A 124,939-nucleotide genomic window follows, 5' to 3' on the forward strand; every position below is an offset into this window, starting at 1 on the left:
TTTTGTACTTTCCAGCTCTGCAAAACATGTTTTCAATTACTGTATAACACCCATATGTCATAAAAGTTTTGAGCTATAAACTAAATTCCTTGTAAATTATGATCTAATGTTTTGTGGCTGATGGTGCTGTGTGCTGACCTTGAAAAACGTTGCCCACAAAGATCTTGCAATCCTGAAATATGAATTTTCTCTTTCCTAATAACAAGTTGGACCTGTAACAAGTCAAGGGTTGTCCAACCAATCACGTCGAAGTATTCTCAAAGACAGCAAATTATGAAACAAAACTGATTATCCTTCACTTTTACTTTTTACAGGGAAACAAGCTAAATGATTGGGATTTAACAAGCAGGATTAAAGTAGAAGCTAAAGTAGCATAAACAATAGCACATTTTCTGAGTTGCAGTGGAAAATTTGATATACCACAAATATCAATTTAGTTTTTTAGGGCCAGAAGGATTTTTGAACAGTAATTATGGTCCTAGAATCCCACTTAAGCATAACTAAATAGGTAAAAAGACAAATTTTCATCCATTAATTTAATTAATTTGATTGCAGTCAGACATAAATGCGTCCAATGGACATATGCAGAATCACTGGCAAGTTTTGAATTTCTGTATTTAGCTGTGCATGTTCAGACTTAAGTTGCTATTAGTTTCAGAGGAATACTGAAGTCAAATATTGTCAGTTTCATTTCTCTAACCACACAAATACAGGTCTATATGTGCTCCCCTGCATCTTTCAATTGGAATTATGTAACACAGAGAGGCCATTCAGTTCATTGTGCCTGTGCCAGCTCCTTGAAAGAACTATTGAGTTAGTCCTGTGCTCTAGCTTTTTCATATTTAGATCTGTGTTTTCTCTTAACTCCACATGGATTGTATATTAGCAGTGTCCTCCAGTTGGGAATACATATGGGATAGTTTGAACTGCAAATTTTACTGTAGGTATTGTGTGCTTCAGTAACTTACTAAGAAATGATACAATTTAATTGACATGAAACCATTATAGAACAATATACAAATAGGCTGTACAGTCCATTGCACCTTTTTTTATTTAGCTCGTTTGAAGAATTTATCCAATTAGCGTTGCTCCTCCCTTTAACTTCCCCTTGAAGTATATACACATCTCCTTTGAAAAATCCTACTGTACCTGCTGGTGTTTGCAATTCATGACAAGTCACCTGTAGTTCTTTTGCTAATTATCTTAAATTACCAACAGTTTTTTTTATTTACTGAATTAAAGCTCCTCATGAATTTAAACTCCTCTGTTAAATGTAATTTAAGTCATTAGTGCCATTTTCTTCCTCGCTTTACAGCCTGACCATATTATCGTAGTCCTACAAATACTGAATGAATGAAAACTGACAAATGAAGGCTTTAATCACTCTAAGAAAATTAGATTAAAATAAATTAATTTAGAAAAATAGGCACCTTATGGGCCAATTTGTAATGTAACATGGCGATAGCCTCTGACAATATTTTGGAATTAGTATAGCTACGGTATGGTTTGATAAATTGAACTGTATAATTTTGACTCTTTTCATATGGAATCCTTTTAAAACAAAATTTGTGCACAAAATGTGGATAACTTATTACAGCATGGAGTTTTACTTAGTGTTATTTGATAAATTGAAGAAAGGAGAATTACCATTTCCCATAAAGGCTTTAAAAAAATCAATCCATTTAAAGTCAATAAAATGTGTGTGACCAGAACATTGGCATGAAAGGAGCAAGCTGTTGGAAAGTGGGGTTTACTTGTAACAACCCATATGATTTCTATTTATTCATATTTTTGTGAACACTGTTTTTAAATCTTTAGTGTGTTCTGAACCCAGCAAGGATTGAAAACACTGTTGTTTCCAATAATGTAAAATAATTAAAATAGCAATTGACACCATATTTAAAATGAGAAGTATTGCATGGAGGCATTTTAATTTAATTTAGGTTATGGTCTTGAGTCAGTATCAATATTCATGATTCAGACAAATGAAAACATGATGTAAATCAAAGATTTTAAAATCATTCTTACTCTAACAAAGAATCAGAAATTATTGGAACACTCAATAAATCTAATATAGATCTTTTACTGCAAAAGTTTATGAAGTAACACACCGATACATCAGGTTCAGATTGATGACTTTTCATCAGATTAATCCTTTCCAACTGGCTATTCTTAAAAGCAGTCCTAATAGTTTAATAGCCACATAGGAATAAACAATCACTTCAATAGTCCAGATTTTCAGCATTCAGCATTTCCTTTTAAGTCCAATCTGACCATTTCACATTTTTTCTCGTTTAGCAGACAGTAATTGTTAAATCAATTCCATCCTCAATACTCCAACATATTTCACCAGATGGAAAAAGGCTCCTTAGTTTGATGTTAATGCCATGAAGAACTTACTCTTTAGTTCACATTTAGTTGATGTTGTTTGATTCCCCTTTCTAGTTAGACACAGGATTCCTCTCTCCTGCCATATTTTCATTTCCCATCAATGTTTTAGAAACTTACATCATGCCTACAACCTGAATTTTATTTTTCCATTGAGTTAAATTTCATTTCCAGAGCCTTATTTTATAGTTCAGTGATCATGCTTTCCATTGCCATGATACCTTTTGTAGCTATGGAAACAATGGGGGCCCCATTTGCTTTGATCTACGTTTCTACTCAGTTTCTTCACAATGGGAAGTGGCAAACATTTTAACTCTCAACACATCTAATACTTTCAGTTGACATAATTAGTAGTTGGGAGTTGAAACATTTATTAGAATTGAACATGTGATTTGTTTAATTATTTCTTTTACTATTTTTAATACATATGCTGGGTTCAGATGAATAGAGAATTTGGGAAGAGTAGGTGAATATCATGGAAGACTAGGTGATAGGAATAAAGAATGATCAGGTTGTGGATGGAATTAAACCTAAGAAAATGAATTTCAAATTTGTATCATGGCAGAGCTGGGAGGCCAAAGTAGGTCATAAAGGATAACAATAAGGAGTGGACAGGGTTTAGTCTCAAGTAGGATAAAGGCAGTAAAGTTTCAGATCAGCAGAAGTTGACTGGTGGGGAATGGGAGGTCAGCCAAGACAGCATTGGAATAGTGGAACTGGAAAGTATGAAGCCATGAATGAAGATTTCCAGAGCAATAGGCTGAAAGGGGTGTTTGATGTTTCCAAGATGGAATTTGGTACTTTTGTGAAGGAGAAGATATAAGATTGCAATTTCAGTTCCGAGCCTAATACAGCTTTAATCTGTTAACAGTTATATGGTAGTTGCTGATTTTGGTGGTGGGTACAGAGTTTGGTTGGAAACAAAGGACAGAGAGGAAATGCTGTGAAATCATCTGGATTTGAAAATCAACGGAGTGTTAATGGAGGCCAACTTAATACAAGGAAGTTAATAGGTGAGAAAAGATGCTGGGTGAATTTAGCACGAGAGAAGTTAATTGTTGTTGGATAATCAAGTTAGGGACATGAAAAAACTTTCTTTAAAGAACTCAGAGAAACAAAATTCTATTCAAAAATGTTGTCATTGGAATTGTAATATATAAGTAAAAAGTGAGGTCTGCAGATGCTGGAGATCAGAGCTGAAAATGTGTTGCTGGTTAAAGCGCAGCAGGTCAGGCGGCGTCCAAGGACCAGGAAATTCGACGTTTCGGGCACAAGCCCTTCATCAGGGTTTCTGATGAAGGGCTTGTGCCCGAAACGTCGAATTTCCTGTTCCTTGGATGCTGCCTGACCTGCTGCGCTTTAACCAGCAACACATTTTCAGCAATTGTAATATATAGACTGTTAACCTTTAAGTCCGTTGACTGATTTAATACCTGGGAACTTTTCTGTTTAAAAAAAACTTTATATCAGCGAGGACACTTAAAAAAAGACTGAAGTCACTTGACCTAAAAAGTGGCCAAATTGCTTAAACCTCTGAAATGGACTAACAGGAAACATGACTGGGCAGTTCCCCTGCAGAGTTTCACACTTGTCATAGGTTTTCTTTCCCCCAGAGGCTTGAACCAACCAAAATCTATTTTGCAACAAAGGAGCTAAAGGCTCCCTTGTCACTTTCTATGGCATCTTGATGGTTATTTTTGATTTTTAAAAACCCTCAAAAACAATTACTTTTACATGCATTATCCTCAGTATGGCCAATAGCCAGCCATCACAAGGCCAAACTCTTTCTTGTGAAAAGCTATGATATAATATTGTTTATCTCTCACAGGATGAGTTACATCAAGAAGCCCTGCAGGATGAAATGTTAACAGGAGCACTTTATCAACAGTTTTTCTTAAGCTTGGATTCTATCTCAGTTACAAAGATAGATAATTTAAAGATCAAAAGTACTTAAAGTGCCATTGCATTCACTCTGGGAAAATGATGGATTGCAGTTTAAGAGACTGGCACCAGAAGAACAATCAGTTTACACTGGCTGTAATATCACTGGAATGCCAAAATCATTAGAGGAACCTTGGAATGTTTAGTTATTTTTTTCCATATTATCTCTAAGCTTTTTTCCAACAACTCATCCCAATCCCATAATTTGTTCTATTTTGTATGCCAATGTGTGTAAATGTTGCAGAAATTAGGATGCATTTTACTACTTTAGTGCATTTTATACCTTACCTAACTGGTTTTACAACAAAATTAACTCCTTAATTGTGTTAACTCAAGGGATCTGTCTGGCTTATTTTTATCATATAGCTTTGCACATGGTCAACCACATAGTAAATTGAGAAATCACACAAACTGAGGAAACAAACCAAAACAAGCAGACAAAACACACCCAGAAACCCTAGCCACTCTCCCCTACATCAAAGACATCTTGGAAATGACTGCCAGACTACTGAGACCTCTTGGCATCGTGGTAGCTCACAAACCCACCAACACACTAAAACAACAACTAATGAACTTAAAAGACCCTATACAGACCACAAGCAAAATGAATGTCATTTACAAAATACTTTGCAAGAACTGTAACAAACACTATATTGGATAAACAGGCAGAAAAGTAGCCACCAGGATAAATGAACACCAACTAGCCACAAAAAGATATGACCCACTATCACTAGTATCCATACATACAGATGAAGAAGGACACCATTTTGACTGGGACAACACATCCATCCTAGGATAAGCCAAACAAAGACGCACAACATCTCCTGGAAGCATTGCATTCCAACTGGAACTCTATTGACAAACACATCGATTTGGACCCCATCTACCACCCTCTGAGAAAATGAGCAGGAAATGACATCACCAACCCAAGGAAACCTAAACTCACAAATAGTAAGTGGGAAATAACACCAGCACTTCACTGGAGGCTGATGATATTACCTAGTATGGCAATGATATATCTGAAAACGAGCCTTACATCTTAGTGAGCAAACTTACATCCAGAAATCACCTTTTTAATAACTCTGCTACAACCAATCTTGAGTGTGAAAAGAGGAATTCATGCATAACAATGTAGAGAAGCTTAAAATGTAGCTACTAAGACACTGTAATGCAAGAGGAATGATATTTGTTAATTATGAGCAGAGCAATTTGAGGAAGGCAACATGGAATTATCAGCAAGAAAATGTTAGTGTCGGATGATAAATTAAGAAAGTCATTGATATAGAATGTATGTAGAAATTGATGGGTTACCCCTGTCAAATTTGATTTTTTTTTAATGTCCATCATCATTCAATTATTCATTCAGGTTGGTTATAGATTCATGGTGAGTAATCAAATAATTTAAGTTTTTAAAATTTTTTTAAACTATTTGGTTCAACAGTACTCTTGCCTCTTAATTAGAGGGTTGTAATTTTACATCTCACCCCAGGAGATGTTTATATAAGCTTGGCTGATTCTCTCGTGACATACGACTTTGTTGCAAGTATTGTCTTTTGTATGAAGATTAAACTAAGACCCTACCCTCCTCAGGCAGAATTGTGGCATTATGTGAATAAAAGCAGACAAACCTTCCTGGTGTTTGTGCTGATGTTTATCACTGAATCAACATTACTGAAATTGAATAACTCATCATTTCTCTTGTTGCTATTTGTGGGAGCATGCTCTGTATATTCTTATTGGTCTTTTCTGCATTCTTCTACATAAGGGTCTGTCTCATGCAGGACTTAATATTGTGTCTTCTCCACAAAAACATTAAAAATAGGAGCAGGAATGGTCAAACAGCACTTTGAGCCCATTCTGCCGTTCATATGATCACGAATATCATTCAGCTCAGTACCCTGTTCACATTTTCTTCCCCCATGCCCATTGATCTCTTTAACCCGAATAACTATGTCTAACTCCTTCTTGAAAATATTCAATGTTTGGACTCAGAAAGTTTTAAAACTTGGAAGGCTGTGTGAGTAGCTCATAGACATTAAAGAACTATTGGTTTTACAAGAAATGACCAAACTATGAAATGGGCTGTTGATGGTTGATATGAAAAACCACACTATTGGCACTGTTGTAATTTAACGAAAGAGGGGGTTTATAGAATTGTGCACAGTTGATGATAATTGTAGTAATGAAAATATGAAGATTACTGTCAGATAAGACTCATGACCTACCCTTCATGAATAAAGACAAAATACCAGATTATAGTCCAACAGGTTTATTTGGAAGTACAGGCTTTCAGAGTGCTGCTCTAGCTACCTGACGAAGGAGAAGTTTAATTGTTGGTTAATAAATGTTTAATTTACATTGAACTCTGTGGGAAGCTAGGGAAGTGATTGCCGGGCCCCTTGCTGAGATATGTGTATCAGTGATAGTCACAGGTGAGGTACCAGAAGACTTGAGGTTGCCTAACATGGTAGCATTATTTAAGAAGGACGGTAAGGGCAAGCCAGGGAACTATAGACCGGTGAGCCTGACGTTGGTAGTGGGCAAATTGTTGGAGGGAATCTTGAGGGACAGGATTTATGCATATTTGGAAAGATAAGGACTGATTAGTGGAGGTGTTGTGGAGGGTTGTTTTTCAGACTGAAGGCCTGTGTCAAGTGGAGTGCCACAAGGATCGGTGCTGGGTCCGCTACTTTCTGTAGCGGATTTGGATATGAACATAGAAGGTATAGGTAGTACGTTTGCAGATGACACCAAAATTGGAGGTGTAGTGGACAGCAAAGAAGGTTACCTATGATTACAATGGGATCTTGATTAGATGGGCCAATGGGCTGAGGAGTGGCAAATGGATATTAATTTAGATAAATGTGAGGTGCTGTATTTTGGGAAAGCAAATCTTGGCAGGACGTATACACTTAATGGTAAGCTCCTAGGGAGTGTTGCTGAACAATGAGACCTTTGACTGCAGGTTCATAGCTCATGAAAGTTTGCTATGCTTTCCTTTATTGGTCAGAGCATTGAGTATAGGAGTTGGGAGGTCATGTTGCGGCTGTACAGATTGTTGGTTAGGCCACTTTCGGAATATTCCATGCAATTCTGGTCCTCCTATTGGAAGGATGTTGTGAAACTTGGAGGGTTCAGAAAAGATTTACAAGGATGTTACCAGAGTTGGAAGATTTGAGCTATAGGGGGAGGCTGAATTGGCTGGGACTGTTTTCCCTGGAGTGTCGAAGGCTGAGGGGTGACCTTATAAAGGTTTACAAAATCATCAGGGGCATGGATAGGATAAAGTGTTTTCCCTGGATTGGGGGGGGGGGAAGAGTCCAGAAGTAGAGGGCATAGGTTTAGGGTGAGAGGGGGAAGATATAAAAGGGACCTAAGGGGCAACCTTTTGACACAGAGGGTGGTGCATGTATGGAATGAACAGCCAGCAGAAGTGGTGGAGGTTGGTATAATTGCAACATTTAAAAGGCATCTGAATGGGTGTATGAATAGGAAGGGTTTAAAGGGATATAGGCTAAGTGCTGGCAAATGGGACTAGATTAGATTGGAATATCTGGTCAGCATGGACGAGTTGGACGGAAGGTCTGTTTCTGGGCTGTGCATCTCTATGTTTCTACATTGGTTGTGATTCATGTTAAAGTATAAGTTACAAAATGTGACATCTTGCATTCAGAGGTCACTCAGTAAACTTGTCTATTTTGGTTTATGGTTTGTCCCCAGGGATTATAACACAATTACCTGAGGATGTTAAAAGCAATACCTAAGGATAAGTTGTTCATAATGATTGTCAAAGGGATGAGAGAGGGGAATGGAGCTTGAGATGAGGAAAGGAACAAGATTGGAGAGATGGTACAGATCTGAGAGGAGGAAATAGAGCTAAGTAGTGAGCATAAGAATGAGAAGATTACTAATACTAAAGGTTGAAAGAGGGTAAAGCAACACTGTAGTCATAGGGAGACATCGAGAAGGTAAGGGAGAGTAGATAAAGGAACGGGAAATACAAGTCAGAATATGGAGGTGTGTTAAGGAGAGTGAGATAAGGAACATGAAAAGAAATATTAAAATGGAAAGGGTGCAGAAAAGATTCACAAGGATGTTACAGGACTGGAAAGTTTGAATTATAAGGAGAGGCTGGATTGGCTGAGAGCAGGAAAATGGGCAGCTCAGCACTGTCCTCATGACCTGTCCTACCTGCCAATTCCTGATGAAGGGCTTATGCCCGAAACGTCGAATTTCCTATTCCTTGGATGCTGCCTGACCTGCTGTGCTTTAACCAGCAACACATTTTCAACTGCAATCTCCTTTCCCCCCATCCGCTCCACCCTCCTGTCTGACCTATCACCTTCGTCCCCACCCCCATCCACCCATTCTTCGTTCCCTTCTCCCAACCTTCTCTCTGACCTATCACCTCCATTGCTACTCCCACCCCCATTCACCTATTGTACTCTTTGCTATCTTCTTCCCCCCACCCCCATTTATCTCTCCACCCTGTGGGCTCCCTACCTCCATTCCTGATGAAGGGCTTTTGCCCAAAAAGTCGATTGTCCTGCTCCCTGACCTGCTGTGCTTTTCCAGCACCACTCTGATCTAGACTCTGGTTTCCAGCATCTGCAGTCCTCAATTTTGCCCAGGATTGGCTGAGACGTTTTTTTTCCCTGGAGTGTAAGATAGTGGGGAGAATGAATGACTTAATAGAGGTTTATGAAATCATGCGGGGCTTAGATAAGACGAACAGCAAAGATCCTTTCCCAATGGTAGGGGAGTTCAAACTAGAGGACATTGTTTTAAGGTGGGTGGGGGAGGAATTTAAAACGGACTTGATGGGCAACTTATTCACGTACAGTGTCGTGTGTGTATATGGAATCAACAGCCGTAAATCCAATACAGTTGCAACATTTAAAATACATTTGGACAGGTCCATGATTAGGATTGGTTTAAAAGGATATGGGTCAAATGCAGGCAGTGCAACATGGTTAGTTTGGGAAATCTTGTTGGCTTGGATGAGTTGCACCAAAAGGTTTGTTTTCATAATGTATGACTATGATTCTGTAACCACTTTCTGTGGCAGAGAATTGCAGACTCAGCACTCTCTGGGGGATGAAATCTCTCCTCATCTCCGTTTTAAATAGCCTACACAGTATTGTTATATATGTTCTGTGATTATTAAAGGCACACTATTTCAAGGTGGTGTTTAATCCTGCTCGTGCAGGCTACAGCAGTAAAATAGCAATATACTTCAGCATTCCATTTTTAGTAAATTCATTCCCCGCATGCCTCACAATAAAACAACACAATGTACTTCTCAATGTAAAGTTTACTTGTGAATGTTAGATACAGTAAACATGTCAACGGGGAAATGATCCTGGGAACTTCCAAAATCTAAAAGGTTCTCCTCCGATTGCCACGTACTGTACAGGGAAAAACAGACAGACCAGTTCATTGGTTTAATTCACAGTAGAATTAAAAACCCACAGAACGAAAGGTCTATCTGGAATAAGATTATTAAACAATAAACTTACTTTCCTCTTGGGAATGTCTTAAACTGTAGGGAACGAGAAAGAGGGAAAAAAACTCTGTAATTCTCCAGAGAAAAGGAGACTGCGTTTTCCTAATTCTCCAAACAGTGGAGGATTACTAGCCTGGGATGTGGGGACCGGGGAGGGTTTGATGTCCGGCTCCTCTTCCTTTCATTATCCCTTGTGCCTTTGGGAAAGGGGACTGGGGGATGGGTTATCCAGTCCCTGGTCTCTCACACAAACAGGCTTCTCTTCTCTCCCATAGGCACCCCTCCTGGTGGGGTAGGGTGGGGGCTTCCAGGCTGAGACAAAGGGTGGGGGAGGCTCATTGGCCGGGCGACTCCTCCAATCGCAAAAGAGCTGGGGGGGGGTGGTGTAGTTTTAGTTTTCGCATTGTGCTGGATGAGAGAGAGCAGTGTGTGGAACGCGGAGTTGCTGCAGGACCAGCAGAGAGAGAGAGAGAAAAAGAGACAGTGCGCGCGCGAGAGAGAGAAGGGGATATTGGAACGTCGGCCCGGGAGCAGGGCGCGCGTGCGTGTGAGCGAGCGAGAGAAAGTGAAGCAGAAGCGACGCTCGAGCAGTAACGGTCGTTTGTCGGTCGGGCCGCAGTTGCAGGAGCCAGCGCGCACGCTCTCTCCCTCTCTCTCTTTCCGCGCCTCGTCCCCTCGCACGAATGGCTCACTTCAACCGGGGTCCCGCGTACGGGCTCACCGCCGAAGTGCGGAACAAGGTAACAGGGGCACGCGACCCCCTTGCTTCGCCGTTGATCGATCGAAACGGTCCCCTCTCCCACCCCCATCGCCGCCGTTTTCTTTTTTTTATTTTCAACCTCGGTGCAGACGCGATCTCTCCTGCAACTTTTTTTTTCGGGGGAAAAAATCCTCCTTCATTCTCCCTTCCCCACAATCGCTTGCAGCGCAACAAAAAAGATAACGGTCGACCGAAGTCTTTGGGCATTTTAAAAAATATATATATTTTCGTTGTTAGTTTAACGAAAAACGGGGGAGGGGGGGCGGGTTAAAGAGCCGCTCGTCGTGTTTCTTTATATTTGTTTGTCCGTGGCGAGTGTTGGAAGTCGGGGTGGTATAGGTTCACAATGCTGGAGGATTGCTGCGGGAAGGAAGGGTCTCTTGCATTTGCAGCTCCATTGTCTGAAGTCGCTGGGGGTCTTTGATGTTTTCGCAGCAAATTCCTCGGGGAGTGCAGAGCAAAAAACCGTCGACGTGACCTTCGTCCGTGTGTTTTTCTCTCATCCCCCCCCCTCTCTAGCATAACCAGAGGGAAGAGGTCGGGAGGGCGAAAGAGCGAAATGTGAACGGAGTAAACGGCAGGGTTGCCGGAGAGTGGGTTGTTCTCAGTATTGAGTTTTGATTTAGTGCTGTTTATTGGTGGGTTGCACTTGCTCTTCTGTTGATCCAAAGGGATTCGGCGACTACTTCAGTCCGAAGCTGTTAAAATGCCGGCACGTCGCTGAAGTTTGTTTCGCACAGTTAATGTTTACAGTTATGGCATACTTAAATGATAATTCGATGCATTAATCTGTAAACTTGAGAATTTACATCGATCACCTAATTGCTTGACGTTTCTGATTTGACTTGGATCATGGATAAATCTGATTATAAAGTCCAAGGAGGCTGTAATATAGGATCACATACAGGCTTTCAGCTAGTGCAGTACTGTACTCATTTTTGCCAGTAATCTATTGATCTTAGCATTTTGCTTATCAGCTGATTTTGAGGAACGGGACAATGGGTAAATCAGTGAGTGATTTCAGAATAAAAATATCAGCCTTGCTATTGTTTTACCTTTTCTTAGATCCGTTCACTTTTTTTTGTTGAGTTACAGCATCGAATAAGTGCGTGGCTCCCAGCAAGTGAGCCATTCCACCATCATATGAAGGAGGTCCATAGTGGCTGTTCCATTGGTCCCATTACGCCTGCAGTCATTTTGTTAATGAGAGCAATGTGATTGGACTTTCTGTTTGTATGTGTGTGTGTGATGTGCACTGGTACTGGGCGATCTATATTGTAAAGGAAACAGTGGATTCTAAAAGTGCCATTAATATCAAGATGTATATCATCCAGAGCAAATTGCCTTATAAGAACTTCACAGAAGTCAAATGGGTTTTGTGTGCAGTCATGTCAACATGCTCAATCTCTCATTTAGCAGGTTCTATCGAATCTTGCAGTCAGAAACAGTGAGGTTATAATTGTGAACAGAGAAATGATAGTCTGACTAAATATAGAGAAAAAAAGCAATAAGTAACATTCCAGGGTCTGGAGAGAGGGAGGAAGCAGAGGAAATCTGTATTGATGGGGAAATTGGAATTAAAAGTCAACCCTCAGTGTGTGATAATTACATATCAGAGTACTTGGAGGTATCCATAGAGATATAGATGTATAGGTGGTCATCTGAAGATGAAGTATAACATGAATAAATGTGAGGTTATCCACTTTGGTAGCAAGAACAAAAAAGCAAATTATTATTTCTCAATACACGGAGTAAGGGGATGATACAATGAGAATAAACATGCAAATAGTTAAGAAGGCAAATTATATTTTGGCCTTCATAGTGTTGAATACAGGTAGGAGGATGTCTTGTTGCAATGTACAGGTGAAACCATACCTTGACTGTTCGGTGTCATGTTGGTCTCACTATCTTAGGAAGGATATTCTGGCTATGAAAAGTGTGTAACAAAGATTTACCAGATTGATTGCTGGGATGGCAGAACTGATGCCTGATAGGATGCTAAATTAGTTGGATAAGTTTGCTGGCAATTTGAAAAATGAGGTAGGATCTCATAGAATTTTGTAGACAGTGTGAATGCAGTCAGGATGTTCCTGATGATCTAGGGAGTCAAGGACCAAGGGAACACAGTCTACAGAAATGTCATTTAGGACTGAGAAGGTACATTTTATAACCCAGAAAGTATTGAGTCTGTAGAATTTTCTTCCACAGAAGGTAGTTGAGGCCAAAACATTGAATGTTTTCACAAAGATTTAGATATAGTTTTTGGGACTCAAAGGGTCAAAAGATGTGGCAAGAAAGCAGGAACAGGGTACTCAGAAGATCTGCCATGATCGGATTGAATGGCAGCACAGGCTGAAAGGGCTGAATGATATACTCATATTTTCTGTTTGTGTTTCTAGTCTGCATTGTTACTATGCAGTTTATCAAATATCTATCCTAAATTTACTACTTTCACTATTCTCCTACCAGCCAGGTGACCTAGTGTGCATAGTATTCCAAGGTCATTTTTAGTCATTCAGATTTTTGTATACCGAGAGATTGTCTAAATACAAAGAGTCCTCGATTTTATGAAGCTTGTACTTAGGAATGCAATCTCATGCAGGGATGTAATTTTAAAGATTGACGTTCGAATGTTTCCTGCACTTACAGTTCCTTGTGTTGTGTTCCGACTTGCATACAAATTGACATGTGAACAGGCTCCGGGACAGAACCTGTTTTCATCCTGAGGACTGCCTGTATATGAAGTGTTTGTTTTTCTGCTCAAACAAACTATTTTTCTGAGGTTGCCCCCTCCACTGGAAAAGTCTCCTTTAAAAAAAAATCAACACATTGCCCATCCTTGCAAAGTATTGCACCATCTCCAACCTCCTTTTCTCCACAGACATTTTGAATATTATTTCCTCCATGCCTTTCTCAGGCATCCAGTCAGTTCTGTCATAGTTATAAATTACATTTTGCATGACTGACATAAATAAATTATTCCTCCTTGCCCTCCTGACCTGTCTACACCATGGTTGAGCACATGAGAACATTACTGCAATGAGTTCTCTTCCCAACCAGTCTTGGTCCCTTTCTAATTCTGAGTTACATGCTGCCCCTCAACATCATGTGAAAGGACCATGTCAAATTCTACATGCAAGGTGACATCACTCAACTCTTTCCATCACCCCCCCCCCCCCCCCCCACTCTCAATCTCTCTATTTTCTAAATTGTTCAAAAGCTTCTTCAGCATGCATTACTGGACCATCAGAAGTTTCTTGCGACAAAATAATGGTGCGACAAAATGGTTATCTTTGTTTCCCAGTGCAGATTGTTTTTAAGCAACTGACTCCATTTAACCCATGGGCATTGTTATGAAGCTGAAGCTGACAGTTTGCAACCTTGGTGGCCAGTTTGACTGTACAGTGAATTTTTGTCTGCATGTATGTAACATCTGTAAGATTGTTCATCTTCAATTCCATAATATGGTCTGATTGTATCTCCCTTCACCTTATCTTCTGAAAGCCTGATCCTTATTTTTGTTACTTGTAGACTTCAAACTGTTCTAAGTGTAGGTCTAGTGAACCTCCCACATTGTTTTGGTTCTGTTCGCCGAGATGGGAATTTGTGTTGCACTCGTTTCGTCCCCCGTCTAGGTGACATCCTCAGTGCTTGGGAGCCTCCTGTGAAGCGCTTCTGTGATGTTTTCTCCGGCATTTATAGTGATTGGTATCTGCCGCTTCGTGGTCATGTCGTTTTGTGGCTAGTTGGTGACCAGCTATCCTTAGTAGCCACACACTCAGATGACAAGCAACATGAGTTCGACTGGGACAACACTACTATTATAGGACAAGCCAAACAGAGAACAGCCAGGGATTTCCTAGAGGCGTGGCACTCATCCACAGGTTCAATCAATAAGCAGATCGACCTGGACCCAATATACCAAGTACTGCAGCTGGAACTGACAACCGGAAGCGGCAGATACCAATCACTATAAATGCTGGAGGAAACATCACAGAAGCGCTTCACAGGAGGCTCCCAAGCACTGACGATATCTCCTAGGCAGGGGACGAAACGTCTGCAACATAAATTCCCTGCTCGGTGAACAGAACCACAACAACGAGCACCCGAGCTACAAATCTTCTCCCAAACTTTGAACCTCCCACATTCTTTCCTGTAAGCTTAAGGTCACCAAAAATTATGCCCCAACTGTCTCAAGTTCCTATTCTCCAATCACACTTGTGTTTGCTGATCTATGTTAGCTGCTGGGGAAGGTTAGGCTACTCCTCACTGTTCAACACCCATGTGCCACATAAGATGAGATTGAAGTGTTGCTGGCTGCCATCTTCCTCAAGATTTTAATGCCCTGTGTCAATCAATGTATGAAGATCTTTATTTTAAAAATATTCAATATAGTCTCAATTTGAGACCAGTACCTGAAATTGCTATGCCAACGTAGTGAATGTAAGCTGAATGTATTCATGGGAATTTTAAGATCCTGTTTTACTAGTGGATGAAAGCTGACACAGAAATAGCAAGTAGGGTAAAAAATTTCTAAGCTTAAGAGAAGTGGTGTAATGGAAATAAATATTTTCTTTGATATAGTGCTTGAAATGATTATCAGATCAAGTTAATAATCTTTTGGGGGGATGGTACGGGAAGAGAAACACCCTTGTCAAAGTAATTCCTACATTTGCTGCTAAACCTTTACACAGGATTAAAACTGTGCCATGTAAGAACAAGAAAGTGAAAAGTGACTGTCCATCTCTGCCTTTGCATGGATCAGTTCTGTTTTAGCGCTCCATCTGGGGGGCTGCTTTTTTTTCACGAAACTGAGAAAGGCTAAAGTGTCAGCCCTGATTTGGATTGTGAAAATAGGGAGTGTGTACTACCCAGCTTCAAATGTCTAGGTGGCTTGCTATTTAGTTAAGAAAGAAGGAAGTTTATTTCCTGCAGCCTCTCAAAATCTTTTTTTTAAATCTCACTGCTCCCATTGCCAGGGGAAAATCTGAAATCTGTTGATTGATTGAACTTCTGACCAAATCGCTCTGATTTTTTTTGTTTATATATCTGGCTCCCGCTAATTAGGGCTTGGTTGGGCTCTCAAGTTTGGTTTTGTTACTGCATTGTTTATGCATTCCTTCTCATTGTATTTTGGTAATTTAAAACATGTGAAGTTCCCAGATTTCAACCCAGTGGAGTAAAATGTATTTTGAACGATAAGGTTTAAGAGACAGTTTCTTTGCAAAGGTCTGCATTTATTTTGTCAAATGTTAGTGATGTAGTAGCATTATTTGCCTGAGTTAACACAGCTGCTGTCTGCAGCCAGTTTAGAAGTGTCTTCCCACATAGCCAGCAATGTGGAAAGATCTGTTGTGAAGCGTAGGTGTCAAAATTGCTTGTAGGCCTTTTTGTAACTTGTGTTTCTTGAGCTATGTTGTGTGAAGAGTGCAGAGAAAATAAGGTGGTTATTATGCCAAAATTACAGTAAACTGCAAACTTCTGTTTAGAATTCATGCCCTGATGAAAGCACTCACTTTCCTGTTTACAGAAACTAGTCTTTTGAGTATGTGTTCTTCATATTGAAAATGTTTTGAGGATTGTAATAATTACACTTATAACCTAACGTAAAAAGACACTGCTTTCTTTTCATTTGAGGAGGAGCCAGTGTTGGACTAGGGTGGACAAAGTTAAAATCACACAACATAAGGTTCCTTCATCACAGCTACCTGATGAAGGAGCAGTGCTCCAAAAGCTAGTGCTTCCAAGTAAACCTGTTGGACGATAACCTGTGAGTTTTACCTTCATTTCATTTGTAATCTCTTTATAGAATGGAGGAGGTAGAACATTGAAGAGTGCTCTCCTACTTATCAATTTGCTGATTATCACCTCGTAAACATTTATCAATTATTAAATTCTACTGAACAATGGTTTCATGCATAATGACAGTTTATTTGCTGATATCCACTATCACCTCCATCCAAGACTAAGTGACCCAATGAACTTTACACCAAAGTAGGAAATTTTTTAAAACTCTTTCGTTATCCAGTATGTTACACCTTAAGTTAAAAATCTTACATGCCAGGTTATAGTCCAACAGTTTGATTTGGTAGCACTAACTTTTGGAGCGCTGCTCCTTCATCGGGAGCAGCAATCCGAAAGCAAGTGCTTTCAAATAAACCCATTGGACTATAACCTGATATTGTGTGATTGTTAACTTTGTGTACTCCAATCCAACACCGGCACCTCCAAATCATTACACCTTAAGGGTACCATGAAGAATACTGAGTAGCATTGAATTGCTGAAAAACAAATTGACCTTGCATCTAGTTGTGTTTTACTGATTCCTAACTCAATCGCTAAAGTAAAATACTAATAAATTTGACTTTCAGATTGATAAGTTTTGAACTAAAAATGTCTTTTTCTGCCCTCACAACTATGTTTTTTGTGTTTGTACTTTAAGGGATGTGATCATCTTGCTGCACTAGTATTTCTGAATTCTAAATCGAAAGACATCCAGTTCAAATCCCACCATGGCAGATGGGGCATTTAAATTCAGTTTACAAATCTGGGATAAAGTAATCGTCTCACTAATAATCAGGAAGCTATAACTGATTTGTTTTTAACAATCCTTAAGGTTCACAAATATCCTTTAGGGAATGAAATCTGCAATCCTTACGTGGTCTAGTCTACCCGTAACCACTGTAAAGCGCTTGACCTTTACCTGCTCTTTTGAAATGGTCTAGTAGATGAGTCAATTCCATCGAGCTACCACAGTTGAATGTTGAAACCTGGCTGAGTATTCATCATTAAGCCACATAAAACTCCCTCCTTAACAATGTTGTTGGTGTACTTGCATCACCAGAAGTGTAGCAGTTTAAGAAGGCAGCTTTTCATCACCGCTCATAGGCAGTTAAGGAAGAGCAACAAATCTGGCTTTGCCAACAATTTCTGACGAATTTAAAAAACCCCGTACCAACAACCAGCAGAGTGAACATCATGTACAAAATACCCTGTAGGAATGCAACAAACATTACTTTGGACAGACGGGCAGGAAAGTAGCTGCCAGGATGCATGAGGACCAACTAGCTACCAAATGACATGACCAACTATCACGAGAATCCATACACACAGACGAAGAGGCACACCAGTTCAACTTGGACAATCCATCCATCCTGGGACAGGCTAAACAAAGACACACACGGGAATTCCTGGAGGCCTGGCATTAAAACAGGAATTACATTAATAAACATATTGATTTGGACCCCATTTACCAACCTCTCAGGAAAAGAACCAGAAATGATTTGCTCATCACAACAGACCAAGACACCCAAGTAGCAAATGGGACAGAACACCATTGCTTCATTTGAGGCTCACTGATGTAACCTAACATGGTGATGAAACGTCTGAGAACAAATCTACCAGCTCAGCGATCAAACTTAAAACATGCTCGTTTAGAGAACTAGTATAGGCATGATGGCTAAATGGTATCCTTCTGCACTTTTGCCCCATGTGTGATTTGTGCCATTTTTTTGTAATTTTGAAGTTTTTAGAATACATATTGTGTAGTTGGTAGGCTAACTCAGTTGGCTGGGTGGATGGTTTGTAATGCAGAGTGGTAGCAAAGAATGAGTTCAATTCCTGTACTGGCTGAGGTTACCATGAAGGACTCTCCTGAACTTTCCATGACAGTGTGGTGACTGTGATTAAATGACCACCAGTTATCTATATCTAATCAGAGAGGAGCTCTATGATCTGGTAGGACTGTGGTGACTTTAACTTTACCTTTTTTGTTAGTGGTGAGTGAGTGCCAGACATTTGTTTCACTTTTCTTGGCCAAAAGGAATGTTAATAATTCCATCAATGGATCAGTGGTTGGATAGAAAAAAACAGATCTTAATGTTCATTACAACAAACAGCTAGACTTGAAGCCATTAATGGTTTTGAAAATGACACCGTCCTTGGTTGGCCTAAGAGGCAGACAAAAACAGCTTGCACCCCTTCCTCTCTAATATTGGGCATTCACTTGTAGTGTGGAGAAATAAGTTTTAGGATAAAATGATCTGATTAGGAAGTTCATGTACAGCATCTATTTAAAATGAAAAATGGATAAAATTGTTTTCATTCCTTCCTGCCTTCCTTTCCTCTTCTACCATCTACACTTGGATGTACTCATCAGAAGTCATCCTTTTTTTTGGGAAGGATGAGACTATTACAAGTGGGACTTACTTGGAGGCTAATGTGCAAACACTGCACTTTGGGCTGGCAACTTTACAAGCAGGACTCATCTTATTTTCTTGGAATTTAATTTCTAAGTTTCAATGAGATCACCTCTCAGTCATCTAAACCTCAGAAAACCAGCCCACTTTGTCCAATCTCTGTCCATAACACAGTTCTGTTAGGTTCTTTCCCCAAGGTTTCACACATGAGTGGCAATTTGCACACACCAACCTCTGCAAACAGTTAAAGTTTATTAAGGCATGTGAAACAGTGGAAAAGGTATGAGCAGGTAGGGAAAGAGTTAGGTTTTGGGTAACGTGAGACAAAGGCTCAGCAAGCATGACTTGGATCAGGTAAGAACTTGCAGTAAACAATGAGATGCTGGAGGCAAAGGGTTGATGAAGTGAAAAAGCATTTCTTTTATCAAGCCATTTAATAAGATGAGAAAGCATTAATTATGTAAAGTCAGTTAACAAGATGAAAAGCATTCATTGTGTGAAGCCAGTTAATAAGGTTAAGAACATTCATTATATAACGCCAGATGACTTAATCTTTACTGTTGATGCTCACTGATTGTAACGTTCATCCAGTCAATATAGATAGTCATAGAGATGTACAGCATGGAAACAGACCCTTTGGTCCAACCCGTCCATGCCAAACAAATATCCCAACCCAATCTAGTCCCACCTGCCAGCACCCAGTCCACGTCCCTCCAAACCCTTCCTAGTCATATACCCATCCAAATGCCTCTTAAATGTTGCAATTGTACTAGCCTCCACCACATCCTTTGGCAGCTCATTCCATATATGTACCACCCTCTGCGTGAAAGTGTTCCCCCTCACCCTAAACCTATGCCTTTTGGTTCTGGACTCCCCGACCCCAAGGAAGAGACTTTGTCTATTTTTCCTATCCATGCCTCTCATAATTTTGTAAACCTCTATAAGGTCACCCCTCAGCCTCTGATGCTCCAGGGAAAACAGCCCCAGCCTGTTCAGCCTCTCCCTGTAGCTCAGATCCTCCAACCCTGGCAACATCCTTGTAAATCTTTTCTGAACCCTTTCAAGTTTCACAACATCTTTCTGATAGGAAGGAGACCAGAATTGCACGCAATATTCCAACAGTGGCTTAACCAATGTCCTGTACAGCCGCAACATGACCTCCCAACTCCTGTACTCAATACTCTGACCAATAAAGGAAAGCATACCAAATGCCTCCTTCACTATCCGATCTACTGCGACTCCACTTTCAAGGAGCTATGAGCCTGCACTCCAAGATCTCTTTATTCACCAACATTCCCTAGGACCTTACCATTAAGTGTATTATTCCTGCTAAGATTTGCTTTCCCAAAATGCAGCACCTCACATTTATCTGAATTAAACTCCATCCGCCACTTCTCAGCCCATTGGCCCATCTGGTCCAGATCCTGTTGTAATCTGAGGTAACCCTCTTCACTGTCCACTACACCACCAATTTTGGTGTCATCTGCAAACTTACCAACTGTACCTCTTTTATGTTCACATTCAAATCATTTATGTAAATGACAAAAAGTAGAGGGCCCAGCACCAATCCTTGTGCACTCCACTGGTCACAGGCCTCCAGTCTGAAAAACAACCCTCAACCACCACCCTCTGTCTTCTACCTTTGAGCCAGTTCTGTATCCAAATGGTTCTCCCTGTATTCCATGAGATCTAACCTTGCGAATCAGTCTCCCATGGGGAACCTTGTCAAGCGCCTTACTGAAGTCCATATAGATCACATCTACTGATCTGCCCTCATCAATCTTCCTTGTTACTTCTTCAAAAAACCCAATCAAGTTTGTGAGACATGATTTCCCATGCACTAAGCCATGTTGACTGTCGCTAATCAGCCCTTGCCTTTCCAAATACATGTACATCGTGTCCCTCAGGATTCCCTCCAACAACTTGCCCACCACTGAGGTCAGGCTCACCGGTCTGTAGTTCCCTGGCTTGTTTTTACTGCCCTTCTTAAACAGTGGCACCACATTTGCCAACCTCCAGTCTTCCGGCACCTCACCTGTGACTCTTGATGATACAAATATCTCAGCAAGAGGCCCAGCAATCACTTCTCTAGCTTCCCACAGAGTTCTGGAGATACACCTGGTCAGGTCCTGGGGATTTATCCACTTTTAACTGTATCAAGACATCCAGCACTTCCTCTGCTGTAATCTGGACATTTTGCAAGATGTCACCATCTATTTCCCTACAGTCTATATCTTCCATATCCTTTTCCACAGTAAATACTGATGCAAACTATTCATTTAGTATCTCCCCCATTTTCTGTGGCTCCACGCATAGGCCACGTTGCTGATCTTTGAGGGACCCTATTCTCTCCCTAGTTACTCTTTTGTCCTTAATATATTTGTAAAAATCCTTTGGATTCTCCTTAATTCTATTTGCCAAAGCTATCTCATGTCCCCGTTTTGCCCTCCTGACTTCCCTCTTAAGTTTGCTCCTACTTTCTTTATACTCTTCTAAGGATTCACTCGATCTATCCTGTCTATACTTGACATATTCTTCCTTTTTCTTGACTAAACCCTCAATTTATTTAGTCATCCAGCATTCCCTATACCTACCAGCCTCCCTTTCACCCTGACAGGAATATACTTTCTCTGGATTCTTGCTATCTCATTTCTGAAGGCTTCCCACTTTCCAGCCGTCTCCTTTACCTGCAAACATCTGCCTCCAATCAGCTTTCGAAAGTTCTTACCTAATACTGTCAAAATTGGCCTTTCTCCCATTTATCACTTCAACTTTTAGATCTGGTCTATCCTTTTCCATTGCTATTTTAAAACACATAGAATTATGGTTGCTGGTCCCAAAGTGCTCTCCCACTGACACCTCAGTCACCTGCCCTGCCTTATTTCCCAAGAGTAGGTCAAGTTTTGCTCCTTCTCTAGTAGGTACATCCACATACTGAATCAGAAAATTGTCTTGTACACACTTAACAAATTCCTCTCTGTCTAAACCTTTAACACTATGGCAGTCCCAGTCGATGTTTGGAAAGTTAAAATCCCTACCATAACTACCCTATTATTCTTACAGATAGCTGAGATCTCCTTACAAGTTTGTTTCTCAATTTCCCTCTGACTATTGTGGGTCTATAATATAATCCCAATAGGGTGATCATCCCTTTCTTATTTCTCAGTTCCACCCAAATAACTTCCCTGGATGTATTTCTGGGAATATCCTCCCTCAGCACAGCTGTAATGCTATCCCTTATCAAAAATGCCCCCTCCTCTCTTGCCTCCCTTTCTATCCTTCCTGTAGCATTTGTATCCTGGAATATTAAGCTGCCAGTCCTGTCCATCCCTGAGCTGAAAATGTGTTGCTGGTTAAAGCACAGCAGGTCAGCAGCATCCAAGGAACAGGAAGTTCGACGTTTCGGACCAGAGCCCTTCATCAGGAGTGAGGAGAGGGTGCCAGGCAGGCTAAGATAAAAGGTAGGGAGGAGGGACTTGGGGGAGGGGCATTGGAGATGTGATAGGTGGAAGGAGGTCAAGGTGAGGGTGATAGGCCGGAGTGGGGTGGGGGCGGAGAGGTCAGGAAGAGGTTTGCAGGTTAGGAGGGCGGTGCTGAGTTCAAGGGAATCGGTCCATCCCTGAGCCATGTTTCCGTAAATGCTATGATATCCCAGTCCCATGTTCCTAACCATGCCCTGAGTTCATCTGCCTGCCTTGTTAGGCCCCTTGCATTGAAAGAAACACAGTTTAATTTATTAGTCCTATCTGTCCCTGCTTGCCCTGACTGTTTGACTCACTTCTGTTCTCGCCTGTACCCATCCCAGATCGATCTCTTTCCTCACTATCTCCCTCCTTCCTAGTTTAAATCCACTCAAGCAGTTCTAGCAAATTTCCCTGCCAGTATATTAGTCCCCTTCCAATTTAGTGCAATCCGTCCTTCTTGTAGAGGTCACTTCTACCCCAAAAGAGATTCCAATGATCCAAAAATGTGAATCCTTCTCCCATACACCAGCTCCTCAGCCATGCATTCATCTGCTCCATCCTCCTATTCCTGCCCTCACTAGCTTGTAGCACTGGGAGTAATCCAGATATTACTACCCTTGAGGACCTCCTTTTTAAGTTTCTGCCTGACTCTCTCTAATCTCCCTTCAGAGTCTCAACTTTTTCCGTTGCAATGTGGACAATGACCTCCTGCTGGCCCCTCTCCCCCGTGAGAACATTCTGCACCCTCTCTGAGACATCCTTGATCCTGGCACAAGGGAAACAACACGCCATTCTGCTTTTTCTCTGCTGGCCACAGAAACGTCTGTTTGTACCTCTGACTACAGAATCCCCTAACACAATTGATCTCGTGGAAGCAGATGTACCCCTCATTGCTTTAGCGACAGTCTCAATACCAGAAACTTGGCTGTGCGTGCTACATTCCCCTGAGAATCCATCACCTCCTACATTTTCCAAAACAGCATATCTGTTTGAAATGCGTATATCCACAAAAGACTCCTGCCCTAGGTGCCGACCTCTCTCACCCTTCCTGGAGTTAACCCATGTATGTGACTGTATCTGAGACGTTTCCCCCCTTTACTGTAATTGCCGTCCATCACACACTGTTGCTGTTTCAAATTCCTCATCGCTTCTATCTGTCTCTCCAATTGATCCACTTGATCTGATAAGATTCGCACCCAAAGGCATTTATGGCAGATATAATCCGCACTGACCCTTAAACTCTCTTTAAACTCCCACATCTGACAAGAAGTACATATCACTGCAAAGGCCATTTTTTGCTCCTTCACAATCTACAGACCCAGAAAATAATACCATCTTACTCCTCTACAAACACTGCCCCAGGTTAAATTAATAATGTTGCCTTATTTGGAAGCTGCTCCATGTAAGTGACTATAATAATTCCTTAAGAATCTGCTGTTCGAGAGAAGACCGAGTACTTATGTCTCTGTGCACATGGGCGATAGTTCTCTCTCCCTCAAGGATGTGGAATAAAGATGGAGGTAAAACCATACTGTGTCTTTGAGTATTTGCTTCGACTGATACGGGGATAAGGAAACAGGATAACACTTGTACAAGCTTGGTGACCCCTTTTGACCCTCCTCACAGGCGTGCAAATTCGAGGCAAAAGAGGCACTGAATAAAGAAAACACATCCCTTTTTATACAGGTCAGTTGGTAATGCTCACAGATACTGTGACCGCTCCCCCACAGTCACATGCCACTCAAGACAACCCTCAGCCACTCCCTCACAGTCATGTTATGCCAGGTACAATGTTAGGATGAGGTCATACTCAGAGATAATGTAAATGTCCTATTCCTGGCAAATCATTATGCAGACGATTTCCTGACTTCCCAAGACAATGTAGGTGTGATATGCCCTAACTTCAGGGGATGGCTATGAAAGCATTTCTGAATGGAAAAGATTGAATGATTAGTTTAATTGAATAATAGTAGGGGAGTAGTAACAAATGATTGTCTAAATGGAGTGGGAGTCATCTGCATTCCTGCATGAATGTCATCCCCACCCACTCCCACAGTGTTCAGTCAGTCCAGTTTATCCCTTTAATATTACATTAATGTCCATTTAATCTTTTAACATTACACTGCCATTCTGGGAACAAATCTGGTGAGCCTATGTCACAATCCATCTATGACAATAATATTTTCCTGAGATGAGACAAAAACAACACGTATTCTAACCAAATTTTTAACAAAACTCCTGTAGAAGTTTGTGCGAAGATTTGTAGCTCGGGTGCTTGTTGTAGTGGTTCTGTTCGCCGAGCTGGAAGTTTTTGTTGCAAATGTTTCGTCCCCTGGCTAGGAGACATCATCAGTGCTGTGGAGCCTCCTGCGAAGCGCTTCTTTGATGTTTCTTCCGGCATTTATAGTGGAGGAAATGCGAATCCTGCGCTAACCGCCTAAGCGCAACATATGAACAACTCTGGTTTCTACACGAATGCCGACCACTATAAATGCCGGAAGAAACATCAAAGAAGCGCTTCGCAGGAGGCTCCACAGCACTGATGATGTCTCCTAGCCAGGGGACGAAACGTTTGCAACAAAATCTTCCAGCTCGGCGAACAGAACCACTACAAACTCCTGTAGAATTAAAGCAAGATTTCACTACTCCTCTATTCAAATAGTCCTGTGATAAATATCACCATTCTGTTCCCATCCTGAAAGCTCCCTGCACTTGAATGGTTATGGATGTAGCAGGCTGTTTTGTCCTGGATGGAGTTAAACCTCTCAAGTATTGTTCAAGTCGGGAATGTTCCATCACACTCCTGACTTATGCCTTCTAGCTGTTGAGTCGGCTTTGGGAGATAAGTTATTCAGTGCAGGGTTCATAGCCATCGACCTACTTTTGTAGCTACGGTATTCATGTCATAGAGTCATAGAGATTTGCAGCACGGAAACAGACCCTTCAGTCGACTCATCCATGCCAGCCAGTTATCCTAACATAATCTAGTACCATTTGCCAGCATTTGGCGTATATCACTCTAAACTCTTCCTATTCATCTACCCATCCAGATGCCTTTTAAACGCTGTAATTGTACCAGCCTCTACCACTTTCTCTGACCACTCATTCCATACACGCGCAACCCCCTGTGTGAAAACATTGCCCCTTGGGTCCCTTTCTAAACTTCCCTCCTGCCTGCCCATTCACAGCAGGCATAGAAGCTAACATCACGTGAGTCTCCAACAAATATCCTATATGCCAGCTTTTTGTTGGCACTTTGAGAGAAACATTCCTGACCATCTCTTACCACCACAACATGAATGTGCCTGTTCTCTCCATGGATGCAGACTGACCAGCTGGTCAACTGCCACCCTTTTCTGTTCTAACATCCATTCTTGTAAACAAGCAATTAATCTTTTCAGGACTTGATGAACTCCCTCAACTAGAGATGTCTAATCAGTATATCTTGTAAAAAAAACTGCAAAATAAGATGCAGAAACAGTTAACCGTGATATTGCCAACAAATCATTACAAAATCTGTACAGTGCAGACGCAGGCCACCTGGCCCATCGAGTCCAAACCAACCCTCCATAAAGTCGTAGAGATGTACAGCACAGCACAGAAACAGATCCTTTGGTCCAACTTGTCCGTGCTGACCAGATATCCTAACCCAATCTAGTCCCACTTGCCAGCACCTGGCCCATATCCCTCCAAACCCTGCCTATGCATATACCCACCCAAATGCCTCTTAAATGTTGCAATTGTACCAGCCTCCACCACATCCTTTGGCAGCTCATTCCATACACTTATAACCCTCTACGTGAAAAAGTTGCCCCTTAGGTCTCTTTTATATCTTTCCCCTCTCACCCTCAACCTATGCCCTCTAGTTCTACACTCCCTGACCCCAGGGAAAATACTTTGTCTAATTACTCTATCCATGCCCCTCATAATTTTGTAAACTTCTATAAGGTCACCCCTCAGCCTCCGCTCCAGTGTAAACAGCCTCAGCCTATTCAACCTTTCCCTGTATCTCAAATCCCCATGTTTAGTTCAATTCAGTTTCTGGTCAGTGGTAATCCTAGGATGTTGATTACAAGGGATTCTGTAATGATCATGCCATTGAATGTCAAGTGATGGTGGTTAGATTCTCTTTTAGAGTCATGGAGATATACAGCATGAAAACAAATCCTTTGATTTAACTCACCCATGCGGACCAGATATCCTAAGTTAATCTAGTCCCATTTGCCAGCATTTAGCCCATATCCCTCGAAACCCTTCCTATTTTTGGACCTATTCAGATGCCTTTTAATATTACCTCAGCCTTCATCACCACCTCTGGCAACTTATTCCATATGCGCACCACCTTTTGTGTGAAAACATTGCCTCTGAGGCCCACACTCGTGATACCAAATTAAACTAATACCTTCTGTCTGCCTTTCGTCCATAACCCTCCATTCTTTGCATATTCATGTGCTCATCTAAAAGTTCTTTAAATTTTGTATCTGTCTTCACCAACACCCCTGGCAGTGTTCTTGACTCCTACCACTCGTGTTCCAAAACAAAACCCGCCCCATGCATCTCTGAACTTTTCCCTCACTCCTTTAAATGCATGCCCCTGAGTATTATATTATTTCAACTTTGGGAAAAAGATTCTGACCGTCAGCCATTTCTCTGCATCTCATTTTATGGACTTCTTCAAGTCTCCCCTCCGCCTCTGCTACTTCAGAGAAAACAACCTGAGTTTTTCTTGCCACCCGTAACACTCATACTCTCTAATTCAGCCAACGTCCTAAGAAACCTCTTCTGCACCCTCTCTAAAGTCTCCACATCCTTCCTGTAATGTGATGACTAGAATTGAACATAATTGTTGAAGTGTGGCCTAACTGAAGTCTTCTAAAGCTCTGATATGACATCCTGACTCTTGCACTAAATTCCCTGACCAATAAAGGCAAGCATGCCATATGCTGTCTTCACCACACTATCTATTTGCATGACCACTTTCAGGGAGATTTGGACTTCAACCTGAAGATCCCTCTGTACATCAATGCTGGTCAGGGTCCAGCCATTAACATTTGATCTTCCAAAGTGCAGCACCTCACACTTAGCTGGATTAAACTCCTATCTGGCATTTTTCTGCCTATATCTGCAACGGATCTATAGCATGCTGTGTATTCTTTGCCAACTTACTACAATATCCACAACTCCATCGATCTTTTATGATCTACAAACCTCCTAACGTGCCATCTACATTTTTATCCAAATCATTTGTCTCCATCACAAATAGCAGAGGTCCCAGTCCGGATCCTTGCAGAACACTACTAGTCATGGACCTCTAATCAGAAATACACCCTTCCACCACTACCCTCTGCCTTCCATATGCAAATCGATTCTGAATCCATGCAGCCAAGTCACCATGGATCCTATGCATCTTGGTCTTCTGGATGAACCTACCATGAGGAACCTTGTAAAAAGTCTTATGAAAATCCATTTAAACAACATCCAATGCTTCATCCTCATCGATAACCTTTGTCATCACCTGAAAAGATTCAATTCAGTTAGGAAAACATGACCTGCCCCACACAAAACCATGCACTGACTATCCCTAATTAGGCCACGTGTGTGGTGCTGGAAAAGCACAACAGGTCAGGCAACGAGTGTTATCCGAGAAGCAGGATAATCAATGTTTTGGGCATAAGCCCTTCAGCTCGAAATGTCAATTCACCTGCTCTGATGCTGCCTGACCTGCTGTGCTTTTCCAGGACCACATTTTCAGCTCTGATCTCCAGCACCTGCAGTCCTCACTTTCTCCTAATTAGGCCATGCTTTCCCAGATGCCCTTAAATCCTAGCCTTAAGAATACTCTATAATAGCTTGCCATTTAACTGCAATAATATAAAAGTGACCTAACCAATGTCCTTTACAGCTGCAATATGACATCCCAACTCCTATACTTAATGCGCTGACCAATGAAAACAAGTGTACCAAATATCTCCTTCACTACTATGTCTACATGAAACTCTACTTTCAAGGAACTATGAACTTCCACCCCAAGGTCTCTTTGTTTGCTAACACTCCCCAGGACTTTACCATTAAGTGTATGTGTCCTGCCCTGATTTGCCTTACCAAAATGCAACCCCTCACATTTATCTAAATTAAATTGAATGTACGGCCATTTGCTCATCTGATCAAGTTCCAGTTGTACTCTCAGGGTAACCTTGGCTGTCCGCTACACCACCAATTTTAGTGTAATCTGTAAACTTATTAAGCGCATCTCCTATATTCATAGCCGCATCATTTATGCAAATGACCAAACATGGTGGACTCAGCGCTGATCTTTGTGGCAACTGCTGGTCACTGGACTTCAGTACAAAAGCAGCCCTCTATCACAACCCTCTGTCTCCTACCTTTGAACCAATTTTGTATCCAAATGGCTAGCTTTCCCTATATTCCATGCAATCTAACCGCACTAACCAGTTTCCCATGTGGAATCTTGTTGAACCTCTCGCTGAAGTCCATATTGACCATATCCACCACTGTGCCTTCTTCACTCTTCTTTGTCACTTCTTCAAAAAAAGTCAATCAAGTTAGTGAGACATGATTTCCCCAAGCGCAAAGTTATGTTGATTATCCCGCCTCATATAGTTGTAGAGATGTATAGCACGGAAACAGACCCTTTAGTCCAAACTGTCCATGACGACCAAATATCCCAACCCAATCTCGTCCCACCTGCCAGCACCCGGCCCATATCCTTCCAAACCCTTCCTATTCGTATACCCATCCAGATACCTTTTTAAATGTTGCAATTGTACTTGCCTCCATCACTTCCTCTGGCAGCTCATTCCATACACGTACTGTCCTCTGCATGAAAACGTTGCCCCTTAGATGTCTTTTATATCTTTCCCCCCTCGCCCTAAACCTATGCCCTCTGCTTCTGGACTCTCCCACCCCAGGGAAAAGACTTTGTCTATTTATCCTATCTATACCCCGATGATTTTGTAAAACTCTATAAAGTCATCCCTCAGCCTCTGATGCTCCAGGGAAAACAGCCCAAGCCTATTCAACCTCTCCCTATAGCTCTAATCACCCAACCCTGGCAACATCCTTGTAAATCTTTTCTGAACCCTTTCAAGTTTCACAACATCTTTCTGATAAGAAGGAGATCAGCATTGCACGCATTGTTCCAACAGTGGTCTAACCAATGACATGTATGGCTGCAACATGACCTGAAAATGTATTGCTGATTAAAGCGCAGCAGGTCAGGCAGCATCCAAGGAACAGGAAATTCAACGTTTCAGGCACAAGCCCTTCATCAGGAATCAACATGACCTCCCAACCCCTGTACTTAATTCTCTGACCAGTTAAGGAAAGCATTCCAAACTCCGCCACCTCTATCCTATCTACCTGTGACTCCACTTTCAATGAGCTATGAGCCTGCACTCCAAGGTCTCTTTGTTCAGCAACATTCCCTAGGACCAGTCTTGTCTTTCCAAATACATGTAAATACAGTCCCTTAGAATCCCCTCCAGCAACTCACCCACCGTCTGGTTCACTGGTCTATAGTTCCCTGGCTTTTCCTTACCACCTTTCTTAAATAATGGCGCACGTTAGCCAATGTCAGTCTTCTGGCACCTTACCTCTGCCTGCCGATGATACATATATCTCAGGAAGATGCCCAATAATTGTTTCCATATTATTGTAGATGGTTGTTGTCTGGTGCTTGTGTGATAAAAATTCCCACTTGTTAACCCAGGCCTGGAAATTGTCCAGGTTTTGCTACATTTCGACATGGACTGTTTCAGTTTCTTTATGTGCATGTGGCATTGAATCTTACATTTAAATTCTGCATGGTTTCTGTCTGTACAAATTTTATCTTTTTGGTCTGATGAGCCATTCTTAAAATCTAGAAAAGACTTCAGAATAATAAAAATGCCACAAGTAATGTAAGGAATGTATTTGAAGTTAGTGACGGTACTAAACTAAATCTCAATGGTGCCATGAGAAGAATGCAGAGTTTCCAGAATGTTCTGCCATCAGCAGACTGGAAGAATATCATATGGCAGATGGAATTACAGATGTTGTGAAGACAGTTTATTCTCGATTTTCTGCACCACTCAACTAACATTGTCTGTGGAAATAATGTGTTCCAACTAGAAAGTGAAAAACAAAGCTTAAACTTTTTAAAAACTGTGCAGAAAATGCAACAAGTTCAAAGACCTGTTGATTTAAACAAAACTTGAAAATACTGTTACAGTTAGTAGAGTGAAAAGTCAGTACTTGGCTTTCATAGTGAAGTTAAATCAGCTAATTAAAATTGTGATTTATTCTTGGCAAAATGTTCATCTGTGCTATAAATATTGGTTATTAACAGTATTCAACTTGGGAATTTAATTGCTATTATTCTAGAGGGGCCAAAAGTTAGAAATCAATTCTTAACATATCATTGTTTTGACGTCATGAAAAATTGATCGTAATATTTTTAATCTTGACCACCAGACACTTTTTCAGTATTCTAAATTTATTGGTCATCTTTATAGATAATATAATAAAAAAAGTTGAACTTGAAGGGAGCACTTCTTACTGCAGTATTATTTGATACAGTATGACTGCCTGGCATTGAAGTTGAGAGATGAAAACCAGATGTCCCACTAAATTTCTTCCTTCTAAAACTGTTACTTGTGCTGTTCAAAAAAAAATTCTGATAAGTAGAATCAGGCTAGAAACCCAGTTGGACAAAAAATAGTCAGCAAATGAAACTTTGATTCAGCAGCTGATAGACTTCAGATTATAAGGTCACCACAAGTCAAGATTTACAAACCACTTCGTATTTACTGCTTCCTAAGACCATTTGGTTTGATGAACCTGCTCCAACAATAATTAAGATTATGGATAGATAAGTGAATAGCAAAGTCTTTTCTCCAGGATGGGCAAGTTCAAAACTTGAGGGTAAGATTTAAATGGGACCTGAGTGATAACTTTTTCACACAAAAGGTCGTTCACGTAAGGAATAAACTGCCAGAGGAAGTGGTAGATGCAGGTACAGTTACATTTAAAAGACATTTAGATAGGTACATGAATAGGAAAGGATTAGAGGGATGTGGGCCACACGCTGGTAGATGGGATTAGTTTAGTTTGGGAAATTAGCATGGACAAGTTGGACCAAAACGTCTGTTTCCGTGCTGTATGACTCTGACGCTATGATTTGCCTCATTTAGCCTACTTCGCCAGTTCTCCATTACCATTGTCTGACTGAGAGTTTATGGAAGCTGTCGTTTTCCAGGCTGCACCTTCTCTTGAGCTTAACATCATATGTTTCCAGTTGGGTTTGCTTATTAGAATGTGGTCATTATTTCTTGAAGGATCACTGTGCACCAATTCTTTAATGATTTGCTGTGTAGATTTGCTTTTCTAAAATGCAGCATCTTGCATTTATCTAAATTAAACTCCATCTGCCACTCTGCAGCCCATTGGCCCATCTTGATCATGTAGGCCAATAGGCTGCGGAGTGGCAGATGGAGTTTAATTTGGGTAAGTGCTGCATTGTGGGAAAGCAAAGCAGAGCAGGACTTGTACACTTTAATGGTAAGGTCCTCTGGAGTGTTGCTGAACGAAGAGACCTTGGAGTGCAGATTCATAAATTGCAGGTAGATAGGGTAGTGAGGAAGGCGTTTGGTATGCTTTCCTTTATCGGAGAGCATAGAGTATAGGAGTTGGGAGGTCATGTTGCGGCTGTACAGGACATTGGTAGGGCCACTGTTGGAATATTGCGTGCAATTCTGGTCTCCTTCCTATCGGAAGGATGTTGTGAAACCTGAAAAGGTTCGGAAAAGACTTAAAAGGATGTTGCCAGGGTTGGAGGATTTGAGCTATAGGGAGAGGCTGAATAGGCTGGGGCTGTTTTCCCTGGAGTGTCGGAGGCTGAGGGGTGACCTGAAAGAGGTTTATAAAATCATGAGCAATATGGATAGGGTAGATAGACCAGGTCTCTTCCCTGGGGTGTCCAGAACTAGAGTGCATAGGTTTAGGGTGAGAGAGGAAAGATATAAAAAAAAGAAACTTTTTCTTGGAGGGTGATGCTGTGTGGAATGAGCTGCCAGAGGAAATGGCAGAGGCTGGTACGATTGCAATATTTAAAAGGTATCTGGATGGGTATATGAATAGGAAGAGTTTTGAGGGATATGGGTCAAGTGCTGGCAAATGGGACTCAATTAGATTAGGATATCTGGTGGGCATGGACGAGTTGGAATGAAGGGTCTGTTTGCGTGCTGTACGTCTCTATGACTCTTACACCGACAAAGCTCTAATGTTGCAAGATACTATCTATTAAACTTGCATACAATGAAAGGACAAACCAGACGAAACAGCCGGTATATTTGACATCTTCAGGATGCTTTTGAGAACATCCCTATCGTATACCTACTGTCTTGCTGTGACAAGAGTTGCAAGTAGAACAGTTGCCCTTGGAGTGTGGTGACAAATGTTTGAATGTATCCTGCCTGATGACCTGATGTTCCGTGATTAGCATCTCGCTGCTGGGTAACTTGGATCGGAAAAGAATACGCTGTTGAATAACGTTTCTTGCCACTGAATTTGAAGCATTTTGAAGCATTGCTGGTGACACTTTCATTGCTTTGTCATAAGGTACCTGTTGAAGCTTGGCTGAGTCTGTGAAGCACATTTGAGTTGAGGAACACTGCTGGCCATGCCTCACCTAGTTGTAATCTCATCCACGTTTCTTCCTACACCGAAACAAAGTTTCTCCTGCTTCCTGAATAAGAATATGTTGACCACTATCTTTAAAAGAAAAAGGCACTCTTACTGAATAAAATCACTCAATCCTTGGAAAGCAAGAGACATTCATGGTTACTCCTTTCTCCTAACTGACCAATGTTCTCTCGATTGTAAATAAGCTACCTCCAACATCAAGCTTTGATTTTTCTCAATAAACTTTTTTCAAATTTTTTTTGAAATCTGAGTACAATACATCCGCCATTTCCCTTTTATCCACAATACATTGCAACCTCAAAGAATTCCTGATAAATTTCCCTTTTACAAAACCATATTGACTTTGCCTGATTATCATATGCTGTGCTGTAATTTCTTTGATAGCTTCTAATAGTTTTCAGGTAATAGTTGTTAATAGCTCTGGAGTCTTCTGCCTTATGTGTATCCTTTTAGAAGAAAGGTGGTTTTTTTGCTATCTTGCAATTTAATGAAATTGTTTCTGAATCAAGACCTTCATATGAATTCCTTCAGAGCCTTGGAACTTGTCAGCTTACAGCTCCAATAATTTATCCATTGTCACTTCTCTGGTGATTTGTAGTTTTCTTGAGTTCCTTCCTCCGTTCCATTTTCTGATTTTTGTTTCTGTTTCTGGCATGTCACTTGTATCCTTCATAATGAAGGGTGATGCAAAATACCTGTTCAGTTCATCTGCCATTTCCTTATATTCCATTATTAATTCTCCATTCTATCTATTGGACCAATACTCACTTTACTAACTCTTGAAATACTTATAGAAACTCTTACTTGTGGTTTTGGCTGGTTTTTCCTCATGTATTCTAACTTTTCCCTTTTTAGATCAGTTTTACAGCATAGAAAGAGACCCTACATCAATTGTGCCCACACTGTAATGTTTTGGTCATTCTTTGCTGTTTGTTACATTCTGTCCAATTTCTGATCTGCCACCTGTCTTTGTGTAATTAGGTGCTTTACTTTCAGTTTGATGTCACACCTGGAGGCCTGTGACCAGTGGTAACCACAAGGATTAGTGCTGGGTCCTCTACTTTTTGTCATTTACATAAATGATTTGGATGCGAGCATAAGAGGTACAGTTAGTAAGTTTGCAGATGACACCAAAATTGGAGGTGTAGTGGACAGTGAAGAGGGTTACCTCAGATTACAACAGGATCTGGACCAGATGGACCAATGGACCAAGAAGTGGCAGATGGAGTTTAATTCAGATAAATGCGAGGTGCTGCATTTTGGGAAAGCAAATCTTAGCAGGACTTATACACTTAATGGAGCATCCAAGGAGCAGTAAAATCGACGTTTCGGGCAAACGCTCTTCATCAGAAATAAAGACAGAGAGTCTTAAGCGTGGAGAGATAAGCTCAAGGAGGGTGAGAGAGGGGAGAAAGTAACATAGAGTACAATAGGTGAGTGGGGGAGGGGATGAAGGTGATAGGTCAGGAAGGAGGGTGGAGTGGATAGGTGGAAAAGAAGATCGGCAGGTAGGACAAGTTGCCCACACCACCTCCCTCACTTCCATCCAAGGACCTAAAGGAGCCTTTTTACCTGCACATCCACGAAATATCATTTATTGTATTTGTTGCTCCCGATGCGGTCCTCTCTACACCGGAGAGACTGGACGCCTCCTAACAAAGCGCTTTAGGGAACATCTCCGGGACACCCGCACCAATCAACCACACTGCCCTGTGGCCCAATATTTCAACTCCCCCTCCCACTCTGCTGAGGACATGGAGGTCTTGGGCCTCCTTCATTGCTGCTCCCTCACCACCAGACGCCTGAAGGAAGAACGCCTCACTTTCTGCCTCGGAACACTTCAACCCCAGTGCATCAATGTGGACTTCACAGTTTCCTTATTTCCCCTTCCCCACCTCACCCTAGTTCCAAATTTCCAGCTCAGCACACTCCCCATGACATGTCCTACCTGCCTATCTTCTTTTCCAACTATCCACTCCACCCTCCTCCCTGACCTATCACCTTCATCCCCTCACCCACTCACTTATTGTACTCTGTTACTTTCTCCCCACCCCCACCCTCCTCTAGCTTATCAATCCACGCTTCAGGCTCTCTGGCTTTATTCCCGATGAAGGGCTTTTGCCCGAAACATCGATTTTACTGCTCCTTGACTGCTGCCTGAACTGCTGTGCTCTTCCAGCACCACTAATCCAGAATCTGTTTTCCAGCATCTGCAGTCATTGTTTTTACCTTACACTTAATGGTAAGGTTCTAGGGAGTGTTGCTGAATAAAGAGACCATGGGAGTGCAGGTTTATAGCTCCTTGAAAGTGGAGTGGTAGGTAGATAGAATAGTGAAGAAGGTGTTTGGTATGCTTTCCTTTATTGGTCAGAGTATTGAGTACAGGAGTTGGGAGGTCATGTTGCGGCTGTACAGGACATTGGTTAGGCCACTGCTGGAATGTTGCATGCAATTCTGGTCTCCTTTCTATTGGAAAGATGTGAAACATGAAAGGGTTCAGAAAAGATTTACAAGGATGTTGCCAGGGTTGGAGGATCTGAGCAACAGGGAGAGGCGGAACAGGCTGGGGCTGTTTTCCCTGGAGTGTCGGAGGCTGAGGAGTGACTTTAGAGGTTTACAAAATTATGAGGGGCATGGATAGGATAAATAGACAAAGTTGTTCCCTGGGGTCAGGGATTCCAGAACTAGGGGGCATAGGTTTAAGGTGAGAGGGGAAAGAAATAAAAGAGACCTGATGGGCAACTTTTTCACACGGAGGGTGGTACATGTATGGAATGAGCTGCCGGACGATGTGGTGGAAGCTGGTACAATTGCAACATTTAAGAGGCATTTGGATGGGTATATGAATAGCAAGGGTTTGGAGGGATATGGGCTGGGTGCTGGCAGGTGGGACTAGATTGGGTTGGAATATCTGGTCGGCATGGACGGGTTGGACCGAAGGGTCTGTTTCCATGCTGTACATCTCGTAAGAATATTTCTAATTTCTTTTCTTAACCGTCTTCCAAATATTTTTTAAAAATTAAAATAGTAGAAGTATTAAATCCGTTATGCAATATCCCCAGTACTCCCTGTAGTTTTGTGTTGCTGACTTCTGATATCTGCCAAGTCATCAATAGCTAAACAAAGTAAATAACCAGAATGAAATATGTAATGTTGTAATTAGATCAGTAAGAGAATTATCCGGCAGGTTTCAAATAGATGGTATAGAAGATAAGATGGATACTGTGGCATTTCTACCCTGTACAGATGTTGTCATAGATACCCCCAAAGTAAGTTAAACTAATTCAACAGATAAAAATCAAATCAGATAAACTTTGCAAGATTTTTAAAATTATTACTTGAGTCTAATATTTAAGGCTCTGTCATATATTTATCAATCTTGACTGCTGTTCATATTATGACCAAGCTGTACTTTATCTTTCTGAAAAGTTTCTTCTGCGACTACTCCAGTCACAATATGCTTCATAACATGAAAAGCTTTGAACATTTAGCTTTTTCAGTCTCATTAGTCAGCACACACGCTCATGTTGAGGTTGTGCAGGACATTGGTGAGGCCTGTTTTGGAGTGCTGTGTACAGTTCTGGTTGTCCTGCTATACGAAGGACGTTATTAAATTGGGGAAGGTTTAGAAAAGATTATCAGGATGTTGCCAGGGCTGGAGGCCTTGAGTTATAAAGATAGTCTGGGACATTTTCACTGGAGCACAGGAGGTTGGGGGATGACCTTAAAATTTTATAAAATCATGAGGTGCATAGATAAGGTGAGTAGCAAAGATCTCTTCCTTCGGGTGGGTGAGTTCAAAAGTAGGGGGTATAATTTTAAGTTGAGAGGAGAAAGATTTATGAAGGACTTGAGGGGTAACTCTTTGCACATAGGTTAGTTTGTATGTGGAATGAATTCCAGAGGAAGTGGTAAATGGAGGTATAGTTATAACATTAAAAGGTGAAAGTAGATTGCAGATGCTGGAGATCAGAGTCCAATGTGGCACTGGAACAGCACAGCAGGTCAGGCAGCATCCGAGGAGCAGGAGAATCGAGGTTTGGGCAAAAGCCCTTGTGGGCAGCATGGTGGCACAGTGGTTAGCACTGCTGCCTCACCGCGCCAGAGATCCTTGTTCAATTCCAGCCTCAGGCAACTGTCTGTGTGGAGTTTGCACATTCTCCCCTTGTCTGTGTGGGTTTCCTCTGGGTGCTCCGGTTTCCTCCCACTGTCCAAAAATGTGCAGGTTAGGTGAATTGGCCATGCTAAATTTTCCGTGGTGTTAGGTGAAGGGGTAAATGGAGGGGAAAGGGTCTGGGTGGGTTGCCCTTCTGAGGGTCGGTGTAGACTTGTTGGGCCGAAGGGCCTGTTTCCACACTGAGTAATCTAATCTAATCTAATCTAATCTAATCTAATTTTATCAGTCCATCCTGATGAAGGGCTTTTGCCCGAATATCGATTTTACTGCTCCTCGGGTGCTGCCAGACCTGCTGTGCTTTTCCAGCACCATATTCTTAACAGTAACATTTAAAAGGCATTTGGAAAGGTACCTGAATAGGAATAGTTTAAAGATATATGGGCCAAATGCAGGCAACTACAATTGGTTTAGTTTGAGAAACTTGGTTGACATGGACACCTTGGACCAAAAGATCTGTTTTCATGCTTTTTGAGTGTATGGCTCCATCAGGATTTTGTGGTTACACATGTTTAACGTGTCCATTTTCTAACTTCAGTGCGTTGGAGTATTGGATATATTTCGTTTCCTACAGTTATACAGTCACTTCGGGAATGTACTTAACAGCAACTAACCTAGTATCAGTGCTGAGATTTTTGAAAAGGATAGTTGTTGACTCATCTGTGTCTGCTTCTGAGGTTGAGAACAGCACCTTTTATTTTACAATTCATAGTTTATGATTTTAAGTAGTCAGATAAAAGTAATAGATATGCAAGAGGAGTTTTCATTGATGGACTGCATTTGGAGATTTCCCATATTTTCTGTTTGACTAGATTAGATTACAGTGTGGAAACAGGCCCTTCGGCCAAACAAGTCCACACCTACCCTCCAAAGAGCAACCTACCCAGTCCCATTCCCCTACACCTAACACTATGGGCAATTTAGCATGGCCAATTCAACTAACCTGCACGTTTTTGGACTGTGGGAGGAAACCAGAGCACGCAGGCACTGGGAGAATGTGCAAACTCCACACAGTCAGTCGCCTGAGGTGGGAATTGAACCCAGGTCTCTGGCATTGTGAGGCAGCGGTGCTAACCACTGTGCCACTGTGCAGCCGTGTAATTGTACCAGTCTTCACCACTTCCTTTGGCAGACCTTTCCATACACATACCTCCCTCTATGTGAAAACATTGCCCCTTTAAGTCTCTTTTAAATCTTTCCCCTCTCACCCTAATTTTTTGCAACTGATGTCATTTGTAGATGCCATTACAATTCAAAACAGGGAGGAGTGGTCAGCTTTACTTTTAAATGTTAACTTTGTGTGTTTGTCAACTTTTGTAGCCATACCCCTCTCTGTTGGAGGTTAGGGTCATCGAGATGTACAGCTTGTAAACAGACCCAGTGGTCCAACTCATGCATGCAGACCAGATATCCTAAATTAATCGAGTCCCATTTGCCAGTATTTGGCCATGTCTCTCCCAACTCTTCTGGTTCATATACCTATCCAGATGTCTTTTAAATGTTGTGTCGATTAGATTAGGTTACTTAATGTGGAAACAGGCCCTTCGACCCAACAAGCCCACACCGACCCTCCGAAGAGCAACCGACCCAGACCCTTTCCCCTACATTTACCCCTTCACTTTACACTACAGGCAATTTAGCATGACCAATTCACCTAACGTGCGCATCTTTAGACTGTGGGAAGAAACCAGAGCACCTGTATGAAACGCACGCAGACATGGGGAGAATGTGCAAACTCCACGCAGACAGTTGCCCGAGGTGGGATTTGAACCTGGGTCTCTGGCGCTGAGAGGCAGCAGTGCTCCCCACTGTGCCGCCCATTTGATGTTTCAACTTGTAATGGACTAGACCAACCTCTAACCTAAAGGCTAGCGGAAGTTCTGGGCTCTTCAGTTCCAATTATTCTGTAGTGACTAATGACTTCTCCAACTCAGCACAAACAACAGCATTCTATGTTACCCCATTGCAAATCAAGACATCTGGTGGCAGGCTCTTGGTCTTGGACACACGCCAGACACTGTGTAAGAAACTGTTCTAACAACGTGTCTGAAGAATTATTTGAGTGAATGGAAAATCTTACTTCAGCTGTCTGTGTGACCTACAAAGGTAATACTGTCTGGAGATTCAACCTCTCTATAGTATTTCAAACCCATGCGTCAGTCTTTTGACAACATTGGAAAATAGATACTTTATTCTGTAGCACTTCAATAAAATGCACGTTGCTGTTTATCAAAGCTGCTGAATTGCTTTCAAATGTACTATGTTGAATGGTTTTTTTCTGTTTTTGTAATTTTGCATAACTTAAATTTTATTTGATTACAGTGTAATAATAATAATGTTGAATTTTTTCCAAATTTAGTTTTCTTGCCTAACTTGATTGAGCTTTTTGAAGAAATTACAAAGATGATTGATGAGGGAAGAGTGGTGAATCTGATCCGTATGGACTTCAGTAAGGCGTTCAATAAAGTTCCCCATGGGAAACCCGTTAGCAAGGTTAGATCTCATGGAATACGGGGAGAACTAGCCATTTGGATACAGAACTGGCTCAAAGGTAAAAGACTCAGGTGGTTGTGGAGGGTTGTTTTTCAGACTGGAGGCTTATGACCCAGTGGAGTGCCACAAGGATCAATGCTGGGTCGTCTACTTTTTTATGATTTAGATAAATGATTTGGATGTGAGCATTAGAGGTGTAGTAATAAGTTGGCAGATGACACCAAAATTGGAGGTGTAGTGGACGTAAAGAAGGTTGCCTCGGATTACAATGGGATTTTGATTAGATGGGCCAGTGAGCTTAGGAGTGGCAGATGGAGTTTAATTTAGATAAATGTGAGGTGCTGCATTTTGGGAAAGCTAATCTCAGCAGGACTTAATGGTAAGGTCCTGGGGAGTGTTGCTGATCAAAGAAACCTTGGAGTGCAGGTTCATTGCTCCTTGAAAGTGGAGTCACAGGTAGATAGGATAGTGTAGAAGGCATTGGTATGCTTTCTTTTATTGGTCAGAGTATTGAGTACAGGAGTTGGGAAGTCATGTTGTGGCTGTACAGGACATTGGTTCGGCCACTGTTGGAATATTGTGCAATTCTGGTCTCCTTCCTATCAAAGGATGTTGTGAAACTTGAAAGGGTTCAGAAAAGATTTACAGGGGTGTTGCCTGGGTTGGAGGATTTAAGCTATAGAGAGAGGCTGGATAGACTAGAGCTGTTTTCTCTGGAGCATCGGAGGCTGAGGGGTGACCTCTGTAGAGATTTATAAAATCATGAGGGGCATCGATCGGATAAATAGATAAAGTCTTTTCCATGGGGTTAGGGAGTCCAGAACAAGAGGGCAAAGGTTTAGAGTGAGAGGGGAAAGATATAAAAGACATCTAAGGGGCAACTTTTTCATGCAGAGGGTGATATGTGTATGGAATGTGCCAGAGGAAGTGGTGGAGGCTGGTACAATTGCAACATTTAAATGGCATTTGGATGGGTATATGAATAGGAAGGGTTTGGAGGGATATGGCTGGGTGCTGGCATGTGGGACTAGATTGGGTAGTGATATCTGGTCAGCATGGACAAGTTGGACCAAAGGGTCTGTTTCTGTGCTGTACATCTCTATGATTCTTTAACTTATTTTCTACTTTTTCTCCGGGTGTATTTACGATGTGCAGTTCAGTTGCAGCATCTAGCTTCTACGTGGCAGTCATTTGCCTGTCAGCATTCAAGTGAGTCCCAAAGGCCTACTTGAAGTGGGAGTATCACAACGGATTCTGTTCTGTATTCTTGTGTGTTGACTTCCACAAGTGCCTTATGTGGGAACTGTGATCATGAAACGTAGATCTGCTGTGTTTAATTCTGATTTAATTTTTTTTGCTCTGCAGCATCAATTGTCGTATGGCTTGCTTTAAATGAAAATTCTTGCAAGATTCATGTCCTGTCTTTGCTATCATGACGGCTCAGTGCTTGACACTGCTGCCTCTCAGTGCTATGGACCTAGGTTCGATTCCTCCTTTGGGCAACTATCTGTGTGGAGTTTGCACATTCTTCCCATGTTTGTGTGAGTTTTCTCTGGGTTCTCTGGTTTCCTTCCACAATTCAAAGATGCGCAGGTCTGGTAAATTGGCCATGCTAAATTGCCCATAGTGTTAGATGTAGTAGTCAGGGGTATGTATACAGTAGGGTAATGGGTCTGGTGGGTTGCTCTTCAGAGGTTTGGTGTGGACTTACTGGGCCTTAGGGCCTGTTTCCATACTGTGGGGAATCTAATCTAATCTCTTCAATCTTTCACACTGGTGTCTTCACACTGGATTTCACTTTTGCTTCGATTCTTTCATGGGATATACTTGTGTCTATAGCCTTGATGCAGATCTAAGTTTGTTTCTCGATGTATGGCACATGTTGGTTTCCCTGTAAAAGACTTTAATCTTGTCTTATCTGATCAATTTTTAATCAGGAAGGCTGGTCCATTCTCCACTTCGGCATGTGTCCAAATTTGAAATCATTTCTGTAGGAATATTGTCTCGTTAGCAACTTGAAATGCTTGGAAGGTTTAAATCTTGAAATCGAAACACTCCTACATATAATGAGGTAACTGCAAAGGCATGAGTGATGAGCTGGCCAGAGTTGATTGGAAGAGGAGCTGAGCAGGGAAGATGGTAGAGCAGCAGTGGCAGATGTTTTTGGGGAATAATTTGGGAAGCTAGGCAGAAATTCATCCCAAGAAAGAAGAGGTGTACTAAGCAGAGGATTAGACAACCATAGTTGATAAGGGAAGTCTGGGCAGCACAAAAATGAAAGATAAAAATTACAATGCAGTGAAAATTAATGGAAAGCCAGAGCATTGGAAAGCCTTTAAAAACTAGCTGAGGATAATTAAAATTGCAGTAAGGGTGGGGGGTGCAAAGGGCGAAGATGAAATATGAGACTAAGCTAGCTCATGATCGCAAAGAAGATTGCAAGAATATTTTTAGATATGTAAAAGGTAAGAGTGACGAGTGGAAATTGGATTGCTGGGAAATGAGATTGGAGTAGTAGTATTGAGGAACAAAGAACAGGCAGAGGGAATTGACTGGGTACATTCTATCAGTTTTCACAGTAGAAGACACCAGCAACATACCAAAACTTCAAGACCAAAAATAGTTGGATGTAGTAACGATGGAGAAGGTTTTGGGGAATCTGAAAACTCTAAGGATGGATTAATCATCTGCACCTGATGCACTATACCCCAGAATTCTGAAGGACATAACTGAGGCAATGGTGGTCATCTTTGAGGAATCACTGGAATCAAGAAGGGTGCCAGAGTATTGGAAATTGGTGATTGTAACATCCTTATTGAAGAAGGGAGGGAGGCTGAAGACAAGCGACTATAGACCAGTTAGCCTGACCTGTTTTAGATTTCGGAGTTCGTTCTTAAGGATGGGGTTGCAAAACATAAACACGATTGAATGTAGGAGCATACTCTGGGCTGAACTATGTAATTCTGCACCTGTATTTTATGGTTTTACTGTGGAATGATGCGGTTATGTGATCCCTAATTCTTTAACATTATTTGTTTTTCTGAAACAATATTGTCACAATGTGTTACATGAAATCTGCAGAGACCTGCAAAATATTTACAGTGAAATTTAGATCTGGAGAAGTAGTAATGGCAAACAAAAAAAAAGGCAGAGGAACTGATTTAGGTACATTTGTATCAGTTTTTACAGTATACTATACTTTTTCCAAGTATTGTGACGGCAAGCACGAAGGGCATAGCTTTAAATTGAGGGATGATAGATATAGGACAGATGCCAGAGATAGTTTCTTTACTCAGAGAGTAGTAAGGGTATGGAATGCTTTGCTTGCAACTGTAGTAGATTCGCCAACTTTAAGTGCATTTAAGTCGTCATTGGACAAGCATATGAACATACATGGAATAGTGTAAGTTAGATGGGCTTCAGATTGGTATGACAGGTCGGCGTAACATCGAGGGCTGAAGGGCCAGTACTGTGCTGTAATGTTCTATGTTAAGACACCAGCAGCATACCAGAACTTCAAAACAGAGGGCAGAACTGAGTGTAGTAGCTGTCACTAAGGAAGTGATGTTGGGGAATCTGAAAAGTCTGAAGGTGGATTACTTACCTGTAACTGATGGACAATACTGTAGAGTTCTGAATGAGATACTGAGGAGATTGTAAAGGCAATGGTGATGATCTTTGAGGAATCACTGGAGTCAGGGAGGGTGCCAGAGTACTGGAAATTGGCTTGTTAAAATCTCCATTTCATTATATTTCATCCATCTTGCGCCTGATCAGCCCCATTCCTGCTGCTACATCCCTTTACCGTTTTCCATTCCATTTACCCCATTCTCCATTCGATCCATTTCATGCCATTGAACCTCCATCCCAATTTCCCATTCTATACTCCTGCTATTCCTGCCCACCTAATCCCTTCTGTCTCAGGGCAACTATTGGGTTCTCCTTTGCCTTCTGACCATATTTATTATGTTGATATTTATTGGCTTTTGCAACTGATGTCATTTGTAGATGCCATTACAATTCAAAACAAAATCTCTAATCAGGGAGGAGTGGTCAGCTTTACTTTTAAATGTTATCTTTGTGTGTTTGTCCACTTTTGTAGCCATACCCCTCCCTATTGGAGGTTAGGGTCATCGAGATGTACAGCTTGTAAACAGACCCAGTGGTCCAACTCGTGCATTCAGACCAGATATCCTAATTTAATCGAGTCCCATTTGCCATGTCTCTCTCAACCCTTCTGGTTCATACACCTATCCAGATGCCTTTTAAATGTTGTGTCAATTAGATTAGATTACTTAGGCCGAAGGGCCTGTTTCCACACTAACAAGTCCACACCGACCCTCCGAAGAGCAACCCACCCAGACCTTTTCCCCTACGTTTACCCCTTCACCTAACACTAGGGGCAATTTAGCATGGCCAGTTCACCTAACGTGCACATTTTTGGACTGTGGGAGGAAACCGGAGGACCTGGAGGAAACCCACACAGACACGGGGAGAATGTGCAAACTCCGCACAGATAGTTGCCTGAGACTGGAATTGAACCGGGGTCTCTGGTGCTTTGAAGCAGCAGTGCTAACCACTGCCACCGTGCAGCCATCTAATTGTACCAGTCTCCACCACTTCCTCTGGCAGCCCCTTCCATACACGTACCACCCTCTATATGAAAACTTTGACCCCTTTAAGTCCCTTTTAAATCTTTCCCCTCTCTCCTTAAACCTATGCCCTTTAGTTTTGGACTCCCCCATCCAGGGAAATAATCTTGCCTATTTACACTATCGATGTCCCTTATAGTTTTATAAACCTCGATAATGTCACTCCTCAGATACCGATACACCGAGGGAAATAGCCCTAGCCTATTCAGCCTCTCCCTATAACTCAAACTCTCCAAACCTGGTACTATCCTTGTAAATCTTTTCAGAACTGTTTCAAGTTTTACAACATCTTCCCTATAGCAACAAGACCAGAATTGCATGCAGTATTCCAAAAAAAGGCCTTTGGTTGTGTGAATTATGCATTGTATTAATATGTGCTACAAATATTTAAATAGAGCACAGAACCTGTAGAAACCTGGAAGATTTAATCATTCTTGAGTGCACGTCTCAAATTTTCTCAATGTCAGGAAGACCTCTTTTTTTTCCTTCACTTGCAGGTTCCCAAACTTAAAACTATCAGATTTGTGAAATGTAGCTCATTTCAATCTGATAGTTACGTTACGTTGATTAATATTATTGATGTTTACTATTATTTTCATGTGATTTTGCCATTTTGTAAGAATTAAGCTGGAATTTCACATTCTGTGTGGGTTTTACTCCCTTGACTGTTCATATTCTATTTGCGATGGTCACCTTCTCATCGTGACCTCAGACAGTTGAAAGGGGAAGGAAGGGACAAAACAAAATAGGCTTAAATCCAGGACACTCAGGGTGGATCAGACTAAATTTTTCCATTTGTGAACTCATGATGAAATCCCTATTTTCTCAATGAAATATGTGAGGTATTCTCAGCATCCTTCAGTTCTGCACCCATTATCAAAAAAAGAGAAACTACTTTGTGAAAAGTCACATATGGGAAAAACAGTCTTGGAAAGATTCATGTTAATATTCCACAGGCATTAGTCATCGAAGCGATAATACAAATGTTTATTACCCAAAACTCTGGCAACATAAATTACACATTCTTCGGAAAGCAGCATGAAAATTCCATTATGTAACTCACAATGGCTTTAAGTATCACTGACCTTAATTAAAGGTCATTTTGAATTTTAATTATCCATATGCCATTTTCAAAATGTGATTCATAGGAAATAAGGCAATTGGAAACCTCTCTTTGAATAACTTTTCAATCCCTGAATACAACCCAAGTCCTAATTTAGGTCATCAGTTAATTGGTCAGAATGCAAAGATATGTTAATTTTTTTGTGAAATGAATTGAAAGATTCAAGGGATTCTTGTTGCAATTCAAACAGAAAATGTTGGAAGGACATAGCAGGGCAAGCAGCTGGAAACTCTTAATATTTCAGGTTAGTGGCCTTTTGTTAGTCTTGAGACATTTCACTTGTGTCCCTCCATGGGTGATGCCTGACCTGAGTATTTCTGGCATTTCTCAATTTTTGAAATGTTTTGGTATTGAATTTTTAAATTTTTGAAATGCTTAAAATCAGGGCCACCTTATGTTACAAAAGTACTAGCCAGTCAGAAACTTAGTACAGAGAGTAAAATTAACATTCATTTTGTTGATCTTGAAGTGGATATTTATTGATATCTAATGCTACTTTTGAATGAGAGAAATCTGGTTCCACAGTTGGTAGTGAGAAATCTGGTTCCACAGTTGGTAGTGTTCTTCTCTGTGGGCTAGAAACTCTGGGTTCAACTCCCTGACTGTGGCCACAAAAGATGTATACATACTTTGTCCATTAATTAGATTAGATTCTCTGCAGTGAAGAAAAACTCACCCAAAAGCAATTGCCCTACCTATATTTACCCCTGACTGATGCACCTAATGTGTGCAATTTAGCATGGCCAGTTCACCTGACCTGCACATCTTTGGATTGTGGGAGGAAACCGGAGCACGTGTAGGAAACCCACGCAGACACAGAGAATGTGCCAACTCCACACTGACAGGCGGGAATCGAACCCAGGACCCTGGTGCTGTGAGGCAGCAGTGCTAACCACTGAGCCACCATTCCACCAATCTGTAGCAGTTATAAATACCTCCAATATTAGAGCCATAGAGATATAATTTTTGCTGGTTTGACTAGGACAGCTTCATGGTCAGCCATATTGCTGAAGGCAATGGCAAACCACTTGTACATTGCCAAGCATTACCATGGACCAATCCAAACTTACCTATGCACTCTCAGGGCATGGAATCTGAAGAGAGATGGAAGGATGTGGGGGTGAAAGAGAGAATATCATTTCATTAAAGAAATAATATTTTTCTCTGCAATAGGTCAAATCTATTTTACTTGAAATAAATGTGTTTTTATTTTTTCCTTTGCATACCCTCATACCTTCATTCTTTCTACCTGCTGCATGTTCATTGTCTGTGTTCCACTTCTTTCCAGTCTTGTTCTGTGATTCTTTCTTTTCCCCAATTTCATTCTTTCTACTACTTTGGATGTTTACTTTACTCTTGTATCCTTGTGTTGCACAAATACTCCCACTTCACAAATACTACTCAGTTGGATTATTAACTGAAAAGTAATACAGTAGAAAATTGTCTTCTTGAAAAGGTTTATGTTCATGTTCCAAAGGTGCTTGTAATCAACATGGGAGATACCATGTCTAGTTCTGGCAAATGTTAGTATGTGCGCTTAGGAGAAAATCTAAGACAGTGAGAAGAGCTCAAGGCTTCAGCTGAAGTCTGAAGTCCTGAGGACATAGTTGAGTGATTTTAAAAAGTAGTGTCAATACCACACTTGCCTGATGCATTGTGGGAATGCCATGCTCTGGATTTACACCTGAAAGCAGTAGAGCTCCATCTGGAGGCAATCAAGACATAAAGCAAACGTGTGAGGAGGTTGCATCATTGAGTGGGAAGAAGAATCTGGATTGTTGGTAGTTATGAATATCATAAAATGTGTTTGGAGAAATGAAGATACTTTGGTCCTTTCTGATATTAATTCATTGATTCTGAAGAATTGTAAGGGTTTAAAATGATGAATATTGTGGACTGCTTTCAGCACTGTCCATTGTGTCATGTGGACTGAAATCCAGCTTAGGTCTTATTCCTTCATCCAGGTCTTCCTCTTAATTTCTGTAATAAGGTCTATTTTGCCAATTTAACTAATTGCTAGCATTGCATTAACCCTCTTTCCTGTTTTAATGCAAAAGCTTCTTGTAGTTAGATCAGTAAGTGTTTTCTCTTTATTATGATGGACCAAGCAGACATAGGGAATCTCCACAGCTAATGAGGACCATAGCAAACCTACCGCATGTCATGTACAACATTTGGCTATGAAGTATGTTAGATATTCAGAGGTGGTGAAAAGCCTCACCTAAATTTGAAATCTGTTTTTTCTTTCTGCCATCAAACCCATAATTGCAATGAATTATGATTGTTTTAAAGTATTTGGACATTGTGAAATGGTTTTAAAATCACTCTCATTAGTTGTGTCTAAGAGCATTTTCTTGTTAGTTTGAGCAGCAAAACATACTTCTGCCAGTTTTGTACCTCAAATCAAGTAATGCTGGAAGTGAGTTTTCAGATTGAAATGAACCCTCCACAGAATTAATGGAATGGATGTTTTAATCTCTTTGGTAGCAAACATGCACAAGAACTTGAAATCAGCTACGTGTCTGTTATAATCGTTGTAAGCTGAAATATTTTCTATGTGATTACCATGAATAAACATAAATAATGATTTCTGCATTCTAAAGCGATTTAGAATCATAAAGTCATACAAAATGGAAACAGACCCTTCGATCCAACCAGCCCATGCTGGACATAATCCCAAACTAAACTAGTTTGCTGCTGGCCCATGCCTTTCCAAATCTTCCTATTTGTGTATCTGTCCAAATGTCTTTTAAATACTGATTGTACCTACATCCACCACTTCCTCAGGATGTTCATTCCATACACGGCTGTTTTTAAAAAAAAAAGCCTGTATTTTATATCTCTCTCCTCTCACCTTTAAAAGTGCGCTCTCTTGTCTTGAAATTCTCCCAAGCTTTGAAAAGACAACTATCATTAACTCTATCTGTACCTCTCATTATTTTATCAACTTCTATCAGGTTGCCTCTTAACCTCCTACAGTCCAGTGAAAAAAGTCCCAGTCTATCCAGCCTTTCTTCATAACTTTCCATACCTGGCAACATCCTGACAAATCTCTTCTGAACCCTCTTCAGCTTGATAATATCCTTCCTGTAATTGGGCGACCAGAACTGGATACTATTCCAGAGGAGGCCTCCCCCATGTCCTGTACAACCTCAGCATGACTTCCCACTTCCTATACTTAAAGGACTCAACAATGAAAGCAAGGGTGCCAAATGCCTTTTTAACCACCCTGCCAATATGTAAAGCAAACTTCAAGTTCTTCTGTAAAATTTATTTCAACTATAACTTGGGTAAGTAATACTAGAATATCTAGATTTGAAATAGTAATTAGGTGACACCATACGTTAATTCATAGAACCACTTTTTAATGTAGAATTTTGAGTGATGAGCACAACTGGTAAGTTCAAATAATGTGTACAGCTGATTAAGGTATGCTTGTTGTATGATTCAGACAAAACAGACAACAATAAGACATCTGAGTTTTATCTTTTTTGCAATAGAGTAGCCTGCTTGTGAAACACAATATACATGTTACAAATCTACCTTATTCAGATGCAATACAACAAATTGAATATTTAGAAAAATCATCCAATGAAAATGTTTTCAAAGGGAAGTAAAGATTAAAGTTTGATTTTCATAATTCTGCACAATAAAGCTTAGTTTAAAAGTTGTGTATCCTTGCCATGTGAAGACGAATGCTGTTGGCATTGCTCGGCAAGTTCTAATCTAATATATTATGTCACACTTCTGTAACAGGTGAGACTTCAACCCAGGCCCCCTGGATCTGAGATAGGGCGCGCTACCATTATGCCACAAGAGCCCTTTGTTCTGTAAATCTGTGTGTGTATTTTTGATCAATCTGTTCAGGAATGTAATGATACATCGCTGGGGCAAGTGCAGTTTGACTTGTGGGTTCTGGCTCAGTGTTATGGACTCTACTAGAGTGCCACAATAGCTGTTGTAACTCAGTACCTTGTGCCAAATGGAATGAACTCCAGCTGTTCAGACATAATTATTTCCTGTGGGTACTGATTTACCATTCTCATTGATTTTGTTTTTTAATATTGTAGAATGCTAAAGGAAGGGTGATTTGCATCATTTACACTGGCAAGCGATAGAATTTTTGTTGAAGTTGCTGTTCCTTTTACGGTGCTTTAATACTTTACTCTTGAAAAATGTGTTTTTTGAAATGAACAATACGCTTTAGAAATAACCTCTGGTATGAAAATATCTAAATCAATTGAGATGACCCCGGGCAGGAAACCTAATCCAAACTCAAATGGTGCATACATAGGTTTTCAATAGTAAGGTTTTTAATAGGTCAGTTCTTTGGGCAATAATATGTATTGCTATTGAGAGGTATATACTTCTCAGCAATCGGAAAGTGCATGACAGGGTGGATCAACTAGGAGAAAGTGAGGACTGCAGATGCTGGAGACTAGAGTTGAAAAATGTGGTGATGGAAAAACACAGCAGGCCAGGCAGCATCCGAGGAGCAGGAGAATCGATGTTTCGGGCAGAAGCCCTTCTTCAGGAATGAGGCTAGTGTGCCAAGTGGGCTGAGATAAAAGGTAGGGGGGAGGGAATTTGGGGGAGAGGCGCTGGGAATACAATAGGTAGAAGGAGGTGAGGGTGATAGGCCGGAGAGGGGGTGGGGGCAGAGAGGTAGATGACCTAGGGGGGGTGCATCTACCTCTCCACTCCCACCCCCTCTCCAGCCTATCACCCTCCCCCTCCCCTCCTTTCACTTATCATATTCCCAGCGCCCCTACCTTTTATCTCAGCCAACTTGGCACATCAGTCTCATTCCTGAAGAAGAGCTTATGCCCAAAACGTCGATTCTCCTGCTCCTCGGATACTGCCTGGCCTGCTGTGTTTTTCCAGCACATTTTTCAACTCTGCATGACGGGTGACATGGTGGCTCAGTGACTAGCACTGCTGCCTCACAACACTAAGGACCCAAGTTTGATTGCAGCCTCAGGCTACTGTGTGGAGCTTGCACGTTCTACCTGTGTCTGTGTGGATTTTTTTTTCCCCAGGTACTCCACTTTCTTCCTTACAATATGATGGAATAAACCAAAGATGTACAGGTTAGGTGGATTGGCTTTGGTGAAATTGTCCATAGTTTCCAGGGATGTGTAGGCTAGGTGGGTTAGCTTTAATAAATGTGGAGTTAAGGCGATAGGATCTGAGGCTTTGTCTGGGTGGGCCATTCTTCAAAGTGTCTCTTTCTGCACTGTGGGGAATCTGTAATTCAAACAACCAAAGCTTAGAATTGTGACTGAGACAGTGTTCTAGATCACTTGCTCAGTTCTTGAGTAATTTGAATTCTCCTTATGAACTAATGTCAGGAATATGGATTGATTTGAAATCAGTTTTTTTTTGTTAGAACAGTACTGGTGAAAATAGAACAAAACAACGCAGAAAGCTTCCATTTAGATATGTAAGTGATGTATGTAGTGTTTATTGTACTAGTTATCAGATTGCTCTTAATGTAGGAAAAAGACACTGAGCTGTAGATATGCAGCTATCGTAAATGCACAAAAGTGGGATCCGAGTTTTTAAACAGACTTCTGAGGTGAAGGAGTTTGAAAAGTGTTAATTTGAGTGAGGTGTCATATTACCAGAAAGGTCTGCTGGGGAAGGTGTAGGTGAGGGAGAGGATGCATGTGAGGTCAGAGATTGAGCTACAAAATTGATGGTCTGGTAAATACACTTGGGAAAGGTTGTGGAAACGTATAATGGTGACGAGGATGAGGCCTATCAGCTTACTTTGAGCTACTCGTTGGGATCTCAAACTTAAAATACATTTCATCCAGTCAAGGTCTCAACCGTATCAAATCCATTTGTATGTTTTAATCTGACATTTGGTTAGGTGTTGAATCTTTTTCGCACTCACTATGCTACAAATGGTGGCTAAACGTTTCTTGGAATGGAGCATTTGTCTTAGTCCTATCTTGCTTTGCTGTTGCTATTGCTCTTGCTCTCCCTTAACCTGCAGCTTCAGATTATTTTAATAGATGATGATTCAAAACCTTGTTCCTTTGTTAACCTTGAATTTGTTTACACATGGTCTGCAATTTGCCTGAAAGAACAGCATTTTGTCTAACATTTTATTCTGGGTTCTGGATCTATCCTATGATGAATGGATTTTGTCAGATTTCAGGCTTCAGTTATGAAGTGCATATTTTTGAAGTGTGATTTTAACAAGCAGGTGAATAGAAATTATGTACATATTGATAGGAGTATAATAGTGTTTGTCATCTCTTTGATAAAACTTCATTTCTTGTCTAGCCCAAACTATCTTCCCCCAAATGTCTAAACTCGAAAAGTGATATGAATGGTTCAATCTATTTGAATATTTAAGCAGTTGTTGAGGATTTAAGTAATTGGTTAATTTGTGTAGTAATTGTTGGTCATGCAAATATCTGAGACAATCTCGCAACATGTTTATATGAAGGCATCTTGGCATCATTCAGCAGATTCTCTACTTGGAATTCAAACAGCAGATCTTTGAACATTTGTTTCAAGTTTGGCTTGGCTCACAATTTTGGTTGCAATTTGACTTTAAGAATCATTAATACAGAGGGCATGAATTAAAGGAATCCTCACTAAACTAAAAATAGCTACTTTTTAATGCATTGAAAATTAATTAGAGTCTGTCATTCTAAAAGATGTTTTACTATGTTATCCAGTTGAAAAATACATAGTGAAAATTTAATTCAAGTTGTTACTTTCCCCTCTCAGTTTTCTCCTGCACCTGTTTTGTTGTCTATGCTAACTCAAATTGGTGAAGAACTCTCTGTATTTCTGTTTTGCCCAATACATCACTCATTGTGTGAACTGAGTCAGTGGACTGTTGACTGCCCATTGATCCACAATTGTGCTAACGCGCTTGCTTTTTGTGCTGTATAATTCAATGACTCTGATTCAGCATTTATTTTATGCTATATTTCAATTTTAGAGTATGCAGCAGATAAGATCAAATCCAATCTGGCCAATTACAGTCCCATCAGCAAAAAGATGGAAGGTGTGTTTGATAATGCTGTGAAATGGCATTTATAAAAGAATAATCTGCTTTTTGATGCTCAATTTAAGTTCTGCCAGGCCCATTCAAACCTTGACCAAATGTGCCCAAAATAGCTTAATTCCAAAGTGAAGGTGAGGGGACTTATCCTTGACAAAGTATGACGTTAAGGAGCCCCAACAAAAAGTCATTGAGAATCAACGGGAGGACCTCCACTGGTTGCAGTTGTACTTGATACAAACACTACTTAGACAATTACGTGTAATTCATGTAGGTCTTTTCATCTCTGTCCAAGGGCACTTTTGCAGAAGCTCTTCCGGGAGTGTGGGAGGACCAACCATCTTCAGCTGCTTCATCAATGATCTTTCTCTCAAAGTCGGAAGTGGATGTACATACTGATAGTTATATAGATTACAGTACCAATCATGACCACTCCATCTATGTCCATGTGCAGTAAAACTGGAGCATCCAGGCTTGAGTTACACCTAACATTTGTGCCGTACAATTGCTCCGTAATTTTAGTTCCAACAAGAGAAAGCCTAACCGTTGCCCCATGGTATTTAATGGTATTACCATTGCTAAATCCACCCCTATCAACCCCCGGGCATCTCTATTGACCAGAGACTGATCTGGACTAGCCATATCAATACTTGTCCTAAAGACCAGATTGGAAACCAGAAATTCTTAGGCAAGTAACTCTTGCCACCTGACTACCCAAAACCTGTTCACAAACTACAAGGCACATTTTAAGAGTTTGATGGAATATGCTATACTTGCCTGAATGAGTGCAGCTTCAACTCAAAACTTGACGCTACCATTCCAGCAAAATCCAGTGATTGGCACATCATTCCCCAGTTCAAGCATTCGCTTCCTTGACTGCCAGCACGCAGAATATACCATGTACAAGAAGCACGGCAGCAGCTCACCAAAATTCCCAAAATGTCACCTTGTACCATTGGCATTTACTGCCGAGAAGGATCAGGGCAGCAAATGCATAAAAACCCACACCTTGAAGCTACACCACCATCCTTAGTTGGAATTATATTATCGTGACTTCACTGTCCCAAGATCTAGATCCTGGAACACACTTCCCAGCAGCATGGTGTGTGCTTACACAACATGGAACTGCAGTAATTAAAGAAGGATGATGACTATACTTTCCAAGGCCCTGAAGATGGTAGCAATGATGAAGCTGATGCCTTGAGCTTCTGCAGTCTATGCTGTATCGGTAGACCTGTTATGAAGAGACTTCCAGAATTCTGATGTGCTAACATGAAAGAATGACAGTATTTTTCCAGGTCAGGATAGAGCAAAATTTGATAGGGAACCTGCAGGTGGTCATGTACCTTAGTGCCTGCTGTATTTGCTTTCTGTCTTGGAAAGTATCATTGGTGAGTTGTTTCAGTGCATCTTAATGATTTGCAACCTCTGTGTGCCTGTGTGGGCAGAGTGAATGCTAGATGTGGTGAATGGGGTACTGAATAAGAGGATAGTTTTGAAACTGGGTATTGAAATTATTCAGCACTGATCTAGGCAAATAAGTGAATATTACATCACACTCCTTGCTTGTACTTTAAATACATTCAGAAGATTTGGGGAATCGGGCAGTGAAATGCTGAAAATTCCCTTTGGCCTGCTCCTGTAGTATTCGCTGCATTTGTTAGCTGGTCTAGTCAAGTTTCTTGGAGAAAGTGAGGACTGCAGATGCTGGAAATCAGATGAAAATGTGTTGCTGGAAAAGCGCAGCAGGTCAGGCAGCATCCAAGGAGAAGGAGAAAGTGAGGACTGCAGATGCTGGAGATTCCTGAAGAAGGGCTCATGCCCGAAACAGCGACTGTCCTTCTCCTTGGATGCTGCCTGACGTGCTGCGCTTCTCCAGCAACACATTTTCAGCTCTAGTCAAGTTTCTTGTCTGTTTTAACCCCCGGGATGTTGATGGCAGTCATTTAGCAAGATCTGACTCCCAGCAATGAACTCAATCACCAGATATGTTTTACAGCTATTTACGATGCTAACTATCGATGAGGGAACTTGGAAAGCTGCCTTCTGCTCAGTTTAAGGCAACCATTGCATGTAACTCTTGCTCTTTAGACATTGGGGACCAGAGATTGGATTTAAACGTGCATTCTATACATGTATATTTTGTTTTAATGCCAACCAAGAAGCTAATAAATTGCTCAGACAATTTTGGCTGAGCCAGTTTTACTCTTTTATAATATTATTAGTTGCTCAACAAGTGATGCTCAGGATCAGGAAAGTTTTTTAATTTTGCAGAAAGTGTGGCCTCTGTCCATTTTGCTCCCCTCTCGTCAAATCCAACAGACAACTGACAATGGCTCCATTTGTATCTAAATAGCAATCTTGCATTAACAAGCTTGTACATCCTGACCTAGAATCCAAAGCTGGAGTCCGTGGCTCTTTTTATTTTTGAGCATGAATTATGAAATCGTGCAGACTTTTGTACTGAGTGACTTGCCTGGTGATACTGTTGTTCCTGTGTCAGGTCATGGATTCACGTTCCATTTCAGTGTTGGATCATACAACTTAACAGTGCCTTTCAATTTACCACTAAGGTAATGCCAGTGTTTGTGCAAAAGGTAGATCATATAATTTTCTTTTAGGATATGCTTATTATCGATCAGTTTAATTTCTGTTAGAAACAACTTGTCTTGGTGAATTTCTTCTACTCCGCATTTGCAATTGGCTGCCCTTGATTACAGGATGAACTTTTTTTAAGCGGGCAGCAATGATTTGTTTAGTTTTGGTTTGTGAATATTGGAAATCATGATACAATTGAATTTTTCAAATTTTGAGAAGGAACCTGTTTGAAGTAGATATTTTCTATTACATTTTCTAGGTACAATTTCAATGTGTGCCCTGTTTAGATATGCAAGAGTGATTTCTCTGATCAACTGGGAATGGAGAGTTGAAATACTGGAATATGCAAGCTGGATGATGCAAATGGAGTTTGTGTCTTGGTAATATTGGAAAGAATCACTTGGGACAATTGAAAAGCCATCCTGGAGATTAGTTTACAAGCAGTGTACAGTGAATTAATTTTGTTTTTTATTTATTTCAAAAATCTACTTTGTTCATAGGAATATTTTGATATCTGTACAATTAGTGATGCCATTCATATATATGTGTCTTTGCATACAGAGGACAGACTGAGTCAGTTGTATTTACAAGTCTGTATGTTAACCATCCAGCCTCTTGGTGTTTGGGCTCCGCTGACATCTCAGCTAATTACTGAGTGGGCCCCCTGTTCTTCTTCGGCAGGTAGACTTTACAGGGTGGTCTTTCCCCACCGCACCTTGACGGCAGCTGTCCCAAGCTTCAGTGCGTCCCTCAGAATATAGTCCTGGACCTTGGAATGTGCCAGTCTGCAACACTCAGTCAGGGTCACCTCTTTCACCTGGAAGATCGACAGGTTTCAGCCACACTAAAGAGCATCTTTCACTGAGTTGATGATCCTCCAGGCACAGTTGATGATCAACTCGGTGTGCCCGGAGAACAGACCGTAGACCACTGAGTCCAACGTCACAGAACTGCTCGGGACGAACCTTGACAAACACCACTGCATTCCCCTCCAGACTTCCTTTGCATAGGGACATTCCAGAAGGAGGTGTGTGACACTCTCGTTCCCTCCATAGCCACTTTTGAGGGCAGCGTGCGGTGAGGCAGTGTGTCTGGGCATGCATAAAGGGTCTCACGTACAGCTTCCTTCTCACCACCAGCCAAGCCATGTTTGGTGCTTGTTGGAAAGTTCTGACAATGAGACATTCTGCCAAATGACTGACAGTCTGCTGAGAGATCTGCCCAACAGGATCTTCTCTTCCCACAGGGTCTCAAGGACACTATGTGCTGACCACTTGCTGATGGACTTGTGGTCAAAGGTGTTTTTCTTCATAGATTTCTCCACGAAGGACAGGTGATACGGAACGGTCCAACGACTTGGAGCGTTCCGTGGCAGCAAGGCCAGATCGATTCTTCGCAACACCGGGGACAGGTAGAACCTTAATGACACTGATGCAGCCACACACAAAGGTGGCCATCAGGGTGAGAATGGTATTGGGTGTGTTTTTTTTTTCTCCCCCTTTGCCCAGATCTTTATACATGGTGTCCCTTTGGACCCAATCCATCTTTGAGTTCTACCTGAAGTGGAAGATGACCTGGGTGACTGCGGTGGCACAGGTTCTGGGAATAGGCCTGGCCTGTGCCACATATAACAACACTGGGAGTACCTCACACCTGATGACCAGGTTTTTACCTGTGATGGAGAGCGACCGTTTCTCCCATTTGCCCAGTTACTGCCTTACTTTACTGGTGCGTCACACCCCAGCCCCTCTGAATCAAATACCCAGCACCTTCAGGTAGTCAGTCTTGATGGTGAAGGGGCTAGAGGATTGCTCGGCCCAGTTCCCAAAGAGCATGGCTTTGCTCTTGCCTCTGTTTACCTTGGCCACCGAGGCCGGTTCGAACTGATGACAGATGCACGAATCTGTGCACGGACAGCGGATCCGAACAGAAAATGGCAACATCGTCCATGTACAGGGAGGCCTTAACCTGTAGGCCCTCGCTGTCAGATATAGTCACCCCTCTCAGCTCGCATCCTTCCTGATGGACTCAGCTAATGGCTCTATGCAGCACAAAACAAGGCAAGAGAGATAGGGCAGCCTCTATTGATCGAGACTGCACTGACAATGTTGATGAACAGTGAATTAAAATACTTGTTGTAAACCTCTTAAGGCAGAGGGTGGGAAAATTGCAAATTAGAATCCTTAACAACACATTTGTTGTAGTACACATTTGAATCATGCTATCCTCTGAGCAGGTTCAAGGAGAGTGTGATTTTCAGTTAGCAAAAGCCTTGGCTGTTCACAAATAGAAGGCACACCAGGATGTAACACATCCGTTGACTTTTTTTCTTTTGATCCTCCAAGGCATCTGATTTCCCCTCAACGTTTTTCTTTGTCTTAAAAAATGATCAAAGTGAAGAGATTGCTCTTTAGAGAATTCTGAATTTAAGCTTGCTTCAATTTACTGTGCTTCCAATATAGCCCGGAGCTGTAAACAGCCTTCTAGTTGAGTGAGAAATTATTGAATCGACAATGACTATTTCGGGCATGTCTAACAAACTTTTGTTGTTCCCAGCCTTTAACCATTGCTACTCTTTAGTTTCTTCAAAAATGTAGCCCAAAACTGTAAATTGTACTGGAATTCTCTTTTGAATCTGTGTGTGTTGGCCCATGTGTGATTATTGCTGAACTCTACTCTGAAAGAATAATGATTCTGTTCTCGGCCATGGTTTGCAATTTTTGCTTACCCCAAAGTCAAAATGTAGCATTTTTCCTATGCTTTGTGTCTTGAAAGTTTTTCTTCTTTTTCTTAATTTTATTGGGCTCATTTTGGCTTTTTCCATGCAGAGATGGTGACCAGAACGCCATGCACAGCTTGTTTCTGTGGCCTTGCCATGACATACCGTGTCAGTCACACTTGATAGTGGATTATTTCTAGCGTAATTTTTTAACTAGTCCTGCCTGAATGTTCTCTGCTTGTTTGAAGAAGAAACAGTCTACATTTGTTGTTAACTCATTTGGCAAGGTAATCTAGAGAACCTGTTAGCAATCCAGTGTATGTCGAATAGAACCTTTTACAGCGTGGAAGTAAGCCATTCAAGCCATTGAGTAATACCAACCCTGCAAAGAGCTTCCACGTCCCAGGGCAATTTGTGGATTGTGGGAGAAAACCCATGCAAACACTGGGAGAGTGCACAAGCTTGACACTCATTTGAGGGTGGAATCAAACTCAGGTTCCTGGTGTTGTGAGGCAACAGTGCTAATCATTGAGCTACTGTGCTATCCTCACTGATGCTGATACTTAATTGTGTAAGTTTGAGCTTATAGCAACAACACTGACCTATGCATATAGCTCTGAGCTAGAGAAGATATCCCTGTGTGAGGCTGAAATATTGTGACCAATGATCTGTTTGGATAAATTTCTAGGTAAATAAACTAATCTTGAACTAATCTTGTCTAATTTGTGGAAATACTTTTTTTCTGCTTTTCCCCATGATTGAAATAGCTGCTAGGTAACACTGAATCCCTTCCAATCCTCTTAAAGTTGGATCAAAGAATGTATACAATGCAGACAGGGAACAATCGACCCACCAAATCTGCACTGAACCCCTGCCCTATCCTTGTAATTCCACATTTTCCGTAGCTAACCCATTTATCCCGCACAACCCTGGACACTATAGCATGTTGAATTAATAGAGGTGCAGCTTAGATTCCAAATGGAATTCTCTTGTAATTCAGTATTCTTTATATCTTATGATTGAGTCACAGCGATATTTGACAGAACCTACATTCATCTGCAGGTAGATTTGTCTAAGGTCGGTTTTACTGAAAAGCCAACCTCCACTTAGTCCAGCAAATAGGTCATCAGTTAAAAGCAAAGAATACCAGCAGATTAACAATGACCTTAAAATCACCAGCAAGCATACAAATCCATCATCACTGGTATGATAGATGTGGCCTGATCACTCATTTGTGGGTTCCAGGCCTCTCATCTTGACCAGCATCTCTAATTCTGCCTCGACCTTTGATCTAGCATAAGGCACTGATCTAGCCTTGTACCATTTTGCTCAAGTCTTGTCGTTGATTTTCAATTTTAGAGATCTTTTTCATGTTTCCAAATTCTCCATTGAAAAAAATTGGTGTGTATCTTTAGAATTTGTGCCAGATCAGTCTCAGAATCTGGCAAGCAATTTACTTCAGCCCAGATGAGTTTGATTTTCTCCATCCATGTTCAACTCAATAAAGCTGGGAAATTCCCTTTACCAGTGTATGAGGACAGATCTTCAGACTGACTGACTGTACAACTGAACATTCATATTGATACAACCCCTTAAAGGGACCTGTAATGGGGAGGCATTGTACCTAGTGGTATTATTGCTGGGTTGTTAAGCCAGAGGCCCGGTTAATGATCCGGAGATTTGGGTTCAAATCCTGCCACGGCAGATGGTGGAATTTGAATTCAATTAAAAATCTGGAATTAAGAAGTTAATGACTACAAAACCATGCTCGATTATCAGAAAAATACAAATGGGACCAGTAATCATAATTGTTAGTTTTAAAATAGTTGTGGTAAAGGATTGATCTGATCTAAAAGTTAATGTTCTAAATTGGAGTATTGGTAATAGTCAAGAATTTTCAAACGTTGAGAGGTTATTGTCAAGAGTGTGGTGCTGGAAAAGCCCAGTAGGTCAAGCAGCATTTGAGGAGTAGGAGAATCGATGTTACGGGCATAAGCCCTTCATCAGGAATGAGGGCTGATGGGTTTATGCCCAAAACGTCGATTTCCCCTGCTCCTCGAATGCTGTCTGACCTGCTGTGCTTTTCCTGCACCACACTCTCAACTCTGATCGCCAGCATCTACAGTCCTCACTGGGAGAGGCTATTCACAGGGAAAGAGATAGTTGGAAAGTAGGAGGCCTAAAAAATGAGATAATGAGGGTTCAGAGACCAAAATATTTCAGTTAGGGTGAAGGGCACTGCAGGATGATAGGAATTGAGGTTTTGATCAAGAAAAAGAAAAAGGTATATGTCAGGTATAGACACCTGAGATTGAGTAAATCCCTAGAGCAGTATAATGGCAGTAAGAATATACTTAAAAGGGCAGTCAGGAGGAGGGGAAAATGGGACGTGACTTACCTTTGGTAAATAGGGTTAAGGAGAAGTCAGAGATTCTACAAATAAATTGATAAAGGGAAAAGAGTAACTAAGAAGAAAATAGGCACCCTTCAAGATGAACAAAACTGTTTGTGTGGAACCACAGGAGATGGGTGAGATATGAAACAAGTATTCTGCATCAGCACTACTGTGAAGAGGTATATGGAAGCCAGAAAATGTGGGAAAATAGTAATATTTTGAAAAGTGTCCCTATTACAGACTTGGTGGTGCTCGAAATCTTAAAATGTATGAATGTGGATAAATCTCCAGGACCTGATCACGTGTACCTTCGAACTTTGTAGGAAGTGAAGGAAAAGATTGCTGAGAGACAGGATTTACATATATTTGGAAAGGCAAGGACTGATTAGGGAGAGTCAACATGGCTTTATGCATGGGGAATCATATCTCATTAACTTGATTGAGTTTTTTTTTGAAGAAGTGATAAGAAAGATTGATAGAACAATAGATGTCTGTCTCTATGGACTTCAGCTAAGCATTCGACAAGTTTCCTCATGGTACAGCTGATGGAATCCAGAGGGAGGGAGCCAATTGGATTCAAAAATGGCATAAAGGTAGGAGACAGAGGGTAGTGGAAGGTTGTTTTTCTTCAACTGAAGGCCTGTGAACAGCAGTGTATCACAAGGGTCGGTGCTGGGCCCACTGCTTTTCATCATTTATATAAATAATTTGAATGTGAATATAGGAAGTGTGGTTAGTAAGTTTGTAGATTGTACAAATTGGTCATGTGGGCAGTGAAGAAGATTGCCAAGATACAACAGGACCTTGATCAGATGGGCCAATGGGCTGAGGAATGGCAGATGGAGTTCAATTTAGATAAATGTCAGGTGTTGCATTTTGATGAAGCAAATCAGAACAGGACTTGTACAATTAATGGTACAGCCCTGCAGAGTGTTGCTGAACAAAGAGACCTAGGAGTGCTGGTGTATAGTTCCTTGAAAGGGGAGTTGAGGGTAGGCAAGACGGTGCGGTGAAGAACATATTTGGCATGATTGCTTTCATTGGTTAGTGCATTGTGCATAGATGTTGGGACATGACGTTGCAGCTGTTCAGGACATTGGTTAGCTCAATTCTGAAAAGAGGATGTTGCCAGGATTGGAGGATTTGAGCTATAGGGAGAGGCTGAAGAGACTTTTTTTTCCCCTCCCCTCCGGAATTATGGAGGCTGAAGGGTAATCTTATAGAGGTTTATACAATCGTAAGGAGCATGGACAGAGTGATTAGACAAGGTCTTTTTTCCCAGGTTAAGGAAGTCCAAAACTAGAGAGCATAGGGTTAAGGTGATAAGTGAAAGGTTTAAAAGGGACCTGAGGGATAACTTTATCCAGACAGACATTGATGCTTCCTCGAACGAGGAAGTGATGCAAGCAGATACATTCACAACATTTAAAGGGCATCTGGATGAGCACATGGATAGGAAGAGTATCAAGGGATATGGGCTAAGTGCTGGCAAATGAGACTCTGATCAGTTTAGATATCTGGTCAACATTGACTAATTGGACCAAATACAACAGACACATCGAACTAGACCCTATATATCGACCACTGCAGCGGACAGCAACTGACAACCGGAAGCGGCAGATTCAAACCAGTATAAATGCCGGAGGAATCGGCACAGAAGCGCTTCACAGGAGGCTCCCAAGCACTGAAGATGTCACCTAGAAAGGGGACGAAACGTTTGCAACAAAAATTCCCAGCTCGGCGAACAGAACCACAACAACATCCCAGTCACTTCAGTCTTTCAGTGTAAGGTAATCCCGCCATTCCAGGAATTGACCTCGTGAACCTACGCTGCACTCCCACAATAGCCAGAATGTCTTTCATAAAATTTGGAGACCAGAACTGCACACAGTACTCCAGGTGTGGTCTCACCAGGGCCCTGTACAGCTGCAGAAGCACCTCTTTGCATCTATATTCAATTCCTCTTGTTATGAAGGCCAGCATGCTATGAGCCGCCTTCACTACCTGCTCTACCTGTATGCTTACCTTCATTGATTGGTGTACAAGAACACCCGGATCTCTCTGTACTGCCCCTTTACCTAAATTGATTCCATTGAGGTAGTAATCTGCCTTCCTGTTCTTGCCATCAAAGTGGATAACCATACATTTATCCACATTAAACTGCATCTGCCATGCATCTGCCCAGTCATCTAACTTGTTCAGGTCACCCTGTACTTTCCTAACATCCTCATCACATTTCACCCTGCCACCCAGCTTTGTATCATACAGCAAACTTGCTAATGTTATTGCTGATACCATCTTCTATATCATTAACATATATTGTAAAAAGCTGCGGTGCCAGCATGGATCCCTGCGGTACCCCACTGGTCACTGCCTGCCATTCCGAAATGGAGCCGTTTATCACTACCCTTTGTTTCCTATCAGCCAATTTTCAATCCAATCTAGTACTTTGCCCCCAATACCATGCGCCCTAATTGTACTCACTAACCTCCTATGTGAAACTTTATCAAAAGCTTTCTGAAAGTCCAGATACACTACATCTCCCTTGTCCATCTTCAGAGTTACATCCTCAAAAAATTCAAGAAAATTAGTCGAGCATGATTTCCCCTTCAGAAATCCATGCTGACTCTGTCCTATCCTGTTACTACTATCCAGATGTGCCGTAATTTCATCCTTTATAATAGACTCCAACATCTTTCCCACCACTGAGGTCAGACTAACTGGTCTATAATTTCTTGCTTACTCTCTCCCACCTTTCTTACAAAGTGGTATAACATTAGCCACCCTCCAATCTTCAGGAACCTACCCCGAATCTATCGAACTCTGGAAAATAATCACCAATGCATCCACGATTTCCCGAGCCACCTCCTTCAGTACCCTGGGATGTAGACATCAGGCCCCGGAGACTTATCAACCTTCAGACCTAACAGTCTTTCCAACACCAAATCCTGGCAAATATAGATTCCCTTAAGTTCAGATCCTTCAGCCACTGTTACCTCTGGGAGATTGCTTGTGTCTTCCCCAGTGAACACAGATCTGAAGTACCCATTTAATTCTTCTTCCATTTCTTTGCTCCCTGTAATATATTCCCCTGTTTCTGTCTTCAAGGGCCCAATTTTAGTCCTAACCATTTTTTTGCCTTGCACATACTTAAAAAAGCTTTTACTATCCTCCTTTTATATTATTGGCCAATTTACCTTTGTACCTCATTTTTTCCTCTGCATATTTCCTTCTTAGTAATCCTCTGTTGCTCTTTAAAAGCTTCCCAGTCCTCCGTTTTTCCCACTTATCTTTGCTTTGTTATACTTTTTCTCTTTTAACTTTATATGTTTCTTAACTTCCCTCGTCAGCCACGGCCGCCCATGCCTCCTCCTGGGAACTTTCTTCCTTTTTAGGAATGAACTGAAGCTGCAACTTCTGCATTATACACAGAAATATCCGCCATTGTTCCTCCACTGTCATCCCTGCTAAGGTATTGCACCATTGAACTTTGGCCAGCTCCCCCCTCATAGCTCCATAGTTCCCTTATTCAACAGAAGTACTGTCACGTCCGACTGTACCCTCTCACTCTCAAATTGCAGATTGAAGCTTAATGTATTATGGTCACTACTTCCCGATGGCTCCTTCACTTCGAGGTCTCTGACCAATTCTGGTTCGTTACACAATACCAGATCCAGAATTGCCTTCTCCCTGGTCGGCTCCAGCACCAGCTGCTCTAAGAATCCGGCATCTCTGAGGCACCCCACAAAGTCTCTTTCTTGAGGTCCAATACCATCCTGAGTCTCCCAGTCCACCTGCATGTTAAAATCCACCATAACAACTGTTGTAACATTTTTGCGACAGGCCAATTTCAACTCCTGATTCATCTTACATCCGACATCCAGACTACTGTTTGGGGGCCTGTAGATGACTCCCAAGAGGGTCTTTTTACCCGTAGTATTTCGCAGCTCTATCCACACTGACTCAACATCCCCTGACTCTAGGTTCCCCCGCGCAAGAGACTGAATGAATATCCTCCCTTACCAACAAGGCCACCCCACCCCCTCTGCCTGTCAGTCTGTTCTTACAATAGCACGTGTAGCCTTAAAATTCATTTCCCAGGCCCTGTCCACTTGAAGCCACGTCCCAGTTATCCCCACAATATCGTATCTGCCAATTTCCAAAAGAGCTTCAAGCTCATCCATCTTATGTCTAATGCTTCGTGTATTCATATACTATATTTTTAATTTGTTACTGCTCTCACCCTTCCATCAAACCCATTTCACTCAAACTTACAGCATGATCCCTTTCAGAGTTTTCTGCATCATTGACACAGTTGTCTTTCTTGACTTCTCTTGTTCTAACTTTCCCTTCAATGTCTTTTTTTAAATATCCAGTTTGTGTCTCCCCCCCCCCCCCCCCCCCCCCCCCCCCCCCGCTACTTAGTTTAAATGTAGCAGTTGTTGCAGTAGAAAACCTACCTGCCAGAATGCTGGTCCCTAACCTATTAAGGTGCAAACTGGCTCTCTTGTAGAATTTATGCTTACCACAAAATATACCCCAGTGATCCAAGAACTTAAATCCTTGCTTCCTGCACCAGTTCCCCAACCACACATTCAAGTCCATTATCTCCCTGTCTCTGGCCACACCAGCCCGAGGAACTGGAAGCAAACCAGAGATAACTACCTTGGACATCCTGCTTTTCAGCCTTCTTCCTAGTTCTCCGAAATCCCGCTGTAGTATGTTCCTCCTCTTCTTTCCGACATCATTTGTGCCAACATGTACCACCACCTCTGGTGGTTTTGCCTAGTGTGTTGGAGGCTGAAGGGTGACCTTATCGAGGTTGATAAAATCATGAGAGCCATGGATAGGATAAATAGACAAGGTCTTTTCCCTAGAGTGGGGAGGACTCCAGAGCCAAAGGTTTTGGGTGAGAGGGGAAAGATTTAAAAGGGACTTAAGAGGCAACTTCTAGTAGGTGATGCACGTGTGGAATGAGCTGCCAGAGACAGTCATGAAGGCTGGTACAATTACAAAACTTAAAAGACATCTGGATGGGTTTATGAATATGAATGGTTTACAGGAATATGGGCCAAATGTTGGCAAATGGGACTAGATTAATTTAGGACTCTGACACAGATGAGTTGGACTGAAGGGTCTGTTTGCGTGCTGTAATCTCTGACTCTATGTTCACCTTGCTGCTTGCAGAATAAGATTAAGCAGCAATGAAGTAATGCTGATTTTTTTAGCTTTGAGTCCGGATAATGTATGATTTGATGGGGAACTTGTATGTGTTCCCATGTATCTGCTGCTGCCCATGCTCTTGTGTCATATCATGGAGGTCTATGCATGAAAATTCTGTGCTGTATGCTTTCTTCCATTTCACCCGAGGAAGGAGCAGTGCTCTGAAAGCTTGTGATTTCAAATAAACCTGTTGAATAATAACCTGGTATCATGTGACTTCTAACTTGAATCATATCAGTATTGTAAAAGGGGGCAAAATTAAATAATGAAGGCAATAAATTCACAGTTTTGTGTAGATGATGACAGGTTGAAAATTCATTCCAATATAAAGTTGTCTAGGGGAAGCTGAAGGGCACAATTAAAACTGAAGGGAACATGTCAGGATCTCTGATTTGCTGTTGCAATCATAAGGTACACATGGGTGATGTAGGAGAAATGTTAATTGAATGAAATTGTTTTCATGTTTCCACTCCAATTCTTAGATGGCAAAGCTGGTAAAATTATCTCTGCACAGAGAAACAGTAATACAGTGGTGGAGCCTGATTAGAGTTAAATTGGAAGAGGAAAGGAAGTATTCAGTATAAGTCCAAGTTTTAGGCTGTTGGAAAATTAGACATTACCATCCATCATAACATCAAACAGTATAAATGGATTTCTTGCTGTTAGGAAAGTATATTGAATCTCTTCCAAAATTTCTTTGATTTACATGTAGCAAAATAAAGATTGGAAATTGCATGTTGTAGACTAAAATATAGTGTTACCTTAAAGCAATGGCACTTTTAGCGTAATGGATAATTTGACTTTACAGAAACACAAATGTTTCCGGGCCAGAGATTGTTCTAAAATTGTGTCTTGATATGCTCTTTAAAAGCCAAACCAACTACATCCTGCAAAACAAGGTGCAATATTTTCAGTTGCCTCTTAGTAACATTAATGGAAGATTTTCACTACTTGACTGACTTCTAAAAATTGGTAGCTAGTTTTGAAAGAAACAACAGAACTGGTCTTGGTATAGATTGAATCATTGCAGGTGTATACCGCCTAGCTTCACCATGATTTGAGATCAGTAAATGTATTTTGATACAAAACGTGTCTGTCCAAACAGGTTACGATATAGCTCCAAGGCAGGTGGAACTTGTGGCTCCCAGGTAGGACTGCTACTGGTGCATCACAAGAACTCCTTAGTATTTCTTTAAATGAACTCAAGTTGTCACCCCCGCCCACCCGCCGGCCGAAGCAAAATGCTCAGAGACACTGAGCTTCCAATGTTGTTCAATGGCTCTACATAATAAATGCTTTTCCACCTTGTTAACCCATAACCCTTGCCTCCAGTATCCCATTGTTAACTGTAAGTTCTTGTCTGATCTGAGTCATGCTCAGTTGAACCTCTTCTTTCTCAAAACTCAAAATTTAACACTCTCTCTCTGCTTGGTTTATACCGATACACATTTTCAAAGTGAATATCCAATCATTGCCCTACACCTCAAAATATTTAATCTCAACTATATTTTTTCCCCTATGGGATGTGGGTGTCGCTAATGAGGACAGCATTTATTGTTTATCCCAATTACCCATTGGAATTGATACAGTTAACAATGGGAACTTCCAAGACAGTGGGAATGAATCAGTTTGCCTCTAGCTGTCTATGTGATACTCCAGTTAGTTCCCAGGGTGAGGATGGTGACTGCTGACAGCTTATGGGTAGTACAGTGACCCAATGGTGAGCACCTCACAGTACCCGGATATGATTTCGGCCTCAGGTGACTCTGTGTGGAGGTTACACATTCTCCCCTGTCCACGTGGGTTTCTTCTGGGTGCCGCCCACAATCCAGAGATATGCAGGTCATGTGAATTGGCCGTGCTAAATTGCCCATAGTGTTCAGGGATGTTTAGGCTAGTTGCATAAGTCAGGGGTAAATATAGAATAATAGGATAGGGGACTGGGTCTGGCTGGGTTACTCTTCAGAGGGTCGGTGTGGACTTTTTGAGCCACTTGAAAGGGTTCAGAAAAGGTTTACAAGGATGTTGCCAGGGTTGGAGGATTTGAGCTGTAGGGAGAGGCTGAACAGGCTGGAGCTGTTTTCCCTGGAGCATTGGAGGCTGAAGGGTGACCTTTATAGAGGTGTACAAAATTATGAGGAGCATGGTTAGGGTAAATGGACAAAGTCTTTTCCTTGGGGTCGGGGAGTCCAGAACTAGAAGGCATAGGTTCAGGGTGAGAGGGGAAAGATATGAGAGAGACTAAGGGGCAACTTTTTCACGCAGAGGGTGATACAGGTATGAAATGAGCTGCCAGAGGAAGTGGTGGAGGCTGGTAAAATTGCAGCATTTAAAAGGCATAACATTTAAAAGGCATTTGGATGGGTATATGAATAGGAAGGGTTTGGAGGGATATGGGCAGGGTGCTGGCAGATGAGACTAGATTGGGTAGGGATATCTGGTCGGCATGGACGGGTTGGACCGAAGGGTTTGTTTCCATGCTGTACATCTCTTTGACTGTGTGACACAAACATTACACTTAGAAAACCCAGGCCATTGAAATTCTCACCAGCAATTTCTGATTTTGTTTCATTGTTAATTAGCTTTTTTCATTTTTTAACGGATTGATCCATGTTAAAATATTGAGATATAAAGAAAGCAGTGGTTAGCACTGCTGCCTCACAGCGCCAGAGACACGGGTTCAATTTCCGATTCAGGCGACTGACTGTGTGGAGTTTGCACATTCTCCACGTGTCTGCGTGGGTTTCCTCTGGGTGCTCCGGTTTCCTCCCACAGTCCAAAGATGTGCAGGGCAGGTGAATTGGCTATGCTAAATTGCCATAGAGTTAGGTAAAGGGGTAAAATAGGGGAATGGGTGGGTTGCGCTTTGGCGGGTCGGTGTGGACTTGTTGGGCCGAAGGGCCTGTTTCCACACTGTAAGTAATCTAATATGAATGTATAAGAATTATACTGTCTGGCAACCTCTTTGAAATTATGAATATTGGCACATTCTGTTCCAAACAGCATTTGTCTAGGTTGGAAGTCAGCTGGTTAATCTTGTTCAACAGACACCTTTTGTGAAAAAAACTGTATAGTATTGACTTGCAATATATGTGTCTGTAGTGACAGCTTAAGTGAATGCTGAGGAACGAATCACCTGCAATCAGCTAAAGTTTCCTTTTGCCTAGCTAAACACAGGTTTTCGGCTTTGCAATAAATATGTAAAAATGGAAATGAGACTGGGAATGTTCTTGTACAATCCCTGAAGAAGGGCTTTTGCCCAAAATGTCGGCTCTCCTGCTCCTCGAATGTTGCCTGACTGCTGTGCTTTTCCAGCACCACACACCCGACTCTGATCTCCGGCATCTGCAGTGCTCACTTCCTCCTTTGGAATGTTCTACAAAGGCTTACTTAGGAAGTGAATGTGTGTTTCTTTATAAATGTTTGTAAATGCTTGTTAGAAAACACTGCATCATTTCCTAATGTGCTGTTGATCAGTTAGCATAAGAAATCTGATCTCTTTGGATAAGACCCTTTGACCTCTTGATTTGAGGTATATTGTTGACAAAGCTTTTCAAGTGCCTCTGTACAAGTGACAATAAATTCAATTCAATTTTGTTTTGATTCGGCCCATGCAACTGACGGACTTGCTGCTTGTTGCTGCAAAGCAATGGTGAAATAATACTTTTTATGACATGTAGGGTTATTCTCATGACCTGTTTTGTAACAGTCATTGGATGGTTCAGTTGTAAAGCTTGTAGGAGAATGAAGATGGAGAGTGGTAAATTAGCTAACTGGGTAAAAATTAACAATCAAAATCTTTTCATGCTTTTGGTGAACTGACAGTCTTTGCAGAAGAGAAGTTGTTCTCAGTTTTTGTATTGAATGTTTAATAAGTAACCATATCCTACTTTCCCAGCCTGATCATATTAGTATTGATTGACTTGAATTAACTTTATTGTCACATGCATTTGAATGAGTGCAGTGAAAAGTTTGTGATGCCGCCGTTTATGGTGACACTTAGCCTCCGGGCCAAGTCTCCAGACCATGCTGAACTTCAAAGCTCACAGCCTCCCCTCTGGCCCGCATGGGGGTCGCTTCCCCACACACGCGTCTGGGTAAGTTTTTAATGAGTTAAAAGTTTTTTAAAAGCACTCAAGAAAAAGAGCAGGTGGAGCAGAGGAGCTCTGGCTGGAACATCTGACTCTGCTACCACGTGAAATCAGCTGTTCCCTTGATGATCTTCAATATTTCAGTACAGTACCAATATTTTATAGAAATGAAATATGCAGTATTTGGAATAATTAAACCATTTTCGTTACTGATTTCTATTTTTTCATTCTTAGGAGTTGGTTACTACTTATAACCAGGTCGCTCACTTATCATTTGGCATGCTCGTGTTATTCTAAATCCTGAAATTCCGCAGTCCAGAAATGAGTTGACCCAAGCCTTTCCCTGGATTTATTTTGAAGGGTTAAGGTGAAACTGTCACTCTGAGTTGCTGTTGTCCAACCGTCAGTTCCAGGATTTTGTTTATTCACTATCACTAGTTCAGTGATTTAGTTCCAAGTCTGGAGGCAAAATTGCAGGTCGTGGTGTTCTTAAGCAACTACTGCTCTTGTACTCCATGTGGCAGGGGTTGCAGGCTTGGATGGTGCTGTCAAAGAGCATGTTGTATCTTGTACCGTTTTGATCTTGTGCCATCTCCTCCTCAGAGTAGGAAGATAGCTGAAATTCTCTATTATTTAAAGCCTAGCCATGAACTTGAACTTGTAAAGGAAACTGTCTACTGTTATTCATTCATTACATCAACTTGTAGCTAAGGTTCTTCATGCAAAACCTAATCTGACTTAAAATTTTGGATTAGATATTCCTTCTGAAATCTAAACAAAATATGTTGAATTAAAAGGCTTTATGAACAAAATCTGTCAGTTTTCATTAAATTAATTGGAATTGTATTTTGAGGGGGGAGGTCCCTTATTTAATCTTTTCAGCTTGTACAAGTCAGCCATGACCATCTTTTTCCATGAAGTAAAGTATGATTAGCAATAATCATGCCAATAATTAGCATGATTGCAATCCTGTATAGAAAACCTGAGTAGGCTTGGAGCACTGTACAAATCTCAAAATCAGGGCGCGATATTTATTATTCTCGAATGTACACTTGATTTTTGTGGTAATGTGACTTTCATGTTGAGTTCTGAAGAAGAGTCATGGGACTCCATGTTAATTCTATTTTCTCTTAACACAAGCTGCCTGACCTGTTGAGTTTCTCTAGCAATTTCTGTTTTTGTTTGATTTCCAGCATCCGCAGTTCTTTGTTCTTATCATAGATTTTTTTTTCCTCTTAGATTCTTCAGAAATATGACCCTCAGAAAGAGGAAGAATTGAGAGTCTGGATTGAAGAAGTTACAGGCAGACGTTTGGGTGAGAACTTCCAACTTAGCCTCAAGGATGGTGTAATACTTTGCATGTGAGTAGCTGATTGCTTTACTAAGTCTTGTTCTCATTGGTGTGGATTATGCTGTTGTGAATGCTGCATTTAGCTCTGGTGCAATTTCCCTTGGGCTCACCTCAGAAGTATTCATGTTTCTAGTTCTGACTTAAATTTGCACTAATCGTAAGTAACACAACAAATACAATTGCTGGAAATCATGAGTTCTGATGAAAGGTTGTTGACCTGAAACATTCACTCCTGGTTTTAGTCTCTCCACAAATGTCTGAGTCTGTTGAGTACTTCCAGCATTCTTTATATCGCTTAAGTAAAAAAGAGAGAACTAGCAATTTTCAGGCAACTTGTATAAGCTCAAGATGTCTTAAAATGCTTTGGAGCAGATTCAAATAGTTTATTTGTTCTAGGAAATAAAGCCTTAGTTTACACAACACGTTCCTGTATTTACATATCAATCCTCCTTGTTTACCATTCTGTGAATTCAAAAGAGTCCTCTCTTATGTCACAGTAAAGTGTACTTAGTTGGACCGGTAAACATTGGCAGTCATGTTATGCGGATGGCCAGAGAAGGTAGAATTTCAATTTTTATTAAACTTTTCATGAGAATCATATTATTGTCTGTTGACAAGGTAATAATGATGGGGAAGTAATCCAAGATGAATCTGACAATTTTCTAAAAAAACGCAAAAGAACATGGTTTTATGATGGCAGAGTTGTGTAGGAACCTAGGATGGAGTAGCTGATGACAGGGAAACACGTAACTGGGGAAAGGGAACCTGGATAATTTGGATGAAGGATGAAAGCTGAAAATAACTTTTGCAGTAAAAGTTATTATTGAATTCAGGCAGTGGGAAGGGATCTCTGTGAAAAGATTGCTTGGAGCTTTGGTGGTTAACAAAGTGCCATGGGATTGTTTACATTGATTTAAGAGCCGAGGCATGAGGTCCATTTCTCACATCATATTCAGAAGACAGCACCTTAAATAGAGCAACACTTCTTCATTACTACACTAGAATGACAGCTGAGTATTGTGCCTGTCTTTCAGGAGGAACGTGTACCCAAATCAGCCTAACTCAAAGCAAGATTGCTACCACTAGCTGTTTAGGTGATACTTAATAAAATGCATATTTACTAGTTTGTTCAAAGAATAGCTGTCCAGTTAAGCCATGTAAAATAGACGAAAGAGAACAGGTTGATTAGAACTTTGTATATGATGAATAAATGACACCCGGAACTCTTAACTACTTAAAAGTGAAAAGGGCAGATTACAAATTTGGAATTCTAAAATAAGAATAATTTGTTTTTGCAAGTTTGCTCAAATTCCTGTTTTTCTCATAGCCCGTTTAGTTATTGACTAACAATACACTAGGTACATCTAGTACGAGTTTTGAGAAGATTTGTAGCTTAGGTTGAGGTTCTGGATGTAGGCTTGTTCACTGAGTTGGAACTTTTTGACACCATACTAAGTAATATCTCCAGTGAGCCTCTGGATGAAGCATTACTGATCATTCCTGCTTTCTGTTTATATGTTTGGGTTTCTTTGGTTTGGTGATGTCATCTCCTGTGGTGATGTCATTTCCTATTAAGATGTCATTTCCTGTTTTTCTCAGGGGGTTATAAATCTAGTCCAAGTCAGTGTTTTTTGGTAGAGTTTTGGTTGGAGTGGCCATGCTTCTAGGAATTCTCGTGCGTATCTTTGTTTGGCTTGTCCTAGAATGGATGTGTTGTCTCCGTCGAAATGGTGTCTTTTCTCATCTGTATGTAAGGATTTTAGTGAGAGAGGGTCACATCATTTTGTGGCTAGTTGATGTTCCTGTATCCTCATGGCTATGTTTCTGCCTGTTTGTCCAATGTAGTGTTTGTTACAGTCCTTGCACGGTATTTTGTAAACGACATTAGTTTTGCTTGATGTCTGTATAAGGTCTTTCAAGTTCATTAGCTGCTGTTTTACATGTTGGTGGGCTACCATGATGCCAAGGGGTCTGAGTAGTCTGGCAGTCATCTCACAAATATCCTTACGTACAGATGAGGAAGAACACCACTTTGACTGGGACAACGTATCCATCCTAGGACAAGCCAAACAGAGATGCGCATGAGAATTCCTAGAAGCATGGCATTCTAACCGGAACACTATCAACAAGCACATTGACTTGGACCCAATTTACCACCCCCTGATAAAAAGAACTGGAAATGACATCACCAACCCAAAGAAACCCAAACAAAAAAATAGAAAGCAGGAATCATCAGCAATGTTTCGTCTGGAGGCTCACTGAAGATGTTACCTAGTATGGTGATGAAAAGTCTGAAAATGAACCTTGTAGCTCAGCGAGCAAACCTACAATCCAGTACACCTGAAACATTACCTGTAATTTCTTCACTGCTGCTGATTGGTGTACAGTGATGTAGTGTCTAACTGAGATACTGCACAATGAACTGGGGGGTCAAGTTTGGAGAAGGAATGTTGAACATGTGCGTTTATAGGCCAGCTAATAACTTGATTGGAAGAAGAGGTGACTAGTGACCATCCCTAATAAAATGTGTACGTGTTAATTTTAGACTGGTTTCCATAGTGAGATTATTAAAATGGTAGAAGAAAAATCAACAATTGACGAAGCAAAAGTCTGTTTGTGAATTATTTATGGATTGACAAAATGGGTCACTTAATCGAAGGTTGTTTAAATATGCAAAATCCTTTCCCATTTAAAAAAAAATAAATTCTGATATTCTTAGACTCTGGGCCTAAATTTCACCCCTTCACACCTCGTCATGAAACTCCCTGCTGACTTTCTTCAATCTACAACTAATTGAGCTTTAAGTACATTATATCTAAACAGTCTCCATCTCCCCACTGAACATGTGTTTTTGGTGGTAGTGATGCATCACTAAAGAAATGTAGGTGAAGATTTATGCAAGCTTTTTTTAATATAGCGAGCCTTTGCCACATTGGATGCTCTGCCTTGACCTGTAAAGTAGTTTCAGCATTTAAAACATGCTTGTTTTCTTTAGTTACGATTATTCTAAAGTAGGCAAGAGTTCCCCACACTGGCACCAGACTGTGATATTTGTATTGGTGAAATGGACAAAGTAGATCTGCACCTCTGGGTGTGCTGTTTGAAATTGGTTTGAGTTGCTCACAGCAGCTTCCCTAGGAGTTCTGATGGAAAACCTATAAATTCTTTGAGCTTAGTTTACTCTAATCAGGACTTCATTAGGTTAGATTAGATTCCCTGTAGTATGGAAACAGGCCCTTCGGCCCAACAAGTCCACACCAACCCTCCGAAGAGTAACCCACCCAGACCCGTTCCCCTGCGTTTACCCCTGAGTAATGCACCTAACACTATGGGCAATTTAGCATGACCAATTTACCTGACCTGCACATCTTTGGATTGTGAGAGGAAACTGAAGCATCCGGAGGAAACCCAAGCAAATACAAGGAGAATGTGTAAACTCCACATAGACAGTTGCCTGAGCGGGAATTGAACCCAGGTCCCTGGCATTGTGAGGCAGCAGTGCTAACACTGAGCCACCGTGTCGCCCATGACAGTAATATCTCAAACGCGTCTTTGCCAGAATATCCATAACTGATGCCTCTATCATTTTTATTGTCAATGAGGTTGGCTCTGGATATGTCCAGTGTGCTTGAAGAAACCACATCAGCATTCCAATTTATTGATTAAAACTCTGCAGTTTCCTTCTCTTGATTGAAACTGCACGTATCAGGATTGTTTCTTGTTAGCACACAAAAAGTCAAAATTTATATTTTACTGTGGCTGGGAAATGCCTAATTTTGGAGAATTATCTGAACACTAATTGACGTTCAGACAGTTAGACTTTTTATTTCTTAGTGGAGTTGTTATCTACGATTTCTCTCATTTACTTGTAGTAAAACCAATCTAAATGCACATGGACACAAATTGCACCATTTGAATGTTTTACCTCTAGCTTTGAGGTATTGTCCTTTCTGAATTGGTTCGTTTTCAGCTTCCTGGCATTCTTCTTATAACAAAGCCAGAAAAACTGTCATAATAAGTTTGGTAATCAGCCTGGTTAGGTATCCTACTGGATATCTTGTTACTAGTCCTGTTTTATTTGTAAACAAATTAATTCCTAAAGTTGGATGACCAATCTTTTGTAGCCCTATGATAATGTTTGAACTGATCGTTGTGTTTCTATGAAGTTACTGGTTAGCAGTATAACATCGTCCTGAAGGCAAGTATTTTGGAATGTGATAAGTGAGCAAAGGAATGCAGTCAATTGATAGTATGACAAAGGGAAGATCAGGGACTCTGGAAAGGTTCATCAGGTCTTTAAATTAAAATTTTTGGCATTCTTGAATAATTGAATCGTTCCAATGGTCAGAAACTGTACTAAATTCTCAACCAATTTTTCAGGCTCATGAACAAGTTGCAACCCAATTCAATCAAGAAAATAAATGAATCCAAATTAAACTGGCACCAGGTAAGAAATAAAACGTTTTAACTGCAATCCTATCCTGACTGTTGGGAGTTTGATCTTAAAATATGTAGTGATGACCTTGACAAATTTCTAACCTACTGTTCTCTCAAAATTAGTTTGGATGGCATATTCTCTAGGATATGTTTGAATAAGTTGCTGGCACCAGCTGTTGGACTGCAAACTGGACAGGATACTGGACACCCAGAGAGTTATATCCCAAATGAGTGCTAAGCTTGCTTAGTTAATTCATTTTCAAATTATTTTTCTGATATTGTTCAAAAATTTCCATACAGCTGCTGGGCTAATAGGGAAAGGAAGCAATTTTGTTTAATTACCTGGTTTAATACCCTATTTTGTTTTGATTTGTTTTGTATGCCAGTGCAGAGCTGTGAGATTATAAAATGATTGATTCCTGAAATAGCGCTACCATCCATTTGTATCCATACTTTGATTAGCAATATAGTTTGCTACCCTGCAAGCAGGTGTTTTGGAGTGAAGTGTGCACGAAGTCTTGCAGTTGATATGTATAGCACAGAAGGAGGCCTTTCAGTCAATCATAATTTTGCTACTTTCTGTGGAGCAGCTGTGTCAAGTCCACTTTTGGAGGACTGTGTCAAATTCTAGTTGCTCTATTGAAAGAAGGATATTATTACATTGGAGAAGTTCAGAAAAGATCTACCAGCATGTTGGGACTGGAGAGTTTGAGTTATAAGGAAAGGCTAGATAGGCTGGGACTTTTTTCACTGAAGTGTTGGAGGTTGAGGGCTGACCATTTAGAGATTTACAAAATCATGACTGGCATGGATAAGGTGAATAGCAAAGGGTAGGGAAGTCCCAAAATAGAAGGCACAGAGTTAAAGTGAGAGGGGAAAGAATTAAAACAATTAGTCTTGCAAGTTTATTTCAGCATTGATCCCTGCTTCCACAATCCTCAGGGGGAGGAAGTTCAAGGCCTTTGCCATTTGCTGTGTTTAATTAAAAGTTCTTTGTACTCCCCTCCATGTCTTTCCAAATATTAAATCTGTGCCCTCTAGACTTTGTGCTCTCATCTTTTTCCTTGTCCATTATATATAAGCCTGTTATTGTCTTATGCATATCTGTGCAATCCCCCTCCAGTTCTTTTGCTTCAAGTTTTCACCTTACATTGTAGTTAAAATCCTGCACCCTGTAATTGGTAAATCTCTTCAAGGATCTTTGAATGATTCCTATTGACAGTACTAGATTTTGATGTCATTGCCTGATTGGAATTTAGGTGATCTTTATGTTTGAATAACCTTCAGATATTTTTCAAGAGGCACCGGCTAAACTGTAGTGGCATGGAATGAATCATGCCCGAGCAAACAGTGCTTTCAGAAGGATGAGAATTTTAAAGAATTTGAGATATTAATAAAACTGTAGATCTTTCAAAGTGGCTATATATTCTATATCATTTAACACTTGGTTTATTTTTCTACAGCTGGAGAATATTGGTAACTTTATTAAAGCCATTCAGTCTTATGGGATGAAGCCACATGACATTTTTGAAGCAAATGATCTTTTTGAGAATGGGAACATGACTCAAGTCCAGACAACACTTTTGGCACTTGCTAGTCTGGTAAGTGTAGTCCATTCTGGGATGTTATTAATTGGTGGATTTAATGCAGCACAGATCACTTAAAATCAATATTAGTGTTTTAATATTTTGGTATGGAGTGTAAGCGAGCTTTTCACATTCGCATGATTTGAATTGCTAAATTGAAATGCGGTGAAAGTGTTTTGATTAAATTTTATGGCTTTTTTTTTTCCCTTTCTGGCTTTTCTCTCTTTTATGGCTTTTCTCCCTTTCTGGCTCACTGAATGTTCGATACCTGAAAGGCTGGGCAAGCCTCATACTTGGCTTCCCCACTGCTGTCAAAGCCTCAAGAGCCATGAACCTCCCAGAGCCAGCCTGATGTGGCTCTCTCATTTGATTTTTCCTGCTCTGTTGCCATTCCTTGTTCTTCAACTCTCTGCTCCTAGCTTGTAACATTTCGCTTGCAAAATCAGTAAGTGAAAGACCATAAGACGTAGGAGTGGAAGTAAGGCCATTCGGCTCATTGAGTCCACTCTGCCATTTAATCATGGCTGATGGGCATTTCAACTCCACTTACCCGCACTGTCCCCATAGTCTATAATTCCTTGCGAGATCAAGAATTTGTCAATTTTTACCTTGAAGACGTTTAGCATCCCAGCCTACGCTGCACTCTGTGGCACTGAATTCCACAGGCCTAACATTCTCTGGCTGAAGAAATGTCTCCTCATTTCCATTCTAAATTCACCCCTCTAATACTAAGGCTGTGCCCACAAGTCCTAGTCTCCCTGCCTAACGGAAACAATTTCCCAGCGTACACCCTTTCTAACCCATGCACTATTTTGTAAGTTTCTATTAGATCTCCCCTCAACCTTCTAAACTCTAATGAATACAATCCCAGGATTGTGAGCTGTTCATCGTATGTTAAGCCTACCATTCCAGGGACCATCTCTGCTGGACACACTCCAATGCCAGTATGTCCTTCCTGAGGTGTGGGACCCAAAATTGGACAGAGTATTCTAAATGGGGCCTAACTCGAGATTTATAAAGTCTCAGAAGCACATCGCTGCTTGTATATTCCAACCCTCTTGAGATAAATGACAACGTTACATTTGCTTTCCTGATCACTGACTCCACCTGCAAGTTAACCTTTTAGAGAATCCGATCCCTTTGTACTTCAGCTTTATGAATTTTCTCACCATTTAGTATTCTTTTTTCCAAAAGTGTAAGACCTCACATTTTCTCATATTAAATTTCATCAGCCATTTCCTGGACTGCACTCCTAGACTGTCTAAATCTTCCTAAAGCCTCTCCACCTAACTTTGTATCATCAGCAAACTTCACCAGAATGCCCCCGGTCCTTTCATCCAGATCATTGATATATAAAATGAACAGCTGTGGCCCCAACACAAACCCTGTGAGACACCACTTGTCACCGACTGCCATTCTGAAAAAGAGCCTTTTATCCCAACTCTGTGCCTTCTGTCAGGCAGCCAATCCTCAATCCATGCCAGTAGCTCACCTCAAGCACAATGGGCCTTCACCTTACTTAGCAGCCTTCCGTGAGACACCTGATCAAAGGCCTTTTGGAAGTCTAGACAGATGACATCCACTGGGTTTCTCTGATCTACCTACTTGTTACCTCTTCAATGAATTCTAACAGGTTTCTTCAGCACGACCTCCCCTTACTAAATACCGGAAATCCATCCAGGGAAGTTATTTGGGTGGAACTGAGAAATAAGAAAGGGATGATCACTTTATTGGGATTGTATTATAGACCCCCCCAATAGTCAGAGGGAAATTGAGAAACAAACTTGTAAGGAGTTCTCAGCTATCTGTAAGAATAATAGGGGTAGTTCTGGTAGGGGGTTTTAACATTCCAAGCACTGACTGGGACTGCCATAGTGTTGAAGGTTTAGATGGAGAGGAACTTTGTAAGTATGTACAAGACAATTTTCTGATTCAGTATGTGGATGTACTTACTAGAGAAGGTGCAAAACTTGACCTACTCTTGGAAAATAAGGCAGGGCAAGTGACTGAGGTGTCAGTGGGGGAGCACTTTGGGGCCAGCGACCATAATTCTATTCGTGTTAAAATAGTGATGGAAAAGGATAGACCAGATCTAAAAGTTGAAGTTCTAGATGGGAGAAAGGCCAATTTTGACAGTATTAGGCAAGAACTTTCGAAAGCTGATTGGAGGCAGATGTTCGCAGGGAAAGGGACAGCTGGAAAATGGGAAGCCTTCAGAAATGAGATAACAAGAATCCAGAGAAAGTATATTCCTGTCAGGGTGAAAGGGAAGGCTGGTAGGTATAGGGAATGCTGGATGACTAAAGAAATTGAGGGTTTGGCTAAGAAAAAGGAAGCATATATTAGGTATAGACAGGATAGATCGAGTGAATCCTTAGAGTATAAAGAAAGTAGGGGTATACTTAAGAGGGAAATCAGGAGGTCAAAACAGGGACATGAGATACCTTTGGCAAATAGAATTAAGGAGAATCCAAAGGGTTTTACAAATACCTTAAGGACAAAAGGGTAACTAGGGAGAGTAAAGGGGCCCTCAAAGATCAGCAAGGCGGCCTTTGTGTGGAGCCACAGAAAATGGGGAGATACTAAATAATATTTTGCATCCATATTTACTGTGGAAAAGGATATGGAAGATATAGACTATAGGGAATTAGATGGTGACATCTTGCAAAATGTCCAGATTAGAAGAGGAATGCTGATGTCTTGAAACAGTTAAAGGTGGATAAATCCCCAGGACCTGATCAGGTGTACCCGAGAACTCTGTGGGAAGCTAGAGAAGTGATTGCTGGGCCTCTTGCTGACATATTTGTATCATGGAAAGTCACAGGTGAGGTGCCGGAAGACTGGAGGTTGGCAAACGTGGTGCCACTGTTTAAGAAGGGCGGTAAAGACGAGTCAGGGAATTATAGACCGGTGAGCCTGACCTCGGTGGTGGGCAAGTTGTGGGAGGGAATCCTGAGGGAAAGGATGCATATGTATTTGGAAAGGCAAGGACTGATTAGGGACAGTCAACATGGCTTAGTTCATGGGAAATCATGTCTCACAAACTTGATTGAGTTTTTTGAAGAAGTAACAAAGAAGATTGAGGGCAGAGCAGTAGATGTGATCTATGTGGACTTCAGTATGGCGTTCGACAAGGTTCCCCATGGGAGACTGATTAGCAAGGTTAGATCTCATGGAATACAGGGAGAACTAGCCATTTGGATACAGAACTGGCTCAAAGGTAGAAGACGGGGGGGGTGGTGGAGGGTTGCTTTTCAGACTGGAGGCCTGTGACCAATGGAGTGCCACAAGGATCAGTGCTGGGCCCTCTTTGTCATTTACATAAATGATTTGGATGTGAACATAAGAGGTACAGTTAATAAGTTTGCAGATGACACCAAAATTGGTGGTGTAGTGGACAGCGAAGAGGGTTACCTCAGATTACAACAGGATCTGGATCAGATGGGCCAATGGGCTGAGTTATGGCAGATAAAGTTTAATTCAGATAAATGTAAGGTGCTGCATTTTGGGAGAGCAAATCTTAGTAGGATTTATACACTTCATGGTAAGGTGCTCGGGAGTGTTGCTAAACAAAGAGACCTTGGAGTGCAGGTTCATAGCTCCATGAAAGTGGAGTCGCAGGTAGATAGGATAGTGAAGAAGGCGTTTGGTATGCTTTCCTTTATTGGTCAGAGTATTGAGTATAGGAGTTGGGAGGTCATGGTGCAGCTGTACAGGACATTGGTTAAGCCACTGTTGGAATATTGCATGCAATTCTGGTCTCCTTCCTACCGGAAATATGTTGTGAAATTTGAAAGGATTAAGAAAAGATTTACAAGGATGTTGCCAGGGTTGGAGGATTTGACCTGTAGGCAGAGGCTGAACAGGCTGGAGCTGTTTTCCCTGGAGAGTCGGAGGCTGAGGGGTGACCTTAAAGAGGTTGACAAATATGAGGGCATGGATAGGATAAATAGACAAAGTCTTTTCCCTGGAGTGGCAGAGTCCAGTACTAGAGGGCATAGGTTTAGAATGAAAGGGGAAAGATATAAGAGAGACCTGAGGGGCAACTTTTTCACGCAGAGGCTGGTACGTGTGTGGAATGAACTGCCGAGGATGTGGTGGAGGCTGGTGCAATTGCAACATTTATGAGGCATTTAGATGGGTATATGAGTAAGAAGGGTTTGGAGGGATATGGGCCAGGTGCTGGCAGGTGTGACTAGATTGGGTTGGGATATCTAGTCGGCGTGTGCAGGGGGTGAGGGGGTGTTGGATCCATAGAAGGTGTGAAATGGGTGGTGGGGACGATTTGGGAGGGTGAAAGGAATTAGCCGGTTGTAGCACAAGAGAAATGACTTGGAAAGGATGGAATAGCATAGGATGGAAATTTTAAAAAGTAGGACCACTTCAATAAATATATCAACGATGGTTTCAAAGCTGACTCTTTTATCAAGATACTTGGTTGCTAATGTCAACCTGTGGCTCAAAAGTTATGCTGAAAATAGGCCAGGCTACACCGGTCATTTGAGGTATGATAAGTACGTGGCCTGCATTTTCATTTCCAACCATTTTATGTTTGCATCTGATCTATGCTTGTTTTTGAGGGAGGCGGCACTGCATTTTATTTGGTTGTATGAGATGCAACAATGCTGTATGAGCCTATCGTAGGATTTGAAGTCAAACATCAGAACCTGTAAGTGAAGCTTGCTTTGGGGGCTGTAAGAATAACCCCTTCGAGCAAGCTACTCTAAAGAAACACCACTATGATATTGATATTCCAAGAAAATTGTTCAGACGATTTTAAAAATTACCATTTCCCATCCATAAGCAAGTTTACAGTAATTTCTCTTTACCAAAACATCCCAACCTTAAAGGTTGTAAGTGCAAACCTATTCTTGACCTTATCGGTCCCTTCTACTGGAACCTTTTCCTTACAAGATCCACTTGTATGACAAAGCAGAATGACCTCTTTTATCAAGGCTCTGAAGTATTTCTGGTTCTGTAACTCTTAGCTCAGTCTGATAAATCAAACTATCTTGCATTCTGCTCGAGCATCACCCAATCATGGGGTTTGTGTTTTATCCACTGCCCAAGAAGGTTCTTCATTACCAATTCTACCTGTTCATCTTGTTTGTGATGTCTTTTCTTATTTTGAAATCTTTGAATGATTACTGAGGCATTGACAAGAAATTCTGTTTACAGATCGTGACCTTTCCCTCCTCAAATGTATCCTCTGAATCAGTACTGGAACTGCATTTTCTTAGTTCTTGGTCACAGTCATGGCCTTCACTTCTCGTCTCTTATCTTGGGCATTTAGACATTTTTATATTTTTCTGTAGCTTGTACTGCATGCCCCACTATAGTAACCACCCCTAGTCATATGACCTTGCAGGCTGGTAAACTGCTCCAGGCAAGTAATCCCTACGTAGGATTATTTTCTCATGTTCTTCGTAGTCAGTGCATGTATGTATGTGTTTCCTGAGTTCTTACGTTCTGCCCTTCTGGTTCAAAATCATACAACTCTTGTATGTGAAGTACGTAGTACTTCATTAACGGTACCTTCAACATTTTAAGAGGCTGAAAATTCAAAACTCATCCCCACTACTTAAAAGGGATGCACCTTTTATAGTCTAATTTTCCATTTTGCCTTAAGAAATTGTTCATGTCATCCCGGATCCATTACTGACCCATTCCATTCTTTGGGTCTTTCTCTCTTGTCGGAAACAGGTTACCAGATCTGAAATCTCCCCTAGGTGGTTTGATGCAATATCTGAATGCTGTTCTATTTCTTTCTCTGATGTCTCTGCTTTAATACACTTTTCTAATGTGGTGTAATGCATTTAGATGAATGCAGTGAGTTAAGCTGATCATTGTTCCTCCTTGTGCAGTAGGATCATCATGCTGTATTGAAGGTAAATTTTGGATTCTGCCGGTGTACTAGTTGATATGGGCTATACATACCCCACCCCAATGATTTAAGGAATCTTTTTGCATGTACTATCCATGCTGGTTTGTTTGTAACTTGAAATTTGGATGTTCTGTCAGTATTTTGTGCAACATGTTATTAGTTATTGCATGACTTCTTACACAAAAAGTCATTGCTTAACAGACTGTCTGCAGGAGTGTGCATTCCTATAAGATTGATGTTCTTGCACGTGTCTTAAATCTCACCTTTCCTAAATTCATCTGTTTTCCAGTAAGCATTCTGCTGATATCCTAAGGCCAGTGTTCACCTACACTTCAGTGACTATGTCCACTGTAGTCTCTGTCCTTATGGTTGTCACAGTGGACGTGCTAAACCTGATTGTCATCTTTACAGAATGTAATACAGAAGCATTCAAATCTTTGTTCCATATTTTCAGGTTCATCATTACTACTTCATTAAAATCCTTGAGCTGAAGCAGCACTTACCCCTGCAATAGATGATGTCGTTGATATTTAATATATCAGGTCTATTCTTGAAGGGAATCTTAATGTTTGTCCAATTTCCATATGATCCTTCTATCATCAGTCAGCAGTCTCTCTGCAGATATCAAGAACACTTCTTGACTTTTCTATGAGAAGCCCCAGATTTCCTCAGCAGAATACAGTAATGTCCGGGTCCTGTGAAGTGTGCGTTGTATCGCATTACCTAGTGCCAGTACCTGTTCATTCTCCATGTCTGTACCTCATAAGAATCATCAATCCCACTTCAGTATCAAGGTCTGTTACATTAGTTCCGAAAATGCTTCATGCCTAATTCTGTAAAGGTAAAGTTCTATTTTTCTGTTTCTTTGTTAGAGAAGTGACTTGAGTCCCCATATGCTTGTATGGCTCTAGTTTTGAAAACATCAGTGGATAATCATTATTTGTGATCCTGCAGTATGACTCAGCCATTTCACTTCTGAAAACTACAAAGGGACTGCCAAAAAAACAGGGATTACTTTCTACTTTCTTCATCCTTCTAGCCAAGGAGATTGAGATTAACCCTCTGCTGTCTTTGTTTCAAATAACAATATCCATAAATTGCATTTGGCAGGGAAAGATTGAGATTTACAAGGATTTTATTGTTAATCTACAGTTTAGCTTTTTGGCAAAATAGGCAGTTCATCTTTTCCCTCCCAGTAGTCAGCACTCTTACTGGGGATGGATTTACCTTTTAAATACAAAATCATGTGAGCAACACCAGATCTCAAAGACATTGGAGTCTTCCTTTTTGAGTCTTAAAGGGACCTACATTTCTATCACTTGCATTAGCGGCTGGGAATTGGTCACAAGGTTTTATCATATTCCATGACATGTGAAAGTGCTTTCACAGAACTGCCAAACCATGGAAATGTGTATCATTGTAGCCAAATTTCTTTTAAAAACATCTCACACCAGCTTATAGTCCAATAAATTTATTTGGACGTATTAGCTTTCAGTGTGCTGCTGCTTCAACTGAAGCTCTTGCTTTCAAATAAACCTATTGGGCTACAACATGGCATTTGAGAGTTTTTAACTTTGTTCACCCCAGTCCAACACCGGTTCCTCCACATCAGAGCTAGATTTCATCATCTTTCAAAGGCTCTCACGATGCATTTGTCAGAAGCCTTAGTCAGGCCAACCAATGTGGTGTCATTATCCTTGTTCTGCTTTCTAATACTACTCACGGAGTTGTCTTTTTGCAAATAGCAGTTTAGCAGTTCCTCCAGCTTTTTTTTTAGACATTGCTGACTCTTTGGCTGCAGATTTTAGTCGAGATGTTGCACTAAATTGCTCAACGAGTTCTGGTGATTTTCAGGACGATGAAGAAGATTTCTCTGACCGTTGCAAGATGTATATTGTTCTTTTCTATTTATACAGGTGTACAATGAAGGCCTCATTGTATTCTTGCACAATGGTTTTTTGCTTCACGTGTAAGCGAAAGAAGTTGAGATTCTTGACCAGGCATTAATGTCCAGCTTTATAGATGCTTTTTGCTAAAGGATTTTGATTGCATTTGTTGTATCTAACAGGCTTGGAGAATTATCAAGAGAGCAGTTAATGTGCCCTGTGGAAGGTTGTTAATTGCAAAGGCTAATTTTGAGAATGTGGTTTAAGTGCTCCACCCAACTTTCCAAAGTTTGGTCTTTTTCTGTGAGTCGTGTTGGTCACCTGCATGGAGGGTTGATGATTAACCCATGATAGAGTACTCTTTAGTTGCATGGATGAATGGAGACCCAATAGAAACTTGGTACTGTCCAGGACAAAGCAGTCCCCATGATGAGCACTGCATCCGCCTTCAACATGTACTCTCAACATGTTCAGTTTCCATAGCGTATTCTTCAAGACCATAAAATGTAGGAGCAAAAGTAGGCCATTCCACCCACCAAGTCTGCTTCGCCATTCAGTAGTACCATGAGTGATGTGATAATCCACAGCTCCCCTTTTCTGCCTTGTCCCCATAACCTTTGTTTCCCTTATTGACTAAACATCTGTCTATCTCAACATACTTAGTAACTTGGTCTTTACAGCCCTCTGTGGTGAAGAGTTCTACAGATTGATCACCTAAGGGGAAAAAAAACTCTCATCTCTATCTTAAATGGGTGATTTTGTATTCTGATTATGCCTCTGTTCCTCATGTCTCCCACAAGGGAAAACATCCTCTGCCTCCTCTCGTCAAGCTTCATTAAAAAAAACTCTCCAAACGCCTAATTTCTCTGCCAAAAAAGAGAGAGGCAGTAAGTAAACCGTTTGTAGGTATCCCTAGGTGATTTGTATTTTAAAGAAAAAAAAGCATAAGAAGTGAGAATATTAACTGTTTTGTCAAATTGCTTTGCCCAAGGGTGTGTTCATGGGATATTGTCTATATTGGAACAGTTGATGATTAGTGGTTGAATCACATATTACCTTGTTAAATATTTCCATAGAGTTAGTTTTGCCAGTTCTTCTTTTTGTTTGTATTTTATCCATGTTGTGGGAATAAAGTTTTTGGCATAAAGTCTCAAATCACATGTGGAATAACAGCACCTTACATTTGCCTTTAAATATAAAAGTTAGGGTCTGGGTTTACAGTACTCTTGGGAGCAGTGGGTGTATGTATGCCTATCTTGTCTGGTCCATAACACACAAGACATGTTGCCATCATATTTCAAGGGCTGCCTGTGCATCGACAATAGTGCCAGTCACGCCAATGCTAGGAGTGCTCACATCTGAATGAATGACAGAAACATTTACATTAGGAAAGGTGTGCACAGATGTTGATATGGCAGGTCTCTTGGTGTCACCATTGTGTGCCAACCATGACCTAAATCTTTGTTTTCCCCTAGGTTTGGTTCCCAACTGGATCTTGTAAATGACAATCTTCTGATTAACCCCATTGCGCACTGAAAAGCTGAAGATTTTCCAAAAGCTTTCGATCTTATCTGTGGACAGTGATCCTTTCATTCACACTTGTTATGCGGCAATAAATTACAAAGTGCGTTCCAGAACAGCAAAGGCTTTCACCTCTTAATGCTGTTGAAAGTTATAGAATTTGGCACAGTAGCCCAGTTAAACTTGTATCATAATCCCTCGGTCTGCATATACTGAATATTTTAAAATTGTTACAAAGTGTCCTCTTCCGTGTGTAGGCTTGAATGTTCCTGTGGTGCATCTGGTTTCGTCATTCTGCTGTTGATTTCTCTCTCGCTTCACTCTCTCTCATATTTTGTTAAGTAATCGCTTTTCTGCACTGGTAATCCTACAGTGTTGGAGCTGAAAAATCAGAATTGCTCATCTTCAGATGGATTGAGATCTGTTTCTCTTCTGGATATTTGCTGTCATCACCATCTTAAACACACCTCTCCCTGTGTTCCTGTCAGCTCTCCCACTTCAGTCTCCTCTAATTGACAGTGGTGTTGCATGATCCTTATTTCTTTCAATTTTCCTGACTCAGTGTTTGTATTACAGAATCATGATGAACTCAGCTGTGATTTGTTTTGGTTCACTAGCCTTTTAAGTATTTTTGTTTCCCACTTTTTTGGTTTTGATTGTTACAGGAAAAGTGTTGAAACACTTAATATCTACACTTGGTCAAAGATCACATGACAACAGGTTATAGTCCAACAAGTTAATTTGAAATCTCAAACTTTTGGAGCACTGCCCTAAAGTGCAGAGAGCACTCAGGCGCAGACTTTATAATCAGAGATCAAAAGATCATGCAAATGGTGAGTGGAGTGTCGACAGGCTGAATAATAGGTCTCTGCAGGTAATCAAGTGTGTCGGACAGTGTGAGTAAAGTGTCAAAAGTTGAATAGCAAGTGTAGGGATGACCTATAATTTGATTAATTGAGGCAGAAAGAAATTATATATTAAGTTGTTGCTGGAGACAAACCAAATGACTCTAATAACATGCTAGGTGTGGACCCTCTGCATTTAACTCTTATACCTAGCATGTTATTCCAGTCTTTTGGTTTGTCTCTAGCACCATATTATACTAATTTGTTTTGTAATTATCTCTTTGCCTCAATTATAAAGTCTGTGCCAGGGTGCTCATTCCACCTGATGGAGGACAGTGCTCCGAAAGCGTGTGATTTCAAATAAACCTCTTGAAATATAAGCTGGTGTTGTGTGACTTTTGACCTTTCTACCCCCCAGTCCAACACTGTCACCCCCACATCATATCTGTACTTGAGTATGAAAGGCTTGACTATTGAAAGCATGCTGTTAGATGTGAATGGACGGTAGCTACTCATAAGTTACTTGTGCTTTTTAAACTATAGATGTACACAGCGTTGCGTTCAGTTAACACAAAGCCATTTTAATGAGGCTAAAATGTGTTAGTTGCCTGTAACATTTAGAAATGAAGATGAACTGAAAATGTTCCAACTTAGTGTCTCTAGAAGAGTTGATTGTACTGAGAATGAGAGAAGTGGTGTCTCACAGGAATCAATACTTTCAAAATTTACAAGTCACATCAAATTAGTATGTTTAAGACTGAGGGGGGACTGCTACAAAATTCAAGATGTTAAATAATGGGCACGTAAATACAAATTAGCAAGTGTGAGGTCATTAATTTTAGTAAGAGGAATGCAGAAACCACGCCATCCTTGGAATGCAAATATCTGAGTGGTCGAAGTCGAGGAGTAAAAAGATCTAGGATTGCACATTCGCAAGTATTTTTAATAGCCACACCACACATTAAAAACCTTAAAAATACAGCGATAATAATGGGCCTTATTTCTAGAGGAGTGGAATCCCTGCATTTCATATTAAACATGTGTAGAACCTTTAATGAGTTGATGTTCAATTAAGATAGAGGTGCTACAGCAGCAACCAATGTTAGTAAGGATGATGCCATAAATGAAAGATTAGAATATTCAGTAAACATCGAAAAGGGTGAGTTACTTTCTGTAGAAAAGGTGAGACTGAGGAGTGACCTCAGAGGCCATGTCAGTCTTAAAGCTGTTTGAAGGACTGGTTGAAAAATGATATTTCCAGGTTGAGAAAGTATAGCATTAGAGGCTGTAAATAAGTCCAATAGAGAACTCGGGGGAAAAAATTATTTAGCCAGCAATGGTAAAATGTGGGGCTATGTACACATGGTTAGTTAAGTAGAATAGTATTGAGTTTTAAAGGGAAGCTAGATAGGTGCATAATTCATAGCAGAAGAGAATATATGTAGTTGAAGCAAGTGAAATGGGGTGTGTGACTTTTTTTTTAAAGAGTTTAAATTTTAAAGCAGTACGTATGGATGGTGGTTCTATTTTTGTGAAGGGGTTTTAAAAAGTCTTTCAATAATGATGACTTTGAAACCAGTATGTTTCAGAGAGAGCAGGTAACTGCAAGATCCCCTGGGGTATTACTGGAAGTCTGTTTATATTGTGGTGGTTTAATAACAGGAGAGTGAAAATATTAAGCCATGAGCTGTAACAGACAAGGACTCTTCATTTTTGCTTTATTCACTCACTCGTGGGACGTATGCATCATTGTATTGGCCAGCGTTTGTTGACAGTTTCTAATTACTCTTGAGAAAGTGGTGGTGAACTGCTGCAGTCCATGTACTGGCACTAGACTCTCAATACTTTTAGGGAAGGAATTCCAGGATTTCGATATAATGACATTGCAGATATGGTGATATGTTTCAAAGTGAGAATGGTGAGTAGCTTGGTCAGGAGCTTGTAGATCATGGTGTTCCCATGTATGTGCTGTCCTTTTCCTTCTAGATGGAAGTGGTTGTGAGTAAGGAAGATGCTGTCTGAGGAGCCTTGGTGAATTTCTGGAATGCATCTTGTAGATGGCACAGACTGCTACTACTGAGCATCAGTGATGCAGGGAATGAATGTTTCTGAATGTGGAACCAATCAAGCAGGCTGCTTTGTCCCGTAGGAGTTGCACTCATCCAGGCAAGTGGAGAGTATTCTATCACACACTCACTTGTGCCTTGTAGATGATGGACAGGGAGTCAGTAAGTTACTAACTGAAATATACCTACCCCGACTTGCTTTTGTTGCTGTTGTATTTAAATGGCCACCTTCAGGATGCTGATGATGGGAGATCCAGTGATGGTAATCTCTTATTGGAGATGGTCCTTGTCTGGCAGTTGTGTGGTGCAAATGTTCTTGTTATTTTTCAGCCTCAGCTTGGATATTGGCCAGGTCTTGTTGCATTTAGACATGGACTACTACAGTATCTGAGGAGTTGCCAAAAATAGTGAGCATTGTGCACACATCAGCAAACATCCCCGCTGCTTACCTTAATGAGGAAAGATTGTTGAAATTGCAGGTGAATTGCGTGGTTTGGCCTAGGACACACCCCTGAAGAATTCCTGTAGCGATGTCCTAGAGCAGAGATGACTGACCTCCACAACCTCAAACACCTTCCTATGTGCCAAATATGACTCCAACCAGTGGAAGGTTTTCCTTCTGATGCCCATTGACTCCAGTTTTGTTCGGACTCCTTGATGCCACACTTTGGTCAAAAGTGGCCTTGATGTCAAGGGCAGTCACTCTCACTTAGGGGTGTGACGATGCTGTCACTTCAAAAGGTAATTTTGTCCTTTTTTTAAGAGAAGTTGTAAAGGCAGAGACACTGAGCAGTTGACCAGTACTACCAGAGTAAACAACTTGTGAGGCCTTGGGTTTTTTAAATAGCCTGAATGGGTGTGGCTAGCTCTCATAGATCAGGATTACTGGGTTTTGATTTTTTCAGCAGTCAGAACCTGCATGGGGTCTCAGAAGAATGGAAAAGTTCAGTGAATGATTCCTAGTTGCTAATTTCTCTCTGAATTTTTTCTTGATGATTTTTCCTCCTGGATCGGAGATCTGCATGCAAGAATCTGTGTCTGAATTTGTCTTTTTGCCAAGGGGTGTGTTTGAGATGTTTCTATATTGAAACAATTAATTAGTAATATATAATTTATTATTCAGTTAAGTTGTCCAATCATTAGATTATTCTAAATTCCTCTTGCTTTTGTTTATACTTTTTTTTTGTAGATATTTTTATTGAAATTTAACATTTTTGCAAATTTACAAAAATAAACAAAACTCTCAAATACAAACATTGATGTACAATTAAATCATATATACAATAGTCATAATTTAACAAAGAAAAAAGAAAGAAAGAAAACAAAAAAAGAAAAAAAAAACGAAAAAGAAAGAAAAAAAACTCAACTTTCTACTAATCTAACCTATAACTAACCAGAGTGTATACCTAAGTCTCTTACATGCTCGGAATGTATAAACATCAAATATAATAAAACCCGTATTCGCGCAGGATTCCTCTCCCAAGGGGCCCCAGAGCAGCCTGGTCTGAAATCTTCACTAAATAAAAGCCCTTGTTAGGATAGCCGAAATATCTGCATTTATATAATTCAAAAAGGGCTGCCATATTTTATAAAATAATTCAGTCTTTCGGTGCACCATATTTGTGAGGAAGTCAAGGGGGATATATTCCATAATTAATCTGTGCCAATTTGAAAGTCCAGGGGGGCCCTCAGCCACCCAGTTCACAAAAATATTTTTCCTTGCACAGAAAGAGAGAATAGAAAATAGTCTCTTCCCATACATATCCAGAGATGAGAGGTTTGAAAAGCCCAAAAGGAGAGATACAGGGTCCACCCTAATTTCCGTTCCTAAAATTTCTGTCAGGGTATTTGCCACTTTAGTCCAGTATCTGCGGATTTTCTGACAAGTCCACAGACAATGTACAAGAGTACCCACCTTTATTTTGCATTTAGGACACATTGGAGATGCTCCTGCCTTAAATTTTGCCAGTTGAGCCGGAGCTATATGGGCCCTATGAAGTATCTTTAGTTGGATAGCCTGAGTTCTGTTACAGATAGCAATTCTTCTAGCATTTTCCCAAATGTCATTCCACATATCCTCAGAGATTTCTAGCCCCAAGTCCTGCTCCCATGTTTTAAGCAGGTCATCCATGTCTCCTGAGACTCCATCATGTAGCAAATGGTATATAGTACTAACGGAGGATGCCCCCGCTGGTCGTAAGACATTACGTTCTCTGTCTGATTTATAAAGACTATCTATTAATGTAGTCTTCCTCTGTATATAATCTCGAACTTGGAAGTATCGAAAGAGATCCCCATTAGGTATTCCGAATTTCAGACGCAGCTGCTCAAAGGACATCAGGATCCTATCTTTAAATAGGTCCCCTAAGCATGAGATGCCCCTGGATCTCCAGAGTTTAAAGGTGGCATCTGTAATCCCCGGTTGGAATCCCCATGCGCCTACTATTGGTGCATGGGGGGATGTTTTATGTGAGTTACCCTCATTTTGCCGCATTATATTCCAGGCCTTAATTGTGTTTAATATTATGAGATTTTTACAGTGGTCTGTAATGATTTTCCTCTTATCTGAAAATAAAAGGTTAATAAGTGGGTATTTTACTTGGGAGGCTTCGATATCCAGCCAAATTGATTGTGGATCAGATGAAACCCAATCAGCTATGTAACTTAGTAGGGAGCTTAACTGATATTTCCTAAAGTCTGGGAAGTCCAGTCCTCCCCTTGCCTGTGGAAGCTGTAGCTTCTTCAGCTTAATAAGGGGCCGTCTATGGTTCCAAATAAAGGAGCCCAACCAGCCATATAATTTACGTAGGGCTAGCCTTGGCAGCATCAGCGGGAGCATTCTCATAGGATATAAGAGACGGGGCAGAACATTCATTTTAATTAATGCTATTCTCCCTAGCCAGGAAATCGGAAGGTCTCTCCATCGCTGGAGGTCCTGCCTTATCCTTTCCATTAATTGTACAAAATTAGCCCTATACAGCTGATCAAATACTGGCGTGATAAAAATACCTAAATATAAGAAGCCCTCCAGGGACCAACGGAAGGGAAAAGGGGATCCGTCCATTAAGTGGGGTATCATAGCCAGACCACCCATTGGCATGGCTTCCGATATTGAAAAATTAATTTTATAGCCTGAGAATGCACTAAATGTATTAATAACTTGAATTAGACGAGGCACTGACATTAAAGGATTACTGAGGAATAAGAGAACGTCATCTGCATAGAGGGTAATTTTGTGTTTACCTGTACCAATCCTCGGGGCCGTTATATTAGGATCAGTCCGGATGGTTTCTGCTAATGGTTCGATTATCAGTGTAAACAACAATGGTGAGAGAGGACATCCTTGACGGCAGCCCCTACCCACACTGAAGCCATCCGATCTTAACCCATTAGTAATAATAGCTGCTTTGGGGTCATTATACAATGTTGAAACCCATTTGGTAAACACCTGTCCAACGCCAAACCTTTCCAATGTGTAAAATAAATATAACCATTCAACCCTATCGAATGCCTTTTCCGCATCTAATGAAATTACTACTCCTGGTATCTTTCCCTGATGACAGGCTTGGATCATATTCAAGACCCTTCTGATATTATTGGATGATCTGCGGCCCTTAATAAATCCCGTCTGGTCCTCCTTTATAATATATGGCAGTACCCTTTCTAGTCTTAGTGCTAACATTTTTGAGAGAATTTTAAAGTCTACATTTAGTAAGGATATTGGTCTGTAAGATGCACAATCTTCTGGGTCTTTTCCTTTTTTGAGGATAAGAGAAATATTTGCTTCTTTCAGCGTGGGCGGGAGACAGACCTGACTATGCGCAAAATTATACATATCCATAAGTGGGTCAACCAATATTCCTGTAAATTCTTTATAGAATTCAGCTTGAAAACCATCCGGGCCCGGTGCTTTTCCGCTCTGAAGTTGCCTAATTGCCTCAAGTATTTCTTGGACTGTTAAAGGGGTATTTAGGGCCGACACCTGTTCCGGAGTCAGGCCCGGGAAGGTCAAATTTTTTAAAAATGACTGCATCCTCCTAATCCTATCTTCACAATCCTGCGATCTATATAGTTCAGAATAAAATTCTTTAAAGGTCGCATTGATCTTTTTATGATCATGAGTCAGGGTACCTGTACTTTCCTTGATGGTCGGAATAGTTTGAGGGGCTTTCTTTTTCTTTGCAAGAAATGCTAAGTATCTACCCAGTTTGTCGCCATATTCAAATAATCTTTGTTTCGCAAATAATATTTCCCTTTTAGCCGTTTGAGTAAGCGCGGTGTTTAAAGCTGTCCTAAGAGCTGTAATCCTCTGCAATTTTGTGATAGAAGGTCTATCAGCGTATGCTGTTTCGGCTGCTTTTAGGCGAGCTTCGAGCAGACGCTGTTGCTCTCTCTTCATTTTCCTCTGGGTCGCTGAATAGGAGATGATCAAACCTCGTGCATAAGCTTTGATGGTTTCCCACATCATTGACGGATTGCTAGCCGTACCAGTATTAATTTCTAAAAAAGTTTTAAGTTCTTGGGAGAAGTACTTTAAAAATTTGCTATCTTTTATCAGGAAGGGGTCCATACGCCAATGCCGAGCAGATGTCCCATAGTTCTTTACCTTAAGTTTCCATGTATACAGCGGCATGGTCAGAGATTGCTATAGTACCTATTTTACAGGTTGCTATAGAGTTTAGAAAAATCGATGGGGCAAAAAACATATCAATTCTTGTGTGACATTTATGTGGATTAGAGTAGAAAGAAAAATCTCTATCCTGTGGATGGAAACATCTCCATACATCTACCAATCCTAATTCTTTATTCAGGTCCGCCAGTTGTCTAGATCTGGGAGATACTCCAGCGGCACTCTTGGGAATCCTGTCTATTTCCGGATCCATAATACAATTAAAGTCTCCCCCTATAATTGTATGACGGGCACCAAAGGCCATCAGTTTTGAAAAAGCTTCCGTTATGAATTTAAAGGGGTGTGCTGGGGGGCAGTATACATTTAAGATCCCATATTCCTCTCCATTTATGAGGGCTTTAATCAGAATATATCGTCCAGATTCGTCTTTTATCTGATTTAGAATTTTCAAAGGGAAGTTCTTCCGGACAAGGATAACGACTCCCCTGCTTTTTGAATTAAAAGAGGAAAAAAAGGCCTGATCAAATCCGCCCTGTCGTAATTTTAAGTGTTCTTTATCCGACAGGTGTGTCTCCTGTAGGAGAGCTATATCAACTCTCTCCTTCTTAAGATTTGATAATATTTTCTTCCTTTTAACTGGCGAATTACTCCCCCTAACATTCCAGGTGCACCACTTAACCGACTGTTCAGCCATAATCATCTGGACAGATCCGAGACCCCTCGGGAGGGGAAACCCTATCTAGAACATCCCAAGCACGGAGCATACAAGATTTACAAAAGTAAAGATTCTCTGATACACTCAAAACAATATAACAAAAAACTCTTTCTAAATATAAAAAATATAAAACATTCCGAATTGGAGATTTTCTCCCTTGTTCCCAGGGAGCGTCACTTCCTCTCCCACAGTCCATCTTACCCTCTTCCAACCAGTGCCCCACCCTTGACCCAGGTGTTCCTCAATAAAATGAGGAGAATTCAAATATAATATAAAGCTAGAGTTAACAGTGAACACCCCACCCCCACCCACACCCACATCTAAATATATTTGGGAATATTAATACCATATATAACTACAAGATTACAATCTCAACATGTAATACTTAAATATAATACCACAAAATAACAGGGGAAAGAAAAACAACCCCGCTCCTAAAAACAGAAGTAAAATAGAATAAGGTAACCACCTCTCCCCATCAACATTAACCAAACGCCCCAACATATATATATATACATACACACATAGGGGGAAAGATAAGAAAAGATGAAGGGATGTAAACCAAAATAATGGGAAAGGCAGACCAGCGTCCACAATCTCTTACAGTTTATTTAAGAGAGTCCAAGAATTCCTTAGCCTTCTCCGGTGATCCGAAGTTATATATGGATCCTTCGTGGCTAAGGCGTAGCGTCGCTGGATATCGTAAGGAGTACTGGATATTTAAGTCCCTTAAACGCTTCTTCGCCTCATCGAATGCCTTCCTCTTTCGGACCAAAGCTGGGGAGAAGTCCTGGAACAGCATGATCCTGGATCCTTTGTGGGTCATAGCTTGGGGATCTTTTCCCAGATTTCTTGAGGCTTCCAGGAGCATCTGCCTCTCCCTATAGCTCTGCAGCTGGAACAGGACCGGGCGTGGGCGCTGGGTTGAGCCGGGTCCACGTACTGTGACCCGGTAGGCCCATTCTACCCTTACCTGGCCTGATCCATTATGCAGATTTAAAAGTTGTGGCAGCCAATGCTCTAAGAATGCTGTCAGCTGGCCTCCCTCTTCCTGCTCGGGCAGGCCCAACAACCGAATATTTTTTCTACGACATCGATTTTCGAGGTCATCAATGTGGTTTTCTAGGTTCTGGACTCGATTCTCGAGAAAACGGATGTGGTCGGCTGTTGATTTTATCCCAGTCTCTGAGGCTGCGGCCTTCGACTCCACCTCTCTGACTCGGCACTCCAATTCCTGAATGTCTCTGCCCTGCTTCTGCAGCTCGGCTGATAGTGCTTCTCTGCTCTGCCGAGACTCATCGATAAAAGCATCAATCTTCGCCTCCCACCTGGCAAACATCTCCTCAAAGCTCATCTTCATTGGTAAATCTCCTGAAGTAGCTGAAGACACCTTTGTTGCAGCTGAAGAGGGAGAGGGTGGGGGAGGGGTCCCTGCTTTCTTAGAGCCGCCTGTTCCCTTCCCTTTACTCATTTTCCAGCTAGTATTAGACTATTTAAATGTACTAATAGGTAACTATTTAAGGTTAACAACTATTATAAATGGTTTAGTGAGTGTGGTGGGGGTGGATAGCCCACTTTTCCCAAGTTTTGGGTAGAGCACTGTGGACTCAGTCTTGCTGGGTCGCCACCATCTTGGATCCCCTTGTTTATACTTTAATTATAGTGTTTATATAAATTGTGTTTTGCTTGACAGTGAGTAGTTTGACCAGTTGAATCATATCTGGAGAACAGCATTTCACACTGACCTTTAAAATAAGTAAAAGTTGGGTTCTACTTTCTCCTCTTAAAATATTTTTGAGGGTGTCTGGTCTAATCCATAACAGTTCATTGAATTTACAGAAACAAATATGTGGAGATTCTGCACATAAATGGCTGTCTGGTCAAGTTTATTTAGTAGATTTTGAAAATATCTTTGAATGTCACTTGTGTTTTTTGGGAATACGTGTAATTCTTCTATAACGGGATGATTGCACAAGCAACCCCGCATTATTAAAAAATCGCACTTTGCCAACAGTTTAAGTGCTGTTTCTAATGTAATTGTGTTACAGCCAACACAAGTGTTAGCTTCAGAAGCAGTGTCCCAATTCATAATCGTGTTACAGCAAATTTGCGTTTAACTAAACATGCATTATAGCAGAACAACCTGTAGATGATATAATAGTAGATTATTTAAGAAAGAGTTGGATAGAGCTCTCAAGGATTGTGGAATCAAGGGTTATGGAGATAAGGCAGGATCACTGATTAAGGATGATCAGCCATGATCATATTGAATGGTGGTGCAGGCTCGAAGGGCAGAATGGCCTACTCCTGCACCTATTGTCTATTGTAAACAGGAAGAAAAGGAATCTGAGACAAGAAAATGATTTGGAATTTGTTATTGGATACTGTTGAGAATTTAACTCAAAAAATGCAGATAAAAAGTGAGGCTAATCTGTTTGACCCATCTTCTTTAATAGAAATGTAGCAAACCTTTCCTGAATTGAGTTATAGCAGACAATCCACTTGGAATTCTTTTGAGTCAGAGTCAAGCATTACTTGAAAGACAAAATACTAATGAGGAGATAGAGACCACCTAATCCATCTGTCGATGAGAAACTCATGGGTCTACTAGGCAGTGGTCCATCAGATGGAAGTTCCATCTGAGTTTTATAAAATCTTCAAAATGGCTCACAACATTCCAGTGGAGTTTAGTGAGATTTTAGGAAAACACATGTTCAAATATTAAACATTCTTATTGGTCAGGATTGCATAAAATTGTGGTCAGATTTTGCCTGCCATGCCATGTCAAAAAATGGGGAAATTTCAATTAAATCTACATCTTTAACTCTGTCAGCAGCTTTCAAAGAAACCATTTAGCAGAGTCCTGATAACTTGTTTAGGATCCCTATCTAAAACAAGGAATATGAATTAGTATCTTTTAATGGTTCTGAACATTTCAACAAAACTTTCTGGAGCAGTGCCTTTAGGGAAAATGACTACAAAAATCACAGTGGATAAGTTAGTTTTTTTTTGCAAGATCTGAATTACCCAAAAGAAACCATCAGATTATGGTTCAAATTTTACAGCACCATTATTTAAAGAAATGATGACTAGTTTAGGAATGCAAATTTACATCATCTGCTTATTACCCACAATCTTAATCTCCTGCATGGAGACAATTGCATCAAACTTTGACAGTGTTGATTAGAGCTATTGCTGTTGCGAAAGAACATAGAACATAGAAAAAAATACAGCGCAGTACAGGCCCTTCGGCCCTCGATGCTGCGCCGACCGAAGCCTACCTAACCTACACTAGCCCAATAACCTCCATATGCTTATCCAATGCCTGCTTGAATGACCATAATAAGGGAGAGTCCACCACTGATACTGGCAGTGCATTCCATGAACTCTCAACCCGCTGAGTAAAGAATCTACCCCTAACATCTGTCCGATTCCAACCTCCCCTTAATTTAAAGCTGTGTCCCCTAGTAACAGCTGACTCCATTAGCGGAAAAAGGTTCTCACTGTCAACCCTATCTAAACCCCTAATCATCTTGTACACCTCTATCAAATCTCCCCTAAACCTTCTTTTCTCCAATGAGAACAGCCCCAAGTGCCTCAGCCTTTCCTCATACGATCTTCCTACCATGCCAGGCAATATCCTGGTAAACTTCCTCTGCACTCGTTCCAATGCCTCCATATCCTTCCTATAGTATGGCAACCAAAACTGCACACAATACTCCAGATGAGGCCGCACCAGAGTCTTATACAACTGCAACAAGACCTCAGGACTCCGGAACTCAATTCCTCTACCAATAAAGCCCAGTACGCCATATGCCTTCTTCACAGCACTATTTACCTGGGTGGCAACTTTCAGAGATCTGTGTACATGGACACCAAGATCCCTCTGCTCATCCACACTACCAAGCAGCCTACCATTAGCCCAGTAATCCATCTTCTTGTTACTCCTACCAAAGTGAATGACTTCACACTTAGCTACATTGAACTCCATTTGCCACCTTTCTGCCCAGCTCTGCAACTTATCTATATCCCGCTGTAACCTGCCACATCCTTCTTCGCTGTCCACAACTCCACCGACTTTCGTATCATCCGCAAACTTGCTCACCCAGCCTTCAAGCCCTTCCTCCAGATCATTTATAAAAATGACAAACAGCAATGGTCCCAAAACAGATCCTTGTGGAACACTGCTAGTAACTGCACTCCAAAATGAGCCTTTACCATCGACTACTACCCTCTGTCTCCTTCCAGCCAGCCAATTCCTAATCCAAACCTCTAATGCACCCTCAATGCCATACCTCCGTAATTTTTGCAGTAGCCTACCATGGGGTACCTTATCGAACACCTTGCTAAAATCCATATGCACCACATCTACTGCTTTACCCTCGTCCACCTCCTTGGTCACCTTCTCAAAGAACTCAATAAGGTTTGTGAGGCACGACCTGCCCTTCACAAAACCATGTTGACTATCCTGGATCACATTATTCCTATCCAGATGTTCATAAATCCTATCCCTTACAATTCTCTCAAAGACTTTGCCCACAACAGAAGTGAGACTCACTGGCCTATAGTTACTAGGGCTATCCCTACTCCCCTTCTTGAACAAGGGGACCACATTCGCTATCCTCCAGTCTTCTGGCACTATTCCTGTAGACAACGACAACATAAAAATGAAGGCCAATAGCTCCGCTATCTCCTCCCTAGCTTCCCAGAGGATCCTAGGATAAATGCCATCAGGCCCAGGGGACTTATCTGTTTTCACCCTTTCCAGTATTCCCCAGATCTCTTCCCTACATACCTCAAAGCCATGCATTCTAATCATTTGTGACTCAATATTCACATCAGCAACAATGTCCTGTTCCTGAGTGAATACTGACGAAAAGTACTGATTTAGTGTCTCTCCAATCTACTCTGCCTCCACGCACAACTTCCCACTACTATCCTTGACTGGACCAATACCTACCCTAATCATCCTTTTATTCCTGACATACCTATAGAAAGCCTTTGGGTTTTCCCTAATCCTACCAACTAAGGACTTTTCATGTCCCCTTCTCGCTGCTCTTAGCTCTCTCTTTAGATCCCTCCTGGCTACCTTATAACACTCAATCGCCCCAACTGAACCTTCACGCCTCATCTTTACATAGGCTGCACTCTTCCCTTTCACAAGGGATTCCAATTCCTTATTAAACCACGGCTCCCTCACAAGACCCTTTCCTCCCTGCTTGACTGGTACATACTTATCAAGGACACCCAATTGCTGCTCCTTGAACAAGCTCCACATATCAATTGTGTCCTTCCCTTGAAGCCTATTTTTCCAATCCACGCATCCTAAGTCATGCCTCACCGCATCATAATTTCCCTGCCCCCAGCTATAACTCCTGCCCTGCAGTGCACACTTATCCCTCTCCGTCACTAGAGTGAAAGTCACCGAGTTGTGGTCACTGTCCCCGAAGTGCTCACCTACCTCCCAAGTCTAACACCTGCCTGGATCATTACCCAGAATCAAATCCAGTGTGACCTCACCTCTTGTTGGCCTGTCTACATATTGTGTCAGGAAACCCTCCTGCACACATTGGACAAACACCGACCCATCTAACGAACTCGAGCTATAGCTTTCCCAGTCAATATCTGGGAAGTTAAAGTCCTCCATAACAACCACCCTACTACTTTCACTCTTCTCCTGAATCATCCTTGCAATACTTTCCTCTACGTCTCTCGGACCATTAGGCCTGTAGAAAACTCCTAACAGGGTGACCTCACCTTTCCTATTTCTAACCTCAGCCCAAACTACCTCAGATGGCAAGTCTTCCTCCATCGTCCTTTCCACCGCTGTAATACTGTCCTTGACAAGCAATGCCACACCTCCCCCTCTTTTACCCCCACCTCGGACCCTACTAAAACATTTAAACCCTGGAACCTGCAACAGACATTCCTGTCCCTGTTCTACCCACGTCTCTGTAATGGCCACAACATCGAAGTCCCAGGTACCAACCCACGCTGCAAGTTCACCTACCTTATTTCTTATACTTCTGGCATTGAAGTATACACACTTCAAGCCACCTTCCTGTTTACAGGCACTCTCCTTCGAGATCGATGCCATGTTCCTAACCTCCCTACACTCAAGGTCCTGTACCCTAAAGCTACAGTCTAGGTTCCCATGCCCCTGCAGAGTTAGTTTAAACCCTCCCAAAGAGCACTAGCAAACCTCCCCCCAAGGATACTGGTGCCCCTCAGGTTCAGGCGGAGACCATCCTGTTTATAGAGGTCCCACCTTCCCCAGAAAGAACCCTAGTTGTCCAGAAACTGGAATCCCTCCCTCCTGCACCATCCCTGTAGCCTCGCATTTAACTGTTCTCTCTCCCTATTACTCGACTCTCTATCACGTGGCACGGGTAACAAACCAGAGACAACAACTCTGTTCATTCTAGCTCTGAGCTTTCAACCTAGCTCCCTGAAAGCCTGCCTAACATCCTCACCCCTCTTCCTACCTATGTCGTTGGGGCCAATGTGGACCACGACCTGGGGCTGCTCCCCCACCCCCTTAAGGACCCGGAAAACACGATCAGAGACATCACGTACCCTTGCACCTGGGAGGCAACATACCAATCGTGAGTTTCTGTCGCCCCCGCAAAACCGCCTATCTGTGCCCCTCACTATTGAGTCCCCAATAACTATCGCTCTACCTTTCTCCACCCTTCCCTTCTGAGCAACGGGGACAGGCTCCGTGCCAGAGGCCTGAACCTCATTGCTTACCCCTGTTAAGTCATTCCATCCCCCCCCCCCCCCCGTATCCAAAATGGTATACTTGTTCTTGAGGGGAATGACCGCAGGGGGTCCCTGCACTGGCTGCTTCCTCCCAGTCCCCCTCACTGTCTATAACTTTTGGAGTAACTATTTCCCTAAAGCTCTGATCTATGATCCCCTCTGCCTCACAAATGATCCGCAGTTCATCCAACTCCAGCTCCAGTTCCCTAACACGGTCTTGGAGGAGCTGGAGATGGGTGCACTTCCTGCAAGTGAGGTAATGGCTTCCCTCACCTCAAACATCTTGCAAGAGGAACATTGCACTGCCTTCGCTGCCATCCCTCTAAAAGGTAAACTTTAAAAAGAAAAACTAGATCTAAAGAAACAAACAAGCAAAATGCAGCACTTACCTGCTTACCACAATGGGTCTTATTATTTAGAGGAGGAGGGCGGGTGGGAGGCTCTACCCCTGTAGTGCCTCGGGTTCCTCGCCTGCACGCTTTTATAGAAAAAATACCTTCCCAGGTAAGCTAGCACTACACCAGCTTCCGGGTCTGCTAGGCGCTTAGAAAAAAAACTTTAAATTTTAACCGTTTAAAAAAAACACTAACTGGACTATACCGTGACTTAAAAAAAAACACCGCCACACAACCCTTACCTGCTCCTCCACCACCTAACAATTGGGATACAGAAATTCCCTTGTTACTATTTACCATTTGACATGCTCTTAAGTCCACCAAATTCATTCCTTTTGGACTAATGTGTGCATGAAGAGACCACTTAAATTGATAAAACAAAAACTTAGAGACTATGTTTACAGTCTGTGTTTTTGAATTTGGGAGAAATTGTCCAAAGCATGAAAATTGATGGAGAAGCGCTTGAAGAGTGCTCAGTAAACAACGAAATCTAGAGCAGATAAAAAGGACAAAGTTTGAAATTTTGTTGCTGGTGTTACTACTAACACATTTCTCTGGGAGCTATTCAAAAGCAAAATTCACTGAACCTTATGAAATCAGACTCATTGAGAATTCTGGGCAGAGCTAATAATTGGCAAGTGTCTCATTTTAATCTGTTAGAGATATGATGGTAGTGAAAGCAAGTGAAATAAAAAATATCAGAATTGAGAATGAGTACTTATAAAACAGCATTTTACAGATTCAAGTCAAAAGAAATTTGCTCAAGTTTATGGTGAACCATGCCATTATACAACTAAGTCATTGGCAAATCTCATCTCTGATGGTGTAAAAAAACAATGGGTCGGCAGAAATTCAGAAAGATATTATTGCAAAGTAAACACAAAAAGTACAGGCTGCTTTTATCACAATTTCATAATTGCAGGACTATGTTGAAAGAATTCTATGTGCACAATACATCACCAAAACCAAGTTGCTAAAAGGATGCAGACGAAGTTCCATTGAGGGCGCCAAAGAGATGTCAACTTTTGTAACAAAAGTGCAAAAGTCAGGCAATTTGAGATAAAATATGTGCTTGCAACATCCTTATGATTAAACAGTAAAGTAACTGCGGATTTTGATTACCTGAATACAACCAGTTTGTCAAACTTGGGAAACCTATTTTGATCAGCTACGAAGATCACGTTTGGTTTAAGATCTGACTGAGTGAATTTGTGCGAGCAAAGAAGACTTGGGCTAGACTGTTACACAAAGCCAAGCAACACCAAAAGAATTGCAAGTCGGGGCTATTTTGGATTTTATTCTGCCTAGGACAAGATTAAAATTTTGTGAAATATTATTGAATGTTTGTTCTGAACTTTCATTGTCATGGCTCCTTTGAATTTGTGAAAGTAGAGTTTGAATGTCAGTATTTTTTGCAACTTGAACACTATGCTGACCATTGGTTGGCAGTGCTAGAATATACATGAAATATATATTCAGATTGACTGTTGATGTCATCGATAATGGTGCAGATGTAATTTTACTACGAGATGATGACATGAGAATCAAGCGACATATCAGTTTTTCTAAGAAACTGACTTCATGTCAGCTGAAATATTTGGTTGTGAAGGAGACAGAGTCTTGTGTTGATTTATATATTTGTGAAATATGCATTCCCAGCAATGCGGGAGTTCTCATCCATTTGAGCCAAAACCGTTTTTTGGAAAGCAGAAGTTTGAAGTTGCTTCATAGAAGTTTAGTCTTTCAGCTATACAACTTAAAAAAAATCACTCGTGCACCTGGAAAAGTCAGTGTTACAGTGGACACTTTATCAAGAGCAAGTACGAAGGAAATGGAATGCAAATGGACTTTTGTAAAAAAAATATGGTTACCATAAAATTCATTTGATGTAACTCTCCATAGTCCTATCAGACTATAGGCTGTTGTCCATTAGAGACCGACAGCTGGTGATGGCTTGACCTAAGGGTCACCATGCCTCAGGCGAGGGGAAAGGTTGAGAAATAGTCCTTCGTGGTAACCTCTGACGGATTGGGAATTGAACCCATGCTGGAAAATGAAACTTTGTCTCAAAATATAAATTTTTCCTCTTTTGGGAAGGTCTGGTGAAAGATCTAAGATTTTTATGTAACATGTTTAGGGGTTTGGGTTTTAAATTAGTTTGGCTAATTTTGGTAATGGTCTTTTAAAAATTAATGGGGTCAGCCTTTCTGAAACCATTACCTGAAACCCTGTATGTGTCAGAGAGAGCAGCAAGGACTCCTGACATTTATGGTAAGAGAGCGATTACATTTAATCTATTAGCTTCAACAGAATTTAGGTTGAGCAACTTGTTTTAAATTTAATTCAAAAAAATGGTGGTTCAGTTGGAAGGAGATGATTGAAGTTGAATAGTCTGTCCTAAAAGATGAGATTCTTTATAACAGTTATGGGAATAAGTTGCCTCTGTGTAAGATTGCAGTTTGTGAAACATCCTGATGAGGAGTGTTGGGTTAGAACTCTGCAGATTATTGAAAGCCTGAGCAAATCTTATGCTGACATGTTTGAGAGTTCCAGGAAAAAAACTTTGCAGCCTACAGGACAGGAATGAAATGCATTTGGGTCAAATCTACAGATGGAACAGGGAAGAAACATTTTCTGTGGATTTTAAGTAACTGTTCAGTGATGATACTGTGGTATAGATAGATAGGATTTTGTCTTGCCATGTTTAGACAACTTTTAAACTTTATTTAGCTTGGCTTCAGTTGATCTTAATTTTATTTTTCTTGGTCTTCAACCTTCTGTTTTATTGTTGAAAACAAATTTGCAGTCGTGTTCACATTTCAGTGAAAGATTGCCATATTAAATGACAAGCAAGTAGATATCTGAATTCGTGGTGCTGGAAGAGCACAGCAGTTCAGGCAGCATCCGAGGAGCAGTAAAATCGATGTTTCGGGCAAAAGCCCTTCATCCCGATGCGATCTCCTCTACATTGGGAAGACTGGATGCCTTCCTAGCAGAGTGCTTTCGGAAACATCTCCAGGACACCAGCACCAATCAACCACATCACCCTGTGGCCAAACATTTCGACTCCCCCTCCCACTCTGCTGAGGACATGGAGGTCCTGGACCTCCTTCACCGCCGCTCCCTCACCACCAGACGCCTGGAGGAAGAACACCTCATCCTCCGCCTTGGAACACTTCAACCCAAGGGCATCAATGTGGACTTAAACAGTTTCCTCATTTTCCCCTTCCCCCACCTCACCCTACTTCCAAACTTCCAGCTCAGCACTGTCCCCATGACTTGTCCCACCTGCCTATCTTCTTTTCCACCTATCCACTCCACCCTCCGCCCCCGACCCCGACCTATCACCTTCATCCCCTCCCACACTCACCTATTGTACTTCATGCTACTTTCTCCCCACCCCCACCCTCCTCTGGCTTATCTCTCCACGCTTTGGGCTCTCTGCCTTTATTCCTGATGAAGGGCTTTTGCCCGAAACGTCTATTTTACTGCTCCTCGGATGCTGCCTGAACTGCTATGCTCTTCCAGCACCACTAATCCAGAATCTGGTTTCTAGCATCTGCAGTCATTGTTTTTACCAAGCAAGTAGCTATGACTTACCAAGCCAGATTTCATTCTGAGATCTGACTTGTTTAGTAGTAATTTCAGCTGGGCTCATAACAAGCAGGAGGAATTGGGTGACTAATTGTGTTCTAATATTTGCTTAAAATGAGGCATGCAATTAAACATCAATTAACAGCAATTATTTAAAATAAATCCATGGTATCTGCAAGTTTGAAATTTCTACTTTCAAAGTCTATCTAAGGAAGTTGTGATTAGTCTTTTGACTAAATAGTTTCGCAAAAAGAATATTTCTCTGTTAGTTAAATTTAGAGAACATGTAGTAAGGTGGTAAAGAACACTGGGGGAGATTAAAGTGTAATTTTGATTGAACTAAGATAAGTTTTGATTTATACATCAGGAATATTTCTGATTCATTACTGGAGTTAACCTGAAGATTCTGAAGCAGTTCTGCAAAATTTGTTTGACTTAGTTCTTCCTTTTGTTTAGTCTTCATATCCATGTGTAACTTTGCTGTTACTTTCCAAATCCTGTTCAACAGGAAGCATTGTTTGAATTGACAGTTATCTTCAGGCTTGAATTTAATGTCACCATATTTGATTTCTTTTGAACAGGCAAAAACGAAAGGCTTTCACACAAGAATGGACATTGGCGTTAAATATGCAGATAAACAGGAAAGGCACTTCAAGGAGGAAAAACTGAAAGCTGGACAAAGTGTAATTGGACTTCAGGTAGCCATTGATTATTTGCATTTGTAAGGTATTTCTCCCTTCCAGTGGGGCAGAGCTCATTGGAAAAGGTGAGATCAAGCAAGGGGGGAGTCCAGTGACTGTTAGAAATAAACAAACATGCAATTGTACACCTGTAACCTCCCCAGTGCATAGTTTGCATGTTTACAGAGATGGCATTTTGTGTATTACTGTCAATTTTTTTTAATTGTTGCTAACTTTGTACTTGTTATCATGCCAATTTTGAGTTTTAACTGTGTGGTAATGTTTTTTTTAAATTCTCTTAATTCTGTTTCTGAGTGAGTTCAAATACTCTTAGCACATATAAAGAAGTGACTGTATCACCTAATAAAGGAGCTAGGGAGAATGAAAATGTAGCCCTCAAGAAAATCTCGAAAGGTCCTTGATGAATTAAAAAATATCTTAACCCCTGGTGAGCCACTGTAGCTGCATTGCTCTGCTCAAGTGTTAACAGTTACAAAGCCCTATAAAATCCTTGCATGTTCGTGGTAACAAACAAAGAACAATGTAGCAAAAGAACAGGCCCTTCAGCCATCCAAGCCTGCATCGCCCCATTTTGCCCTTCTATACTAAACCTGTCTTCACTTCATGATCTGTACCCCTCTATTCCCTTCCTCTTCATGTATTCATCCAGGTGTTTCTTGAATGCTGCTATTGTGAGCTTCCAACACCACCTTTGGTAACACAATTCAGGCACTTACCACCCTTCGTGTGAACAATTTGCCTCGCACATCTCTTGTTAACATCCCCTGTCCCTCGCACCTTGAACCTGTATCTGTTAGTAATTGACAATTAACTCCTCCACCCTGGGGAGAAAGCCTCATACTTTCCACTCTATCCATGCCATTCACAATCTTGTAAACTTTTACTAGGTCGCCCCTCAACCTCTGTTCCAGTGAAAACAAACCAAGTCTATCCAGCCTTTCTTCATAGCTAAAATCTTACATTCCAGGCAACATCCTGTTAAACCTATTCCGTACCCTATCCAAAGCATCCAAATTCTTCTGGTAGTGTGGTGACCAGAACTTTATGCAAAATTCCAAGTGTAGCCTAACTGAAGTTCTATAAAGCAGCATCATAATTTGTCTATCCTTCTACTCAATGCCTCTTCCAATGAAGGCAAGAATGCCATAGATCTTTTTTATTACCTTATCTACCTGCACTGCCACCTTCGGTGACATGTGGACCTGCACACCTCTGCATTTCAACACTCCTAAGGGTTCTGCCATTCAGTATATACTTTACAACTTGTACTTGTCGTTCCAAAATGCATCACCTCCCATTTGTCTACATTAAACTCCATCTGCAATTTTACTGCTCATGCCTCCAATTGATCTATATCCTGCTGTATCCTCTGACCATTCTCCTTACTATCTACATCTCCACCAATCTTTGTGTCGTCTGGAAACTTACTAATTAGACTAGCTACATTTTCCTCAAAATCATTTATATAGATCACGAACAGCAGAGGTCCCAGCACTGATCCTCATGGGACACCACCTATCACAGCCCTCCATTCCGAAAAGTATCCTTCAACCCTATCCTCTTATCTCCTGTGATTAAGCCAGTTCTGTAAGCATCTTGCCAGCTCATCACTGATACCATGTAACTTCACCTTTTGTGTCAGTCTGCCATGCGGGATCTTGTCAAAGGTTTTATGGAAGCCCATTTAGATAACATCAACCACTTTTCCCTCATTAATTGTCATCACCTCAAAAAAAACTTGTTCAGGTTAGTGAGGCATGACCACCCCCACACACAGCCATGCTGCCTATCGCTAAAGTCCATTTGCTTCTGAATGTGTGTAGATCTTCTCCCTGAGAATCTTTTCTAATAATTTCCCTACCACCAACTTGAGACCCTCAGGCCTGTAACTTTCAGGATTAGCCTGCTACCCTCCTTAAACAATGGGATAACACCGGCTATTCTCCAGTCTTCTGGGACTTCAGCTGTGGGCAAAGAGGATACAAAGATGTCTGTCAATGCTCAGCAATTTGGTCTCTTGCCTCCATTCATATTCTCAGATTCTGTCGGGACCCAGGGACCTAGCTACCATAATACTTTATAAGACGCCTAAACCTCTTCCTTTTTAATAGCAATTTTGCTTTGAAACTTGACACTCCATTTACTGAGATCATCTTCAACCAATTTCTTCTCTTTAGTGAATATTGATGCACAGTACTCGTTTAGTAATGGGCATAGCCTAACTGATCAAACTTTGAGGCCTTATTTCTGATGCAAAAAGGCCTGTGAGAAGGAAGGCTGTTAAATATCTGTTCTACTGTCATCACTCTTCCTCCACCTCTATCACCATTGCCACCAAACAAAAATATCCCATTCTTTAAAGTCTGAACGTGGGCACATAGGGGGAAAATGTTTGGAAAGCACTGATGTCAGATCTGTTTCCTCAGTTTTGATCTATACGGTTGTTGATTATTCCTACCTTGCCACCCCCTTCTGTGTAGGAGAATCGATGTTCGGGCAGGAGCCCCTCCTTATGCTCGAAACGTCGATTCTCCTGCTCCTTGGATGCTGTCTGACCTGCTGCACTTTTCCAGCAACACATTTTCAGCTCTGATCTCCAGCATCTGCAGTCCTCACTTTCTCCTAGAAGACTACCCCCTTCTGTGCCACCATTTGACTGGAGGATCCATGGTGATGGCCTGGTCACCTGACAGATGCATTGCTACCCTTTGCCACCATTCTTGCAGGTGACAATGGCAAGCTTGTGGCTACTGCCATGGACACCACGGATGCCCATTGGTGTCCCCTTGATTCTGACAGGCTACTTTCACTCTCTTCTGTTACTCTGTCCTGAGAAATTCAGTGAGTTCCCCCTACTGGTTTTCTGACCAGTGGATCAGGCTCGGCAAAATTCCAGACATGGTCCTTTGGAATTCTGTTATCAGATTAATGTTGTCTGAATTCAACTGAGATGTAGATGACATTCTTGTATTAAGGCACATGTTCTCAGTTTTTTTGTAACATTAAACAAACTTAACTGTTTTCAGATGGGAACCAACAAGTGTGCTAGCCAAGCAGGTATGACTGCCTATGGGACTAGAAGACACCTTTATGATCCGAAGACTCATACCGAAAAACCTTACGATCAAACAACCATAAGCCTGCAGATGGGAACAAACAAAGGTGCCAGTCAGGTAAGTTACCCAGTGTGTTTCAGTTTTATGACATGCTGCAGTTAAAACTGACTGCAACCCACTTTTGAATAACATGGTGCATACACCTTTCTTTGTTACAAACTTTCTGTATACCTGCTCAGTAACTGCTTTTTACTTTCACACCAAGATGTCTCTTTATCCCAGTATCTCCTCTCCCACTCTTTGCAATAAGAACCACTGAAGGATGATGCTGTTGATATTAGATGTTTGGTAGGAATCGTCATTGACAAAACTAGATTTGTGAATTAAAACAAACTGCTGGAGAAACTCAGCAGGTCTGGCAGCATCTATGAAACAGTCAACATTTTGGTTCCAGTGACCCTTCATCAGAACTGAATGTTTGCAAATGATGCAGGAAGTGTAAAAGCTGCTGAGCTGTGGATCCTGATGGCTCCAGAGACTTCTCCACTCCATACTCAAATGAGCAAGTAGGAAATTGCTGGTGCTACATTCTCTGCTCTACTTGCTGACTGTTGATTTCAGTCTAATTTTAAACTGTTCAGGTCATTGGAATGCAACACATCTGGACCTTATGAACAGTTAGTAACTTCCTTACCCAACCCGCACCCTCTCCCCCCACAAGGAGGACTGCGCACATTACTCCTCTTAGTACACTGTGCTAATTACTGCTAAACTGCTGAATGGTGAAATCCTTCAGTGAAATTGGAACTTTGCTGTCAGGCAGGGAAAGGTGAAGAATGAAGATTTTGTTAATTAGTACTTAATTTTTGTGAGATTTGCATATGTTTATATTCCATTCTGCAGCTTTATTGTGTAGGAGATGTCAGTCTCACTTTTAAAGTATAATCCTGTCTAAAATAATGCATGTATGGTCCCCACCTAACATCCAGACCTCAAAAAAAACTGATCAATCTCGTCATGATTTGGAGACGTCGGTGTTGGACTGGGGTGTACAAAGTTAAAAGTCACATCATACCAGGTTATTTGCTATAAATTGTGTGTTTTACAATTGCGTCCTCCACAACCACCTGATGAAGAAGCAGTGCTCCGAAAACTAATGCTTCCAATTAAACCTGTTGGACTATAACCTGGTGTTGTGATTTTTAACTCTGATCAATCTATGTTGTGATCAGGGTTGTGATTTATGTGTCTGCAAAACACGTGAAACTAAAATTCCAACTTACCTTTGTCAGCTTAACTTGCATTTAAAGATATCTCAGTTATGTATTATAGTTAATGTACTATTGAACTATAGAAAAATTATGATACAGCAAGAGATTGTACAGGCTGTATGTGTCTCAGCTAAATAAACTTATTCTAATCCCACTTAAGAGCACTTGGTCCATAGCTTTGCAGGTTACAATGCTTCAAGTGTGGATCCAGGCTTTTGTTAAAAATGAGTTGTGGGCTTTCACATCAATCACCAAACCAGACAGTGAACTTCAGAAACCCGCCACCTTCTCTGTACAAGATTTATCCTTGTTCTCTCCAATCCTTCAACCAATTATCTTAAACCTGTGCTTCCTAGTTAATTGACCTGTCTTTTCCACTAGACGAAATGGGACTTACCTGTCTGCTATATCCAAGCCCTTTATTATTTTGTGCACCTCACTTAAGTCACTCCTTAGCCTCCTCTGTTCTTAGAAAAACACCGCAGCCTATCCAATCTTTCCTCATAGTTGCAGGTTTCAACCCCTAACAACACTCTTGTGAATCTCCCCTGTTCTGTACTCTAAGCAGTTACATACGTCCTGAGTATGGTGACCAAAACTGCGCACAACTCCAGTTGTGGCCTAATCATAGTGTTATTTAGTTCCAGCATTGTATCCCTGCTTTATATTCAATACCTCACTCAATGAAGGAAATCATCCCATATTGCATCTTTTATCACCTATCTGCTACCTTACGGGACCTGTGGGCATGCACTGCAAGGGCTCATTCCCCCCTCCCCCTTACTGATCTGAACACCGTCCCACTTCAGCTTTATTTGCTTTCCCAAATGCATGATCTTGTAATTCTCCAGATTAAATTCCATTGTCACTCTTTCACCCATGAAACCAAACTATTGATATTCTGCAGTCAGCAACTACCCACTTCTTTATCAACCACATGATGAATTTTGTCATATACAAATTTCCAAATAATGCTTAAAATCTTTAAGTTTAAATAATAAATTAATAAGCAAAAATGCAAGGGACCTAATACTGACCCCTGTGTAACACCACTGGAAGTCGATTTCCATTTACAAAAACACCTGTTGACCACAACCTTAGTTACTTACTATCACATAGCCAATTTTGCATTCAACTCGCATGTTCCCCTGCCACATGAGTTTTAATTTTCCCGAGCAGTCTCCAATTTGAGATGGCGTTAGAATTTTTGTGTTTCAGGGAATGATGTGAATTGGACATTTTAGAGTCATAGTCATAGAGATGTACAGCACGGAAACAGACCCTTCGGTCCAACTCTTTGTGAAGGCAATTTTCTTTGCAAGTAAGTGTAGATTTTACTGTATTGAGCTGAAGTGGAGTATTTACTGTATATGAGTGCTGAAGGGTCTTTGCGTGCCTGAAAACATTCAGTTTCCAAGCCTTCGTGGTTTGGTCAGTCTCCAGGCGGTAGATATTGCTGCTCATAATGATGGCAATTAAGTGGAGCCTATTTCTCTCATTTAGATTTCACCCTCCCACCTCACCTCTTTTGCCTGCTAAGAGAAGCGCTGCCAAGCTGGGAAAATGTGCTCAGTTTCTGTTTGGATTTCTTCCACTCTTTCATCCCAAGGTTTATTACAGCTTCTTGGACAGCCAGAAATTTGAATCCTTTGAAGTTTACATATTTGTAATAGACTCCAATGACAGTAATGATAATGCTATATTCAAAGCCTAATGTGCGATTACTCATCTTTTGAGAGCTCCACTCCAAACGTTTAAACTTCCAAATGATTGTATGTTAAGTAATCTTTGCACAATGTTTTATTGAGCTATTTATGAAAAGCAGTGATTGATGGCAGAATGCCTTTGCATCTAAGTCTGGGAATTTGGGAAAATTCAGATGTTGTATTCTAGCTTTGGCAATCATGGATTTTTCTGCCAGTGTGTTCATATTGCAGTTCATAGTTGTGGCTACCACTTATTTCACAACTGTATTGATGCCATGTTTGTATGCATAATTCCAATGTCTTCTACTGTTTCTAGGCTGGTATGACAGCCCCAGGTACCAGAAGACACATCTATGACCAAAAGGTGTCAACAGAGAAATGTGATACTTCGACAATATCGCTGCAGATGGGCACTAATAAAGGGGCCTCTCAAACGGGCATGACTGTGTATGGCCTTGGACGGCAGGTGTACGACTCCAAATATTGTGCCACACCAACTGAGCCTATAATCCACAATGGAAGCCAGGGAACAAATGGTTCAGAATACAGTGATGGAGATTACCAAGGTGAATACCCTGATGACTATCCCCTAGAGTATCAGGATGAGTACCAAGGAGATTACCGTGGTGACTATTCTGATCACGGTGTTGATTATTAAAAAGCAGTATTATGACCTATTACGCCTTTTGTGAACTAGCTAGACAGCTTTGGTTTTGCTACACAGTCTTCCATGAATTTAAAGGTCCAAAAGATTGGATTGCTGCCTTTTTCTCTGCACAGCTAATCCATAAAAGCAGTATTTGCTGTCTTGCTTTTCTATCCCTTTTAATTGCCACTTGCTGATGACAGTAATTACCACTTCTAACTACTGGAGACAATTCTATTTCACTTGGACTTAAAAGAAAAAATCTAAAGTCAGCATTTAGAAATACCTGGCACCTTCCTACAATTAAAAATTGTTGCTTTGACTTTAATTGCTGTCATCTTGCATAGTATGTTTGATTTGGGTTTTGAGAGGAAACGCAGTCCATATTTGCTACACCAAGTTGCTATCAGCTGTGATGTAGTTTCAAATATTAAGAACTGAAACCATTTTAAATCTGCATTTACAGCCAGCTGTTTGTCATATCCTTTAGTCTTAAGTTTTGCTCTAACTTCTCATAACTGTTTTTGTATGGGACCAATTCCATTTCAAATGCACAACCTAAAATAAAAACTATGAAAAATGTCTTGTTCATGGATAATGGTTCTTCTAAGGTTAGAAATGAAACTGCACATGACAGCTGCAAATAAGAAAAGGGCCTGTTCAAAATTACAATGGGATCAAAATTAAAGTACTGGGATACAAATCTTAAAATCTGATCCTGCCTTAAACCTTTACGTCCTGAATTTTTAAGACAAAAATCTAGTTATGCAATATGTAGGGTAATAAGTTTAAGTTTAAAACTGCACCTCAATGTAACGCATTGTTTAGTACCATTGGGATGTTGTCTGTGTGGAGACCAAAATATGTATTTGAAAATTGAAATCATTCTTCTCATTATGTTTAACCAAATAAAGTGACCGGAATAATTTGCAAAGTTACCTGATTGAACAGCTTTCTGTACTAAAAAGGGACTTTATGAAATGCAGTGCTTTTTTCCCATTTTTGCTCTAGATTAAATGTATTTTACTTATGTGCCATATTTTATCCATGTAGGAATCTCTCCTCATTTTTGTATTTATTGCCATTTTCTTTGGCATAAATGTCTTTGTGTATGGTTCATTTTTGTGAATAAAATTTACTATAGAGACAACATGTCTGCTTAGTAATAATTGTCTATCCTTTTTGCTTATGGCTCTGGAACACTTCCATATTGAAGAACTGTATAGTGCAACTTGTTTATTTAAATTTGATTAATTCCTACGCAAATAATCTACTTCAGTATGAATTGCAATTTATTTTTTGTGTAACTGAGCCAAATGATATGTTCTTATTATAAAGAAGTGTTAACTGACCTTCTATTTTATATATATTCAAGATTGATTTTGCGATAATTGCTGATTAAAAGTGAGTTATTGATTAAATTGCTGAAGTGAATCCCAAATGCACCCCTCCAATCAAACTCTTAAGGGTCAGAACATTTAATCTGAAATGTTTCAGATCTATTAATTCCTGAATGAAACTTTAATGCATTTGTGTGTTCTTTCATTTGGAAGAGTATCTGATTTGGGACTGTTACAATATTGCAACAGAGTTTGCCAGTGAAAACTGTTGTGTCTCGAAATTTAGATTAGATTAGATGCCCCTACAGTGTGGAAACAGGCCCTTTGGCCCAACAAATCCAAAAAGTAACCCACCCAGACCCACTTCCCTCTGACTAATGCACCTAACACTATGGGCAATTTACAATGGCCAATTCACCTGGCCTGCACATCTTTGGACTGTGGGAGGGGGCCCATGCAGACATATGGGGAGAATGTGCAAACTACACACAGACAGTCGCCCGAGGCTGGAATCAAACCTGGGTCTCTGGCTGTGAGGCAGCAATGCAAATCACTGAGCCCTGATTTGCATGGTTTCTGTCCCAACGTAGTCTTTTTTTGAGGTGCTATACCTGTATTTGAATAATTAAATACAGTACAAGCCAGAAATGCCACATAGTCTGAAATCTTAATTGTATCATGCATGTCTAGGATGGCAGGACTGACAGACACTGGATTGGTTAGGTCTATGTTTGCTGGAGTTTGGAAGAATGAGGAGGTCTCCTAGAAATATATAAAATTGTATTAGGACTAAACCAGTTAATTGCAGGTTAGATGTTCCTGATGACTGGGAAGTCCAGTTTAAGGACTCAGGGTAAGCCATTTAGGTGTGAGAAATTTCTTCACCTAGAGACTATGAAATTCTCTGCCACACTGTTGTTGAAGCCAAAGCATTGAATGTTTTCCAGAAGGTGAAAGATTTAATTCTTTAAAGAGTTTAAACAGGTATGAAGAAAAAGTGGGGACAGGGCACTGATTTAGATAATCAGCCGTGATCACACTGGCAGAGCAAGTTTGAAGTGCTGGATGGCCTACTGCCCAACTTACTATGTCTGCGTTTGGTGAAAAATAAATGTATTGGTATCATTGATAAATTTTGTATGAGTGCAAAATAATTTAGCATTCATTGCAAACATTAGTAGTTCAATGTCAATATCCTGGGAAGAAAAGGGACAAGCTCTGACTCTTGGGGGTGGGAGGAGGAAAAGCATAGGGACACTCATCCTGGAAGACCTTTTTCTACTCCACTTAGACAAACTGACTGGTAAATCCAGTGTGGTATCAGATCAGATTTTCATAATGCTCAGTAGCTTTTCCACCTAATGAAATAAAGAAGTATTATAAATAGTACTAAAATGTAGAGGATATTGATTTTTTTAAAAATCAGATTCCCTACAGTGTAGAAACAGACCCTTCGGCTCAATAAGTCCACACTGACCCTCCGAAGGATAACCCACTTGGATCCATTCCCTCTGCATAATGCATCTAACATTATGGGCAATTTAGCATAGCCAATAGACTTGACCTGTACATCTTTGGACTGTGGAAGGAAACCAGAACACCTGGAGGAAACCCACACAGACACAGAATGTACAAACTCCACACAGACAGTCACCCAAGGGTGGAATCTAATCTGGGTCGCTGGTGCTGTGAGGCAGTAGTGCTAACCACTGAGCCACTGTGCTGCCCAAATTTGCTTGAGTCAGTGTCTCGAGTACAGCATACAGTTTGGTTTCCTTATTTTAGGAGGAATATATTTGCATTAGAAGGAGTTCACCGAAGGCTTGGGTGGATTCCTGGGATAAAGGATTTGTCTTAATGAGGAAACGTGCACATCAGGCCTATAACTTTGATGTCTAGACAATTGAAAACTGATTCTATTGAAACAGAAGATTGAGGTAATGTTTGGAAATCTGTACCCCAGAGAGCAGTGGAAGTTGGGTCACTGAATATGTTAAAGGCTGAGTTAGACACATTTTTAACCTGTCACTTTGCAGATTCACGGACACAGACAAGAAAGTGGAGTTGAGTTCAAAATCAGGGCATCCATAATCCTGTTGAATTCTGGGGAAAGTTCAAAGGCAATTTGCCCAATTTATGCTCCAATTGCTTATTTAAATATTCAAGTAGAACATAAGAATGTCACAGGATCACCACCTCCCTGTTTCTGAACATTGATTTTAGCTTTTTGAAGAGCTACATCCTGTCTACCCAAGCACGCAGATGGCTTATGGACTAGGTTGAGATGTTTCAACAGCCATCTTAAATGAAGCTGTGCTTCACTAGAACCTGAATGTAGTTATTTTCACAAACTGCAGTGTGGATGCATTGAGAAAGCTTTATCTTTTTAGAAGCTAATATTTAATGATGAATGAATTATTTAAATAGTGCATTAGTAACTAAGAACAATTGGTTCCCACATGGTAAATTGTAGCAGTGAACATTTGAGTGGCTGCATTGTTTATCAGGGCAAGAAGAATTGGAGTATAGCCTGTTCATCTACAAACCTAGGCATAATCAAATATACAACAGAAGTAAACAAAGTAATTTTCATTTATAGTTTTGTGGGATAGTGGCATTGCTGCTAGGTCAGCCTTTATTGCCATAGAGCCAGGGAGATAAATTGCGGGCCCCGGCTGTTCCCTTATCACTATCTGAATGTGAAACAGTGGATTAAACATTCTTTCAGTGGCGAGAATTGGATAACAGTCACAAGGGAGTTGAAATGTTTTGTATAGGTTTTTGTACTCAATACTTTCTACGCTTCTGCACTCCATGGTTCTATTTACAAACTAATTTGAGTACTGAAATTTCAGTATGAACAATCTTTGAGAACTACACACAATTGGGTCATTCATATTTTCATCCAGCTCTGCTGATTTTTAAACCTGTCCGTATTACACCATCCATAAATCTTGAACCTTGCAGCTACCACAGCAAATGACCATTGTATGATAAATGAGAATATCTTGAATTGAGTGATATATTCTATAATCACATGACTCCTGATTTACTTCAAAATGGCAAAATAATTTCAGTACAGTAGTACTAAGCTATAAATTTGCATGATGTTATTTCTTTCCACAGCTGGGCTTTGGTAACAGAAAAAGTAACCTTTGCAATTGAATGGTAAATATTTTCACATTTGAAATTATAACCATAAGACATAGGAGTGGAAGCAAGGCCATTTGACCCATCGGGTCCACTCCACCATTCAATCATGGCTGATGGGCATTTCAACTCCACTTACCAGCATTCTCCCTGTAGCCCTTAATTCCTTGTGACATCAAAAATTTATCAATCTAGCTACATTAGCTATAATAACTAGCTACATTTGCGAATACGCAGCATGGAGCAAATAAGAGGAGAGTACGGGAAATACTGCAGCACTGGAGTTGGAGTTTTCCCCCCACCCACGACCAAGAGATGACCTTAAGATTTTCTCGAAGGTTGTTTTATGATTTTTGGGAGATGCTTTTGGTTTTCAATGACACCTTTTTGATTCTCTCAAACTTCTTCCTAGATGGTGCAGTCACATAGTAACATGATTTGTGTTAATATATGGGACATTTGGCTACGTTCCATAGCAGAATTCAAGTTCAACAATATCCACATTCATCTCCTCTATTAAACTTAAGGCCACCACAAGAGCATTAATTTTCTACACACTATAAATATGTAAACTGGGAAAGCCATTGCAAAATTAACTACAATGGTTCAAGTAAGCAGTTCACCGCTACCCCTTGAAGGCAACTAGGAATAATCAGTAAATGCTGGCCCTGCTAATGAAGCCCAGATCTCCTCTATGTTGTGTCGGTGTTTGATTCAAGGCTGTAATGAGTTCATGGGCCAAGTTGCCTTGGTAGAATCCAAACTGAGTGTCACCAGGTTTTTGCCTTGCAAGTGCTGCTTGATAGCACTATTGATGTCATCTATCACTTTACTGATAGTGTGTTAACTAGCCATTTTGGGTTTGTCCTTTTTCTTTGCAGGGCATATTTGCGCAATCTTCCATATTGTCAGGTAGATGCCAATGTTATGGCTTGGCTAAGGGCATGGCAAGTTCTGGAGCATGCATCTGAAATATTGTCAGAACACATTCTGATTCCAGTGACTCTGGCCCATTCTTGATAGCGTGTGCAATGAATTGAATGGGTTAAAAGACTGTCATCAGTAATGCTAGACATCTCTTGAAGAGCTCAGATGGTGCATCCATTCATCACTTTTGGCTGAAGATTTTTGCAAATGCATCAGCATTTTCTTGTGTATTGATGTGGTGGTCTCTTCTATCAATGAGGCAGGAGATATTTATAGAGTCACCTCCTCCAGTGAGTTTAATTGTCCACTACCATTCTTGCCTGGTATCAGGGTTGTAGAGTTTTGATCTGATCCATTGGATGTAGAGACACTTAGCCCTGCATATCACTTAATGCTTTCATGCTTAACATGTATGTGATCCAAGTGTTGTAGTTTCATCAGGTTGACACCTTATTTAGGCACCGTTCCTGGCATGCCCTTATATGTTCATTGAACTAAGATCCCCTTGCTTGATGATGTTAGAGTGGGGAATGCGCCAGGCTTGAGGTTGCAGATTGTGTTGGAATTTAAATGCTGCAGCTGATTGCCCACAGTACCTCTGATTGTCTTGTACGATCTGTTCAAAGCCAATCGTATCTAGTACAGTTATAGTGTCACATATTACCTTGAAGGCTATCCTGAATGTGAAGTGTGGACTTCCTCTGCACAAGGACTGGTTGGCACTCTTACCTGTACTGTTATGGATAGAAGCATCTGTGACGGGCACATTGGTGAGAATGGGTTAAAGGATGGTTTTTCACTCTCTTGGTTCCCTAACCAACTGCTGATGATCCAGTCTTACAACTGTCTTTTAAGGAATTGACCGACTTAATCAATAGTGCTGCTGCTGAGCTACTTTGTGATGAGCATTTGAGTCCCCCAGCCAGAATATATTCTGGACACTTGCCACCTATGTTTTCTCCAAGTGTTCATCCTTATGGAGTAATACTGATCTGTTGGCAAGAGTGTGGAAGTATGTGGTATGTGCTTGGCCTGATGCAATGAAACTTAATGGGATCCAGTGTTAACATTGCAGACTTCTAGAGCAACATTTTCTCTCCTTTGTACTGCCGCACTGCCACCTGTGCTGCACTGATTTCATGGCATAACCAAGGATGGTGTTGGTGTGTGGGACCTGGTATAGTGTGATTCTGAGAACGTGGCTGTCATTATTTTGAGAGACAGTGTCCCAACTTTGACTGCAGCTCCCACAAGTTAGTAAGGAGGATTGTGCAGCTCTGACAGGGCTGAACTTGCTGTTGTTATTTTCAGTGTGTAGGTCAATGCTAGGTGATCCTTCGGTTTCATTTTTTTTGGAGGCTTTAAGCATTTTTAGATTAGATTAAATTCCCTACAGTGTAGAAACAGGCCCTTTGGCCCAACAAGTACACACCGACCCTCCAAAGATTTCCCTCTGACTAACGCACCTAAAACTACGGGCAATTTAGCATGGCCAATTCACCTGGCCTACACGTCTTTGGGAGGAAACCGAAGCACTGGAAGGAAACCGACACAGACACAGCAAACTCTACGCAGACAGTCACCCGAGGCTGGAATCGAACCTGGAACCCTGGTGCTGTGAGGCAAGTGCTAACCACTGAGCCACCGTGCCAGTCCAAAACTGAGTGTGTTGCTAGTCTATTTAGAGGGCAATTAAGAGTCAACCACATTGCAGTTAATCTGCAGTCACATCTTGGCCATACCTGGTAAGAATGGCATCACAGTAGTGAACCAAATGGGTTTTTATGACAATCATCAACAATGCAAGTCATCAATCAACGCCTTTTAATTCCAGATTTTATTGAATTCAAGTAACACCCCCTATCATAATGGGGTTTGAATCCAAATCACCAAAACATTCCCCGAGTCTTTGGATTACAAATTCAGTTATTGGAAAGTTACTTTTGTTGACTGGCTTAAAACTGCTATCTCTTCTTTGCAGCAAGTCTCTCTCTATCTCACCTATCTTGCAGCCATGCTGTCTCCTATCCCACCCTCACCTGAGTTGCGCTGTACCTGCTGCTACTTATTCTTGCCTCTAGCCACCTCTGCCCAAATCATTTGCAGTCTCTCCTCCCCCACCCATTCCCATGCAGTCTCCCTGGTCCGTTCTCCTTCCATCTCTTGCAGCCTGTTGCTCCAACTCATTGCACTTTGGTTTCCCTTCATCTCCCTTGACCTTCTCCTATTTAACCTCTCTTTCAGCTTCTACCTTTTCCACATCTCTCTAGCCCTAACCATTCTTGCTGCCTCCTTCACTCAGGTGGACTCAATCTGCCACCACATTTGGTAGACTGATCAAGTGAGCCTGTCAAAAGGTATTCCTCAACCACACCAAAGTCTCAGAAGCACATTGTTGCTTTTATATGCCAACCCTCTTGAGATAAATTATAACATTACATTTGCTTTCTTAACCACGAACTGAACCTGCAAATCAACCTTTAGAGAATCCTGGACTAGTACTTCCAGATCACTTTGAACTTTAGCTTCATGAATTTTCTCACCGTTGGAAAATAGTTCTGTATTCTTTTTTCCAAAGTGCAAGACCTTGCATTTGCTTATGTTGAATTTCATCAGCCATTTCCTAGACAACTCTCCTAAACTATCTAAATCTTTCTGCAGTCTTCCCACTTCCTCAGTACTACCTTCCTGTCTATCTAACTTTGTATCATTGGCAAGCTTTGCCAGAATGCCCCCAGTCCCTTCTTCCAGATCATTAATATATAAAGTGAACAGCTACAGCCCCAACACTGAACCCTGTGGAACACCACTTGTCACCAGCTGCAATTCTGAAAAAGAACCTTTTATCCCAAGTCTCTGCCTTCTATCAGACAGCCAATCCTCAATCCATGCCAGTAGCTCAAACACTATGGGCCCTCACCTACTCAGCAGCCTCCCATGAGGCATCTTATCAAAGGCCTTTTCGAAGTCTTAATAGATAACATCCACTGGGTTTCCCTGGTCTAACCTACTTGTTATCTCTTCAATGAATTCTAACAAGTTTGTCAGGTACAACATCCCCTTACTAAATCCATGCTGACTTGTTCTAATCTGACCCTGCAATTCCAAGAATTTAGAAATCTCATCCTTAACGATGGATTCTAGAATTTTGCCAACAACCAAGGTTAGGCTAATCGGCCTATAATTTTCCATCTTTTGTTTTGATCCTTTCTTGAACAAGAGGATTACAACAGTGATTTTCAATCCTTTGGGACTTTCCCTGATTCCAGTGATTTTTGAAAGATCACAACCAACTCCTCCCTCAGAACTCTAGGATGTAGCCCATAGGGGCTAGGAGATTTATCCATTTTTAGACCTTTAAGCTTTTCTAGCACTTTCTCTTTTGTAATGGCTACCATGCTCAACTCTGCCCCCTGACTCTCCGTAATTGATGGGATATTACTCATGTTTTCCACTTTGAAGTGACGCAAAGTATTTAAGTTCTTAAGCTATTTCCTTGTCTCCTAGTACTAGCCTTCCTGCATCACTTTGGAGCAGTCCAATGTCTACTTTTGCCTCTCGTTTGTTTCTTATATATTGAAAGAAACTTTTACTATCAGTTCCAATATCACTGACTAGCCTACCTTCATATTTGGTCCTCTTCTTTCTTATTTCTCTCGTTGTTTTCCTCTGTTTTTGTAGTCTTCTCAATCTTTTGATTTCCCAATACTCTTAGCCAATTTGTAGACTCACTCTTTTTCTTTGATATACTTCCTGATTAGCTTTGTTAGCCATGACAGTCTAATCCACTACCCCACCCACCCTCCCCGCCCCCAATAATCTTTCTTTATTTTAGATTACAGTGTGGAAACAGGCCCTTCAGCCCAACAAGTCCACACCAACCCTCAGAAGAGCAGTTTTACCGCAAACTCAACCCAAACTCTGGGTCAGATATGTGGATGACACCTTTGTAATCATTAAAAACACAGAAATAGAGAACACACACCAGATCATCAAAGCCACACTCACAGGAATCCGATTCACTAGAAAGGAAGAAAAAGACAACTCCCATTCCTAGACGTGATGGTACAGAGAACACCGAATGGAGAATTCACCACAAAGGTATACAGGAAAGCCACACACACAGACCAAGTCCTGAACAATGAAAGCAACCACCCCAACACACACAAAAGAAGTTGCATCAAGACACTATTCAAAAGGACCACAACACACTGCAGTACACCAGAACTGCAAAAAGAGGAAGAAGGACACCTATACAATGTCTTCGCCAAAAACGGATACCCACGCAATTTCATCAACAGATGCCTAAGGGAAAGACAACGGAACAAGGACATGCCACAACCCAAAGGACTAGCCACACTACCATACATCAAGAGCATTTCCGAACTGACAGCCAGACCACTGCGACCACTAGAACTCATAACAGCACACAAACCAACAGCACCCTCAGACAACAACTCACCAGGACAAAGGACCCGATACCCAGCATGAGCAAAAGCAATGTAGTGTACAAAATCCCATGCAAGGACTGCACAAAACACTACATAGGACAAACAGGAAGACAGCTAACAATCCGCATCCATGAACACCAACTAGCCACGAAACGACACGACACGACTAGCCACACATACAGATGACAAGCAACATGAATTCGACTGGGACAACATTACTATTATAGGACAAGCCAAACAGAGAACAGCCAGGGAATTCCTAGAGGCATGGTACTCATCCACAGATTCACTCAATAAGCACATCGACCTGGACCCAATATACCGATCACTGCAACAGACAGCTGGAAATGACAACCGGAAGCGGCAGATACCAATCACTATAAATGCCGGAGGAAACATCACAGAAGCTCTTCACAGGAGGCTCCCAAGCACTGAGGATGTCACCTAGACAGGGGACAAAACGTCTGCAACACAAATTCCCAGCTCAGCGAACAGAACCACAACAACGAGCAGCCAAGCTACAAATCTTCTCACAAACTTTGAACAACCCACCTAGACCCATTCCCCTACATTTACCCCTTCACCTAATATTACAGGTAATTTAGCATGGCCAATTCACCTAACCTGCACATTTTTGGACTGTGGGAGGAAACTGGAGCACCCAGAGGAAAGATTTAAATCCCGGACACAGGGAAAATGTGCAAACTCCACACAGACAGTTGCCTTAGGCGGGAATTGAACCCGGGTCTCTTATTTGGGATGAACCTCTGTATTGTGTCCTCAATTAAACCCAGAAACTCTTTCCAGTCGATTTTCGTTGATTCCTCTCTCATGCCCCTATAATTACGTTTATTTAACTGTAACACCATTATATCCGATTTTGCCTTCTTTCTTTCAAACTGCAGACTGAACTCTACCATATTATGATCGCTGGCTGCTCAGTGTTCCCTTACTTTCAGATCTTTTACAAAGTCTGGCTCGTTACATAGGACAAAGTTCAGAATAGCCTGCTCCCTTGTGAGCTCCATCACTAACTGTTCCAAAAAGCTATCCTATAAGCATTCCATAAATTCACTTTCTTTGGATCCACTGGCAACACTATTTACCCAGTCCACCTGCATATTGAAGTCCCCCATGATCACAGTGACCTTGTCTTTCTGACATGCCCTATCTATTTCTCAGGACATCTTGCTCCCCTAGTCCTGACCACTTAATTGGAGTTATGTACAGACCTCCTATGATATTTTTTTGCCTTTGTGGTTCCTCAACTCCACCCACATAGACTCCATATCCTCTGACTCTGTCATTCAGTGCCATAGACTTAATTTCATTCTTAACTAACAAGGCAACCTCACCGCCTCTGCCCACCTCCCTGTCTTTTCGATAAGTTGTCAATCCATGGATTTTTAACTGCCAGTCCTGAACCCCCTGCAACCTTGTCTCTGTGATGCTTACCACATCATAATCATTCATGATGATCTATGCCATTAATTCATCTACTTTGTTACGATTACTGCGAATATTCAGGTAAAGCACCTTAATGCTAATTTTCGTATCCTCATGATTTCCAATGTCTCTAGTAATATGTCCTAAGCTATCCTTCCTTCTTGCTTCATTCCTACTCTGCCTTCAACTTAAACCCTGCTCATATGCTAACCTGTTGCTTATCCTTCTACTTGACTCCATACTCTGTTGCTTCCCCTTTCCATTCCCCCGACTCACAAGTTTAAATATCTTGTGACCACCCTATTTATCTTGTTTGCTAGAACACTTACCAGGTTGGTTCAGGTGGATACCGTCCCATTAGTACAGATCCCCCCCCCCACCCCCGGTTCCAAAACTGATGGGTATATGAATAAGAAGGGTTTGAAGGGATATGGGCCCCGGGTGCTGGCAGGTGGGACTAGATTGGGGTGGGATATCTGGTCAGCATGGATGGGTTGGACTGAAGGATCTGGTTCCATGCTGTACATCTCTGACTCTATGCTTGATAATCCCCAAACAGGTCCTCCTTCCTAGCCTTGCCTATGTTATTAGTGCCAACGTGGATCACAACAACTGGATTTTCTTCCTCCCGCTCCAATATCCTTTCAAGCCGGTTGGAGATGTCCTGCACCCAGGCACTGGGCAGGCAACACACCATGCAGGACTCCTGATCCAGCTTGCAAACGATACTATCTGTCCCTCTAATTATAGAATCCCCTAAAACATCTACTTGTCTTTTTGCTTCCCCCTCTTGAATGGCTTTCTGCACCAAGGTGCCATGGTCAGCTGGCTCATCCTGTCCACAGCCCTTTTGCTCATCTGTACAGAGAGCAAAAATCTCATACCTGTTGGACAAGGTCAACGACTGAGGCTCCTCCACCCCTGAACTCCGAATACCTCCTACCTTCCTCACTTACAATCACAGTTGTTGCTGATCACTAACTGAATCTTAATTACTTAATCTACCGGGTGTGATTGTCTTCTGAAACAAAGCGTCCAGGTAACTCTTCCCCCTCCTGGCTGTGCCACAGTGTTTGAAGCTCAGATTCCAGATCATCAATTCTGATCCAGAGTTCTTCCA

The 124,939-nt window shown here is 41.2% G+C and overlaps 1 protein-coding gene across 1 annotated transcript; it reads left to right on the plus strand.

Moving 5' to 3' along the window:
- The first annotated feature begins 10,250 nt into the window (after positions 1-10,250).
- On the plus strand, positions 10,251-113,655 carry cnn3a (calponin 3, acidic a). The gene is made up of 7 exons (XM_060829951.1): positions 10,251-10,575; positions 70,693-70,814; positions 75,185-75,251; positions 76,705-76,842; positions 105,707-105,823; positions 108,853-108,999; positions 112,176-113,655. Exons 1-7 carry the CDS (start codon positions 10,519-10,521, stop codon positions 112,515-112,517), a joined length of 990 nt encoding a protein of 329 aa, XP_060685934.1. The 5' UTR covers positions 10,251-10,518; the 3' UTR covers positions 112,518-113,655.
- Positions 113,656-124,939: the final 11,284 nt, after the last annotated feature.

This window comes from Hemiscyllium ocellatum, chromosome 9 (genome assembly GCF_020745735.1).
Source record: "Hemiscyllium ocellatum isolate sHemOce1 chromosome 9, sHemOce1.pat.X.cur, whole genome shotgun sequence".
Lineage (NCBI taxonomy): Eukaryota > Metazoa > Chordata > Chondrichthyes > Orectolobiformes > Hemiscylliidae > Hemiscyllium > Hemiscyllium ocellatum.

Bases quoted from the DNA above. Each gene is read 5' to 3' on its own strand.
- cnn3a (XM_060829951.1), top strand. From the start codon at position 10,519: ATGGCTCACTTCAACCGGGGTCCCGCGTACGGGCTCACCGCCGAAGTG. The intron at 10,576-70,692 runs GTAACAGGGGCA...TTTTCCTCTTAG, and splicing joins CCGCCGAAGTGCGGAACAAG to ATTCTTCAGAAATATGACCC. The intron at 76,843-105,706 runs GTAAGTGTAGTC...TCTTTTGAACAG, and splicing joins TTTTGGCACTTGCTAGTCTG to GCAAAAACGAAAGGCTTTCA.